Below are 120519 nucleotides of genomic sequence, written 5' to 3'. Positions count from 1 at the left end.
TTAAAGGAAAAGAAAAGAGAGTTCAAAGATAATCTAGCCGTTTATTATCCATATTATTCCGAGTTATCATTCATCTACCGTTTAATGGAAATATTATCATCCGAGGCAAAAGTTTGCACACAACACCGCGCCTTATTTCCGGTTGACGATACGTTCGTTATTGCCCTTGTATAGACAGGATAGGACTTGTAAAGCTTTCAACATTTTTAATTTTGATATTACACTGTATGAAAACCTGTAAATGGCCGCGAGTATAGACAGTATACGGTTTAAAAAGACATAAATCTATCGGATGTATACATACGTACATTCATACCAAGCTTTAAATAGAACCGAATACAGAGAAGACGGTATGACAAGATCTTGATCGTCCCAGATCCAGGTGCACTCTGACATAGTTTCTAGATCTGTCAATGTATTTTATGTAAATTTAGGTAATTGACCGATAATTTTCCTCACTGCAAAAGGAATCGTCTTAACACACGAAAATCGTATTGACATTTATCATCTTTTGATTCATATTATTTGTGATCCACGCACGACATTTCTTTCATTTATTTTATTAAATGTGTAATGTAAAATAATTACTTTTTTAAAACGTCTGTACGTGCATGACCAACAACTAGGTCTAGATATTTAGATATGATAATGTTTTAAAAAAATATATGCGTATTTATTTATTAACAATTTTATCATCAAGGTACGTTTGTATAAAAACTGGCCCTCCTTAGTCAATTTCATAACGACAAATATAAACCAAAGAAGCAAAAATGTTGATGGCGTGTTTTGGTAGTGCATTATCATGCTGTCTGGATCCAGGTAGGTGCAATTCGTTGCTTACATTAATATTTTTATTATTAGCTTTCTGTTGTATTGTGTTTATCTTCAGTAATACTGTTGCTTGTCTTTCTAAGACGAACAGATTTGAAGTAGTCGGTAAACTTTTGCCGATTCCGCTACCATACATTTTCATATCTGCCAAGATATGCCAAATTTAAATTGAATGTCCTCTGTTCTATTCTAAAAAAAAACATGGTGTAGCATATGAAATACCATATTTCTATTTAAGTAGTGAGTAAAACCATTTTTACGTGTTTAAAATTGCAGTTGTTCAGTTCACTGAATAAATATGGCGTGTCTCTCATTGATAAGTTGCCGCAAAACGTGATGGTGCTTCAATATGACACGACGTTTTTGTCTTATATTTTTGAGTATCAAGTCCTATCATTGATAAGGTAGTATGATGGAAAATGTACAACTTACTAAAACAAATATACATTCTAAATAAAGGCAACAATTTTCAGGTCATGGTATTATATTAGGTCGATATAAATAAATACGTCGGATTCTATTTGTTTTTACAAGATTAAAAGAGGGACGAAAGATACCAAATGGACAGTCAAACTCATAAATCTAAAACAAACTGACAACGCCATGGCTAAAAATGAAAAAGACAAACAAAAAACAGCACACATGACACAACATAGAAAACTAAAGAATAGACAACACGAACCCCCCAAAAAACTAGGGGTGATCTTAGGTGCTCCGTAAGGGTAAGCAGATCCTGTTCCACATGTGGCACCCGTCGTGTTGCTTATGTGATGACAAATCCGGTAAATAGTCTAATTCGGTAGGTCATATTCATGAAAGGGAAGGGGATTGTAGTTACGACGTAAGGAACATATCCGATATCATTTGTGAAACGGTTATTCCATAACGGTCAACCAACTCGTGATGGCATCCGTAAAATTTACGAAGGGATGATTTCAACTTCACCATTTGGAACTCTTAGTTTAATAGCTTCCTTGTGAGCAGCAACCCTCTATCTGGACGTTAACTGGAACGTTAACCTTAACAAAGAACGTTCATACGTTATATGTTTACACCATGACGTTATGAGTGTAATATCTTTTTCGTTTTATGCTGTCTTTACGTTATAGTGCCTTACATGATTTTGTGAGGGAAGTCGATGTTTGCTATACCACTGTTCATTTCAACGCACTTTATGACAATACTACGATACCAATCGAAAGGCAAATATTTTCAGTGTTTTAAGAAATGATTGTACCTTGTAGTCACGTATTGTTTGTGAAACATTTTATGTTTTAAAAGTACGAAATTTCTGTATAAAGTCAATAATTAGGTAGACTTTTGAAGCCCAAACTTTGTATTGCCTTAAATACATAAATGAAAGATCCAAAAACTGTACCACTAGAGAACGACATGTTTATGAAATGATAGCTAAACTTTTGGTTGACAAATTTTTATTTGTTATTGCAAAAAAATCAACTTAAAATATCTTATATTTTGTCTCTACCCAGTTTACTCCTAATACTTATTATGATGTGGACCGGTCATTGTTATTGAATATAACGCAATTTGATTGGATTAAGTTATTACTAGTTTACCTTCAAACTGTTTATGCTTTTCATACATGCTTATTGATTAAATCGGAGCGTGCATGCTTGTGACAGTAACTGAAATGACCATCAAACTGGACACTGGATGAGTCCATGTTATGTCTTATCAATGAAAGTATAGGTATGAAAGGTAAGAATTGCCAAAAATACATAGTATGTAGATTATTTTTTAATAGCCAAGTGCGGAGAAAAAAAAAAAAAAAAAAAAAAAATCAAATAAAACGTTTTATTCTAATTAACAAGTCATTTTCGAAGAGAAATGCCGAAATACATTTTGCGCACGTCTACGCCAGGTAAAATTATTATTCATCTCACAAAAAAAACCAACATTTTTCAGTCTCATAGGAACATATTAATAACAATTAATCTCAAACTAAAGAAGTTATTATATAACGTCAAAATATGTCCGATCTACATATTTTTGGACAAAAAAGTCAATACGATCGTTTTAAGGTCAATTTCGTCTACCTCACAAAATCTTGTTAGGCACTATAGATGATTATGTATTTATTTAATTTGGTTTTATATTTACATGTACGATGTACAGATATATCATTATGTTTTATTGCTGCATCTTTACGTCGTGTGGTTGTATCTTAACGTCTTGTTGAACATCCGATCCGTTTCAGATTGCATTTATAAATATTCAAGTTATGTTTGTATTTCAAATATTTCTTTTTAGTTCCACAGCCTCCAATCAGTTTACAACTTCTACTAGACAATAAAACTAGCATTGCAATTGGTTGAGATGCTTCAGATTTTGATATACCCGTTGAATTCAACATCTACTATGGGATAACTCCTTCAATGAGTTGCAATAAATCAGTGACAGCGCCAGGTAAAATCTTCAAGGCTTATTGACTGAAGGAAGGCACCGAATGCAAGTTCCAGTTAACGTCCAGTTCTGCTGATGGGGAAAGTAAATTTAGTGATCAATTATTCATTAGCACTTTTAAAAGCTGTAAGTATAAACGTCGTTTTTATATAAGGAAATTGCATTATGCATTATGTATCGAACTTAACACAACGTAAAAACGTACACACAAGGTTTATGTGACCCTTTTGTTGCAGTAAGTTTATGAGGAGCTGTTCTTAACTAACTTTACGATTGTATTTCACAAAAGAAAATTAATTATTTATACAATCTTAATCCAATTTGATATATAGAAATTCTAGTGAGAAAGCTTTTACGCCTCCAATAAAGGAGGGAAATTTTTGTCTGATGGTATTTTTTTATGATTAATTAATTTAAGAAAACGTTCACAATCTGTTTAAATATATATCTGTTTTTTTATTTTTATTCAAACCACTATGACTTCAAATACAAATCTTCCTCTTATTACATATATATGTGATCATATAATTAAAGAACTGTAAAATAACACTATGAACAAAAAAGTATGAACAAATAAACCTAAATACATGTAAACAATTTAACAACACAAATTCTTCATTATTCTGTATTTAGATATGTTAATTATACGCAAAATTTCATTTAAATTAGCAGACACATATTCTTAGCTCTAAAGTCCGGAAATACGTTTATTATCAGAAAACAAATTTATAATTTGATTGCTGTGATCTTGAATTACCCAAATTGCTCCATATAATATGTTTGAATAGGCAATACATAAAACATCTAGGATTATAATAACTAAAACCGTATTAACGGAACAGACACATCTTAAGGTCAACTTTCAATTATGTTTTGTGAGTGATTGTGTATTCTATGAACTAAAATTATTCAGATAAAAAATATCGTTCACACCAACGTTTCAGCCGATGCAATGCATATCATCAAAAAATATAATTGCAATAGAAAACTTCAAGACTTGACATCAACATATTCAACAAAAACATCAAAATGTGACAGTGTATTAATGGTGCCAAACCTAGCACTTCTCTAGGTCTGACGTTGCAATTTTATTGAAAATGACTAGACCTTCCACTCATAACTTGGATTTGTGTAAAGCTTCGTCAGCTATATGTTGATGATATGAGGAATTATGTAAGGGGAACAATGTCCAAATCAAGGATGACCAAACCTACCACACGTAGGATATGTGTAAGACTTCGTCAGCTTTGTATTGAAGATATGTGAAAGCCTTTTAGAGGATTAATGTCCAAATCAAGGATGTTAAAATGTCTGCCAAGTGTTTTGTATTATAATTTGTTAGTTCTATCAAATGTGATCTGAAGCATACAAAATGTTTTCTAGTTGTTCATGTTAACGTTTGAAGTCAAAGGTTTGTTTATTATCATTATATATTGAAATTAAAAACTCAAAAAGGGAATACAGCAGTCAACAATGTGTTATAATCTTAATCACTATAAAAACAAACAAATGTATCGACAAAGAAAAACAAGACGGCATACAGAAAAAGCACATAAACAAAAATGAAAGACAGAAATACAAAAAAGGATCGTATCACAATGACACAATGGGCGGGATGTATAAGGACCGAGCCTTGCCAAAAGAATATACCAAAACTAATGAACACAAAAATAAAACAATTAACAAAGACCAATAAAATCACACTATGTAGCAACATCCCAGCAGCGCCTAAAGATGGAATAAACATCTCCAAACTGATGCAATACAATATGCAAGTGTTTACGTTATCTATCATGATTTCCTGGAAATAAGGCTTCACAAGGAAGCTTTTAACGAAGAGTTTCGAAAGGTTAAGTTGAAATGATCTCTTTTAAAATGTTGTGAACGCCAGCAAGTTGGTAAACCGTTATGGAAGGTTGAAGTTTGATACCTATTTAAACGTTTACACCCGATGCATTTGTTTGCACCTATCTTAGTCAGCAATCTGACTCTCAATCGTTTATTGATGTGGTTCATAAGTGTTTTTCAGTTTCTCGTATATTGTATAGACTGGACCGTTGATTTTCTCGTTTGAATAGGTTTTGATAATATTTCATTTTTGGGGCCTTCATAGCTTGAGGTTTGGGTTGAAATCAAATTAACAGTAGCATATCGCTGTTCGAAAGTCATAGATCGATTGAGACAAAATCAAATCCGGGTTACAAACTAAAACTAAACTAAAGAGAAGAACAATTAAACAACAGAAACACTAAGGTGAACAAAACAACAAACGACAATGACCCAGGGTTCTGTGTTGAAGATCGTACTTTGAACTTGTTTGGCTTTATAAATATTTTGATATGAGCGTCACTAATGAGTCTCATATAGACGAAACGTGCGTCTGGCGTACTAATTAAAATCTTGATACCTTTGATAACTATTTAAACCACTGGGTCGATGCCACTGCTGGTAGACGTGTCGTCTACGAGGGTCTCACCAGCTCAGTAGTCAACACTTCGTTGTTGACATGAATATCAATAATGTGGTCATTTAAAAAAAAAAATCCTGTTTACAAAACTTTGAATTTTTCGAAAAACTAAGCATTTTCTTATCCCAGGCATAAATTACCTTAGCCGTATTCGGCACAACTTTTTGGAATTGTTGATCCTCAATGCTCTTCAACTTTGTACTTGTTAGGCTTTATAAATATTTTAATATAAACGTCACTGACGAGTCTTATGTAGACAAAATACGCGTCTGGTGAACTAACTTATAATCTTGGTACCTTTGATAACTATTTACACCACTGGGTCGATGTCATTGCTGGTGGACGTTTCGTCTCCGAGGGTATCACCAGCCCAGTGGTCAACACTTCGGTGTTGACATGAATATCAATAATGTGGTCATTTTAGAAATATTTCCTATTTACAAAACTTTAAATTTTTCGAAAAACTAAGGATTTTCTTATCCCAGGCATAGATTACCTTAGCCGTATTTGGCACAACTTTTTGGAATTTTAAATCCTCAATGCTCTTCAACTTTGTACTTGTTTGGCTTTATAAATATTTTGATATGAGCGTTACTGATTAGTCTTATATAGACGAAACGCGCGTCTGGCGTACTAACTTATAATCCTGGTAACTTTGATAACTATTTACACCACTGGGTCGATGCCACTGCTGGTGGAGGTTTCGTCCCCAAAGGTATCACCAGCCCAGTAATCAACACTTCGGTGTTGACATGAATATCAATAATGTGGTGATTTTAAAAATATTTCCTATTTACAAAACTTTAAATTTTTCGAAAAACTAAGGATTTTCTTATCCCAGGCATAGATTACCGTAGCCGTATTTGGCACAACTTTGTGGCATTTGGATCCTCAATGCTCTTCAACTTTGTACTTGTTTGGCCTTATAAATATTTTGATATGAGCGTCACTGATGGGTCATATGTGGACGAAACGCGCGTCTGGCGTACTTAATTATAATCCCGGTACCTTTGATAACTATTTGACCTATAACTGTTTACTTTTATAAATTGTGAGATGGATGAAAGATTTGTCTAATTGTCACTCATACCACATCTTCTGATATCTATATATCTATCATCTGCACCTTTTCTGTGATAGATGATATGATGCCGGATTTATACACCGTTTAACGTACGTGCATGAACCGTTAAACCCTACCGGAGCACATACGTTGACCTTTGGTTTTAGGTTGTGGTCATTTTGTCAACTCTACATTTCTATATTGAGTATTTTGTGAAATGTTGTCTCTTTTTTGTCGTTTATTTAGTGTTTTTGGTCATGGTATCTTCTGGTTTTTTTTCCTTTCGATTTATAGTTTTTGATAGTGTCATTGATTTCTCTTTCATTTTCTTATAACAACAGTATACCAACGATTACTGCAAGACAACCTTTTATTCTTGGTGACTTCTATCTTAAATGACAATAATTGGCCTTTAAAAAAGCATTTTGTTTTTGATTTCTTGGCATTTTATTGAACAATTTTATCATATAAATATTTTTTTTAAACAATAACAAATATGATATGGTGAACATCACATGAAATGATACAAAGGTTTAACAATAATAGCAAGAATAAAAAAAAACTTTAATATCAAAACAATAATAAAAAACACGTTATTTGAACATAAAAATGGATTTTTTAAGTAACTCGTTCAGTAAGATATATTTGTTATTTTGTCCATTGGATAAACATGTTATAAAAGAATAAAACACAATGATAAGTAGCAATCTTCAAAGAATAAGTAGAACATTGTTTATTACATCTGTAGTATTAAATTACACATGTATATTAAAAACTTATAAAAGTCGAAAGCATACGTTATGTAGCATCAATATATCATTTCATTTGTCACGTGATGGTTCGATTTGTGTCATCTCTTCGTCTCTTTTGTTTTGTCTCCAGACACGCAGTAGCCATGGGTATTTTGAAACCTTGATTGAGTTCGTGACTTTAACTTCTTTAGTTGTAGTTTCCTAAGATATTGTTATGTGTTTTGAACAAATTTTAGATGAATAATGCTACATTTATAGCGATGGAATACAGTTGAGATATCACATTGATAATTTTCTTAAAGAAGTGCTGAGTTTTCTCTTAAGCTGCTAGATGCTTTCTGAAATCATTGACGAAATATATGCAGTTTGTGGTATAAAAGGTGTTTGTGTTAAAAATGGTAGTAGTGTTGACATTTTTATTGCGTTTGTGTTTATCAGAAGTTTAAACATGTCATTTAAAAAGCAAATGAATTATTAAATTTTCTTATTTTCAACACATCCAACTGGCAAAACATGTTATACTTATTATGAGTTGTGGTTTTGAATTGATCTTATATACATTTTAACTTTTTTCAAATTTTAAAACACCTTTAAAATGGTTAAGAACTCCAGAATTTCAAACCAACTGTCTTGTCGAATGTGTGTGTTATTCTAAAACACAATTCAATAAGCGGAAACGCTTGTGTCTTCCATTTCCCACTAATTGAACTTAAATATATGTAATACATCCCGCCGAAGCTGATGTAGGTAATCCTTAAATTCATTTACATGCAAGCAGGGTCATAAATACACTGCATCCATTGACAGAGATTTCCCATGAGAAGACTTTAAGGATTGAGGTCGTCTTGCTCTACGAGTTTTTAAATAATCACTGCTGATTGGTGGTGAACGTGGTGGGGACGCTATGGACTGCTTAAATTTATCCAAAAATGAATAGTTTTTCGTTGGTCCTGATACAATCTTAGCCCTCGCCTCGGTCATCTTGTCCATCCATTTGACCTTTAAATGAAAATTATTCTAGGTAAATTCATGTCATAAAATTACGTCATGTTTCCAGTATTTGAAACCTCTGGATCTTGGGAGATAAGGAAACGTTATACAAATTAATATAAGATATTGGTGCATCTTTCATGTGATACTTCAATATTTTATGAATGAAATCTTCATTTTCCACCTGATTATCTTCAGTATATATTCTAGTTAAAGTAAAAGTAATAACAATTCGTAAAAGCAAAAAGTTATTACAAAATTACATTAATACATGTATAACAATACCTTCATCATTTCATTCGGACATTGGAAGGTGTATACGCCTATAACCTGTTGATAACGACTGATCTGTACAAGAACAAATGCATTCTTTAAACCGTTTGCTGAAAAATAAAGCATACATGTGACATGATACTTCAAAACATGTGACAAATAATCTAATTAAAATAAAGTTTCTTATTTTGCTTCTTATTTGGTTGAAGTGAATTTCGGTTTTTGACGTTTTACAACCGATTTTTTTTTAAACATAAATTCGTATTTGATTTGGCCTTCCAACTGCCTTATATAAGTGCTACTGTTGAATCTCATTTAGAAGACAATATTTCTGGCGGACAAAATATAAGCCGTGTATCTTTTTAAATATATAGTACTGACATTTCATGTTCGACAATATAATTCCATGATTTTTTTCCGATTGTACATACCGAATTGTAAACATACCCAAAGTGAAGTAAACAGTAAAATTTCTTTGTTATATTCATGTGAACTAGTATCGTATTAATTATACATTCATAAAACAATTGATAATATAAGGGTTAGGTTAAATTATGATTTATATTTTCGGGAGAAATTTGAAATCTCATTAAAACACGTCACTCGAAATCTTTACATGATTACTTATAGAGAAAAGCAGACCATGCTTCACATTTAACACCCGTTGTGCTGACTATTTTAGTACAAAACCGGTGATAAGTCTTAATTGTAAGGTCACATTCGGTCAAAAGAAGAAGGGATTGTAGTTACAATTCGAATCATCCGTTAACATTTGTAAAATTGATATTACAAAACGGTAAACCAAGTCTCGATGGCGTCCGTAACATTTAAGAATTAAAGATCTCAACTTCACCACATGGAAGTCTAAGTTTAACAGCTTCCTTGATAGCATCAACCCAATATCAAGGAACTCATGATAGGAAATATAAGCCGTCGCATATCATTTCAATTAGAAGATATATACTCCGTATGCTGGCGATGCTATGATATTGCTACACAGAAATTGAAAATTCCCAGTGTAGAAGCTGAAATCCTTTCTTTTACCCTAACGTTTAGTTTTATGCCGACCCTCATTGTAAGTGTTTAGATGTAAGTCAAGATTTAAGGCAGAATTAACAGTATCTGTTGAAGCCTTTACCCCAAGTTCGATGTAATAGATGCGTTCATAGAAATAAAATTTTGAAATATTTAGTGACAAAATATCATCTACATAGCAGCAAGTGAAGTTCAGGGATAATGTTAACTTTCTTTCTTTTCTTTTATTCTTTCCCTTTCAGATGTTCCTGTATGAAGTCAATCTCATATAAATATGCAATGATGGTTTGCCTATCCAACTATTTGTTTATAAATGAAATCTACAGGGCAATGAATCTCGAAGGTAGACAGAATATCAGTCTAAATAACTATTACATTGATTCAGCATAAAGAAAGTTAATTAATCAGTCTCTGTCTAAAGACTAGCTACAGCAATGTAGGCTTAAGTAAAATAATCAGCTTTTAATACTGATTGTTAAGTCGACCTTAGTCTGTCTTGCTAATTTTTCGATAAGTCTAATTAAATGTGTTATATGTTACGTGTAAGATCTTATATCATACGTTGCGAAAGAACTATGTAATTTAAAGATGGACTGAAAACTGAAATGATGTTCTTACTATTTTAGCTGAACATGCTGAAAGGAAACTGATAGGTTTGATGCAGACGAAGAACACATAAGTTAGTGTACCAATGAAGATGAGTATCGAGTGTCTATATGACATAGCTACAGAAATGAACTGACAATTGGTGTTACAATTTGACTCACCTACTGCTTCTGCATGACCTATATCGTGTAAACTGAGTCGATCAAGTGACATTGGCTGTTTTATTACGACATACGTTCCTTTGTCTACTGTTGACATTGTTTGCATCTTCATATAATTACTATCTAATGAATGTTTCTAAAAAAGGTATGACAGAATAAGTTCCATACTTCTCTGGCATTTTTTTTTATTAATTTTGGAGTTAAAGATTTTACTATTTATATTAGAAAATCTTTATGAGAATATTTACAGTTAATAAAAAAAAGGATTTATATTTAATATCTCTAAGTTGTATATTGAATTATGTCAAGATGCTTTTTTTGGTTGTTACAATTTTAGTGTAGGTTACAGAAAAGAGGAATAGATTAAGATCATGACATATTGTATATTTTGTTTATTATTAAACCTTGTGTTGACCTTGACCTATTATTTCAGGTGTTTCTGTGGGTTTGTCATTGGCGTTTACCATTCATATTCATTTCATAGTCTACCATTTGTTAGATAAATGTATAACATCTACAGACATCTTCAAAATGAAATGACAATTTATTCAGTGCTTTAATTTGTTCACAATAATGCTTTCTGTACAACATTTTTATATTCTTTGATGGTTGTTTTTTTTATTGATGCTTCATGTTTCACTGGATTTCAGTTGAAAGTTTTTGTTATTTGACGTAACAACTACTGCCACAATTGAAGAAAAAGAAATCTTCGATAAAAAATACAAATATGTAGTTTCGATTACCTTTCTTTGAAGTTTCTTTGGTTTTGTTATTAATAAGATGTCATCGAAAAGGAAAACATACATTTCATTAGATTTGGCAGAATCTGAAAAATATAAGGAAAAAAACAAATCATTAATATTATAATATAACTTTAAGAAAACCAAAAGATTATAGCTGTACTACAGAAAAAATTCTGAACTGATTAACTCCTTGTTTTTGTGCTAATTCATTGATGTGAATACTAATTTTTTGTGAATTTGAAATCTTTGTCTTTAATTGCAATAAACCATATCAATATAATAAGTCTAACACCAATTTCATATATCGTAAGTTTAACACCAATTCCATTCATCGTTAAATTCATACCAGGTTATTGCATTTTTTTTACTTTGGCAAACAGCAAATTAATATTGTAATCCATTCGTGATATATAACTTACCAACAAGAGTTAAGAATCCCTCATGAACGAGTTGTCTTCCCGGACTACATATAAGTCTTTCACAAGGTTGTCTTGATAATCTGGTTTTTAGAAACTGAAATACAAAAGAGCACATTTTCGAAAAGGGATGAAAATGTACGAAAACGTGTTTACACATTCAAACATTGCTAAAAGCTATTAATTGTTGCGATATAGATATGACGATACTGTTCTTAATTTTGATAGAGCATTGCAAATATGTAATGTCCAGGTTAAATCACATAGATCATGCCTGGACAGACAGGGAAAATAATCTATTTGAAAATGAAACAAGAAAATACTTATTCAAACATAAACCAAATGCATTTTACTTACCAAAACGAAAGTTTTAACCTTGAAGGTGCCTACATGTAGTTACAAACTATTATATACAAGTTCAATATGCATATAGTTTAGAGTTCCAAAGATAATGGACCATGAATAAGATGGCGTAAACATATATCATTTAAGCAGTGAATATTTAAAAAAAAATCTGTCTTGAATTTAATAATGGTTTTATTTGCGAACTTACATCTGGTATCAGAGCTCTCGGATCAATATCTGAGATTGATGGCCACACTAACTGGCTCTGTATATCTTGTAAACGTTCATAATTTTTTACCCATTTTAATTTATCTTCCATCTTTTCTGAAATCATATAATTTAGTATTGTATCAATATTTAGATTATATTCACAATATATACATATTGACATGATAAGTAATACATACATGAATAAAAGACCTAGAACTGCCGAAATGACTGGTAGACAAACAATACAGCCATAAAGACTGATCTACGTAACAAACAGAACAACCAAAATGATAATTAGAAAAACAAAACAACGAAAATGACGGATAGACAAAAAAAAAAATACATATTAATCTACCAAAACCAATAACAACAACAACAACATATTAATACTAAGTTAACCGTAATACGTTGGTGTCATTCAAAATAAAATTTTAAACAAAATAATTTTTAAAACAGATTGATCTATTCTATTTTTTTTAATATAACACATTGACCGTTATGGAACAACTGTCACAGATGATATCAGATATGTTTCTTAATTCGTAACTACAATACTCTTCCCTTTTCACGAATGTGACCTAACGAAATGGAGTATTTACTGGATTTGTAATAACATAAGCAACACGACCGATGATACATGTGGAGCAGGATCTGCTTACGCTTCCGTAGAACCTAAGATCACCTCCAGTTTTTGGTAGGATTCGTGTTGCTTAGTCTTTAGTTTTCTATATTGTGTCTTCTGTACTATATTTTGTCTGTTTGTCTTTTTATTTTTAGCCATGGCGTTGTCAGTTTATTTTCTATCTATGAGTTTGACTCTCCCTCTGGTATCTTGCGTCCCTCTTTTGTACACTTGTCATACGAATTAGCCTTTCTCCCTTTTTATTTTTGACATGACAGTTATAGTGCAAATTAAGCAAGTATTCCAATTATTGTTTCCAAGCCTGGTCATCTCTGTTTTACATATCAATAATGTGGTCATTTTTATAAATTTCCTGTTTACAAAACTTAAAATTTTTCGAATAACTAAGAATTTTCTTATCCCAGTCATAAATTACCGTAGCCGTATTTGGAATTTTGGATCCTCAATGCTCTTCAAATAAACTTTGTACCTGTTTGACTTTATAAATATTTTGATATGAGCGTCACTGGTGAGTCTTATGTAGACGAAAAGCGCGTCTGGCGTACTAAATTATAATCCTGGTACCTTTGATAACTATTTTTAGAAGAACTTTTATTTTCATATTTACAACAATTGACGTGATTCACTAATTTTCTCTTGTTTACAATTATCTAAAAACTTAAATTATCAAGCTAACATTCCGCACGTGTTTTGTTGTTTCCTCCTTTATTGAAACTAAAGTAGGCATTCTACCAATATACTTACTAAGTGAAAATTCTACTTTTTCTCTAAGTTCGGACAGCAGCTCTTGTTCTGTGGAGTTTTGTGTATATTTTCTGATATTTAAAAGTAACAATGGAAATTTTGTACAGTGCTGCATGGGCGCTACCAATAAATCATTTAACTGTAATCGGTTACATCTTTGGTCAGAGGTACACCACTAAAACATGTAAACAAAAATAACATTCATTATTAATTATTTGAAAGATAACTGATGAAGGTAAATCCAGCAAAGACTCTTCGGATGCATGAAAGTGTAGTATATCATCTTTTGTTGGTGGTTTTATTATTAGCATTATCTGTATTTAATTAACAGTGCTAGTGAGTCTCTATATTTAATTAACAGTGCTAGTGAGTCTCCATATTTAATTAGCAGTGCTAGTTAGTCTCTATATTTTATTAACAGTGCCAGTGAGTCTCTATATTCAATTAACAGTGCCAGTGAGTCTCTATATTTAATTAACAGTGCTAGTGAGTCTCTATATTTAATTAACAGTGCCAGTGAGTCTCTGTATTAACAAAATATTGGTAAACATTGTGTCTCACAGTTCCTTCAAACTCTTTGATATAACCATTTGAAATAAAATAATTATAATTATTAGTAGTAGTAGTAATAGGGGAAGTAACAACATAAGTGAACATCACATTTGACCAGTAAAATAAGAATACCTTTTCAAAATCAGCAAAGTCATCATGCCGACGTAACTGGTCAAGGTAGCCTAATGCATTAACATAATTTAAACAGTAAGTGTGATATACCCCGCCATCTCTGGAATGTGTTGTGAACTGAAAATATATATATCAAAACTTATAATAAAAACTCAACATATTCAGATACTTTACAATCAGGATTTACTTAGAAAAGAAAATGACAAAATCGAGTTAATCTCGACATGCAATATTATTGATATGTAGCTGTATATAAAAAGCACTTAAGGTGGAATCCTATTTTTTGTTCTAAGAAACACAGAAATCAACACAATCGGCAACCAATACCCCCTATGGATATAAAGGAATGCAATTTTCACCACGCATGTACTAACGGTGCTGTTCTTTTGCGTTTTTGTGTTTTTTTTTAATTGCTATGTATGAACTGATTTTTTGTCATGTATGGATACATGTATCTTTCTTATCTATCAAAACAAACATGTATTGTGTAAAAAACATACATGCAGTATACTGAAAATAATTACCCAATTATCATTGAATTTAAGAATACAAGAATCTGAATATTTTCAAATGTATATAGGTTCATAAAATATGTAGCCTTGGATAACATTTTACATACCCGTTCAAAAGCTCGTACAAGCACATTTGTACTGCCAAAATCTGTGGAGCTCATATCTTTTACCAAAGCAGATATAAAATCTTTGCAAAATGTATAGCTGACCTAAAATGTAAATAAGTTTTCTATAATACACTAGTTGTCGTTTGTTTCTGTGCTGCATACATTTATTTGTTTTTCGTTAAAACAATGTGTACGTTAATGAGGTCGTTGGCTTTACTCGTTAGTTTGTAAAAGATTTGTGATTTGGGGGGATTTTATAGGCGACCGTGTGATATGGACTTTGCTTATTGATTTACTTTTGATGTTAATTGCTTTGTCATTTCGGTCTCTTATGGAGAGTTTTTTCATTGACAATCATACAACATCTTCTTTTTTTAAAGCTATGTCTACATGTATATGACTGCTGGTTTGTGCTATTGTAAGATATGAATTTTGTGATAGATTTAAATAAATGGTCTGGTATTGTTTCGGCAGTAAGCACACTTTCCGTTTAAAGTAATGATTCGAGTGAAATTAACATGCATTCCACGCGACAAATTGCAATATGTTTTATTGGTTGTTAATCTGTTAGAGAATGGTCATTGTCACTGACAAGTTCTAAAACTAGTGTTTTAGTTATTTCTTTTATGAATGACATAAGAAACAGATTGGGCATACAGTATACAGAAATAACATAGTCAATTATATAAATAATTTATGTTCGTTTGAACGAAAAGAATTTAGAAAATAAACCCCCCCCCAAAAAAAACCCGGTATTTTTCCACGTCTTGTTTATAGTGTTGTTTCTTATATTTGTGCCTCAGTAAAGAATATTAACATCTAATTTTAATCATTACTGAAATAAAAAATTTTATCATCATAAATATGACCATTCGAAAGTAATTAGTTGTCTTGGTATTACTTATTTGAAGCAGACTTTCGTCATTTATTCCGTCAATACAATACAAATAACTCAAAGGGAAATCCTTCAAAAATTTAAAGTTTTAATGATAAAATTGAAATGGGTGTAAAATGTACTTACATAGCAAAGTTCATCTAAATTACCGAAAATATCATGGGGTTCAGCAAACATTAAATGTCCTTCAACCTGAACTTTTTTCAACGGTTCCATAAAGCACTGCATAAAAAAGACAGTTTCGTCAACAGAAATATAATAGAAGCATAAATTGTTGTAGTGGTCGTTATTTGCTTGACATTTTAAAGAATAGTCAATCCTTGCTATATCATTCTACTAAAAATAGATAGTTCAATTTATATTGATTCAGTATATTAATAAATGATCATGAAGTCAATGTATTTACTCATTCTTCTTTGAAAATTTAACATAAGAACTTTACCCTTTAATATGTTATCTATATTTACAAGCATACAACAATGAGTCAGGAACACTTCTTAAATCCTACCATGACAGAACAACACATCTAAATCATGAAATTAAGAATATGCCATAGAGACAACACGACCAAAGAGTATCTCGAAACATCTCGAAACATTTATACGTACATGACTTTGTGTGTAACTTTTAAAAACAAGGATTTTTATTGGAATTAACTACCTAACGAAATTAATGTACGCACTACACAAGTAACAACTGGTTGTGTATTTTTTTTACCAATTGAAACACTGTATGCTGCGATACACAGAACACCCGGTTTATAAATATGCAGCAAGGATGTATAAATAACATAGATTTTTTTCTCTCGATTAAATATTTATTTCCAACGCAACAGCGTTATAGATTCAGTTTAAATAAAACCACTTACGTGTTTCAGAACCATGAGATGGTCTATTAAGAAAACACATTCACTTTTGAATAATTCCCATACTGCCTCACGTCGTTTTCTCTCGTTGTCTGGTATCGTAATCTCATCCTGTTGTTTGTCAGAGCTAGCCACTAAATCTGACCAATGCAGCGTCTATAATAAGATTAAATTAAGTGTAAGGACATACTATAGTTAGCTTATGTTTTAGATGGCTGGGATGATTGTTTTCAAAACCAAAGAAATATGGAAATCTTGTTATGTTCAAGGTTATAAATAATTCATTTTCAAATAACAATATAAATCGAACACTTCAGTGTATCACTTTGTTGTAACGGAATGTTAGATTTAAATCATGTGATATCGTTTGGTTACATATCTTTAATTAAAGATCGTTGGTCAACCTATATATTCATCATAGGTACCATGTACCTCAGATGTGCTGCTCGTTACAAAAGATTTATCAGTGACGCTCAAATCCAAAAATGTATAAAGGTCAAAGACAGTTCGACGTGGATTTTGGTTTGTGTGTCGTGTTGTTATATTGATGTCTCATTAACTTCAACGCGTCATTTTTGTTTCATTTCTATGTTGGTTGAAAATTCAAAAAAATAAAATCTTCAGCAATAAAAAAAAAAAACTAACTAGGAATAAGAACTGAGTTCGTCAAACTGATACATAAAAGACACACAATTGCTAACAGTATAGCGCTAATGCACCATGATTGTTATCTTTCTTTGAATACTTTGAATTTGATGAAACACATAAAAAAAGTTTGGAGCGTAATACACTGTTCAACATCTAGCATCCGTCGTTTTTTTTCAAGGTAAGTACACATACGGTGTTTATCTCGTTCGGTGAGATATGGATATGAGATATTTAGTATCACAATATCAACGCTTATACTATACCGATTTTTCTTTTATGCCGTTAAATGATTGTCTTTTAATTCGAATGGAGAACTATAAAATGATTGTCTTTTAATTCGAATGGAGAACTATCACTACAAACCAGTAAAAGTCTGAAATGGCCTATATCTGTACTAGACTGTACTGTCTTTTACTCGACCAGTCTGAATTGGTCTGAAATTTACTTGATAATACTCGACTGTAGTCTGAACCATACTTAACAGTCTGAATTTGTACTTGACCAGTTCTTAACCATTTTATACGAGTCTGAACCATGCTCGACCTAGTCTAAACCATACTTGACCTAGTCTGAACCGTACTCGACCTAGTCTGAACCATACTCGACCTAGTCTGAACCATACTCGACAAAGTCTTAACCAACCTGGACCTATTCTTTATATCTATCAACTGAATTTTATCAATTTAGGAAATATTTTTAATAAAAATGAAATTTGAACAACAACTTGATATCAAAAATGTATTCAATATAGTATTGAAGTTAGAATTTCACAATAATCAATCATAAAATAACTTCAACACAATATTAATCAACACTTACATAATAATATATATCAACCTTAAAATACAAATAAAACAAGGTGATCAAATAGTCTAAACAATGAATTGTGAGTAATATTTTCAATATTATTCAAAATTCTATGAATATTTCTGAAGTATTTTATGCTAACTGGACTATTTTCACCTTTAACTTAAGCCTAGTATAGATTTATGTTGTCAGTTAGACTTTAGTTAATAATGCAGTGAATGTTTTTTTATTAATAGTTATATAAAATAGTATATAGAAAGGAAATGCGTTCCAAAGTAACAATAAAAAATCATTTCAATTGATTTAAGTATTTTTTGTCAAATTAAAGACATGGCATTCATTAAACACTTTAATATGATCGTATTGCCTCAGTACATCTGTGTTTTACCTGTAGGTAAAAAAAAAAGCCCTATTTTCTTAAATTCGTGTATTACTTATCTTGTATATTCGAAAGGCCTTGTTTTTTTTAAGTTAAAGAGGATGTTGCAATTTTGAATTAATGTTATTTAGAATTAAATACCTCTGACTAGGTGTGATCTTATCTATGAGTTTGCCCAAAGCAGAGGTTATACTTAATATTTCACCACTACTCAGAAAAACAATTTTATTGATTTATTTAATTTTATCCCTTTTTGATATAAATTATATATAATATATCATTTTTTTATCCTCAATATAATAATAGATATATTTTTAATATAAGGTTAAACAATTCATACATTTTGTTGGCTGTTGTTATAAATGTCAGCAAAAAAGAAATTTATTTTAACAGTTAAAAAAGTAGAGGTTATTTGGTCTAGTATGGTTCAGACTGGTCGAGTATTGTTCAGACCTTTGGTTAAGCATGGTTTAGACTGGAAAATAGGTCGTGTACAGATCAAGAATGGGTTAAGACTGTTCCAGACTGGTCGAGTAATAGTTCAGACTATTTTCAACGGCATATATAAGGGTCAAGTAGGATTCAGTACAGTCGAGTATGGTTCAGACTGGGGTCGAGTAATGTCAAGTAAAAGTCAGACCAATTCAGACTGGTCGAGTAAAAATCAGTACAGTCGAGTACAGATATAGGCCATTTCAGACTTTAATGGTTTGTAGTGTATGGCTTACCTTATATGCCGTCAGATGATTGTCTTTGAATTCGGATGGTGTGATTTGGCTTAAAATATCTTCAAGTCGTGGTAAGGATTCCTTGCTTCTGGTTTTCATCTATAAATTATTGGCATTTTGACAATTTGGAAAGTTAAATAGAGGCTATCTCCATTATAGTCATGAATAATAGGCTAGACATGCATCGTTTTAATTTAATTATATACCATTGATATATACCCCCTGTCTATTTAACTGACTCAACGTAACTCGCAGTACCTCTTTAGAATATATTTCCATTATTTTAATGCAATACAATACATGTATTTAGTTACAGATGATGTTCGATATCATCGAGCATACATGTTTCGCTTACAGAAATACAACAAGTGAGGACGCCTTTTTTTTTAACTTTTTTTCTGCGTTTGCCTTTTAATTTTGAAACTAGTCTATAGCAATTTATTTTAATACACATTTAAGCCCATTAAATTACGGTGCTCTTGACAAAAAGATGCAACGCTGACATGTCATTGTGGTATCATTGTCAGTAGGAGTATTGCATCTGACAAGCAGGAGAATTGCTATAAATTAATCGTATATGTAAAACAAACTTGATAAAGTCTTTGTATAAAAATTCAAAAGATACAACTATAAATAAAAGCTTACCAACTTCAATAATGAAAATGACTGTCTTTTCTTTGAATCTAAATGAATTAAAATCTCCGGTTAGACTTTGTAAACAATTGATGCATTGAATATATTTGGAAATTTGAAGCAAAAGAATCTTCACAAACTAAAAGTGTGCACAAATATTATATAAAAAACCCAGGTTGATATCGATAAAAATACAATAGATAATGATGAAAAAAGGAGGATAATCATCTAGTACATGTAGCAACCTACATTCAATAAATGACGATACAGGCTAATGTGATATGCATTTTAATCCTACTTGGTACTTTTCGACATGCTGACATAATTTAAAAAGTGATGATAAGCAAGATAGCAGCACGCACATGCCATCTACCCGGACATATTATTCAAGGCTGACCAGTCTTTGCTCTTAATCATAAGTGTTAATTACCTATAAAAAATGCAACAAACACAAATGTTTAAGTATTGGTTTGACGCGGTCGGTGATAGATTTAAAACATACGTTAACCAAAGCGAGCACGATACCTCAAAGCCACAGCTTCTGTTTAAAAACAGTGGACAAAGATTAGGTTTTCAAAGCAGTGGCGCACTTTAAAAAGTAAATATTCCAACTGACAACTACATGTTGTTTTTAAATCTAATTACTTGAAAATAAACGAATGCTATCAGGTTAAAGGGCAAACGCAATAATCCATAATTCATATAATTACGGGGAAACCATCTGCCTTATCTATTATAAAACTAGATGTGTCAAAGCGACACGAATGGCCCCGTCTCAAAAATGTGAAAAATTTGCAATTTCAATAACACATGTGGACACAAACATGATGGTAGTCTCGCATTATCAAAAATCAGCTCAAAATCTGGAGGCAAAAAGAAAAAAATTCCGTATAACTGCGATTTTCAACAATTTTCAAAGTTGTAAACCCTTTATTTTGGCAAAAATTAGCGGAGTGGAACAAAACCAAAACTTGATCTGTAACTAATTATGGTTAGCTCACATACCAAAAATCAGCCCAATATCTGAAAGCATTTAGAAAAAAGGTCCGTTTAACTGTGATTTTCAAATATTTATATAAGTCCAAAGCCCCAAATTACAGCAAAAATCAGCCGAGCAGAACGAATCTTAAACTTTATCTGTAACTCATCATGGATAACTCACATACCAAATATCAGCCGAATATCTGAAAGCGTTTTAGAAAAAAAGTCCGTATAACTGTGATTTTCAACAATTTATCAAAGTCCAAAGCCCGTAATTTCGGTACAAATTAGCGAAGCGGAACGAAACTTAAACTTAATCTGTACCTCATCATGGTTAACTCACATACCAAAAATCAGCCCAATATCTGAAGGCTTTTAGAAAAAAACTCCGTACAATGGTCTGTTGCGGAATAACGGAATGACAGAATGACGAAAATTACGAAATGGCGGAATAACGGAATGATAGAATGACGGAATTACGGAATGACGGAATTACGGAATTACGGAATGACGAAATTACAGACAAGGGTAAAACTATATGGCACCGATAACTTCGTTGCGGGGCCATAAAAAAAAACGAGAAACACTTCTAAACCACATCAAAAACGACAACTACTGAACAGAAGATTCCTTTTCTCACTTTGATAGGTCACTAGTCTAAATACCACATGTTATGATATTCGGTAAGATAATATCGTTACATATTGTTCTAGTGACGTAGTATGGTATATATTGGTCTGTAAATTCCATAGGGGGATTCGTTCTTTGCTCTCCCCAATACGGAATTTAATGACCCAATATATACCGTATTAGTTCACTAGCACACAATGCTAATAATAATATGTTCCTTCGAGTAGAGCTCTCTGGAATATATTGGTGTCGTTGATTGCTTGAGGTATGACAGTAGAAAGCAAATTTACTTTCTCTACAAGGTGCAGACCAACCATTACACAAAGTTAACGCCGCGTGCACATATTTCGTTAGTTACTTTACGTTTTGCGTTCTGATTAATTATTTTATTCAATTAAACAGGTATAATATCATTAATAAAACTGTAATCGTCAATATGTCAATCGAAAACGGACAGTTGGTTTTTTGGTGTACCTTATCATGTGATTTGTTAGGTCAGTGTATCTAGGATACGACGACAATCTACGTTACTTAGAATTCAAACAGTAAACGTGCTTTCATTTTTTACAAAAAAAAAAAAAAAAAAAAAAAAAGACGTCCCCTTTTTACGTTATTGTAGAAGTAAACGTGAAAGTAAACGCCCGTTTTCTCTTTAATAAATTAGAAGGCGCGCCATTTTCTCGTTAACGTGGAGGTAAGCTCGAAAGTAAACGCACGTTAACATTGTATATCACTGGTATTTTGGAGTTAACGTAGAGTTAACGCGGCGTTTACATAACATGCACGCGAGTAACGCCGCGTTAAATTTTCCGCCCATCTACATGTCATGCTTGGTCTGTATCCAACTGTATATACAATGTATACAGGAATAAACTGCGCTTAATCAAACTAAATAGAATGAAATTCAAAACAGTGTGGCTGTGGCCATTGATTGACACATTAAATTCATCCTTTGACTGGGACAATTTACGTGAACGTTTGTCTGTAACGACCACTGTTCACGACGTACCTACGATAGACATTTAAACTGTGGGGTCACCAAAGGTTTCTTAACGCCTCTAATTATAAAATAATTCGAAAAATTAATCAGGAATAACCTTTATGTTTTGATTTATATAATTGATATCAATCAAAACATCGTGTTATTTCTGATTAATTGTTCGAATTACTTTATTAAGGTGTTGAGAACCTTTGGTGACCCCATAGTTTAAGTGTATTTAAAAAGTACATAGTGAGCAGTGGTCGTTACATACAAACGTTCACCTAAATTGTCCCAGTCAATGGATGAATTTAATGTGTCAATTAATGGTCACAGCCACACTGTTTTGAATTTCATTCTACAACAAATATATTAAAAAAAAAAAAAAAAAAAAATCGGAAAGGTAAGAGGTTTTATTTTTATTTGTGCACATGGATATTCTATTTAAAATATTATGACTGTGACTACATGATAATTTTATAATGAAAAATAAGATTTATGACATGTTTTGTGTGTATGTCTTTAGATTTGCAATAGCCCTATCAGAAATATGATAAACCCGATGTTTGAGTGATTTAACTTTTATTCGTTCTTTTCCAGACCGATTTGTAAAAGTGAAGCATTTGTCAATGTTGAAGTCAATACCGATCCAGAAATTATATCTTGATCACTTACCGTCTGTCAAAGTCGTTGTGCCATTTTTTGTTGGATAAAAATCCGATATAGTATTTCTTTTGAGTAACTTCTTGTGTGGATCGTCTTGAACGAGTAAATCGCCTGGATATACAGACATATTCATTTCGACAGAGCTGCGTCTACGTCTAATGCGCTCTGCAAGATTGCTGTAACACATTAATGTAATGTGTTATTATCAAAGGCGACTGAAGTCAAATTGATTGATACCGATTTTATTTACTTCAAGAAAAATCAATTCTCAGACGTAGAAATTGACAAATTTAAACGGTTCTATTTTGATATTTCTGGATTTAGCAGGATAGCAGTTATCATTACTTTGAAATGAATGCAACAAAGTTTCCTATAATGATTAGAATGTCTCTGCTTTATTTACCATACATTTTATCATGATGAAAACAGTTATAAAAACATAGGTTATTATTGGAAAAAAATATTCCCTTTCATTTCATAATTGCCTTTCGTTGACATTAAATAATACAAGCATAGTAAATGATGGTGGGTGTTCTTGAAATTAGAATCCTCGTGTCTTGTCTTGTAAACGATTAACATGCTGATAATAAGTGAACTATGATTTAAATCTGGAAACAACATTTTCATTGACGTCTTTCGTAATTTGTCCATAACAACAACGGTGGGTGGTAACCGGTTATTCTGATGGTAAGTCTTGTATAGACGCGCACACTGCTTGTTTTAAACCTGTTATGTAATAGCCTTAGATTAAAATGATTGGCGTTCTGTCTATCATTCTAACACAGGGGTTAGTCCATACCTTGTCCGTAATGAACATGCTGCTGCGTTTATTCGATCCCAAATGTGTCCTGCACGATCAGAATAAGTTGATGCAAGATTTGCTTGAACTGACGAATTTGGCTATTTTGTTTTTGGCATGCCCTATCTCAAAGAATGAGTTACACTTTTCGTTTAAACACTAAGGCTGCATAATCTATTGTCTATCATGTTCTTTAAAAAGCGATACTACAGAAATACCTTTGCTAAAAGACCCGTCGTCTGACAGACTTTAAAATATTTAAACAGCTCTGTTATCACTGTCCTCCTTGCTTAAGGAAACCTTACTTCATAAAATGCTATGTTCTGTGGTATTCCGTTTTTTGTTTTTATTTTGTACATTTGCTTCGAAGGTTGAGTAACATTTTTAACGAAACTGGTAGTTTTGTGTGCAGGAGTTTCTTTTTTGCGATTTCACTCACAGTTTAAGTTTGAGTTTTACCCGATTTGAATACACCCTCTAATAGTTATTTACCTCAGTGATTCATTTGTTTTCAAATTTAGATTAAATTTTGTCTAATTATACCGTTTTCAACTGAACTTTGTTGACTGTTTCTAATACATAATTGTGTTCGAGGTTCGCCAACATGTTTGTATTATGTAGTTTGCCTTGCAACGTGATTCATATCAACTTTTGGTGACATATTGTTGTGAGCTACGATATATTGAAATGATTCCCTAAAGACTAAGATACAGTTCTATACAGCTAGTTTGATTTATTCAATAGTTGAAGCGTAGGTTTATGGAACGTGTTCAACTTGAATTGGCAGCTTTATAGTCGTTTCAATACATTGTTTATCTGATTTATGTGAATGACGTTCTGGTGTTTTTGCTTTCCTTAGGAAAAGCTCATTGTTAAAAGACACGATCATAGTCTCTTGACAAATTTACGACTGTTTGAGATGTAATTGCTTTACTGTAGTGACTTGATTGGTGAACATGATAAATAATTTTAGACCTTAATGTCTAACTTACCTAGCATTATCGCCTTCATCACAAGAATTACATGGAGAGACTTCAGGAGATAACGTGCTTGGGGAAACGTCACCAAAATTCTGTAAAATAATCAAATCTTATAATTTTAGGATTATAGAGAAACACATTTTGACAGAAGAGATGAAAATCGAATTATTCCCCCCAAAACCCAACACTAAAAGAAACAAAATGAACAAATTTCCCAAAAAATAAATTAAAAAATGAAACTAAAGAAGAAGATGTTGTATGAGTGCAAGTAAGTGATTCACTTATTAACCAAAGTGATAGGACATGTTATCAAAATGCAAACACATTTAAAAAGTACCACGGGGTATTAAACATAAGTCATCGGGTACAGTTAAGTGGGTACCTATAATGTTATTCAATGACATAATGTCTCCTAAATAACCAAAAACGTGTGGATCCAGTAAGCTACAAACTAGTTACTTAAACAAAAAAAGTAGAAAGTTTAAAATAAAACACAAATAGTTCCAAAGAAAAAGAAAGATTGAGAACAACAAGAAATCGCCAAAAAATGGGAAAACACATACATTGGAATTGCAAAGTCAAATATATTAGTAACATAAGAAAAGAAAAAAACACCAACAAATATCGCAGGAAAACAACTACAACAACTGCTAAACCCTTGTTCTAAACAGATAACCAAAGCATAGGCTGATACAAAAAATACTGGAAACCCCCCATATTGGAGATTTGTTTACCATTACACAATGCTGAGGTATTGTTGTCCAGTGGTAGCTTGGTTAATTTGAGTCTGAAATCGATTCCAGAGGTAGACAGATTTTAAGCATTTTTGTGATATATCTTTTATCAGTTATCACTTACTCGTGCAAGTGGTAAAAGTCACGTTTTATTAAACTATAAAATCAGATAAGTTTGAATATAAACACAGAATAATGTAATTGTACTATCAATAAAGATTACTGATAGTTAAACGTATTGTAAGGTCTTTATTCCGTCATTGAAATCAAATGTCAAGTTCAATGACTTGGACATCAAATAAAATCGGTTTAAACATTCGGAATAATTGAACCGACCATTTACGTGAAACATGCATTGACAATATTCCTTTTTGACTTAAAATCACAAAAGATAGTGTAAACAGGCCACTAAAATAATAATAAAAATATTAACATGAAAAAGTCCATGATACACCTACCAAGTTACATTTTGAATCAATCTGGAGAGAGGTTTTAAACTGGTAGTTTTGATTAAAGTAGAGAGAGAATCCAAATTGCCAAATAGCAAATACATTGATGTGATAATTATTATTCAGTTTTCGGATATGGCTGTTCAATTTAATGCCCCATTGTGGTGAAATATCTTTGCATTATGATATTTAGAAAACGCTAACAGGTCTGATGATGATTCAGACGACGAGCCAGATAGACAAATCTCTGTCAATATGTCAAACAAATAGAAATATTTGAGGAATTGGAGTAACCTCGGTGTCAATTGTCCAATCTTTAATGACATTCGGCCATATACGTTTCTGTGCTCCTTGACTTTAATCACACTGATCATGACCATGTGGCAATATGTTCGACCTATTATTTATGTTACTTCATACATTTAAATACAAAGAGTTTAAGATAAATTAACGTTAGTCCACACATCAATGTTAAAGTTCAACTAAGAAAATATAAAATACTCTTGCGAAAACTGTGGTCTGTGCAAAACTAAATGTCAGTTAGTATAATTATAAATAGGGAAACTGTCCAATAAAGACATAAGCATAAGACAGTAAACAATTAGTGATCACCGTATGGCCTTTGAAACCGTGTAACCATAAACGAAATAAACAGGAATCACATTCTGGTTATTTTTAATTTCCCTCGTTATTTAAATGTTCGAAACAATTCATTGATATAAAGTAACGTATATTCATTCATATATGAAAAATAAAATTAAGAATAGAAATGGGGAGTACGTCAAACAGACAACAACTCGAACACAGAGCAGATAACAGCATGATAGGTTGTGGTATAAGTGCAAGTAATTTGCAATGCCCAATGTCTTGAAATGTCATATTTACATGACATCGCCGCTTTTATAATCCTGGTACCTTTGATAACTATTCTAGTTTTCACACTGCAATAACAATAAGCTCTACATTCTTCAGTTATAACACACAAAAATCTTGTCATGTTTAACTTATATTAACGAAAAAATCCACAACAACGATTTCATTTTGGTAAGAAAAATGATAGTACGTTTGATATTATGTGTAGTTAAATGTCTTACTAATCTATGTGTTATTGTTCTTGTATTAAATGTACACTCGTCCATAAAATACACAGACCTGGTAATGATTTACCAATAAAGCAACCACAATACACAATGAGTGTCCAAGGTTCACTAATAGAATATACATAGCAACAGGCCAAAGTAAATGAAAATGAATAAAATAATGCAAATTTATGTAAAATGCCCGTAACTGTTTACGTCTGTTCTTATTTCCATTAACTCTTTGTTATTGTGTTTGAGATACGATTTATTTATATTTTGTCTTTTCTTGACGTTTTCTTAACAACTAGGTCGGTTTAAACTTAGATTCTGTCAATTTTGTCTACTGAATTACGATATTGAAACCTATACTTCATATAACATTATAACAATTATAACAATGTGAAATATGAAACAATACGCTTCAATGTTTTTCAAGGCTTCATTTGAAGATTGAAACCAAAAAGAAGATATTATTTTTAAAAAAATCAATGGTTTCTCAAAGAAAACATCTACCACTAATTACTTAAGGCCATATAATATACAATTCTTTTGATGGTATAATGTACCTTTTTCTTTTCCATCGTTTTTATTATATTAAAGCTGAAACATAAAACTGTATTGTATAGAACACACACGGATTTGGTTTCTTTTGACGGCGAATTTGAGAAAAGACAGATATATTATGGAAGTACAATTTACCCCATTTATTTCCAAATAACAAAACTTTTCAATATCTTTTTTCAAAGCAACATTATTAAGAAAGCATTGTTGACGAAACTCATTAAAAACAATATTTTATTTATGGTAAGGGATCAAATTATTCCTTAATTCTTTAGAGGTCAAGTTTTAAGTCCACACCGAGAAATAATTTATTAATAGTATTACTCAGTTTAGGTAGAAACAATGTCTTTCATCTTCGAAAATATAGAAACGTTATAAAATGAGATTTTCTTCGTTTCAAAATATCAATCTTTGCATGTTTAAAAGAATCTTATATTCGTCATAAATAAAAACTATTTTCTGTTAAGAATTCATACTCGATAAATATGCTATACACGGTTTACAATAACACGTCGATATCTGTATTTTGTCATTGCAAAAGGTTATGTTTTTTAAGACTGTACAGATGTCTTCGCACCAAATCCATTGGATGTTCAATTGTATTGATTAATATTTTGCTCCTAGAAACATGATTCTTTTCATTAGTTGTTTTTTTTTTGTGTTGAACTGGTAGTGAGAAACTTTGAGTACTCACATATCTTTATGTGTAATCTATTTTGCTGTGGGGTGCATAAAATATCGTGCCGCGTCCGGTCAATTTTTTCTATTTCTGGTTTTTCTGCTTCGTACTGATCTGAATAATTAAGTCTTTTTCAACTGATTTTTATAGTTCGTTCATATGTCCCGATGGAATAAAGGTTAGCAATCAGCAAACATGTTTAGCCCCGATACATTCTGTAATATAGTTGTCGATTGTTGACATATTTTCATAATTGTTTGTCGTTTATTATTTTGTACATAAATCAGGCCATTCGTTTTCTTGTTTGAATTGTTTTACATTTGTCATCTCAGGGCTCTTCATAGCTGACTATCCGGTATGGATTTTGCTCATTGTTGCGAAACTAAAAGCTAAAACTCAGAAACTTTCAACTTTAAATTGGAAGTTTCGGTTATGGTTTTTATCAAATGTAGAAGCCTCTCATTTTGTCTGATGCTTTTGCGATTTATCCATGTCCATTTCTTTTTGTGTCTTTTAAAAATTGAAAAAAAGAAGTGACTTTAAGTTCGGCAAATAACCCGCCTTTATGTAATGTAATAAGCGAGAAAGCATACATATAATCTCTTTAAAGAACACTTTAAATATCATAGTTTTTGACACACCATTGAATAGCATTGTCGCACACCTCTAATGGAGATATTAATGTTATGCATAATTTAAAACCAAAGAGTTATCTATCAGTAAATAACAGATCAAGTATAATACGATATCAAAATGAAATTACGTGATCCTTCGAGATCCTACGAGAACAATTAAAACGTAATAATCGAATTGAAGTTGCTTGTTTATGTTGATGAACTACCAAGTTGCTTCTACGATATTATTAAAAATGACCGTTCTAGAGGTAAACAACATCATTAAACCAAACTTAGATTTAAACGAAAACAAATTCAAATCAATTCCTTAATTACACCTAAGACATGAAAGACGTCCTTCTAGATCTGGTGAGATATAAGTAAAGATATATTATATATTTATATGCCCTACCTAGAGGCATTATGAGTTTCGGTCTGTTGGTCCGTTCGTTCGTTTGTCTGTCCGTCTGTCCGTTCGTCTGTCCCGCTTTAGGTGAAAGTTTTTGGTCAAGGTAGTTTATAATGAAGTTGAAGTCCAATGGATCTAGAACTTAGTACACATGTTTCCCTTGGTCTGATCTTTCTCGTTTTAATACAAAATTAGTTTAGACCAGAATTTCACGGTCCACTGGACATAGCAAATGATAGTTTGAGATGAGCATTCATGAACTATTGAAACGTTCTTGTTTTAATATTTTTATCATTTAAATTACCTTCATGTCAACAATTGCGGATCTACGTCCTCGTCTGGAAACTGGAGGTGAAGGTTCTCTTTCTGTGTCTGATTCACTGGAATTAGGTAATGAATTCGCCCGTCGGTTTGTCTGTAATATAAACATTGTATCTTCTTACTGCAAATGTTAACCAATAGAATAACTTTTTTGTTACTTTGTCAATTACTTAAAAGTAAAAAAACAATAATTTAAAAAACGAACACCCAGAAAGATTCCGTTAACAATCTATGATTATCAATATAACAAACAGTTTAAAAAAAAACAATCAATTCTTCAATGAAACAATACCGATACATGCTACCCAGTATGGTTGTCACATGTACAGTAATAACTTCATGATATACCACTGTTAATTCCAATGCATCAGGTCAAGGATAAATGTCATTGGCGTACTATCAGATATCTACATAAAAAAAGAGACGAAAGATACCAAAGAGACACTCAAACTCATAGATCGAAAACAAAGTGAAAACGCCATGGCAAAAAAAGAAAAATGGCAAACAGACAAATGATAGGATAGTACAAACGACACAACATTGACCACTAAAAACTAAGCAAGACGAACCAAACCAAAATCAGGCGCTCAAGTAAGGTCAGTAGATCCTGCTCCACATGATTTAGAATGTTAAATTCGTAAAAATTAATCTATGTTTTGATGATAAAAAAGAAATAGAATAACATAGGAATAAAGCCATCATCTAAATCTCATAGATTCCTTAAAATAATATATGATGCAGCGTGACCTGCAAATGTTTTTTAAAATGCCGTTTATTCTAATATATTTCATTTCTATTTTCATATTATTGTGTTTGACTATGCATTTTAAAATTTTAAATATGCTGTGAATTCCATCATGATAATCTATATCTTGTAATTGTATACATAAAAATCGGAAACATTCTTAAGAAAAGGAACTCAATGAACAAATAAGAAAACAAATGGGTCTAGTACACTACGTCATAGTGATGAGTCTGCATCGATAAACCTCATTTTAACGATAAAAATATGCTTCAATTTATATTCCATTCACAATATTGGAATTCAGAATAATATAAATCATTCTTTTATCAACAGAAATCGATGACTTAAATTTCCAGCTTAATCAAACGGTGTTAATGACCCCTCTCTGAGAATTGATTGATATGCCTGTTATCCTTTTATAATGTTACATGGGTAAAACACATAACATAGGTTTCAAAATATATTACCCATTCGTCCCCTTATCCTTGGGTGGAGGACATCCCTGTATATATATATTCCATCGTGCTGTTATGGAAATGACATTATAACCTTATTTATTCATTTCTAGTGACTTTTCGTTAATTTTTGTTTTGTGCGAAAGTTAAATAAAGTTAATCATATAAAATCAAAAGAATGTTTTAAAAATAAAAATGATCGAACGGAAAACAAAATCGCTCGTTAACAATGTATAGTCCATGTAGTAAACATATGATAAAGTACTTTGAGTAATTTTTAAATTTAAATGTCAAAAAAGACGACAGGAAAAATTCAGTTTTTTTTTTGTACATCACTATTTATAACTATACGTACTTTACACATATCCGATATCAAATTCTCCCAAGATACAGTATGCGAACAGATGGTAGACGTAATCAATGGTGAGTGGGTTGATAACTCTAAATAGATCGTGACATTTGATTGGAAAACTTACAAATCGGTTTTATGGCAGTATGGAGGTAATAAACCTTTAACATTAAATGTAAACCATTTTTTCTAAAAGGATAAAATCTTTTAATGTCCGGTGATATTTAAGGTTAAGAGAATGAAGCAAAACAACTTCAAAAAGTGTTGATTTCCATTAACAAATTACATGGTTAACCTTATTCTTTGAATGCGTTTTCGGAACCATTAATTTAGCACCACAGCATCCATTATAAGCTGCTTTTTTATGATAATTTGAAGTTTTCTATGAATCATTTCAAGCAAAATTACCGAGCCCCACTGAAATTTAAATGTCAAAATCAAAAGCTCAAAAGTATCCACCGAATGGAAAACCACTGTCATATCACTGACTAGAAACAGGCATTTCGAAATGCAAAAAAGGGTGGATTGAACCTGGTTTTATAGCTAGCTAAACATCTTACTTATACGATATTTGCATATTATTCCATTATATTGACATCACTGTATGAACAAAACAAACAGACACAATACTTATATCAAAGTGTGGATTATGATTTGTATAAGATTCAACATTTGGTTTACTAATTTTTCCTCTCATATGACTTCATTGTGACATCACAACAAAGTGTTTTACACTTACTGCAGATTCATCATTATTCGGTGGGTACCGAATTTCGTGGTTATACGGTTACCACGAATTCCAATGTCCAACAAATTGCAAGTTTTGAATTAGAATTGAAGAAGACTTTTGCAATACTAGTGCCGCGAAATAGAATATCCACTTAAATGTAAGTTTTAACAAATCCACGAAAACTAGTATCCACGGAAATAAATGATTTAACAATATATAATAGCATCTATTCGTTTTAAAATGATCATTAAAGCACTTAATGTCTCATGTATAATGTTAACATTGGTTATTTCTTGCACGTCAGGTTAAGGTTATTGTGTCGTATCAAAGATTTTGATACAGGTTCAACCCACCATTTTTTCCTGTTAAAAATGTCCTGTACCAAGTCAGGAATATGGCCATTGTTATATTATAGTTCGTTTCTGTGTGTGTTACATTTTAACGTTGCGTCGTTTGTTTTCTCTTATTTTTGAGTGTAAATTCACATTGCGATAAGACGTGTCACGGTACTTGTCTATCCAAAATTCACGTATTTGGTTTTGATGTTATATTTGTTATTCTCGGGAGATTTTTTCTGATGCTTGGTCCGTTTCTGTGTGTGTTACATTGTAGTGTTGTGTCGTTGTTCTCCTCTTATATTTAATACGTTTTCCTCAGTTTTAGTTTGTTACCCCGATTTTGTTTTTTGTCCATGGGTTTATGAGTTTGAACAGAGGTATACTACTGTTGCCTTTATTTACCTACAACTTGAGATCGTTATTTTTCAAACTAAAGATCGAAAAGATCGTGCATTTATCTCGTTTATTTTCTGAATATGATTTAAGGACGAATTTTAGATGTTGATGTACATGCCTATAAAATATACGTGAAATCTGCGAAAAACATTCTTAATATTCTTCTCTAATCATCGAATCTTGAAATTCAAAATCTATAGATTTTTTTACGAAATTGATATTAAGATATCATCAGATCCTTGACTTAGTTTTGGAACAGTAACCAATGTGACGCGTTCATCTGAAATATATGATGAATCTGATAGTTTCAGCTATCTTATGTCAACTTCCCTTTCAACAAAGAAACATATCCTCTGCCAAATTGTACGACGGTAAGATATCCCATTGTGTGTGTTCGTGAATGTGAATGTGAAACAAAAACAGGTTTAATACAATTACTACTTTAGTACTTAACAGGATAAAAGTATACTTTTGCTACGCATTTCTTTATTTGAAACAAAGTTAATTCTGCCTAAGGTTTGCGGTAGCCATTTAACTAAGTTAAACCCACCATTTCATCTTAAAATGTCCTGTACCAATTCAAGAATACAGCAAATGTTATCAAATAGTTCGTTTTTATGTATGTTGGCGATAGTTTTTGTTGAACTTCTGTGTTCCGGTTGTTTTATTGTTCAAATGCAAATTTTACAAAGATTTATTGGGTCAAAACAAAGGTGGTATTACACCTATAATATAAATAGTTGATGTGCAGTCATTATCTAAACATTGCCAGTGTTTCGTTTTGTACATTTCTAATGTGACATTTCCGACAATTAAAAAAAGCATTGCAGGGTTATTAGAACTTTTAGAAGTATAATGGGAAAAGTAATTAAGTTTACATTTCACTTATAATTTCATTTGCTTTTCAATTAAGACGAAGAGAATATAAAATTGTATTGTATGGCACATTGGGTAATCAAATCAAAAAGGACATCTCATCCTAATTTCAAACATCCTTGTTCAACTTAATTAAATAAAGAAATGTGGTAATTACAGGTAACTTTTTTATCTTCAGTTTTAAATGTATTGAATCCAAAAAGAAAATAAATTCAATGCGTCAGCAGCATTATTTGCTAGGTTTGAGTGCATTATGCTTTAATATTACAAACAGGAATAATATCATACCCCTATAATGATTAATTTAAATTAAAGATAATCTGATATAGGTCATGAGAAAAAGTATTATATATACTAATGTATTATGCCATCTTGTTGTATAGTATTTACTGATAAGATGTGTTCTGATAAATCATGTTGTTGTCAAAAATCAAAACCAATTTTGCAATCCAAACTTATTTATATTCTTTTTTTAAGAAATAGACAATTAAAGCAACCAATTGTAAACTAAGGGTATTTGTTTTTATATTCTGTTGACTTACCAAGTCAGACGACAGTAAATTGCAAATAATCCCAAGGCTCTCTGAATAAACAGTTTGTCTTCGAAGTAATTTTGAAAGACGTCTTTGAAGCGGTTCAGATTCAGACATTTCACGTAAAGTATAGAATTAAAAATTAAACATTTTACTTCACATATGTACGAGTTTCGCTTTGTATGATTCACATTATGCAAATGACTTCAACCACACACTTGATCAAACACCTTTACTGAAATGTTAAGCATTCATCATACTTATTTAGTGCAGTTTCATGTTTCCTTATATGTATGAGCTATTAAAAGTAACTCTCTTTTTAAGAATAAGAACTGCCAATTTTCCCTATAGATTAACCACACTGCTTTTAAGTCGACTAAATGAAATGAAAATTTTTAATAGGAACTGCTACGTTGTTGTGTTTGAGTTCGTAAGATATGATATTCAGACAAAATCCTTTAAACATGCATCATGTTCATACACGTCATCCAAAAAAGGAAATATATCACTGTTATCCGTTCTTCATCAAGATTAATTTCCTTTTGAAGTAATCTTTCGTTTCTCGGTGTAGCTTCTTTCTTCGTTTCTGTTGCGGTCAACTATTCTTACCAATAATCAAGAAAAAACGAAAGTATTTTAACCTATTGCATTATTGTTATTCATTGTTTCTAACTACTGTGACCATCAACAGGAAGACGCACTCCAAAGGGATTTTAAGAACAATGAGAAAAATCACTTAGTGTTTATGGCTTCTAATATTTAATTACATTTCTTTGTAGATAATAGTGTTCAATAGTGGAGATAAATAATATAATCATAAGGCCGTCAGATTATATTTGTTGTAAACTTTATACAATTAATCAATCTCCTAAATGCATAATGTCTAACGAATGGCTTGTCATTATTATAAATTTTCTAATAAGATCTTATATAAAGATTTTGGGTACACAACTATGCGACACCAATAAAAGAACAACAGTAATCTACAGGCAATATCAGGTCTTTTCCTTTTCATGACAAGCTCTATTCATGTATCTGTTATATTCTGCTAAGAAAATATGTCATATTGCTTGCAAATTAATAGATAAGGTAATGTTTGGTAAGTAAAATCCAGCTCATACGAAATAACTGACAATAGCCATATCATCCTATTTGGAATACTTGAATAGGAGTCAAACACCTATCATATTTATTGCAAGGAATACCGATGAAATCGAGCGTATTCTTCCTCAGCAAATGTATCCAGTTTCGGTATTTAGTAGCGTTGGGGTTGCACAATCTTATCTTGTCTGTTAGATGTTCTGTTGTCATTTTTTGTTTGTGTTTTGTTTTATCTTTGTAACTAGGTAGCCTGTTTTTGTCGACTTTTGCTTTACATAAGCACTTGGTATCTTATCCATTTTGAGGATTACTCCCACCACCTTGGAGATAACTCAGACAAGAAATGAATAAAATTTATATATGTTGCAGTAATTTTCAATCTACAAATAATGATTTTGTTTGAACCTTTTATTTTTGTCTTTCTTCTGCTTGTTAAACAAGAATGTGTCCAAAGTACACGGCCCCACTCGCACTATCCTTTTCCATGTTCCATGAACCGTGAAATTGGGTAATTATCTAATTAGGCATTAAAATTAGAAAGATCATATCATAAGCAACAAGTGTACTAAGTTTCAAGTTGATTGGACTTCAGCTTCATCAAAAACTACCTTGACCAAAAACTTTAACCTGAAACTCCCACTTTCATTTTCTATGTTCAGTGGACCGTGAAATTGGGGTCAAAAGTCTAATTTGGCTTAAAAATTAGAAAGATCATCTCATAAGCAACAAGTGTACTAAGTTTCAAGTTGATTGGACTTCAGCTTCATCAAAAACTACCTTGACCAAAAACTTTAACCTGGACGGACGAACAGAACCACAGACGGACGGACGGACGGACGAACGGAGTCACAGACCAGAAAAAATAATGTCCTCTACTATCGTAGGTGGGGCATAACAAAACGAAATGATATTATGCTTAGACAATGTAATAGAATTTCCCAACACATAAGACAGAACTACACTCACCATCAACAATTTACTCACACCAGAACGTAAATGATCAAACTGAGATAAGTCGAACTTTTCCATACAAAAAAAAAAGGATATGTGACATTATTGCAAAGGCAACAACTATCCAACAAAGTCTAAATGAAATTTAATGTAAGCAATCAAATGAAACCGTTAAGCCTGCAACAATGAGCAAGCCTAATACAATTATTTAGAGGCCAGCTGAATTTTGACTCCAGGTACGGTATTTTCTCGCTGTGTTGAAGACCCATTGGTGGCCTTTGGCTATTTTCTGTTCTATCGTTGTTGTTTTTTTGACACATTTTCCATTATCATTCTCAAATTATTATATTTTGGTACGCATGACGCGATTTTGTCATTAGTAACAATCACGAATGTTACACATATACCCAGCATAGACAACAAAGGATAAGAAGTACCCTTTTATACAAAAGTATGGTCAATGCCAAAGCTATAACAGCTTCTGGACAATTTACAAGAATTTTAAATTCTTCGAATTTATTTATTTGGAAAGTCAAAATCAAAGAAAAATATTCATTCTGGCTATGCGTTATGGCTTTGCTCATCGTTGAAGGTCGTACAGTTATCTATTATGAATGTTTATATCTATGTTATTTGGTCTCTTGTGATGAGTTTCACATTGGCAATCATACCACATCTTCTTTTTAATAAACTATTATCTTTCCTTTTTATTTTATTTGATGAACTTATAAAAGTTATTTAATTTCAAGATCGATCTAGTTATCTTCTATGTTCATGTAAATATCCCCCCTTTTTAATGTAAGAATTAAACAATATTAGAACATTTTTAGCTCAGTTCGATTGATTATTATGTGCATAATTCTATTTTGTTGTAAGAATGAATGAAAAATGAGATCACCAAGATATTTTTACAAAGATGTAGATTATATCAATCAGTTGATATCTGTAGTCAATGGAAATAACATATAGACTGCAGTAACATATGCAGACCAAACTACAATAGAACAAGTACAATTAAATAAACGGTATCAATTTCTCATCGAGTTTCGTCAGTCAATAATTCTTCAGTGATGCTTGAGGCAAAAATATTAAAAAAGTTCAAAGCTTTAAAAAAGAAAACGAAAATTCATTTTTTTTCGTAAAAAGTAAATATTTTTGTCACTTACCTCTACATCAGATAGAAAATAAGGGATGGCCTTAAAGCTCTCAACAGTTTGTCTACGACGTAATTTAGAGAGACGTTTTTGTAGTGGTCCAGATGTGGACATGGCACATTGATCTCAACAGTATAAAATGTATTTAATGTCAGCTGCGATTTCTCCTAAATTTTTGATGTGAATTATCCAAAAACTTTTTTAGTCCATATGACAAATAACTAACTGCAGACTAAATACATTATATATATTCAATGCTAAATCACTGAACGTCTTTTGTGTCATCTGTCAGTTATATGTCCTTAAATCCAGAGGAATCGAGTAAGAATTCTTGTTCCGATATTGAAATTTACATTTCGTTAAACTACCATTTATAGAATGTATTTAATGGATTTGATCAGCTTCATTGACTTGGTTTCTGAGTAATCAAATAGACCAACAAAAAACATGTGCTATTATTTGTTTTTCGTTATGGTATTGAAAACCTTCTTCGTCATTTAAGAAAAAGCTTAAGCTGACATTATTCCTCTCAAACTGTCAAGAGTTTAGGATTACATATGTCAACAATAAAGTAAATACGTCGATGTATCCATTCGGAATATCGTGATCATTTTCTATTTAGAATGTTCGAATTCTTAGTTATTATTTGTTGATTATTATGTTGTATTCAAGGCAATCGTCGAAATGACTGAGAAAATAATAAGTCTTTAACCTTTTATTGATTGTTGTTTATTGTATGCCTTTATTGGTACCATCAAGAGTAAAACGTACTCCAAAGGGATTTAAACTAATCAGACAATCACTTTAGTAATCATGGAGTATAATATCTCAGTTAAGGTGAATTTGATTAAGAAAAATAATCTACTGGATGAATTTCCTTTTGATTACTTTTTTCTTCTTTTTTGACTACAGTCGTAGACAATTTCAGAAAATCGTTTTCTTTTTTTTTTACACATATTCCTGATATCTATAGACATTTCATTTTGACATCAAAAATATCAAATATGGTTAAATCTTATTAAAATATACTGTCTGTTAGTAAAACATGGTTGTCAGTTATTATTTATTTGTTCTTATGAAAGCAAAAGTTTTAAGTTTGATATGAATTATGTGCTCACAAAGCTCGTTTATAGATTAGGATTCAAGTTCACACTTGCATAAAGGCAAATATAAAAAACGATTAATGGTATGATAACAAAAAAGACATTCACAGAATAGAAACACAGCAGTATATATAAGGTCGAGGTAGCAAATACTATTGATTTGATTACAATTACGTTTGAATTATGAATTGAAATTGAATGTACAAAGGTATTGATTCATTTAATCGTGGCAAAACCAAATGCAAAATACTGTCAATTGGGTGGACATTTCCTCCTGTAAATAAAAGGCTGCATTGAGTCATTCAAAACGACAATAGCACGTAGTATGCATAGCTTAGTGATAATATTGCCTTTGTCATCGGGAAGAGTAATGTAAATTAAGGCAACAGTAGTATACCGGTGATCAAAAGCAATAGATCGATTGGGAAAACCAAATCCGGGTTACAAACCAAAGCCGCTAAAACGCAACAACTATAAGAACACAAAGGAACAACAGGAACACCGAGGTGACACAAAAACAAACGCCAACACTCATCGAATCTAAATCTAAGTTCCTAAGAATATGTCTATTATTGTTAGAAACATCTATGCAACATAGATAATAAACACCGTATTGAACGATTTGTTCACTCATGAACAATAACGTTATAGACAATAACCACATGGATGAGTACTAAATATTGATTATAACATCATAGAAAAGTCACGAAAATGCAATGATACAAATTAGGCTTACTTTGTCTTTCATTGTGTGGCTTTCGAGACTATAATGTATCGTTCAAGGCTTTGAATTGGACGACGGTATCTACATGTTCGTTTGTGAATTTATATAGCCATTTTAATTTACATTACAATTTAAAGTTAATATTAGTCGATGAATTACTATCTACGACATAGCAACGCAGAAAAACTTATCTGCTTTTGAACAAATTTGTTTGGTGAACTGTTTAACCAAGTCCTTATAAAATTGAAAATGTAAATGTTGAATGTGTCAAAGCGACAACAACCCGACGTCCATAGATCAGAAAACAGCCGAAGGCCACCAATACGTTTACTTAATCGTCAAAGTAAAGTTTGTAGCGAGGTAATTTTTAATGATTAAGTGTGTGTATGAATTCAAAACAAACACATTTCACGAAGAAAAAACCTTAAACAAATCATACACATGTTTCAAGCTAGCTTTATGAAATTCGTGTAAACTGTTACATTCTAAAACCTCAGGTGAGTCAGCTATATTTGTTTTGAAAACAGAGAGAAGTGTAGCGAATTTATTCTTGATAAATCATGAAATGTTTAGAAAATAAACCGAATCGGAGTCAAATCAGGAATGTTTAAGATGTTTTCCAATTGTTTGATGTGTTTGAGCTTTTTGCCATTTGATAACGGATCTCTGGAGTTGAAGTCATGAAACTTTGCTCAGTGCTGAAATCCATCATTTTGATTGGTTGATTGTGGAGTATGAGTACAAAAAACTGACTCGAAAGTTTAATGACTTCAAGGTCTGAGCACAATTTTCCTTTGAGTTCGGTATTTTTGTTTATTTTTTTTTAGGCAAAGGAGGACTTCTGAAAATGACAAAGTTGTACAATTTTGTGCAGTTAGTCACTGTCCTCATTCTATTTATTGTTAATAATTGATTTGGGCCAAAAAGTGGGAGGTGGCAATAATGTGTCGGGCCAGGGTAAACATGTTTGCATATAAGTCTAATGCTTAGCTTACGTGATGCAAAATTGTAAAGCAGAACAATGTAAGAATAAAATGTACAACTCCGTTTAAAAGACCTTAAATTATCAAATCGGAACGCAGCACAACAGAACACAAAACTTAGTGCGATATAAAAAAATTCAGTCATTGTAAGCTAATTCAAAGCCAATGTCAACTTATAATTAAACCCTGTTTTTAAATATAAAATCATATCCAACGGATTCAGTGCAAAGATATCATACCAATTTTGAGATATCAAATGCGTATCGTCAAGATGAAGAACCATACAGGTTAATTACTGTATGAAATATATTTAGCTATGTTTGAACTAGTCAAATTATTGTTAGTATCGACAAATACAATATTTAAAGAGCTTACTACATTTGAATAATTGTCGTTTTTTATCTGATGGAATAGATGCTACATTTTTAAGCTCTTTAAAATTGAGTGCAATATCAAGGCTACAGAAAATTTAAACAGCTGTCATTCCACAAGCGGAGAATCTTTAAGGCCTCTATATGACAGATCTAACATTCGTTTTGTAATTTTGTAAACGTTGAATCCCAGTTTGCCACGAAAAGCTGATAAAAATTTCAAATAAAAAACATATCAATTGCACTGAAAACTTTACTGATCTTTAAAAAAAAAATGTCAAGGATATAATTTGATTAAAATATCCTTTAACTCTACTTTTCGCTATATAGATGATGTTCTTTCACTAAATAATTTAAAATTTGGTGACTACGTGGAACGCATCTATCCAATCGAGCTAGATATAAAGGATACTACAGATACAGTTAAGTCGGCCTCATATCTTGACTTACATCTAGAAATTAACAATGAGGGTCGGTTGAAAACAAAACTTTACGACAAAAGAGATGATTTCAGCTTTCCAATTGTGAACTTTCCATTTCTAAGTAGCAACATTCCAGCAGCACCTGCATACGGGGTATATATCTCCCAATTGATACGATATTCCCGTGCTTGCATTTCCTATCATGATTTTCTTGATAGAGAGTTGCTGCTTACAAGGAAGTTCCAAATGGTGAAGTTGAAATCATCCCTTCGTAAATTTTACGGACGCCATCACGAGTTGGTTGACCGTTATGTAATAACCCGTTTCACAAATGATATCGGATATGTTCCTTACGTCGTAACTACAATCCCCTTCCCTTTCATGAATGTGACCTACCGAATTAGACTATTTACCGGATTTGTTATCACATAAGTAACACGACGGGTGCCGCATGTGGAGCAGGATCTGCTTACCCTTCCGGAGCACCTGAGAATACCTCTAGTTTTTTGGTGGGGTTCGTGTTGTTTATTCTTTAGTTTTCTATGTTGTGTCGTGTGTGCTGTTGTTTGTTTGTCTTTTTCATTTTTAGCCATGGCGTTGTCAGTTTGTTTTAGATTTATGAGTTTGACTGTCCCTTTGGTATCTTTCGTCCCTCTTCTTGAAAATACTTCAAAGATTTCTATGAAAAATTTGAGATATGAATTACAACATAACCAATACACAGATCAGTATATATGTTGGATGTCAACACAAACTTAATTCTGTCAAATCAGATTATACCTAGAACTATAAATATAAACATGCACATGACCTTTTACTATGACTTTGAGAAAGCTTTCATTTGAATGTAAGCATCCGGTCCTTTCAAAGAATTGCAATTAATGACCTAAGTAATTTTCAAATTAAAGTTTTTAAAACATGATCATTAGGAAGATTAAATGGAGAGATTGCAATAAATCAATATATTTGTTTTATGGAAGCAAAATTGTGAAAAAAAGTTTCAAAGGATTAATAAATGCTGATAATAAATGGGCCAATATATCCATTTTTTAAATCTAAAGATTTGTTTATATATATCAACTGCAAGCAATTTTTCTGTACTAATTTGATTATTATTTTGTATAGATAACCTTGATATGAGACTAAATGTCCCCAAGGTCATAATGAATTTATTGCATTGAATATGTAGCCAATTTGTCTATGGTTGGTAACAAATAAAACTTAGTTGCAGGGGTTATCATCCGGTAACGCTCATTTTTTGATGAAATGTGGTTTTAAGTTAGGCACCTTGAAACTATGACTGTTTACTGATCTTGTATTGATACTGTTTCTCGAATTATTGTCTGGAAACACATAAACGCCAGTGCATTTATTTAATACTATATTGTTTGTCTAAAACTGTGTTGTGTGTTATAAACCGACTAAATAGATGTCATCATTGTCCTATTTAAATAACGTATGCACTTACGATTTTTCAGTACCTATGTTTCATGTCGTTTATTTTTAATTGAAACATACTGACACTGCAAAGTTATACTTAACAAACAGTTTTACAACAATTTGCAAATATGATGATTTAAACTTTCCTTATGTCAATTAAGTATAGCAAATTCAGTATACAGTTAATATCTTAAATCGATAAAAAGATACAAACAAGATAATAGCAAAATCTAAGGGAATCTTATAAACTCTAAAATGTAGTGAGACCAGTGCAACAACAGTAGTATATCGCATTTCATAAGTCATAAATTGATTGAAAGAAAACAAATCTGGTTACAAATTAAACTTGGGGAAAACACATAAACTATAACAGAAAAAGATCGGAACAACAGAAACACTGAAGTGCAACAAAACTAACGCCAATGCATTACACATAGAAACGAACTACTGCCATATTCCTTTCTAGGTACCGGACACGTTAACAAAAATTGTTGGGTTGAATTTCATACTATATATGCATCCCGAAATCCCAATTTTTGAAATCACACTCGGTCAACATGTGATAATGTTATATTAATTGCATGGCCAAGCAAGCTAGTTCATATACTATGAACTCTAAAATGCCGCCAATTTAGTAAGGATGACTTTATAAATTCAAAAACGTGTTGAAATTGATATTTTTATTGCATTGGCAGATATGTTAAACACATGGACATCTTTGGAAAATTCTCTTGTTGCAAAGTATTATTTTTGGTGAAACCCTGGCTACTGAATATCTATTGCTAGATCTCAAAATTTTGACAGTTTTTGCAGTTTTGCATTGAATGCATTTTATGACTTTTGAAATGCAAACGAATAGGAGAAAATGCAAAACTTAAAATATTCAGTCTAAAATATGAATTTGACAGGCTAATGTCTAGTGACATCTGAAGGCTACTATTATTTTGTTTTTGTAAAACTGAACAAGCACATTCTAAACCCAAACCAAAATCTGATAGCAAATAATGCTTTATATGTTTGTTTATTAAAATATCCTTTAATTTGTCAAAGGTTATTTACAATGCAAAATGAAAAACAAAAAAAAAAGTTCAAACTTGTAATATTTTATCAAAATTAGGCGACGTGAACCAAATCATTCAGGCCAAGTTACAAATGCAAACGACAATACTAAGTTAGATTTATAATTTTCTAGTTTAACTATAGAAAAATACAAAAGTGACTTAAACTTATACATTATGTATACTTAAATTGGTTTAGTTAAAATTAGCAGACTACACATAACAATATGTTAGTTAATGGATTGTTTACAAGTGTTATATATGAATATTTCTGACATCCAACATTGCAGAATATAAGAATATTCTATTTGGCATTTTGATAGTGCATACACAATGTATTCGTTAAAAACACCAGGAGTAAATGTTATTTCTGTAAAAAGGTATATATAATTTCGTTCTTTTAATATATAGAGTTGGTAAAATCGATATCAAGTAAATAAGACTTACCTTTTTGGGAACTCTCAGAAACCTGGAATCTAAAGAAAAATAGAAACATTTAGGTGAAATGTATACAAACGATGACGAAGTGTTATGACTATATTCCAAAAAATCAACCGACGAGAATCCGAAAGAATTTACATGCTATAAAAGAGGGACGAAAGATACCAAAAGGACAGTCAAACTCATAAATCTAAAACAAACTGACAACGCAATAGTTACATAAATCAACATACACTATTCTGATGTTTTAGACTACTTTGTTATACATTTCTAAATCGTTTCCCTTCTATAGAGATTTTGATTTTATGAATGATAAGACTACACATTTATTTCTACACTCAACCCAGAATTTAATATGCTGATGTAGAAATAACAAATGAATAACAGTGAGTAAGTCATTTCGATATGGACACTACAGAAAATTGTATCAAAAATTGAAATATTTTAGTTTATTGGATTGTTTATAATTACACAAAAATAATATGTAACTGAATGAGAGAATAACACTATTCCAACAGTAAAATTGTTACTAGAAAAAAAATGTATAATACAATTATCTTCTATTTAGCTTAGAACTTGCCAACACCACATAAAGCAAATTAAATTCTCTGTTGGAAAAGTATTGAATATTTTGGAAAATTCAAATTGCTGTGGTATGATACATGGAAAGTATGCAATATCAGGAACATTGTATTATTTTCTTTTATTAAATTGAAGGGTTACACTTTCTTAAGAAATAGAATATTTGATTAGATAATAAACGATTGGGTCAAATGTGTTTAGAGACAATATACAAGACAGCCTGAAAATAAATATTGTTTGGTTTATGTGAAAAGCAAAAATGGAAGAAGAAAAACAATCTAAATTTATTTAATTGATTATTAGTAAACGTTTGTATTGATTTAATTTTATAAATATTTAGAACTGAAAAAGGTATTTGCGTGTTAGGTCAATTATTCCTGATCGACCAAATTGGCTTTATCATACATATATGTGGAACAATAGAATTTTCAATAATTTACTGACAGTATAAAAAAACAATATAGTTTATGCATTAATCCACATATGTATTGAAACTTATCGTTTCTTTTGAAAAAAAATGTTATATTTACAGAAATTATAAGCAGATTGATAACAAAATTTACAAACTCAAAAAACTCAGAGCAATTAACCCTACCAATAAACACTCCACCAAAAAAGTACACGTACACACAAAAAAGAAACAGCAACGAGGCATCTTTAAAAACTTACAACTCGTTTTGATTTGTAATGAATCATAAACGTATTTTATTTATATTGTCTGATTAATACTATAAAGATTCAGAAGATGGGATATGAATGCCAATGAAACAACTCTCTATCTTAGTAATAATTTGTAAAACTAAACAATAATAGATGAAAAATGTCGGGACAACACAAAATATATTACACGTAGAAGTTACTCCAACAGTAAAATTGTTATTAGTAAAACATATATAATCTAATTATCTTTTATTTAGTTAAGAACTCGCCTACACCACATCATGCGTAAAAAGAACTGTAACTCTAATGCAAATTAATTCACTGTAGGAATTGTATTGAATATTTGGGAAAATACAAATTGCTGTCGTATGCTACATGGAAAGTATGCAATATCAGGAACAATGTATTTCTTTCTTTTATTAGATTGAAGGGTTATACTTTTTTTAAGAAGTAGGCTATTTGATAAGTTGTAAACGGATTGTTTCAAATGTGTTCAGAGACCATATACAAGACAAATTGTAAATACATATGTTTTGGAATACGTAAAGGGCAAAGATAGAAAAGGAAATACTATGAATTTATTTAATTGATTACTAGAATACGCTTGTATTGATTTAATACAGTAAATATTTAGAACTGAAAAAGGTAGTTTAGTCGCGTGTTATGACAACTACTCCTTGTCGACCAAATTGATCTTTTTTATATATACATGTAGAACAATAGAATTTTCTAAAACTTACTGACATATATATTTCATACATATATATTGAAAACTTCTCGTTTCTTTTGAACAAAACGTCATCGTTACCGAAATAATAATCAAACTGATAATCAAATTTACAAAAAACAAAAACCTCAAAATTATTAACCATACCAACTACATACGACACCACCAAAAATGTACACCTTTACACAAAAAGACCAACTCGACAAACATAAGGTTCAGATACCTTTAATTTGTTACACAGCATGTGTAATTATTGCACATTCTAGGCATCTTTAAAAACTTAAGACTCGTTTAAATTTCTAATGAATAATAAACGTATTCATTGATATTGTCTCATTAATACTAAAAAGATTTAAGAAGATGTGATATGAGTGCCTATGAAACAACTGTCTATCTTAGTAATTATTTGTAAAACTAAACCATTAGAGACCAGAGTACGGCCTTCAACATAGAGCATTGACCTACATTGATCAGCAAGCTATAAAGAACCTCTAGAAATGACTAGTGTAAAACCCTTCAAACAGGTAAATCTCGACAATTTAGAGAAACCTCTTGCAAAGCACAGCAAATTGCACGGAACTACATAGATATGATGTATGCACTTGATTTCATCACATACATGACCGTTAAAGGCAAGATGTTTACATTTATACCAATATTGATATATAAAGAAAATGCCAAAGCACAGTGCGGGCATTTAGGGGATGGTGGGCTTCATATATCATAACAATTGCAAAAATTCAATCAAAATAATAATCAAACTGATAATCAAATTTACAAAAAACAAAAACCTCAAAATTATTAACCATACCAACTACATACGACACCACCAAAAATGTACACCTTTACACAAAAAGACCAACTCGACAAACATAAGGTTCAGATACCTTTAATTTGTTACACAGCATGTGTAATTATTGCACATTCTAGGCATCTTTAAAAACTTAAGACTCGTTTAAATTTCTAATGAATAATAAACGTATTCATTGATATTGTCTCATTAATACTAAAAAGTTTTAAGAAGATGTGATATGAGTGCCTATGAAACAACTGTTTATCTTAGTAATAATTTGTAAAACTACACCATTATAGATCAGAGTACGGCATTCAACATAGAGCATTGACCTACACCGATCAACAAGCTATAAAGAACCTCTAGTGTAAAACCCTTCAAACAGGAAAATCAAGGTCTAATCTATTTAAGCACCACACCAACAAACGAGAACCACTACATAAGGTTCCTGACTTAGGACAGGTGCATGTATTCCTCAGAGATGTATTTTAGTATTTAAAATGTGAACTATAGAATTTTAAAGAAATAAAGTAAAGTTTGTAAGTATTGTTCATTGTATAGACTTGGATAGATAGGTCGCTCATTGGCACTTATACCACATATTATCATATCTGAAGCTGTTAACATTTAGATTTTAAATGGAATTTAAACTCTTTAGTATTCGATGTAACAGACTATGAGTTAAATGGCTTTCAGGTTCATGTTGTTGATTGAATTTTGTTATGAAATATGAAGCCCACCATCCCTTAAATGCCCGCACTGTGCTTTGGCATTTTCTTTATATATCAATATTGGTATAAATGTAAACATCTTGCCTTTAACGGTCATGTATGTGATGAAATCAAGTGCATACATCATATCTATGTAGTTCCGTGCAATTTGCTGTGCTTTGCAAGAGGTTTCTCTAAATTTTCGATTTGTGCGTTCCTGGTAAAGGTACATCAAATAAAAGTTCTTTGGAAAGAATCACTTTAAAAACGGTTTTTGTAATTTTTGAGTAATGGGTCGATACCTCTGGTGGTGGACTGTAAGCTCCATTGTATATATCAGTCTAGACGATAAGGCTATGGCATTGGTATTATTTATGACATATTTTTCTGCTTTTCCTCTTTGAGAAATTATCCAAAAAGAAACTATAAAGAACATATGGCTCCAGATGCTTCAGGCAAAGTTAACCTTGGGTGAATTTGGCTTAACACTTTTGTTAAGCCAAATTCAAGTTCTTTTTTTCTCGGTTATATGAGTCTTCGCGTTTTCAAGTAGAAATAATACATCTTTGGCTTTCAATGTTTGGGTTAAATCATTTGAAATCACTGCTCTGTTCATAAAAAAACAAATACATGTAGTACTTACAAATGAAAAAGATAACTTATAATACATCCGAAATGTTTTTTCTGGATTTACCTTTATCAGGAACGCTCCATGTCAGAACTTGAAAGCCAATATGATCAACGTGGACCTAATATATAATTGTCTTTTGTGGACCTCAGTTGTTTTGACGTCGTATTTACGCTTTTTACCAAAGTGGTTTGCTCATTTTCGACCTATAAGATTTGAACGCCCACATGGTATTTCCCGCTTCTGTTCTACTTAATTATTCTTAAATTGCATGTATATGAACCTTTCTTCATTTCCTTTTTTTTACACTATAGCTTTAATTTTGTTCATTCATTTCACTGTGCCTTTTCATGTACTTGTTATATGAAAGAGCTTGTTGATTACATAGCATACCAATACCAAATTGTCCATTAATAAATATTATATCATACGTTTCATAGATTGAATCTGATCCAATCAAACATAAATATAATATAGAAATAATTGTGAACGTTTCCCAAGTGACAATAGTTCCATCATAATTTTGTTTGGAATTCAGATTTCATTTATCCTTTTATAAATTGTAGTTATGTCGCCACGATAGATAAAACTAATATATTACATTGGCTTTATATGAACTAACTCGCTAGAGAAATCTAGAAGATCAAGTTTGTATAATGTCAACTTTGAGGATAATCCATCAATGTATGCAGAAATTGCATCGGGTTTTCATTTCCCAATGAGATACACTGCCCTAATATAAACATGAAGGGATTTATAGCAACATGTTATAGATGGTTTCATTCGAATTTACAGAGTATTTGTAGTTAAATATACATTTTATAGTTCGTGATGTGTTTGCTCAGACCTCAGCATTATAAATAGTAAAAACTACAAGGGCCAAAGAAGCGTAAAACACAATGGAAATGATATACGTTGTTTGATATTAAAATGAAAAAAATGAATAAAAAATATATTCTATCTACTATTGAAGCCAATTTAACCAATCTATAACCAAGAGTATCGCACATTTGTAAACAAGGAAGACTATATACGAGTAATGTTACTTGATGATTGATTGATGTATGATTAAAGTGGCAAATATTTTATGCATATTTCGGACAACCACAAATTGACAATATGGATATTACAGTCATTCCTTATAATTTAATTCTAAATTGAATTTTAAACTGGAGTAAATCATGAAAAAAACGTTGGGTTGTAACAGCCATTGACAAAGTTACGTCTATGAGCTGATGGACAAAACACTGTCAGCCAATCAGAAAACGCGTTACATCCAAAATTTAATTATTTCAAAATAAAATAACAAAAATACTGAACTTAGAGAAAAATCTAATCGGAAAGTCCGTAATCACATGGCAAAATCAAATAATAAAACACATCAAAAACGAATGGACAAGAACTGTCATATTCCTGACTTGGTACAGGCACTTTCAAATGTAGAAAATGGTGGATTAAACCTGGTTTTACAGTTAGCTAAACCTCTCACTTGTATGAGAGTCGTATCACATTCCATTATATTGTCACCGATGCGTGAACAAAACAAACAGACACAATAGTTAAAAATGTCAAAAATAGGGGTACAGCAGTCAACATTGTGTTATCATCTTAATCAATATAAAAACAACAAATGTAACGAAGAAGCACAAAAAGGCATACATCCCTCTCACATCAAATTCCGTTATATTTACAATGATGCGTGAACTTAACAGACATAATAAATAAAATGGTAAAAATATGGGTACAGCAGTCATCATCGTGTAACAATTTTAAAAGGAACAATTTAACGGAACACAAAAACATCTATCTACAAACACATTCATTGATTTGCATGTCTGACGTCAGAAAATTTTATACGTCACATAGATTTGTCGTTCAATGTATATATAAACAATTTTAAAATTGTACATATGCAATGTTAGCATACAGGGTTAAACAATCAAAAGTATGTAAGAATTAATTTCTGAAATAGACCGAGATTTAAAATAGTCCAAAAGTAAGATAAATAGGAAGGCGTTCGACTGGAAATGAAAACCAGAAAAAGAGAATTTGTTGGATAAGAACAGGAAATTTACCCTGCAACAGGACATAAAAAATGTATAGTACTTTACTGTTTATGCCGTGTAGTGTATTCTAAAACCAGTTGTTAGCATGATAGGGGTTATGTTTTTCTCATATATTTTATAATGACATGATATTTAACCCCTGGTGGAAGGGATTGTGCTTGATCTTCATATGATGAAGACATAATCTTTCAATCAGTTTAATTGATGTCTGACGCTGTCATGTCAATAACTGCTATTACGAGTAGTCCTTTGTTAATGTATGCATCATTGTCAGTTTGCTTAATTTCTTTTGTTACCTGTTCTGATATCGGACTCGGACTTTTTAAAACTGAGTTTTACTGTGTACTTATTGATGTATGTTTGTTTATTCTACATCAACTAGATGTTTTGGTGAGGGTTGAGATGTCCCAAAACATATTTCACCCCGCCATATTTTGCGTCTTTTTAAAGTCACCAAACAAGTTTTCAGTCTTTATATTCGATCGATTGTTGAACTGACGTTGAAAGTCAATATAATAATACTTCCACGAACTGATGCTGTTTACAGTCGAGACGATCGAAATCACAATTGAGTTATAACCCTTTCTAAAAGCCCGGATTATGATTTGAATATACATCATAAGTTGCATAAAGATCAAACGAAAAAATGCTGACAATTAAACACTATCTAGGTTCGACATTCGTATTTTGCTTAAAGGCTTTTAGATCAATACTGTACTATTTTGAAAAAAAGATTCTTAGTAAATTGTGATATTTGCCTTTCAGTATTGTATACTCATTGAAAATTATAATGTTGATTAATGTCTCACCATCTTTGTCTTCGTCCCCATTCAATTTTTCAGGTCTGTCTAAAAACATCAAAGGAGAGACTCGAGGAGATGGAAGAATACTTATAGTCTCGTTTTCATATTGCACATTTATAGCTATCTGTCTCAGTTCACGACATAATGAAGAAACCTCGCCATCTGTAATGATACTGTTTTCTCTGTAAAATACCAGAATAATGATATATACATTTGTGAAATACATTAAAATATCATGTGACCAGTAAAAGTTTCAAAATAAGGTTTTGATTTACAGGCGGCAATCGATTTCTAACTGCCAAGAATATCATAGAAACTGATTATCTGTCTTTTAATCATTGGGTATGTTTCAAAAGACATTCATGCACTTTCGCTTTTTTGCATTCTTAGGGGTGAGGAAAATATTTGATGAATAATCAATTGTTTTTCTTTAGTCAATAAAAAAGTTTGAAAAAGCAACATCGTAGGGACATATACCATACAGACTGTCGTCATTTTGTTTTGATGTAATGATAATGACTGGTCCATCATGAGGGACATTCATGTTCGTCAATTATTTTTGTGTTACTTTTCTAAAAATATAAATGTATAATCTATCATTTTTGTAATCGCTGCTTTGCTGTTCATGTTGTGTACACATTGTATATTTCCTAAGAATAAAAACAATTATTATTAAAATAAATCACAATATATCTTTACTTGTTTGGACAAAAGTATATAATATGTACAAGGGTTTTAAAAGAAGATTATCAATATATTAATAAATTTATGACTTATTTTACCCCGAACGCAAATTTGCGTGCAGTAGATACTTACGGAATACCTGTAATAATTTCTATGAAGAAATAAACTTAAAAATGTGATACACACTGAATAACCCGTGTAACGGGTTATATTAAAGTGTGAAAATACTGATATTTGCATAGTATTAATAGTATTACGTACTGCTTGTGTTCATATCATAGTATAGTATAACTGTTTGCTGTTGCACTCAAGTTGTACTATATGTAAATATAACCTTCTATTAAACTAAGATTACCCAATTATACAAGATCGTGTCTTCCAATACATATTAGCTGTATCTCTCATATTTAAGCTCACCATGTGTTTATATGACTGTCAAAACCAGAAATCCTTTACTTATTGACCTCTTGTCTATTAGGAAAAGGTGGAGTGAGATATTTGATTGTCTTTAATTTTACATTTTTCTTAACTTGACGCATTGGTACCACACTTAGATACCCCAGCTGGTGGGCGGTAAGTTCACAAGAGTAGTATAAGCATATAAGCATGCATGTTGGTACTGGTATGGAAATACGGATATTGTTTGATTGAAATTTGCTATCGAACTGTCTTAATTTTACTATCTCCCTCGGATTCCTTGCCTGGATTTGCTTTTTACTTGAAGTCTTCTTTGGGTTAATCAGCTCTTTTGGGTATATGTTTTTGCTTCGAGCATCACTGAAGAGACATTTATTGTTGAAATGCACATCTGTTTCAGTAAATTTGGCAACATTGATGTCATTGCCTTAGACTGTAAGGTGTTGGTTGGGGTTGAAATTTGAAACTATTCTTAAAAAGAGTAGATCCCAGGTGTTATAAAACTTGTTTTACAGTGTAAGTGTGCGCCAAGTGTGGAAATATATGACAAAATATATCATTATAGTTATGATAATATTAGATGGTAGTGACACATAATTCTTTTTTGCTGGACAATTGTATCCGAATCGGTTTCTATATTTCTACATAACTTAATTTCAGTCAAATTGAAATTATTATAGTTGTTTTTGTACAATAAACTCTGAGGTAAAAAAAAAAAAAAACATATTTCAATAAGCCTTTACTTGAAATATTCCTTAAAGCGACAACATTTCTTATTGGTATCTCTAGAACTTTATCAAGTTATACGGCTTTTATATTTATTCCAAGCTTGAAGAATCTTTCTTGTAGCAAGTAACACTATTATTCCGTCATCGTAACAACTAGGGTAATTCTTTGTCTACGTAATTTCAAATTTATTGATGAAACTTCTTAGCCATTATCAGATGCAATAGATAGCCCTTAGTCACACCTGACATTTTACGTAAAATATATTTCCTAATAGCTAACGCTTTCAACGAGCTTTCTCCTTAGTTACCAGGCTTCTGATCCATTTCATAGTTCATAATTTGATTTCACTTTCATTGCAACAAGTAGCGTGGTCGTAAGTATATGTATACATGGAAATAGCTATTATACAATCAGGTCTCCGTTATTTTGTGTCTCTTATATAATGCATATGGACTTGATGTGTTTCAACATTTCTAGGATAAATCTATAAAAAAAAACATGCTACATCCATCGAATTATAAGTGATCAGCAGTCTACAGTTTCTACTTCAAACATATTTTTGAATTTGGGATTAGAATTCTGCAACAAGTTGTCGGCACTCCAATGGGAACCAACTGTAATGGTCGACTTTTTCTTATTGTCATATGCGCCAGAATTCCCTCGGACACTTATAAAACACAAGGTACTTTATTGAACAATTCCAAGCTTCCCTGATTTTCAATTGGTCCCATCAATTTACCTTTCTGAACTAAAGATAAAGAAACCACAAATAGAGATTCGTCAACCTGTTCATGTTCCTTACGTCGTAATTACAATCCCTTTCATGAATATGACCTACCGAATTAGACTATTTACCGGATTTGTTATCACACAAGCAACACGATGGGTGCCACATGTGTAGCAGGATCTGCTTACCCTTCCGGAGCACCTGAGATCACCCCTGGTTTTTGGTGGGGTTCGTGTTGTTTATTCTTTAGTTTTCTATGTTGTGTCATGTGTGTTTTGTTTGTTTGTCTTTTCATTTTTAGCCATGGCGTTGTCAGTTTGTTTTAGATTTATGAGTTTGACTGTCCCTTTGGTATCTTTCGTCCCTCTTTTATACACACATACCCCAGAAGTTGCCTACAGTCAGTACTTTTCTAAACTCTTACGATATTGCAGCTGCTACTCTGACTTTGTAGAACTTCATCGGTGTCTGAACCAAATATAAATGACCTAGGGTTTTGCCAAACAAATGCTTTACATTTAAATATCAAGTGTCTTCACAAATAACTTGAGTTATTGAGCATATGTGCTGACGTTGTGTATGCTACTTTATTATAACTCAGTTATCATTTTCTATTATAAAATAAGTACACAATATTTTGACTATTTTTCAAATTTTAAGTGTTGAACTATTTGACCTTTCAATAGTTTCCAACTACTAATATTGGACCGTGACGAAACTATTTGATCGCAAGCGTCATTACATTTGGCAGAATTTAAAATGCAGCTACGTGATCTGATGTTTTTGAAAATGATGCGGGAGTTATGACTTCGCGTTTAACCTATTGTAGCTAGGGTTTGACATCAGAACAGAACTTAGCTTAGCATTTCAGAATATTTATGAAGTAAACGTTCAACAGTATGGTTTAGTTTCTGCTTTTTATATAGCGATAGTTAATCTATTGTCTTTGTATTTTTCGATATAGTGAAACACTAACTGACTGTATTTCCTCGAAATAGTAAGTTTATTGTTCCCTCAGCTACACATCAGGCCAATAGTTGCTCCAAGAAGGATAATAAAATTACTTTTACACTCATACCCCGTCAATAAGTGTACAATGTTCTTTTTAGTTTTACGACTCTTTGACATGGCTCGATAATGGTGCATCCGACTATCGGGATTTGGCTTCCGTTCCTAGTGCTGGTATGTCGCAAGATGTGATTTAATGCCACAAAAGGTGTTTACTAGAGTTGATTTGTTCTTTATTCAACAATGAAAACTTATGTTAGGGGCTTTGGTAGAATTACTATCAACTGCAATAATTTTTATGTTGAAATGTTTGTCCTACATATTAGTATGTCTTTTTGTAGTCAGTTGTGTAGTACGTTTGTAATGTATGTATACACAGGTCTGGCTGCTGTGTCCCAATTTATGTCACAGATATGCATGTTTGGGTTGCTCTGCAAATGTTGTCTGTATAACGGAACTTTACAAAGGTGTCGTGCAAGTGAAAGGTCAAGCTAGATAATGTTTAACCCACAATTTTCTTTCGAAAAGCCGGTTCAAAATCGGAATACAATTGTTTTCCATTAGTTCCGTTGATTGGATATAGTTAAACGTTTGATTTTGTAGATTTTGTGGACATCTCCCGTTTCGAAATTTACCTAGGAGTTCAGTACTTTGGTGAATAACTGTTTACCTTGCAAGCTAATAAGGGTCTAGTACGAACATGAGGTTCCTTTAAATCTTGTTTCTCGTCCTATGCAAAGGAGGGACGAAAGATACCAAAGGGACAGTCAAACTCATAAATCAATTGATTTGCATACTTGACGTTAATTATCAAACCATTCCCTATTAGATCTCAATTTTGACGTATACTGTGTAATGTATAGATTATACATATACATACATTACTTATGACAGACGGCAAAGAATGATACTCACTTGACTATATGTTTCTGGCTTAGAACAGGTTATTAAAGATTGCAATGGGAGGGTTACAACTGTTTGAGAGCTCTCTTTTCCATTATAAGTTAAAAGGATCAGCTGTTTTAAATTTAAGTTTTTGCACAGATAAAATCAAGAAGAAAAAAAATTGAGAACTTATATAAAATTCATGGCCGAGATTTGTGAAGTCGCACTACAACCTTGTTTTCCTCAACATGTTACAAAAACAAATTTTATTTCAATAAATCAAGTACTGGTATTCAAGCAAATTCCAGAATCCTTGAGTTCACACCTGAGTATTGAAAATTCAAAGGAATTCGTGTCGACGTATATTGATTTTGTTCAGTAATTGCAATGAAATTTGGCTCACTGGGGCGCTAGTTTTTCCACGTATTCAAGGGTTCAGTCGGTTACAGTAATTGTTGTATTTTCTAAAATGTCTTCGTGGCGGTTTGGCTATCCAAGACTCTGGAGACCATCTTTATTTGTTTGATCGATATTTCAGATTAATTTTATTTGCAACCTTGGAAGAAAAACACTTAAATTAGGTAAACGTCAATTATTTTGATGACATTTAATATCTGTTTACAATTTTTTTCCCTACATTAATAATTATTTTTCAGAGAAACTGTCAAAGCTTCGCCATTACAACTGAGGCAAGTGAAATGTCTATCAAAGGACTGGTTAATGTTTGCATATCAAAAAGATAATTAAATAGACAGACAAAGGTTGGTAAATCATGCTTTCAAGTCAATTCCAATAATTTTGTTGAAACTGTAAGAGTGTTTATAATTAATCAACTTCACACTTACAGCTATGAGGATATCTGTATAAAAGAAGGCCGTTACTTGGTAATTTAGATATAGACATATATACACAAACCAATTGTCTAAAGATAATCGAATATTGACAACATTTTGAGACCTAAATTCCTCGTAAAGTGCACAAGAACTTCTCATAAATAGGTTGATTATATCAGAAGAATACAGACAACGTCCATTAAAAAGGATTTAAACTATATTCATTTACAATAAGTGCCATTGCAACATAAGAAAACGACGAAAAGACGAAATGATTAACCTTATGTTTTACCTTTTATGTAACTTAACAGTAAGCAGAAAATATACATCTATTACACAATATTGAGGAAAAATATTAACCCTCGACTACGTTTATAGCTTATGCAAAACAGCATAACAAGATAATGTCTATTGTTTCAATTAATGCCAGTTTTGTTCTATTTGTTGTTTTAGATAGTCCCATTGTTTTTTATATTGTGTTGTCTTCAAAATTTTCTATGTTGTGCCCAGTATTCTCCTTCTCCGTCCAGATCACCATACAAGCGAATCATCCGTTCGTAAATATAGTTTGATAAATAAACTAAGAGGAAGAAACGCATCATTCGAAGCCATCTCAAAAGGACAAGGTAGTCCCCATTATAGAATTAAACGTGTCATACAATTCAAATGTGTATGTTTGGGTATAATTAAGTGAAATTAAAGTAAGATATTTTTCAACAACTGTCATTTACAACACAAAAGTTCTGGAAGGTAAACAGCTACGAAAATACTAAGAGACACATGGTTGATGACTTCAACAAGAAGAAACATCAAATCATAATAACAAAACGATTAAAACAGTAAAATTCATGTCCCCTCAATAAAAAACAACAGAAATTTTAAATTAAAAAAAAACATTAGCATTCAATCCATATATTTGATTGTAACGATTATAGTATTCAGAAATTAACGTTAGCAAAGTTTAATACCTCGTAGAGTCATACAACGCCTTTTTATTGTGGTTCTAACGAATAAAATAATGAATATTGTAAAAATTATTTGCGTTTCGAACCTGTAAACAATATAACAAAAGTTTACGTGTGAAATATTGCAGTAAATACACTTCATTTTGATTTACATTGTAATAAATATAATACTTTTAGCAATCATATTACATGACTATTTGGAGATATTCTGGCTTTGAATGACGTTTATATCCCCTGCAGTTTACACGTCATTTCAAACAGGATATTTAGACAGTTTATAGCAAGTTATTACACCTAGGTTATTATTAATATGATTGCTTTCAAAAGTGTTTCAATACAGACTAGATAAAGTATGATTATAAAAATGAAGCCTTGTCGCCATTTTTTTTATACATATTTGCAATTTTCGAAATACCTATTCGTAGTGATAATCGTTTTAATAGTTTCATTTATCGTTTTTGTGCATTGACTATGAATGTAAAAAGGAGAAAATAATATGAAAATATTGTAAAATATTTTTTCTACTCGTTCTTACTTCATTTTGCAAAAGAAATTCACATAAGTACCACTACAGAAATCATGTTACTGCATTCTTTGTATTCATGTTCACAGAAAAGTCCGTTTTCCATGTACACTGTTTACCAAATCTAACAATTTTACACAACCTATAGCTCGAAAACATCGCTGACCGATATGGTATTGTATGTTTTAAAATAGTGTTTCAAGATCAACATGCAAGAAAGCAAAATATCATGTTTTCGAGCTTTTCGTAGAACACGTAGAAATTTGAATGTAGATTGAAATTCTATTGATCACGGAATGGTGAGAATTGTGTATGATTTTTATATATTTGACCATAAAAAACGGAATGTTGTTAGTCCATGATTTTTTGGGGTAAACGGTCTAATGATGCATCGTGGAGGTTTACACGGTTGAATAACTGTAATAATGAATAGCACATGTACATATAAATTATTGATGCTGTGTCTACTTCAAGCATATTCGTTTTTAGCGTCGGGACTCAAAGTGTGGCTTAAGATTTCATGGTTTATGAGCACATAACTCAATACGAAATTATTTGATTTATACTACTCATATGCAATGGGTCACAACGGTACCTGTGGTGGTGATGTTAATCAGTAAACTAGAGGCTCTAAAGAGCCTGTGTCGCTCACCCTGGTCTATGTGAATATTAAACAATGGACATAGATGGATTCATGACAAAATTGTGTTTTGGTGATGGTGATGTGTTTGTAGATCTTACTTTACTAAACATTCTTGCTGCTTACAATTATCTCTATCTATAACAGTACTTTCTGTGGAAAATGTTATTGAAAATCTTCAAATTTTAAGAAAATTGTTAAAAATTGACTATGAAGGGCAATAACTCCTTAGGGGGTCAATTGACTATTTTGGTCATACTGATTTATTTTTAGTTCTTACTTTGCTGTACATTATTGCTGTTTACAGTTTATCTCTATCTATAATAATATTCAAGATAATAACAAAAAAAAACAGCAAAATTTCCTCAAAATTACCAATTCAGGGGCAGCAACCTAACAACCGATTATCCGATTTATCTGAAAATTCCAGGGCAGATAGATCGTGACCTGATCAACAATTTTACATCCTGTCAGATTTGCTCTTAATGCTTTGGTTTTTGAGTTATAAGCCAAAAACTGCATTTTACCCCCATGTTCTATTTTTAGCCATGGCGGCCATCTTGATTTGTTGGCCGAGTTACCGGACACAGTTTTTTAACTAGATATCCCAATGATGATTATGGCTAAGTTTAGTTAAATTTGGCCCAGTAGTTTCAGAGGAGAAGATTTTTCTAAAAGATTACTAAGATTTACGAAAAATGGTTAAAAATTGACTATAAAGGGCAATAACTCCTAAAGTAATCAACTGACCATTTTGGTCATGTTAACTTATTTGTAGATCTTACTTTGCTGAACATTATTGCTGTTTACAGTTTATCTCTATCTATAATAATATTCAAGATAATAACCAAAAACAGCAAAATTTCCTTAAAATTACCATTTCAGGGGCAGCAACCCAACAATGGAATGTCTGATTCATCTGAAAATTTCAGGGCAGATAGATCTTGACATGATGAACAATTATACCCCATCAGATTTGCTCTAAATGCTTTGGTTTTTGAGTTATAAGCCAAAAACTGCATTTTACCCCTATGTTCTATTTTTAGCCATGGCGGCCATCTTGGTTGGTTGGGCGGGTCACTGGACACATTTTTAAAACTAGATACCTCAATGATGATTATGGCCAAGTTTGGTTAAATTTGGCCCAGTAGTTTCAGAGGAGAAGATTTTTCTAAAAGATTACTAAGATTTACGAAAAATGGTTAAAAATTGACTATAAATGGCAATAACTCCTAAAGTGGTCAAATGACCATTTTGGTCATGTTGACTTATTTGTAGATCTTACTTTGCTGAACACTATTGCTGTTTACAGTTTATCTCTATCTATAATAATATTCAAGATAATAACCAAAAACAGCAAAATTTCCTTAAATTACCATTTCAGGGGCAGCAACCCAACAACGAAATGTCCGATTCATCTGAAAATTTCAGGGCAGATAGATCTTGACCTGATGAACAATAGTACGCCATGTCAGATTTGCTCTAAATGCTTTGGTTTTTGAGTTATAAGCCAAAAACTGCATTTTACCCCTATGTTCTATTTTTAGCCATGGCGGCCATCTTGGTTGGTTGGCCGAGTCACCGGACACATTTTTTAAACTAGATACCCCAATGATGATTGTGGCCAAGTTTGGTTAAATTTGGCCCAGTAGTTTCAGAGGAGAAGATTTTTGTAAAAGTTAACGCAGGACGACGACGACGACGGACGACGACGACGGACGACGACGGACGCCGGACGCCAAGTGATGAGAAAAGCTCACTTGGCCTTTCGGCCAGGTGAGCTAAAAAGGGTATGTCCGTCTTGTACGAAGTACTTCAGATCGCATTATACATAATTTGCGTGATATATTTTTTTCTATAAATTTTTAGTTAATCAATATTGTGTAAGAAATTAAAGCGATACTTCATGCTTTTGAAGGTCTTTTCTGAGTTAAATCGATAGAAGAAAACAAATACGGGTCATAAGCCAAAACCGAGGGAAACGCATTAAATACAAGAAAATGACGCACAACATTAAAATGTAACACCCACAGAAACGAACTAAGCATTAGACAAAATCCGATGCGAATAACAAATATAACACAATAAAACTAAATACATGAATTTGGGATAGAAAAGTACCGTGACACGTCTTATAGTAATGTGAATTCACACTAAAATATAAGAGAAAACAAACGACACAAAGGAAACACAACGTGAAAATGTAACACACACAGAAACGAACTATAATATAACAATGGCCATGTTCCTGACTTGGTACAGGACATTTTTTAAAGAAAAAAATGGTGGGTTGAACCTGGTTTTGTGGAATGCCAAACCTCCTTCTTTTTTGGCCATGTTAAATATAACATTAAAATCACAACACAACATTACAGGACTACAATACAAATAAATAGGAGAACACGATTGGCAAAGAAACAAACGAATAATAGCTAACAAAAGGCACCAGGTTTAAAGTTTAATACGCCAGAAGTGCGTTTTTATGGAACGCCGGAACTGTCTTATAGTGTAAATATTTAATGTGATCAGTCACTTTGTCTTTACGTCCTGTCGTTTCTTCTTTATATTATGTGCAAATGTCTGTATTTCTTGACACGGCATCTCTATGTTATGTCAAATTAGTTATTTGTTTGGTCCAACAGTAGTATTATATGTCATTGCTAAAGTTTGTTGTGTACAATAGGCATTACATCATGCTTTTACTACTATATATTCTGTGAATACTTCGAAACTTTATGATCAACCACCTTTACATTCTCTCATATTTTATTTATGTTCTGTCTATTCTTCTTTTACGTAAGTCAGTTAAAAATTGCATCCTGTCTCAAGTGTTATTGTTATGCTGAATGTTCTAAAGGTTTTGTTTTGATACACCTCTGTTCTATGTAAACCTCATGATATTATAGTCTTTTGGCGTTATGTTGTGTTAATACATATGTATCTCCAGTGAAAAACACAACACATCATGGTATAGTTCCTATGCGTTTTGCCGAACAATTGATACTCTCTGTGAGCATTCATTACGTCATGTGCAAATACCATTTACATTATGTGCAAATAACCTAAACGTTTTGTGCAATTCTCGTTTACCTGATGTGCAAACATCGTTCCCCTTATGTGCAAACATCGTTTACCCTATGTGCAAACATAGTTTACCTTATGTGCAAAGACCTAATGCGTTATGTGCAAATACCTATTAAGTTATGTATAACAACTACATCATTATGTGCAAACACTATTACGTTATGTGCAAATACCGCTTACATTATGTGCAAACACCATGTAAGTTATGTGCAAATGCCTATTACATTATGTCCAAACATCTATTACGTTATGTGCAAACACCTATTACGTTATGTCCAAACACCAATTATGTTATGTGCAAACACCTATTACGTTCTGGTAAACGCTTTTTTGACACAGATTAAAACAAAACGCATCAGCGATATACACTTTGAAAATTAAGAAAATTATAAGTTTTAGCTTTCTAAAAAGCTCTGAACTACTTCGTTGTATTCTTTTTCAAGGTAATATCCATTGGATGCTGAATGTGAACTGAAGGTTATATATGTGCATCGGGATGTTGATTTAGTATTGGAAATGTAGTATTTATATATATTGATTGATATAAAAATGTTATATAAATATTTAGTTTTTTGTTCTATTTAAAGAGTGTGCGTTATACATCCATTCTTTTTATATTTTGTTCACTTTACTTGTTGAAAATTAAAATATTTACAAATATATAGACACGATTCTCGAGGTGTGTCTCTCTGGAGGTGTGCCTAGATTGACAAAAGTCATAAAATACATTTAATGCATTTTTGAAAACATTGTACAGGAACATTTTTTAGCAAACAAATCGTGCATATTGCAGATTAGCAATGCAAATAAACACTTATTAATGATTGATATTTCAATTTTCAATTTCAGTGTGTAATATATATGCTTAATAAAACGACCATGAATTAATAACATTTGATCTGAAATATAATACACATAGTTAAATTTCCGGCATCTGATGGCTTAATATCCTCAGAAGAGAACAGTTTGTAATTATTTATCGCATTTAAGCCACTAGTTGTTGCTAAATATCAGCCACATCATGAAGCAAACAAACAGAATTTATATGTGACAATTTATTATTTCAAGATGGCGTGTATATAGACTGAAACTAAAAGCTCTGTCCTGTTATTCGAAGCAAAAAAAGCTACATGTAAAAAACAAAATGCAACCTCATTTCTTTACGGAAAATGTGAACGGAAAATAAGTTGATTTAAAAAAGAAGACGTGGTATTATTGCCAATGAGACAACTCTCCACAAGAGACCAAAATGACACAGAAATTAACAACTTTAGGTCACCGTACGGCCTTCAACAATGAGCAAAGCCCATACCGCATAGTCAACAATAAAAGGCCCCGAAAAGATTATGTAAAACAATTCAAACGAGAGCACTAACGGCCTTATTTATGTAATGTTCTCTTTCATCTGCACCAAGCGGGTCATTTCATAGGTCGCCATATCTTGCATACATATTCATAACATATGGTTTTAGAAGGCGCCGAATTGCATTTATGAATTATAGACTTTTGACAAGGTCAACACATTATATATGCGTCTATTCAGATGTTATTGACCGAGGACGAAGATATTTTCCCGCCACCTCTTATCTTGTATTTGTTTTTTTTTGAATCAGCAGAGAGTTGTGGCAAAACTGAGCCCAGAGCTCCCTCTTAATCAAACTGCTTATAGAACCAACAAACGCAGCTCCATCATTTTCAAAATTCTGGTTCCGCCACTGGTCATTGAATAAGAAATCAAAAAGAGAGAAAAAAAAAAAAAATAGGTCCGTGTGTTTGTTTATCTAATGATATCTTAATGAACAACTTCTCTATTCATTTTACATCGGATGACCGTGAGGGCATTAATGTGTATTGCTGTCGCCTAATATTTCCATTACGTAACCTTCGTTTTGAGATTGTAACCGATCTATAAACATGATAATAATAAATACGCGGACGTTATCGAGTGCAAAATTACATTCCTTATCACTTGTTCTTAATTCATTTCAAATGGATACTCCTAAAAATATATTGTTTTGAACATAAATTAATGATATGAAAATATCGTTAAACTCGTTAGAAACATAAATAAAGTAAAAAATCTTTAATATTTATAAGAACGTTTGCAATCTCCCATGCAAAGTTATCTGTCTTTGCTCCCTCTCTCTGCGTGGGACATTGAATGTTTTGCTGGAAAATATGAATGCCCACTCAAATTCAATCTATCAGAAAAATCGATTTATTACAGCAGAGTGTCCACCATGCACTTGCACTGCACTATAATTAATATAGTGCAATAGAATGATATACAAATGGATAAAAATTATATATACCTGTAACTGTAATTTACAAATATTAAAATAATGTATAACAAAAAAAAAAAACCCAGAGTTTACTGATTTGTATCACTTCTACGATGAGGTTGAATTTATCATCCACACACAGAAAAAATATATATCTGTACTTTAACGTCACTTTCAGCTAAAGAGATGTGATTTGGTTTTCTTAGACAAGTGCTTGTGACCGTCCACTAGAACTTGCGGTCATCCGATGTTCAGTACTTCAGTACTTTGATTAATATCTTCAACCTAAAGATGTTCTCAAAAATTGATAAAACATAACAAGGGTTTTATATATTTTTTATAAATGTCTTGTTATTTTTATTTTATCTTGATTCATTTTGAGAACTCAAACCGTATCAATGACATACTGCACATTTAAAGATTTTTGAAAACTGGGAGTTAGCTGGCAATTGTTTCGTGTTGCTTTAAACGGATGAATAAGAGGGTTTTTCTGAAATTCAAAAGGAAAATTATGTTAAGATGACCATTTTTTTTAGCAACGAAATTATTTATTTAATCTTATAGACAACAAAATAAACGATATGCATATCACTTATAAAAAAAATAATAGAAGAAAACATTTCAATTTACTATAATATTTATTTTTTTGTATCGTTCTTGATGACACGGTTCGAAAAGTTACCGGACCAAATACGGATAAATGAAAGTCATTATCTGGAGTTTCAAGTTTCGGGATTTAATTTCGAGTATGGCCAGTGAAGGTGAAACAAGGCTGATAACCCTTTCATTAAAAAAAAAAAAATATGTGTATGCGTCATTTTTGTAGATTACAAGATAATGCAGTTTTTAATATGAAAAAAAAAATCTTAAACATTTGTAGGATTCCTTAGCTGCTACATGAATCGTGGGAGACGTCATTACATATGTAGCATTAATCTAGTACACGTTTCTCGCTAGATGAAAACCTTACTTGGAGGGTAATAACAAATCATCCTGGTCTCTTGTGAAGAGTTGTCACATTAGCATTCGTACCACATCTTCCTTTTTATATCGTATTGTTCCTTTCGGTTGCACCTCGTAAAAACTAAAGTCGTGTCTGTATATTTGTTATAATTTTCAACAAGTAAAGTAAACAAATTTTCAAAGCATGGATGCATAACGCACACTCTTGCGTAGAGCAAAATAATTTCCCATAAAACTAGATACATTGTATGTATATAGCATTTCTACACCAATCAATATAATTAATATAAAAATCAACAGTTTGTTAGAAAGGTCAAACTTTTAATTTTCTTCATTTTCAAAATGCATATCATTGATGCGTTTTGTTTTAATCTGTGTCAAAAAAGAGTTTACAATAACGTAGTCTCGAACGTAGTAGGTGTTTGCACATAACGTTATAGGTGTTTGGACATAACGTAATAGGTGTTTGCACATAACGTAATAGATGTTTGGACATAATGTAATAGGCATTTGCACATAACTTACATGGTGTTTGCACATAATGTAAGCGGTATTTGCACATAACGTAATAGTGTTTGCACATAATGATATAGTTTTTATACATAACTTAATAGGTATTTGCACATAACGTAATAGGTGTTTGCACATAAGGTAAACGATGTTTGCACACAGGGTAAACGATGTTTGCACACAGGGTGAACGATGTTTGCATATTAAGGTAAACGAGGTTTGCATAAAACGTATTAGTTGTTTGCACATAATGTAAAAGGCATTTGCACATGACGTAATGAATGCTCACAGAGAGTATCAATTGTTCGGCAAAACGCATATGAATTATACCATGATGTATTGGGTTTTTCACTGGAGATACATATGTATAAACAAAACATAATGCCAAAATACTATAATATCATGATATTTACACAGAACAAAGGTGTATCAAAACAAAAGCTTTAGAACATTTGACATAACAATAACACTTGAGACAGGACGCAATTATTAACTGACTTACGTAAAAGAAGAATAGACACAGCAAAGATAAAATATAACAGAATGAAAAGGTGGTTGATCATAAAGTTTCGAACTATTCACAGAATATATAGTAGTTACAGCATAATGTAATGCATATTTTACACAACAAATTTTAGCAATGACATATCATACAATTGTTTGACCAAACAAATTACTAATTTTACATAACAAAGAGATGCCGTGTCAGGAAATAAAGGCATCTGCACATAACATAAAGAAGAAATGACAGGATGTAAAGGCAAATCGACAAAACACATTAAATATTTACACTATAAGACAGTTCCGGCGTTCCATACGTTTTGTCCACACAAGACTTACTAGTGACGCCCATATACAAAAGTTTGAAGTTAACCCTTAGTTATCATAATTGTGCTTTAGGGTAAGCAGATTCTGACACATCAGTGTCGACCGCCGTGTTTCTTCTATACAATCATAAGTGATTTTTTTTTCACAGAAAGTAGATTGTTGATTAACTCCTAATTTACCCTAATACCTCACCATAACCGAACTAGTAAACCATGGTGTTATGATATTGTAATTATTGTATTTATTTATGTTGGCCTGATTTGTATTGTGTGGCCTGATAGTTGTTTACAGAATAATTTTAGAATTGTGCAGTTTAGAAATCTCTGGAACAATTACAGAATGATTGGAACTTTCCAGAATGATCCTAATAAACGATGCGTTATATAAACTTCTACATTTTACTAGAAACTTCCATTGTAACTTTCTAGGATGTTCCAGTATAGATTGTTCTAGAATTTTCCTTGACAATTATATATATACAGACACTAAAGTTAAACACTCACTCTTGGATTTGGACTTAGACATCGATAGACATTAATATTCATAGCATTTGGATTGACATTTTTATTCTGCAAACAACATCATACTGGATTGTGACCGTAATATTCAGATTGGATTCCGAAAGATATCCGGATGCAGACAAAGATAAAAGATTGGACTCATATTTTGACAGTTAAGTTGACAGTAATATTTGTGTAATACTTCTTGTAAACTTTTGTATAATAAATATTGTTAAATTTTATTATTGATTTGTGTCTTTTGTTGGCTACAATTTAAAGGCGATTTCTGGCCGTAACAGAAATTGGGGGCTCGTCCGGGAGACTGAAAATATATTTTTCAAAATTTATTCAGTATTTTTATAAGAACTAGCCAACAAAATTCTACAAAATGGCATTTGATGCCGGTAAATTTTTGAAAACGCCAGACCTGGAGAGTTTTGATAATTTAAAGAAAGAGGAATTAGTGTTGCTTGCTAAACATCTGAAATTAGATTTTAGAGTATCTATGAGAAAACAAATCATAAAAAATTTGGTTATAGACAAATTAGTTGACGCAGAAATTTTAGGTGAAGAGGCTCTTGAACTTAAGGTCGAAAATGTTGATGCCTTTAAATTAAAACAGCTTGAATTAGAACATGAATTTAAATTAAAACAAGCAGAACTGGAAATGAAGGAAAGGTTAGAAATGGAAAAGAAAGAAAAAGAAGATGAATTTAAATTAAAAGAATTGGAAATGAAGGAAAGGTTGGAGATGGAGAAAAAACAAGATGAACTTAAAATAAAACAAGATGAACTTAAATTAAAACAGGCAGAACTTGAAATGAGGGAAAGGCTAGAGATGGAAAAAATAAAAATTGAAATTGGCAAAGAAGAAAATAACACTAAAGTCCAGTCGAAATCAGATTATTTTGATGCAGCAAAAAATATACGTTTGGTTCCCAAATTTTGTGAAAAAACAGTCGATAAATATTTTCCACAGTTTGAGAAAATTGCTAATAATTTGAAATGGCCAATGCCGTATTGGACTACGATGCTACAAAGTGTTTTTGAGGGTAAGGCCGCTGAAATATACTCCGCACTTCCATCAGAAAAAAGTTCCGATTATGACACGGTAAAACAGGAAGTTTTGAAAGCTTATGAGCTAGTACCAGAAGCATATAGACAGAAATTTAGATCTTATAAAAAGTTTGATTCGCAAACCTATGTGGAATTTGCTCGGGAAAAAGAAGATCTATTTGATAAATGGCTTACTTCAAAGAAAACAGATAACAATTTTGATAACCTAAGACAATTGATGTTAGTAGAAGAGTTCAAACAATGTGTTCATTTAGACTTAAAAACACATTTAGACGACAAAAATGTTGGGACAATACATGATGCAGCTGTAATTTCAGATAATTATACCCTTTCACATAAAAGAAGTTTCAAGGGTCAAAATGTTAATAATTCAAGTGGAAATTACAAAAATCAAAGCACTGAGCGTACTGATAGTAAGCCTGTTGCACAGAATAAGAGTCAGTCCAGTTTTAATATGTCTAGTCCAAAATTTGATACTTTTGAAAAGAAGTCACTGATTTGTGCTTATTGTAAGAAGAATGGTCACCTGATGGCTGATTGTTTTAGACTCCAGAAGAAGAATGAACGAGATAATAAGCCGAAGTCCAGTGCGTGTACGACACCTTATATTACCAGTACGTTGGAATGTCCTGCGAGTCAGGCTTTTAAGTCCAGTTTTTGTGATTACATGGAGGAATATAAACCCTTTATGTCTGATGGGTTTATTTCTATTGTTGATGATACCACTCTTCAGCCTATTAAGATTTTACGGGACACTGGAGCTTCTCAGTCTTTATTGTTAGAAGGTGTGTTGCCTTTGTCCGAGAAGACTTCTGTTGGTGCCTCCGTTTTGTTACAAGGTGTAGAGTTAGGTTGTATAGATGTTCCTCTCCATCGTATTTATCTGAAGTCAGATTTGATAACTGGACCAGTTATTGTAGGTGTTCGTCCTAATCTCCCTGTAGAGGGTGTTACATTATTGCTAGGAAATGATCTAGCTAGGAGCAAAGTGGTTGCTGAACCAATTGTTACCAGTGAACCAGTGGTGGATGTTAAATCACCTGAAGATGATGCTGAATTGTATCCAGCTTGTGTTGTTACTAGGGCGATGGCTAGAAAACAACAAGATGAGAATTTGCAAGAAGACCAGTTTGATTACATGGACCTTTCTGACACTTTCCTAGCTGACATTGAAGGTCCTGGTAGCTCAGAAAAGGCCATAATAAGACCACCTAGTGTTAACAAGAATGTTATTATGCCATGGCCAAACGTAAACAGCCATTCATTAGACCGAAAGAATTTATTCGAAGAACAACATAAAGACCCTGAGGTTCTTCAGCTCAACCAGCGGGCTCAACCACAGGAGGAAGCAGACAAAGTGGCCGAATGCTATTACCATCAGGACGGCATTTTAATGAGGAAGTGGAGGCCTCCTGATGCTACCCCAGAGGAGGAATGGAGAGTGGTATACCAAGTGGTGGTGCCTAAAGTTTATAGGCAAGAAATTATTGGTCTTGCCCATGACACCCCCTTGGCTGGACACTTAGGTATAAGGAAGACTTGCCTTAAGATCTTGCAGCATTTCTACTGGCCCAGACTTCGAAATGATGTTGCAGAATACTGCAAATCATGCCATATATGCCAGGTTGTTGGTAAGCCTAACCAGAAAATACCACCAGCACCACTTCTGCCTATTCCAGCCTTTGACGAACCTTTCAGCAGAGTTCTAATTGACTGCGTTGGACCTTTACCAAAGACCAAAACTGGAAATGCGTATTTATTGACAATCATGTGTACATCCACACGCTTTCCTGAGGCTATTCCGCTAAGAAATATCAAGACACCTACTATTGCCAAAGCTCTTATCAAATTTTTTACGTTGGTAGGACTTCCTAAGTCTATACAGTCCGACCAGGGATCAAATTTCATGTCAGGTCTATTTCAGCAAGTCGTGTACCAGTTAGGGATTGCTCAGTATAGATCAAGTGCGTACCATCCAGAATCTCAAGGTGCCTTAGAACGTTTTCATCAAACATTGAAGAACATGATTAGAACTTTTTGTCTTCAATTTGACAGAGACTGGGATGATGGAGTTCACTTTCTACTTTTTGCAGTTCGAGAGGCTGTTCAAGAATCCCTTGGATTTAGTCCCTTTGAGTTGGTATTTGGCCATACTGTAAGGGGACCGTTAAAATTGATTAAGGAAAAGTGGCTTACTGAACATACTGACTTGAATCTTTTAGACTATGTATCTGGATTTAAAGAAAAATTGTATACTGCATGTCAAATTGCTCAGAAAAACTTAAAAAATGTACAGAACAAGATGAAAATTTGGTATGATAAAGATGCCAGGGATAGAGTTTTTGAGCCTGGTGATAAGGTACTTGTATTTTTGCCAGTCCCTGGACATCCTTTACAGGCTAAATATTGTGGTCCTTATACAATAGAGAGTAAAATCAATGATTTGAATTATATTGTAAAAACTCCAGGTCGGCGTAAACAAAACAGAGTGTGTCATATTAATATGTTAAAACCATATTTTGAGCGTACTAATGAATGTGATAGTAAACCAGTTGCCACTTTAGGCATGGTTAAATTTGAGAACCATCATGACAAACCAGATGTAATTGAACCACCTTTTAGTTCTAAAACTATCGAAGAGACAGTTAGATTGAAAAATTCAGAAATTTTGTCAAATTTAGACTCAAAACTTGCACATTTGTCTTTTGATCGTAGAGAAGAAATAAAAACTTTGGTATTTTCTTTTAAAAATCTTTTTCCAGATGTGCCAAACAGAACCACTGCTGTTTGTCATGATGTTGATGTAGGAGATGCTTCTCCAATTAAGCAACATCCTTACCGGCTCAATCCACTCAAACTTGAAGCTATGAGAAAAGAAATTAAATATATGCTTGACAATGATATTATTGAGCCGAGTAACAGTGAATGGAGCTCTCCTTGTCTCCTTGTGCCAAAACCAGATAAAACCTTTCGTTTCGTGACTGATTTCAGAAAAGTAAATTCAGTCTCAAAATCTGATTCCTATCCGATTCCAAGGATAGACGATTGTATTGACATAATTGGTCAAGCAAAATTTGTGAGCAAATTTGATTTGTTGAAAGGTTATTGGCAAGTTCCATTGACACAGAGAGCTCGTGAAATATCAGCTTTTGTTACACCAGATGGCTTATTTCAATATACTGTAATGCCATTTGGCATGAAAAGTGCACCAGCTACATTTCAAAGAATGATCAATAATGTTATAAAAGATTTAAACTGTTGTTATGCTTATATTGATGATCTAATTGTATGTAGTGATAGCTGGGAACAGCATTTAACACATTTGTATGATACTTTTGATAGATTGTCAAAATCAAATTTGACTGTTAATCTGGGTAAAAGTGAATTTTGTCAGGCCACTGTGGATTATTTAGGGCATACAGTTGGCCAAGGTCAAGTGAAACCTATTATGGCTAAAGTGGAAGCTATTTCCAAATTTCCTCCTCCTACAAATAGAAAACAACTTATGAGATATTTAGGCATGATTGGATTTTACAGAAAATTTTGTTCAAATTTTGCTACTGTGGTTCAACCACTGACTCATCTTTTACGAAAAGATTCTAAATTTATCTGGAGTGAAAATTGTCAAAACGCTTTTGAAAATAGCAAATCACTTTTAATTAATAGTCCAGTTCTGATTACTCCAGACTTTGAAAAACAATTTAAACTTGCCGTTGATGCAAGCGATGTAGGAATTGGAGCTGTTTTATACCAAGAGACAGATGATAATGTTGAGAAACCTATATCATATTTTTCCAAGAAATTAGATAAACATCAGAAAAATTATTCAACTATTGAAAAAGAGTGTTTTGCAATGTTGTCAGCACTTCAACATTTTGATGTATATTTGAATCCCACTGTATATCCTATTCTTGTTTGTACTGATCATAATCCTCTCACCTTCATACATAAAATGAGAAACAAGAATCAGAGGTTGACTAGGTGGAGTTTATTGTTACAGGAATATGATGTAATTGTAAAACATATTAAGGGTAAAGATAATGTAATAGCAGATGCTTTATCTAGAGCTTATTAAAACACTTTGTATATACTATGTATTTTTGTTCATATTATTCATGATAAGTTTTTGTTACACTAAAACTTCTTTTAAGGGGGGAGGTGTTATGATATTGTAATTATTGTATTTATTTATGTTGGCCTGATTTGTATTGTGTGGCCTGATAGTTGTTTACAGAATAATTTTAGAATTGTGCAGTTTAGAAATCTCTGGAACAATTACAGAATGATTGGAACTTTCCAGAATGATCCTAATAAACGATGCGTTATATAAACTTCTACATTTTACTAGAAACTTCCATTGTAACTTTCTAGGATGTTCCAGTATAGATTGTTCTAGAATTTTCCTTGACAATTATATATATACAGACACTAAAGTTAAACACTCACTCTTGGATTTGGACTTAGACATCGATAGACATTAATATTCATAGCATTTGGATTGACATTTTTATTCTGCAAACAACATCATACTGGATTGTGACCGTAATATTCAGATTGGATTCCGAAAGATATCCGGATACAGACAAAGATAAAAGATTGGACTCATATTTTGACAGTTAAGTTGACAGTAATATTTGTGTAATACTTCTTGTAAACTTTTGTATAATAAATATTGTTAAATTTTATTATTGATTTGTGTCTTTTGTTGGCTACAATTTAAAGACGATTTCTGGCCGTAACAATGGGTCATGTTCTTTCTGATCCTTTAACCGGATGTGAAATGATAAAATTTACAAATTTTAAAATATTTTCTAAACTTAGCGGATTATTTTGAGATAAAGTGTGAAAACAAAGATAGATGATATAACTTTTGGAATGAAATATGATGATCTTTATCAAACAATCAAAGAAATCAAGGAAGACGTGTGTCCCTGAATGTTAATTATTCAAGCAAAAATTTACAAACAAAGTAAATACATGTATTTACCGCTTGTTAGTTTACAGAATGATAATGACAGAAGCAATATAAAACAAGAAGATGTGATATGATTGCAAATGAGACAACTCTCCACAAGAGTCTCGCAAAGCCTTTCGGTTTTTAATCTCAATTAACAAGTGAAATGTATTGTTTAAAAGACATTCCTGCAACATTTTTAAACCATTTTTAATAAAAAGCTTACCTTTCAAAATCAGGAATTTCTGAAATTGATCCAAGATCTGAAACTGAACCTGATCCAAAGTCATCTAGATAAAACGGCGATGAGCGCCGACGCTGACTTCTCGGTGAAACTTGTAAACATGAATCCGACTTTCTTGGTTGTTGTGAATGTTCAAATCGTACCCGTAACAATTCCTCGTCATGAAGTTCGTTTTCAACACAACCTATTGAATGAGGTCTTTGACCTAAATTTTTACGCCGAAGTAATTGTTGGGACGTAGGTGAATCTAGTAAGTTTTGTCCTGAACACCTTCGTGAGTAGGAACTGTCTCTATTACAGTCGATCACTATATTACATTGTGTAGCAACATCTCTTTGCCATGGGAATCTTGCCTCGAAACTTTCTCCAACAATATCAAAAACACTATATATTCCTCCATCAATACCTGAACAACAACTGTTACATGATGATCTTCTTCTGTCAGGCAAACTCGACAGTTCACTATAACAACTATCAATAGATGAATGACGACTACTACTACATGTACTATCACTTTGTTTCTGGTCCGTATCGAACAAGTCAACATCAGTCTCGTTTTCATCACTTTCCGCCATGCTGCTTAATTCACATGGTGCGCTTGCGACTCTTGTCGGTAAAGAACTTGATGAATATGATCGCCGCTTCGAAAAAAGATCTCTTTTACGTTTTGATGGAGATCGGTTATAACAACAAGGCTCATGTGGATAAATCGAGTTTTGCCCAGGGGTATTATCATTATGGACATAAGATTTGTCATAGGAGTGGTATCGTTTCCGTCTCACCGGAAGTGTGCGAGTTGAAAATCTGTCAAAACGTCTTGTCTGTGAATAACAACTTCCATCTGAATAATTATCTGGCTCTGCAAGATAAATATATGAAATATAACGTCAAAATACAGTGTAATTACCGTAATTATATTTCATATCAAAGCATCGGCATGTAAGCTATTAGTAAAATGGAAAGCGGCAAGGAAAATAACAAACAACGGATTGCTATCAGCAAAATGTCGTTTAAATATGTCGTTAACGATGTATTTTTATCCTTATTTGGCAGAAGCCATCAAAGTCAATGTTTTATCATGACATTTTCGATGATCTTTGTCAGGCAGATCATTTCTTTAAACTCGTTGTAGTAGAATTATCTCATGACAAATTAAGACGGAAATTAATATCATGTATGAAATATTGTCATCAAAATTGCAATAGAACACGTTCTCTTCTCGTGTAATACCACGCGGACAATCCTATATGTATCAAATGAACAGCATATATTTTTAACGAAATTATAAAGAAACCTTTAAATAGCCTACGCAATATAACGTGAAAACTTTCAACTCCTAGCAGACTAAATTAAAAAAAAAAAAAAAAACAGAACGCCTTAATCGTTTTGAAAACAAGACGCACACTAGTAGTATAAAGTAAAAGAGATGCCCGTATGTAGCTATATCATGTATACAGAGATGCTGTGTTTATTGCTATTCACATCACGATTTATGTTTTATTCCAGGTAAATTTTTAATGAGTTCTTGATATTTCTCATCTGATAGTGAATCTAATATTATAGGTAAATGCCACATTCCTGAAAGTAAAACAATTGGAGAGCAATAAAAAAAAAAGCAACGTCATTTTCGAACATAACGATTTGCAAAAGATAATGAAACTAATCGATTTAATTAAAAGTTTCATTATTTTTATTTGTTCCCCGTGTGTTTATAAACATAGATGATTCAGTAGATATGTATAGTGATCGCCTACTGGCTCCCAAGTGTGAGCTTTTATATGAGTTGTATAGGGCTACGATACAAAAATAAAGGTACGAGTATTTTATGCTGACTTCATCATAAAAATGTGTTTTGTATGAGTCGTCACTCTTCAGACATTCAACACGCGTTTATACGTCTGGTGTTTTCAAATGTTTTTGGATTTAAGCTTTTCTGATAAAAAGGAATCCAGAGCATTGCATGGACAAACCAATTTTAAAAATGTTAACTTGTTTTCATTTTAAAGAGGATAAATTTGCGGTTCCTAACCAATTAAAGAAACAGTACAAACAATTTTTTTTTTGTTATGAGCATAGCATGGCTGCATTCATTATCAAAATGTATGGTTGAAAATGTTGTAAATGTACAACTTGTATCGTTGTACTTTTATCATAATTTTGACAAGACTTTCTGGGTTTTAACAATCTTCTTATAACAATTGATTAACAGTTTTACGACGGCTTTAATTTAAATATCGACACTAATCGATATTCTTTCCAACCCAACATTCAAAACTTAAATGAATATTTTTTTTTAACAGAACCAAAGTTTTTCTAGAAAAATACCAATTCATTTGTTGTTGGATGTGTATAAGGAATGATATTATAGTTTTGGAAACTTGGTTTTTCAGATTGCTTTCAGCAGCTGTTGTCTATTTTAAGAACAATCCGTGCACGACAGACGTGTGTACACAAGGTCGATAACACATACCCCTTTTAATTTTAAAGGTAAAACTAATGACAAATCCGTCTGAGATGTGTAAAAGCTAATATGTTGTACTGTCAAATGCATTTCATTTTTTTTTTTTGCAAATATTAACATTTTGGACATGTTTACGACCAATTTTAAAAGTAGCCGTAAAAAGTAATGTTTCCTTTAAAACTTGAAGAAATGTCAATGACCGTTTAATTAGCAGCAAAATAATTCTAAATATAATTCGTTACGCTTTTCCTCGCTTTATATTACGGCATTATTGTATCTATGCAAATAATTCCTCCAAGGAATATCATACATACGAATTTCTTTTAAAGCTTCAAAAACACTCATTACCGCATTCTTTTAAGTTTTCTGACATTTTAATGCGTTAGCGTAAATCCTATCTTAATTGAAAATACTGTCATCGTGTTCAATAGATCTATTGTTACATGGTAGTAACGAGCGCAATCATTTCACTTTCACTTTTGCACTGGTTTCAGTTTCATTGCGATGCAAAATAGAGGCTGCTGCCAAATGCATCACAAGTATTTAATTTCGTAGAAAGATAAATACAAATCTGCTTTATTCGTGATAGAAACACCAGTTTCATCTTGATATCCACAAACCGTCTAGTTCGAAATGATTTTTGCATTCAAATTTAAAATTTGGAAGGTTATCATAACATAGATTTGCTACCATATATTTGTACCTAAGAAAAATTATGTATGTTGACATTACGATTATATAGTAATTGATGAAAATGCATCATATTCAAATTCAACTGATACAAGTTTGTTGCAAATTTTCAGTTTCTGAATAATAAACTTTTATTAGAATCTAAGATTCAAATTCTCGAAAGCAAAACTGACCGTGGTAATTTTTCATTTTCTTTTTTAATCGATCCTTTTTTTAGTTTGATACTGTTCATGGTATTTAGCGTTTCGCTTTCAGAATCAGTTTTGGTTTCAATAGGTCAATAGGCCCTATCTATAAAGATTACTCTAGGAAACTATGAAAGGTCTACTTATTTTACTTCATATTTCTACGCCATTTAATTCTGATAAGTTTTTTACACGAACAGGCAAAGTACTGAAGAACTTTCTTCCGTTAAGGTAACGGAAAGTATTAAAAACTGCTAAAAAGGGTGAGCTAAACAATGATTCGTCTACATTCAATAATTGCAGCATATCATTTTCCTTTTTCGTTTATAGAGCTAAACAAGAACAATGAATTTACCATTATTTTTACATGTAACGACTTACAAACCTCTAACTTTAAAGAATGGCCCTTTACTTTGACATTGCTTATATGTTATATCTGTAGATTAAATTCTACATTTTAAAAATTGTATGAATGTTCTACTGAAAGATAGATTTATTGAGGACAGCCTTGTTGTCATGGATTCTATTTTAATATGACCATGACCAATGTTATCTAATACGATTATAAATGAGAAGATTAAATTGAAATCAAAATCCTGTTGAAGTATGAAGCTTCTTTGAAACTGTCATAAATCACATGCGATAATCTAAGATTAAATAACTAGAATTTTGTGTGATATAATGATACCATGCATGAAAAAAAAAAAGGAATTTTATACTAATTTTAAAAGGGCGATAGGTTAGAACTAAATAATTGCGCAAGACGAAATACACGAATAACATGATCTAACCTGGGAATACATTGGTTTATCACAAATATTAAAAATTGCTGAAATAGATTTCAATTGGCATTAGCAAGTGTTGTTTTCTATATAGAAGACGTTTACATGGTTTTGGTAGGTACCTGCGTGCAATCTCCAAACAAACATTTTTATTATATAACTTTTAAAAAATATGATAAGACACAATATATTACAACTGAGGAGGTCGAGAATGTATTCCTTATACAATATATTACAACTGAGGAGGTCGAGAATGTATTCCTTACACAATATATTACAACTGAGGAGGTCGAGAATGTATTCCTAATACAATATATTACAACTGAGGAGGTCGAGAATGTATTCCTACTACAATATATTACAACTGAGGAGGTCGAGAATGTATTCCTAATACAATATATTACAACTGAGGAGGTCGAGAATGTATTCCTACTACAATATATTACAACTGAGGAGGTCGAGAATGTATTCCTAATACAATATATTACAACTGAACTGAGGAGGTCGAGAATGTATTCCTTACACAATATATTACAACTGAGGAGGTCGAGAATGTATTCCTTACACAATATATTACAACTGAGGAGGTCGAGAATGTATTCCTAATACAATATATTACAACTGAGGAGGTCGAGAATGTATTCCTACTACAATATATTACAACTGAGGAGGTCGAGAATGTATTCCTAATACAATATATTACAACTGAGGAGGTCGAGAATGTATTCCTTATACAATATATTACAACTGAGGAGGTCGAGAATGTATTCCTAATACAATATATTACAACTGAACTGAGGAGGTCGAGAATGTATTCCTTACACAATATATTACAACTGAGGAGGTCGAGAATGTATTCCTTACACAATATATTACAACTGAGGAGGTCGAGAATGTATTCCTAATACAATATATAACAACTGAGGAGGTCGAGAATGTATTCCTAATACAATATATTACAACTGAGGAGGTCGAGAATGTATTCCTTATACAATATATTACAACTGAGGAGGTCGAGAATGTATTCCTTATACAATATATTACAACTGAGGAGGTCGAGAATGTATTCCTAATACAATATATTACAACTGAGGAGGTCGAGAATGTATTCCTTATACAATATATTACAACTGAGGAGGTCGAGAATGTATTCCTTATACAATATATTACAACTGAGGAGGTCGAGAATGTATTCCTTATACAATATATTATAACTGAGGAGGTCGAGAATGTATTCCTTACACAATATATTACAACTGAGGAGGTCGAGAATGTATTCCTAATACAATATATTACAACTGAGGAGGTCGAGAATGTATTCCTACTACAATATATTACAACTGAGGAGGTCGAGAATGTATTCCTAATACAATATATTACAACTGAGGAGGTCGAGAATGTATTCCTTATACAATATATTACAACTGAGGAGGTCGAGAATGTATTCCTAATACAATATATTACAACTGAACTGAGGAGGTCGAGAATGTATTCCTTACACAATATATTACAACTGAGGAGGTCGAGAATGTATTCCTTACACAATATATTACAACTGAGGAGGTCGAGAATGTATTCCTAATACAATATATAACAACTGAGGAGGTCGAGAATGTATTCCTAATACAATATATTACAACTGAGGAGGTCGAGAATGTATTCCTTATACAATATATTACAACTGAGGAGGTCGAGAATGTATTCCTTATACAATATATTACAACTGAGGAGGTCGAGAATGTATTCCTAATACAATATATTACAACTGAGGAGGTCGAGAATGTATTCCTTATACAATATATTACAACTGAGGAGGTCGAGAATGTATTCCTTATACAATATATTACAACTGAGGAGGTCGAGAATGTATTCCTTATACAATATATTATAACTGAGGAGGTCGAGAATGTATTCCTTATACAATATATTACAACTGAGGAGGTCGAGAATGTATTCCTTATACAATATATTACAACTGAGGAGGTCGAGAATGTATTCCTTATACAATATATTACAACTGAGGAGGTCGAGAATGTATTCCTTATACAATATATTACAACTGAGGAGGTCGAGAATGTATTCCTTATACAATATATTACAACTGAGGAGGTCGAGAATGTATTCCTTATACAATATATTACAACTGAGGAGGTCGAGAATGTATTCCTAATACAATATATTACAACTGAACTGAGGAGGTCGAGAATGTATTCCTTACACAATATATTACAACTGAGGAGGTCGAGAATGTATTCCTTACACAATATATTACAACTGAGGAGGTCGAGAATGTATTCCTAATACAATATATTACAACTGAGGAGGTCGAGAATGTATTCCTTATACAATATATTACAACTGAGGAGGTCGAGAATGTATTCCTAATACAATATATAACAACTGAGGAGGTCGAGAATGTATTCCTAATACAATATATTACAACTGAGGAGGTCGAGAATGTATTCCTTATACAATATATTACAACTGAGGAGGTCGAGAATGTATTCCTTATACAATATATTACAACTGAGGAGGTCGAGAATGTATTCCTTATACAATATATTATAACTGAGGAGGTCGAGAATGTATTCCTTATACAATATATTACAACTGAGGAGGTCGAGAATGTATTCCTTATACAATATATTACAACTGAGGAGGTCGAGAATGTATTCCTTACACAATATATTACAACTGAGGAGGTCGAGAATGTATTCCTTATACAATATATTACAACTGAGGAGGTCGAGAATGTATTCCTTATACAATATATTACAACTGAGGAGGTCGAGAATGTATTCCTTATACAATATATTACAACTGAGGAGGTCGAGAATGTATTCCTTATACAATATATTACAACTGATGAGGTCGAGAATGTATTCCTTATACAATATATTACAACTGAGGAGGTCGAGAATGTATTCCTAATACAATATATTACAACTGAACTGAGGAGGTCGAGAATGTATTCCTTACACAATATATTACAACTGAGGAGGTCGAGAATGTATTCCTTACACAATATATTACAACTGAGGAGGTCGAGAATGTATTCCTAATACAATATATTACAACTGAGGAGGTCGAGAATGTATTGCTTATACAATATATTACAACTGAGGAGGTCGAGAATGTATTCCTAATACAATATATTACAACTGAGGAGGTCGAGAATGTATTCCTAATACAATATATTACAACTGAGGAGGTCGAGAATGTATTCCTTATACAATATATTACAACTGAGGAGGTCGAGAATGTATTCCTTATACAATATATTACAACTGAGGAGGTCGAGAATGTATTCCTTATACAATATATTACAACTGAGGAGGTCGAGAATGTATTCCTTATACAATATATTACAACTGAGGAGGTCGAGAATGTATTCCTTATACAATATATTACAACTGATGAGGTCGAGAATGTATTCCTAATACAATATATTACAACTGAGGAGGTCGAGAATGTATTCCTTATACAATATATTACAACTGAGGAGGTCGAGAATGTATTCCTAATACAATATATTACAACTGAACTGAGGAGGTCGAGAATGTATTCCTTACACAATATATTACAACTGAGGAGGTCGAGAATGTATTCCTTACACAATATATTACAACTGAGGAGGTCGAGAATGTATTCCTAATACAATATATTACAACTGAGGAGGTCGAGAATGTATTCCTTATACAATATATTACAACTGAGGAGGTCGAGAATGTATTCCTAATACAATATATTACAACTGAGGAGGTCGAGAATGTATTCCTAATACAATATATTACAACTGAGGAGGTCGAGAATGTATTCCTTATACAATATATTACAACTGAGGAGGTCGAGAATGTATTCCTTATACAATATATTACAACTGAGGAGGTCGAGAATGTATTCCTACTACAATATATTACAACTGAGGAGGTCGAGAATGTATTCCTACTACAATATATTACAACTGAGGAGGTCGAGAATGTATTCCTAATACAATATATTACAACTGAGGAGGTCGAGAATGTATTCCTAATACAATATATTACAACTGAGGAGGTCGAGAATGTATTCCTAATGCAATATATTACAACTGAGGAGGTCGAGAATGTATTCCTTATACAATATATTACAACTGAGGAGGTCGAGAATGTATTCCTAATACAATATATTACAACTGAGGAGGTCGAGAATGTATTCCTAATACAATATATTTGTCGTGTACATGTTATTTTTGTACAATATTTTAGTCTTCAAATAAAATACTCTCAAATATCAAATATAAAAAGGACAACAGTTTGTTTCCTTCAAGCATTCTCCGTGATTTGAAACAAAGAACACAAACTACACAAATATTAGTTTCTTCGTCAAAGACATTTGAGAAGATTCTATCGGTTGTATATAAAAACGCAAAATTCTTCTTCTAACTGCTGCTTCTTTGGCTGAGCCTAGAAGTTTAGAAGATCTGACCCCATCGTTATAATTATTTAGGCGGCTTTGAAGTAATATTTTATATATCTGTGTAGCTTTAATTGCTTGTCAATTACGTATATTTTCGTCAAGCTCGGTCAACAACAGAATGGTACTTGATAGAATGATTTCAAATCATGTCATTGCTTTATAGAATTCTATCTGTAATTCTAGAATATTGTATACAATGCTGTTGAATAGTCAGCATGTCACGAAATTAAAGTTCCTTCATAATATACGTTCCAAATGGAAAAAAAACTCTGAAATATTATTTCCACAGGAATAAATATTACAGTATATGACCCTAACGGAATTAATTATATATTATAGAACATTTGTCCCAACAAAAAGCTATAAGAATTTAAAGGAGTTACCAATCAATCAATCTAGGCAAGATTTGAATTGATACTCAATTAAATGTTCATTTTCGATACTAATTAATGTATGAGAACATCGTCTTTCTAATCGATGAAAGAGATTAATTCCAGCATCATTGATGCCGCATAACATCATTCACTATTTTGTTCAATTTATCTTTCAGAAGGCCTTTTTAATAATGATTGAACAGTCTACATGTTCAAGGAATTCGACATTGGATGGATTTTATATTGAGAGAAAAGTTAAGCAATCATTTCCGCATATGCAGTGAGGGAACGGGAAAAAAATCATAGTTTCTACAAACCACACAACATATTTTGAAACTTCAGGCATTCACGCCTTCTTACCCCATATGAAATATAGACGGTATCCACGCGGTTGCTTTTAACCAATCATATTCCTAGAAATGCATAGATGGTTAGATAATTACAATTATTCATCCTAGGCCTCTTTCCCCATTGTTTCATGTTTTCTACCTTTTATCGTTTTTCTATATTGGAGATATCTATTTCCACTATTATGCAAATATGATATACAGACATTATACTTTAAAACATGCATATAAATGAACTCATAGTAAAATATTAAATTTAAACATTGAACCGTCGACGAAATGCAAGGTTCACATGTATAATTTACAGAATTTTGAATTTAATTTGATTGCGTTGAAAATTTACGATAAAAAAAACATAAAAAAAAAAAATAACTACACTAACCTGTATGGCCTTCCTTTTGTGCTTAGCTCTAGGTGCAATTTCCTATATCTTAATAGTCAATCTAAACAAGGTTTTTTTAAATTTCAGTTTCAATGACTGTCAACCACATATGGTGTAAATGTTCTATAAATATTGAACTCATTACATTAAACCACGATTAAAGTAGAATACAATAACCAGTTGCCTAGTAAATGCTTCCCTAGCAGTTAGTCAATTAGCTGAGCAGAACCGAGTCAACCATATTAATGTATATAAAATTGAACACTTTCTTCATTTGATTTGGAATAAGAAGAATTACGGTTATTGGAAAATGAGCTAATGTATGATCTTAACTGTCACCTAATCTGTATTAGATTGAAAAGATACTATTTCCGAAGCAAATATTTTAATACATTTCTGACAGTTTTGTTTAAACGCTTAATTCGGTACCCTGGAAATGAAAGATACGTTTTTAATTTACTTTTTGTTTTGTATGTTTAAGTTAATAGAGCTAAAGTTTGCAACATTTCTAAATATTCATATCTAAATGTCATTCAGACGAATCAAAAACTGCAGACGAAAGATATTTTCACAAAATATTGCAAATTAAAACAAAATCTATCAGATATTACACAAGTTATCGACAGGAGAATCAGTTTGTTAATTTGCAATTTAATTTTTGTCTCCATTAAACAGAATCAGACAAGATCATAGTAAATGCCGACGCCAGCTTTATTAACACATACAACCAAAATATATCTAGAGAGCAATTAGTATATTATATTCATCCTTCAACAATCATATACAAGTGAGTATACAATTTGTCAGAAATCGACTTAAAAATGTTAAATGCGGAACTTAAATGTATATTCCATAGCAAAATCAGAAAAAGAGGAAAAATAGCAATGTCATTTTCAGTATTATGAATATCTATCGAAAAGATAACCAGCAGCAAATTCCAAAAAACTTCTTGCATATTCTATATATATATATAAGAAATCAAAGCATGAAAAATAATAATAAGTTAGAAATGTGAAGTTACCCACATGTTCTACAGAATGGTCTTAGTATTGAATGTTTCGGAACCGTTAACCAAATTCTGATATATGTGATGATTTTCCCCTAATCTTAAACTTATAATCATTCAACAAAATGGCAAACATCATTCAAGTAAACAAATAATGATCTATTAATTTATCAAAATGCAAATTTGTATTATTAACAATACCTGTATTGGGATACTATAAGCCGACAATAATACACACATCGATTACATTATAACCAAATTGTATGACCCCCTCTGGTATGTATCAACAAAGTGTATACATGTCATACGATACCTTTTATAAATAACTGATATGTATTGTAAATATGCATTGTTTGCAATAAATGCACAGTCTGTGATGGACAAGTCATGCATGTAAATTGTTTTACATGTTTAGTATTGTAAATTGTAGAATATTTGTAAATATGCCAAACCAGATCGATTCCATCAATTCTTTATGATACAGTATGCTATCTGAATGATTTCTGAATAGTATGAAATGTTATTATATTCAAATGAAAGTATAAACAACCCCTTCCGCAGAAAAGGGTGGACCATACTGTTAAGCCCTATCTGTCCGTATATATTCATCCTATTAAATTTTTGGCGTATTTTTTTCTAGAGAACTTCCTAAAATGTGTTCGGCGTGATTTTCCGTTTGAGGCGGTTTCAGTTTCACCGCTCATCAACATCCTGTTTATTAGTATTTTATATATATTAACAACACATAAATGAATATGCATGAAGTTTTGTTCGCATTTTTTCAAGGGAACTACATTGTACATGTATGCATAATTGTTTTCTAAAAGGCTGTCTGACAGTATGATATTCCTGGTTACGAAATATCAGATGCAATGCTCATCAACTACCGATAACATTTATAATCTTAACATAACAGCCATATATGGCATATTCGTCGCGTTTTTCTAGGAAACTACAAATAATGGTTTCCTGAAATTAGTTATAAGAGTTCTGGTCATCATGGTAATTGAGAAATATGGTCCGAGACCACAATTATTTCCTAGTGCATTTCTTTTAGAACATAAATGAAAATAAAAAAAAAATTCCACCTGTGCTTTCTCAAAGAAACTTTTACAGTGTGTTGTACTACTTTTAGGACAAATTATATCAAAATTATAGAAAACTTCATCGTCTCCAACTCAAAATATGGACAATTTTATGTTTAGGGCGTCTTGAAATCTTTTGACAGCATCCGAAGTGCTAATTTAAAACCTTTTTCAGCTGGACCAAATCACTACTTTCCTTTAAAATTCTGGACCAAAATTTTTTTACAGTGTAATTTCATGCCCCTACTTGCAATTTGAGGCATTAAACATTTAAGAATTGAATGCTTCTTTTTGTAAATTTATTGGGGTGTAAAAGCGTTGACCGAAGTACATTTTGTATGAAGCGCGGAAGCGCTTCATTCTAAAAATGTACGCACGGTCAACGCTTTTACAACCCTATAAAGTTACAAAAAGAAGCATTCAATACTTATAATTACATTTTTTAGCTATAATCATGAAAACACGAATTTTATATATTTTATTATTTAATTCACCTGTGCACTTTATTGGTGGAGCACGTGTTATCATGAGTGAAAAGTTGTATTGAGCAATGCAACTGCTTACGGAATAACACGTGATGTGCAGTTAGCCAATCAAAATAAAATATTATAATGAAACATCTAATGTAATTATGGAAAAATAAATTTGGAAGGGGTATAAAAATTAATGGCAAGTAACCCACTGTCAACACTAGGGACTATAACAACGAAAATCAAGGGACGACAATTGTGGTCTCGGACCATAAACCTTGTAAGAAAGTTCCAGATCCATCAATCATGAACTTATTGTGTACCGAACATTCATATTTACCTTCTAACAAATACAGGTCATGCATGAAATTTAGTCGTATTTTTCTACGGAACTACATATAAGGTTTTGCTATCAGACTTCGTGTGAACATGTTTCACGTGTTTTATATATTTTTCCTTTTTTTTTTAGATAAATTGTCTTCAACTTTCTGTTGATAAAATACTTAATGTGGATTTATCATTATTGAGCAATAGCTCACAGTTTCGCTTGCACAAATAATTTTAACAGTTTTAAAAAATTGCTCACACGAAAGTTGAAGTTCCATTCAACCATCGCTTTCGTTTAGAGAGGACAAAGAGTAAGACTTCACTGATTAACATTGAAAGAGGACAGAACAGTATTGACCAAAACGAGTAAACGTGTAAACAATCGGACAAAAGTTAATATATATAAACACATGCAAATGCATATCTAAAACAATAAAGGTCAGACAAGACTACAATAAAAATACAGCAGTCAAATAAAAAACATCAAAGTAGAGACGAGCCAAGTTAATCGGGACTATTTTCGTTTTGTATATTACAAGCATTGCACTGGGAGAAGAGACAAAATGAACCACGGGGTCACTAAGCTTAGTAAGTGTCTGACACTGATGCTGTTTAGTGATCCTTTAATTAACCTTTGCCCACACGACCATACATGTATATGGTCGTGGAGGAGTATTCTTTTGTTATCAAGCGTAGCGGATCATTATTTATTCATTCTCCTTGTAAAGGCAAAGAAAAAAAAAGTTATATTGTGCACACCAAATTAATATAATAATTGGAAACAGAAACTACAAGTAAAAAAAACATTTTTTTTTCTTTTATAAATCGAAGAAATAAAATTACTGGATTTCTCAGTCCGTGATAGAGCATTTACACACATGCTTAGGACATCTCCATTGGCTGAATGGTATTCGAAATGTGAGGCTCATTGCGTTTAAAAAACGTTGCAGCAAAATTTCCTCGCGGAAAACAAAATTATGCCTCTTTATCATTCCTTTTCCAGAAAAAAATACTGTTCTATGCAATACATAAATGCCACTAACAATTAACCATCATACAACTATTATCAATGATATAGTATCATCGTTTTAGATGAGGTAGAATAATCTGAAGAGTGAGATACTCCCACTACGCTGTTGAATTCTTTAAAATAAATACAACAGATATGTATATGATCGTGCTTTGTTAATACAGTTTTGTAATTGTGATTTAAATATGATATATGATAGCTATTTACCTTGAATAAAAACTAGATCATCAACGTAGGAACCCATTGTTGTCATATAAAAATGTTTTTGTTTCTTTCTTAAAGATCAATCCTAATTATCACCCTTTAACACGTGAAGCTTCAGGAATAGACCTACTTTTTTAACTTGTACAAGTTCATTGCTACGGAATACTAACTATAGAACTGTGAAAATTATCAGCTTTCTGGTACATATACTTATCTGGACAATTTTGTTTTACATATTTATTTCAGCAAAACACGAGTACACTGAATCTATTTTTGTATCATTTGCATAATTATAAAGATATATGAAGATGTGGTATGAGTGCCAATGAGACAACTCTTCATCCAAGTCACAATTTATAAAAGTACACCATTAAATTTAAGGTCAAAGTACTGTCTTCAACACGGAGTCTTGGCTCACAACGAACAGCAAGGTATAAAAGCTCCTATAAGAACACGTGTATTACGATTCAAACGAGAAAAACAACAGTTTAATCTTTATAAAAAACTAGAAACGAGAAACACTTTTGAACCACGTCAACAAACGACAACTATAATGAAAATCAGATTTTATTAAAAGTGATATTTTTTTTTGAAAACGAAACGTATGATGTTTTAATAAGTAATGACATTATATGAAAGGAATTTATTTCCTTACTCATAATACCCCCTAAAATTTAAGAAATCCGTTCTGGTTGGATGGTGACCTTTTTGTCTAAAGAAAGCTCTAGCAGTAGATTTAGAGAGTCCTGTAATCCCGTTTTGCTAAATTGGAACCATAGAATCCAGAGGGAGGGAGAGTAAAACTCTTTGACACATTTCCCATTTCCATTCTCAATTTTATCATAGATTGAAAATAAACTGATAATGCCATGGCTAAAAAATATAAATACAAACAGACAAATAATAGTACACCTGACACAACATAGAAAACTAAAAACTAAGCGGCACAAACCCCTACAAAAACTGGGGTGATCTCAGGTGCTCCGGAAGGGTAAGCAGATCCTGCTCTACATGTGGCACCCGTCGTGTTACTTACAGTGGAGATCAGTTCTAACCTCTCATAAATTCTGTCAGAATCTGTCAGGAGAACTGTTCTAGAACAGTATGTAGAACTGTCAGCCTGACACCTTTTAGTCAGTTCTAGGTTAGAACTGTTCTAGCTAGAACTGATTTGGTCAGTTCTACCTAGAACTGATTTGGACAGTTCTACCCTAGAACAGTTTTAGACAGTTCTAGCTAGAACTGACCAAATCTTTGGTCAGTTCTACTTCTAGAACAGTTCTACGGTTATAATTGATTTCAAATTCTACGGCTAGAATTGATTTATAAATTCTACGGCCAGAATTAATTTATAAATTCTACGGCTAAAATTGACTTATAAATTCTACGGCTAGAATTGATTTATCAGTTTTAAGAAATATTTGTCTTAATATAAAGGCTTCGGCAAAATAGCGATTAATATTATATAGAGTTTTGCTATTTTGCCGGTTTTATTTCAGATGTATAATCGGCAAGAGAACATGTTTAACCCCGCCATATTCTGCATGTATGTGCCTGTTCCAAGTCAGGAGCCCGTAATTCAGTGATTTTCTTTGGTTGATGTGTAACATAAAATATTTCCCGTTTTTCTTTCATTTTTTTGTACATAAATAAGGCCGTTAATTAGTATTATAGGGGGAGGGGGGGGTTATTATTTGAATTGTTTTACATTTGTTATTCTGGGAGTCAGGATGGCTCGTTATCACATGACAAAATTATCTGACCTCATTAACCAAATGTAATATCTGTTTACGAGTAGTTTTCATACCTCGGACGGACCTGTTTAACAAAAATCTTTTGACCACATCAATCTAAACTGACATTATTTGCTCTTTCTTTCTGCAAATCTATATAGCTGCACACGGTACTTCAGTTTTAATTTTAGGTCAAGAGGGACTGTACTATACAAGTTACAGCAATATTGGAAAACAATTCTGTTCGCATCAATTTATAGTGCCAGCATGCAGGTGCAGATCCAGCCATTTAAAAAAAAGGGGGGGGGGGTCCAACTATATGTTCCCATTCAAATCCATTCATCCTAAAAAAAGGGGGTTCCAACTCCTGAACCCCCACCCTTGATCTGCCAATGAGCATGTCCTCTTTTTATTCAAAATATTGAATCATAAACAAATATCAGTAGTTTTCATACTTCAGACTGAGTCGTATAATAAAATCTTTTGACCGCATCAACCAAAACTTACCATATTTGCTTTTTTTTTTATGTTAATCTAAATAGCTGCACAGTAATTCAGTTATAATTTTAGGTCAAGAGGGACTGTAGTGTATAAATAACTACAATATTGGAAATCAATGACCACAATTTTTTTTCTCGCATCAATTGAGAGTGCCAGCATTTCCTATTTTTATTCAAAATATCGCATCAGAAACAAATATCAGTAGTTTTCATACCTCAGACTGACAGTAACATGTAATCATGTAACAAAATTATTTGTCTGCATCAATCAAAACTGACCATATTTGACAGCATCAACCAAAACTGACCATATTTGACCGCATCAACCAAAACTGACCATATTTGCTCTTTTTTTATGTAACTCTTATAGTCGCATAGTAAATCTGTAATATTTTAATGTAAGGATGGATTGTAAAATCATGAAAATACAAATGATAGAAATATTGGAACACAATGCTACCTAATTTCATTTGCATCAATTTAGAATGCCAGCATGTCCTCTTTTTATTCGAAATATTGCATCATAAACAAATATCAGTAGTTTTCATAACTCAGACTGACTGGTATAACAAAAAAATTTGTCCGCATCAACCAAAACTGACCATATTTGCACTTTATTATGTACATGATGTCAATCTTAATAGCCGCAAAGTAAATCACCTATATTTTTATATCAGGATGGATTGTTTAATATAAATGAAAGCAATATTGGAAAATAAAATTATGCTCACATCAGTTTATAGTGCCAGCATGTCCTCTTTTTCATCAAAATTTTGAATCGTAAACTAATTTCAGTAGTTTTGATATCTCAGACTGACTCATGAATATAACAAAATTATTTGTCCGCATCAACCAAAACTGACCATATTTGACAGCATCAACCAAAACTGACCATATGTGACAGCATCAACCAAAACTGACCATAATTACACTTTGTTATGTAAATCTTAATATATATATAGCCGCATACTAAATCACTTATAGTAATACATATTACGATGGATTGTATAATTCAAATGACAGCAATATCAATGAATATGGAACACATTGGCTACAAAAACATTTCCACATCAATTTAGAATATCAGCAAGTCATTCAAGTCCTTTTTTTATTCAAAATATTGAATTGTAAACAAATTTCAGTGGTTTCGATATATCAGACTGAGTGAGAGTTGTTTTAACAAAATTATTTGACCGCATCAACCAAAACTGAACTTATTTACACTTTATCATGTAAATATACATGTATAATTATGGCCTCATTGTAAACATGGTAAACCAATATTATTTCTATGTGAGGACGGATCGTATGATAAAAATGACACCAACTTTGAAACACAATACACCTTATCGCTAATCCTGGCTGACCCGGCCTCTTGAACTTTTGAAGCATACAACAATGACTTTTCCATTGTGGCGTTAGATATTTTGTTTTATGACGTCAAAATTTTACGGGAACCTGTGTGATATCCAGTAATGGCAGACAAATAGCGACAAGGTGTATTTATACCATATCTAAGAATTTAGCGCGCCGTTATTTCCTCTCTGTATCCATAATAATGAACCATCATTAAACATGCTAAAGTGACTTTTAAACATGTTTAAGTCAGTAGTTTGTGATGGTTTTTTTTAAAAACAAAACTATTTAATGGCATCATCCAACACTCACATGATTGATTCATATACTTTATTTTAAAAATAAAATAAAAAGTACATGTATGGGAAGTTCTCTTCTTGGAATAGTATACTGTTAATATAATTTGAAGAAGGCAAAGAAAAATGCATGATTTTGTTTGTAGCCGAACGTCCAGGGGCAAATGTTTCATTCATGTTCAGATCCAGTATATTTTTCTGAGTTGTAGACTCCCAGATATCATTTATAATCGTTATGGATAAGTCTGGCTAAATTGACGAGATGGTGCAAATGTATATTATATAGTTTTTTTACGTTGTACAACACTTTTTTCATTAATATCCCATAATTCATCCACTGTACAATTTTCGTTTGAACATTTGTCAAAACAGAATCTTAAATGCATGTAAATCCAAGGCAAACAAGGTAAATTACGATTAAAATTCCATGAATTAAATGCAGAGTTTTATTTAGAAGAGACTGTTAAAAACGGGGAACGAAGAAACGTAAACAATGATGTTTCCGTATGCAATCTTATAAAAATATTTCTCCGATGAGTTGGATAACCTTCTATTCACTTCGATATTTGTACATGTAACGTAATAAAAGTCGTTTGATCAGTATGACAGTAAAACATATAGAAAATCTGCTATTTAATATATAGCAAAGTAATTGGAAGTGATTTATTTCTTCTAAATTCTAAAGTGCCCTTACTGCAGTGACGTCATTTAGAACTGTTCTACAGTCCTGACTGATTTAGTCAGTTCTGCTGACAGTTCTACGGTTAGAAGTGATTTGGACAGTTATACCTAGAACTGATTTAGACAGTTCTACCCTAGAACTGATCCTGACAGTTCTACCTAGAACTGATTTAGTCAGTTCTACCTAGAACTGATTCTGACAGTTCTGCTTAGAACAGTTCTAGGGTAGAACTGTTCTAGGTAGAACTGTTCTAGGACAGGTTAGAACAGTTCTATGACAGAATATTCTGACAGTTCTAATGAGAGGTTAGAAGTGATCTCCACTGTATGTTACTTATGTTATTACAAATCCAGTAAATAGTCTTAATCGGTAGGTCACATTCGGGAAAAGGGAAGAGTTTGTAGTTACGACATAAGGAACATATCCGATATCATCCGTGAAACGGTTATTCTATAACGGTCAACTAACTAGGATGGCGTCCGTAAAAATCTTCCGATAGGCCGACATGACTGATTTTCCCTTGAATGGTAATTTTATTCAATTTTGCAGTTTTGCCTACATCTTGTAGATAGAGAGAACATGTTTTAAAAGTATCAAGAATGATTATCAAACTAAGATCTACAAATAAGTAAAAAGGCGAAATAAGTCAATTCCTTATAAAGGTTAAATGGGGACTAATGACAAATTAAGGATTTTTGCTAATATTGTAAAATCTGTAATAAATGAATAAAGCGAAACTAAAAAAAGGTCAATACGATCCGGCAAAAAAATATGAAGAAACCAAGGGGATGTGCAAAACTCAATAACTCAAGAAAAACCTTACAACACTTCGCACAAGATACCGTGAAATAGTATTTCAATATGCATGGGTCAATCCACTTCATACAAAATGTGTTGTGCCTTAATCCTAATGTAAACCGATTGTTTTCTTCATTTTTGCTATCATCTTAAGTTAGAAAAAAAAAAATAGATGGATTGTTAGAAAAATGTTCCAGTAGAAACTACATGTATCATGTTTGTTAACGGATCAAAATTTCTGATATCATTAATAATCTAAGTTTTGATGAAATCCAATTAGAGATTTCATAGAAGTTTTTGTACGCCGACGATGGACTATCATTATGAATCACTTTAAAATGATGACAGCTTTTCTTTGGTCTATTTAAGCTAAAAACGTCAATTCGAAGATTAATTAGAAATATCTTGAAATAAAAAAGCAACCTTTAAGCCAAGTCTACACTGCACAAAAATATGTAGCAAATTAAAGACGGAAAGTAATTGATTCGAACGAAAAAAAAGTGTTAGTGAAAAAAAAGTATTTATATAATTAAAAGCACAAAAACAAGAAAATCGTACTTCGTTCAATAACAGCAGCACTCGCATGAATTATTTTTAATTTTTTGTTTAAGTATTGTCAATACTTGTTATTCAATACACCAAACCAATTACAAGCTTTTGAAAGAAAAAGGGGAAAACAATTATTTAAAACCATAAGCAGTATTTCAATGCTTCTTGTCGTAAAATATGATTAACATATTAAAATGTTTATGTTTCGACATTTTATGTCGGATTATTTTTTTTCAAAAATTAAATCACAAATTAAATGTTTGTGAAAAGTATGAAAACAAAGTATTTGACACGATTTTCTAAGTGAATATTTATACGTTGAATTAGATGAGAATATGCTAGTATTTTGTTTATTGCAATAATAACAAATGTTCATATGAATAATGATATACAGTTCCATGGAACTTACATTATACAAGTAAGAAGCCTATCAAATACACAAACCCAATAATAAACAAACATGTGAATATAAAGAAATTTTAAGTCAAATAAATCAAACTAAAATCAATATCACAGAGGAAATATACATCATGTGATAACGATCGTGATTTCCTAAGATAACTCCACTAATAATCGACGTCCTTGAATCACAATATATTTTTTTTAATTTGATTTACAGATTTATTTTAAAACATTATATCAGACGACTACAAAACATATCTTCGTCGTGTACATGGAGAACAGGATACTAGTATGTAGATTGTGTACGTATAAATGTAGGAATTTGAACCGAAATGGTCACGCTGAAAGGCGATGGTTTGATCATAGAGTGTTTTTGTCATGCTGAATTGCGATGGTGGTATTGTTTCACTATCTTGTTGTTTGCTTCGCCAAAGTGCGATGGACTAAATAATTTATATTTCCTATAGTTTTCATAAAATAACCCGTTAATAAACCTGACATTGACCCTGTCAGTGATATAAACTGGTCGTTATAGAAGGAGAGACAAAGGAAGTAATCGTTTTATTTAAAAAATAAATCTCTATAAGAAAATGGCGCATTCGTGTACCTTATTGTCTGAGAAAACGACACACTTCCAGCTTATTGTGTTTAAACTATCGGTACAGACGTAAACAAAATGTTTATGCTAGGATTTGTGGCGGCAAAATGGTGCAAACGGGTACATTGCAACTACCCGGGTGTTTAAAAAGACTATGTTATTTAAGCTTCTTAAAATGTAGCCTTTAACTATATAATAGGCACAACTTCAGGGTAATATAAATAAACTGGACTTGATTCTTATTGCTACTATGAATTAGGTTATATTTCATTTATTTATTTTATTTTATAATATTTATTTTGATATGATCATATGAATAAACGATTAAATCAAAAGCAAAACATATTAACAAAAGGTTTATTTAGATGTTTGTTCATAAAATTATATTTAATTCTTTACTGTTGATTCATATAATTAAACTGTTCTCCAAGAGCTCCTTAAAGTAATTATCTCAAGATTTGTTTGCTTCCTTTCTGTACCCATGTCTAAGGTTCTTCATTATATTAATGCAACATTTTAGCCCTTATAGTTATAGTACTTAAGGAGATAGACCTAGGTTAACGGAAATAACTCTTAAAATCATCAGTACGTTTGTGTCAGCCATTTTCATAAATATGTTCTAAGCTTCTTGGATATATAGATTATTTCCAATCTGTTTCAGGTAAATGCTTAAAATTCATTGACGAAACTTGACTTTTACAAACGCATCACTGATTTAAAGAGTTATTACCCTTAACCTAGGTCTACCTCCTTAAGAAAAAGTAATATTTGGGGGTATCGCATGCAGTTGTCGTCAGGTACAACAAGATAACAGCTTTTATTATTGCCATTTTATAAAATTAAAGACAACTAGATTTTTCTTTAATACACAGGTGTTGTCATGAAATGAAAGGTTATAGTACGATTAATAAAGCAAATTATCCCTCACAGAGTATTAATTGTACTCGCAATACTGTTCGATATACATATATTTCGCGTGCCATATATATGTTTAATGTCATATTTGTCTCAGAATGTACACATTTGAATAGCAAATTACATCATATAACATACAAGTAGAATACAATTACCTTCTTCAAAGACAGAATCAACTCCAAAATCATCGGAATCCATAATTAAATTTCCACTGAAATCACCTTTTTTTTCTCGAGCAATGAAGATAATTTCGTAAACCAAAGTACAAAGGTAAAGAGAAAGTTCTTCAATTTGAGCTATGGAAACATAGTATGTTGTTCTGAGCACTTTTAAATGTTACTATTAACAATTTGGCATACAGTTAAAATTTGCACTAACATCACACTTATATCAAGAAAATTAGTTTTGCTGTTGAAAGTTTCAAACAATCAATTTGTTTAACAGGTGATTGTAAATAGCATATCCAGAACAAACTAAGAATTCTAGTTGGGACCAACAGTTCATGTGTAAGTCCCAGGTTCAAGTCCCTAAAACTTTTATCTTTTATATATTTCTCTTGAATTTATTTAACTCATATCCGCTTGACATATTACGAAATTCTGCTTTCTAATTGTTGTTTTAAATTCTTAATCTAAGTTACAATCAATTGATATCAAGAATGTAAAACAGACTTTTAAATACTTTGAAAAATTAATGGCTAATGTACTGGGGGCAAAATATTCATCTTGAAATTATTATATATTTGTAAACTACTGTTGCCAAGGATTTATATAGTACTATATAAAGCCTTGTTATTACATACTTACTTAGACTTGTTAAAGATCAATTTATCCTTTAGTTTTCTTATTCAAAACTGATTGTGATATACATTCATTTTGTATGATATTGGTAATCATTAAATACTCTTATATAATATTGCATGTATATCATACAGACTTATGAAAAAGATAATTTATTAAAATTATTTATCAAACATAACATTTGGCGTGGATTAAGGCGCTTATTTTATATGTGAAATGATCGAACGTACATGTATACGAGCTTTATCGATTCTAGTCATTTTAGCTAGGTTCACACTGCCGATCAAGCCAAATGACATGATCGGTAGACTGGTCTGACTCAATCGACAAGAATGTTCGGGATAGTCTACCTTGCTCGTCATCGATCTGACATTCTACCCGAGAGTTTTTGACATGTCAAAAACATTTGAGTAAGGATCGAGAAGCAAGTCACTCGAGAAGAGATCGAGAATTCGTCGAGTAGCGGTCGAATTGATCGGAATAGGATCGTGAAGAAATCGAGTTTGGTCGGAATACAAAAAATTTACCGATCAGTACTCGATTATTTCGACCTGTGCTCGACTACTGTCCGATCAATTCCAGATTAACTCGATCAATGTCCGATCGCTTCCAGATCACTGAGACTTCCATATTTATTTTGTCCCAGACAAACTCGACCAATACCCGATCCCTTCGCGACCACATTCGACCACTCTTCGATCTCTACTCGGCCATACTCGAGAACACATGACTGCTACACGATTCTCTAAAAGTGTGTGCTGATCTGATTAACTTTCATAACTCCGCTTCCGCAAAAAAATATTGGCAACATTTTTTCAACTGTACAAAAATTCCACCATGTACAGTACGTGTCTTTACTTTTGCAAGGAGAGGTGACAGTTGTAAACAGTTTCGGAAAGGTATCACTCCAGGGGATTAAAATTCTACTTTCTCATTTTGTTTTGGGGAAATATGTGACGATTTTGGTCTCTTTTTGCAATATTTTTTAGCAAATAGGTTGTTGCCATTCAGCAAAAAGAAAATGAATATCTTTAACCATTACTGGATATCAAATTTATGAAAAATACTGATTACATACCTATGCACATATATGACACAAACAGTACGCTTTATTTGTGAGAAAGCAAGGAAAAGGGGATGGTAAAGTTTATGTATATTGCTATCTAACATAAGTACTAATCCAGTGAAAGATCTTATTTTATGGTGTCATTTAAAAAAAAGCAAGAAAACTACCATTACATATCAGTGTCCACTATGATGAAGTTTTTATAAGCATTGTGTTCCTCTTTGTTGAGTTAATGCAAGCTAGTCTCCCATACTGCCCACACAGTGGTCGTCGTTTTAATATTAATCTGTCTCTTACCATCTTGCCCACAATCCAATTGCTTTATTTCTATGTAGATATTTTAAATGTATGATTTTACTCGGACCTTCTACTGAGTATGACCAAATAAACAGAGAATGTGTCCATGGGACACTGATAATGCCCCAGCTAGCATAAATAACATTTTATAAAAGGTCATTTTTCAAGAACGACTAACCCAAATTCGCATTTGAACTGTATTTTATGGTAATAAGCATTGTGTATAGGGCGTTTCATAAAATTAGGTTGAGGCAAAATAAAATTATAGAACGGAAACTTATATTGTTTGTACGTACGTACGTACGGACGGACAAAGGTAACACTGAATGCCCACTCCGAAGCGGCGGGGAATAAAAATTTCGGACGTTTTTATACTCAAATTGTGCATACCCGACCAATTCCCGATTATCCCTACGACCCATATACGATCAGGTCGATCTACTCTGGTCGAGATCAGACTGAGATCGTGAATATTTGATTTGGTCTAGCTAGTCGAGTAAAGATCGTGTAAAGATCGGCAGTGTGAACCTAGCTTTAGCTTGACATATGGTGACTGTATTGCAAGCGTAGATGAGGGTACACAATACAAAGATTTGGATTAGCCTAGAAAGCTGGACTGAGCGTAGGTAACATTACCGTTGCTATCAACATCTTGCATTAAATTTCAGTTTCCGCCGAGGATGTGATACGCAACAGCAGAATTGCTGTTATAACATTGCTTGACTGAATTCAAGCCTAAACATATGTTTACATTCTTCTTTTGTACGTGTTCAGTGATTCAAACATAAATATTTCAACGTTTTACAAAGACCGTGACGTATTAAAATAGCTAGTTATTACTATTGTCAACTTTTCCTAGACCCAATCGGTTCTAAGCCTAGCATACTAAATTGATACCGTTTTATGACAGCTTTATTTTGTTGAACAAAGTTACTCATCGTACATTTGTAGCAACGTAATTGAAACATGTTAAGAGTCGTCAGTTACAAGAAAAATCATTTGTGTGGCTGTTTGTAGACCTGGTTCTCCTTTCTTGTTATATTCTAAAGTAATTATATCAAGAAGTCAGGTTATATAAACTTTTAAGAAATATATATAAGAAGATGTGGTTTGAGTGTTAATGAGATAACTATCCATCCATTGGTGGATGAGAGGTCTAAATACAGTTATAACCTACTGTATCACAAGTGTTGTGAGTTTTAATCTTGCATGTGGCAGGTGCATTCAACTCCAAACAAAATTATTTAAAATTACCATTTTTTTTTTTGCCAAAATGTCGTTGGTTCTCTCTACATATGGGCATATAAATATTTGTTACTTCAGTAATTCATATAGTATCATTTTGTAAAAGAAATTCATAGTATCATTTAAAAAAGAAATTCATAGTATCATTTGTAAAAGAAATTCATAGTATCATTTGTAAAAGAAATTCATAGTATCTTCATAGTATCATTTGTAAAAGAAATTTATAGTATCTTCATAGTATCATTTGTAAAAGAAATTTATAGTATCTTCATAGTATCATTTGTAAAAGAAATTCATAGTATCTTCATAGTATCATTTGTAAAAGAAATTTATAGTATCTTCATAGTATCATTTGTAAAAGAAATTCATAGTATCTTCATAGTATCATTTGTAAAAGAAATTCATAGTATCATTGGTAAAAGAATCTTTACAAAATGCAATCTTTTTTATTATAATTTAACTTTTAATAAGTTATCATACTCATCTACTGATTTCATTTACAAATCCAAACTAATGTTTGAGAACCAAGGGATTCGTATAATAGAACACATAAATCACATTTGATGTGTCAAAGTTGGCAAGAATATACACAGTGTTATGAAATACCAAGTGAAAACACATAAAAATTAGTGAAAGGCTATAAGTGGAAATTGATAGAGATAATCAATAATATTGTCTATGTATTTTCCAATCCTATATTTATTTTAAGAGTTATTTATTGGCCTTTTAGTATCAGCAATGTAAATTAAGATAATTCAATTAAGGTTGTAACCAGAAAACGAGAGGAAAACATACTATTGAGGTGATACTAATGAAGGCCAAAATAATAATAAAAGTTACAGGGAAACATACAACACCATGGATCCCGTCACAAAAACATATAAAAAAGAAAATACAACATACAACACCATGGATCCCGTCAAAAAAAAAAAAAAAAAAAAATAGAAAAGAAAATACAAATACTTAAAAATACACAGAAAACAAAATATTTAGCAACACAAATCCATCCTAATACATTTTGTACCGGGGTTTTCTGATTTTGACATACACGGAAATGCTTGTTTAATTTCATTCACAGTAAGCGTGCACACTATGTGCACTGTTAATAGTCATTGTGAACATATGCACGTTGAATAGTGAGAAATGTAGGAACTCGTTTATAAGTATATTGTAGCGAAACGTATTGAAAGTTTTTCTAGAAATAAGAACAACGTATATATTTAAACCGTGGAGTAAATGATTCAAATAGAGCAGCGTATACACAACATGTAGTTTTATTTTTATTATTGTTTTACATTTTGAACATTTTCAAGTTTTCAAATAATTGTGTGATTGGATAATTATACCTTTATGAGACTGACTGGATGTTGTTGAGATACATGAGCATGTAGGATCTGTTAATCGCACAAAGAAACTTGAGGTTTCATCTTTCAATTTTCAGTTGTTTAATCTTTCATATGATTTACAAGTTAATTTCTCATTTCATATGATAAATAATTATTCTATAAACTATGATTAACTTCGTTTTATTTTTATTTATTTTTATAGTTTCGTTGTAGTGCTTTTTGCATTGTTTGTGTTATTTCCGTTAGGTCACGATATCTTCTGTCTTACGATTATTGTTTTTTAATCGCCTCTTTGTATATTCTTATCACATAAGCTGGGCATTACTTAGTATTCATTTTCTAAATACTCATTGCTCTTACAATTTACATGCGTGTCGATGGCATTTGTTCATACAATTTACATGCGTGTCGATGACATTTGTTCATACAATTTACATGCGTGTCGATGGCATTTGTTCATACAATTTACATGCGTGTCGATGGCATTTGTTCATACAATTTACATGCGTGTCGATGACATTTGTTCATACAATTTACATGCGTGTCGAAGGCATTTGTTCATACAATTTACATGCGTGTCGATGACATTTGTTCATACAATTTACATGCGTGTCGATGGCATTTGTTCATACAATTTACATGCGTGTCGATGGCATTTGTTCATACAATTTACATGCGTGTCGATGGCATTTGTTCATACAATTTACATGCGTGTCGATGGCATTTGTTCATACAATTTACATGCGTGTCGATGGCATTTGTCCATACAATTTACATGCGTGTCGATGGCATTTGTTCACATTAAAAGTGTCATGAACGAGAATCTTCATTACATGTCTTAGCCGTTTCTTCGACTATTAACTATTTCTTAACATGTCATTGGTAATCGCTAACAGTTTAAGGTATATCTTTTATAAAAAATAACGCAAAAAAAAACCTGATAACTACTTTAGAGATAAACTCTCAACAGAAATGGCTTTACTGTCCTATTGTAATTAATTTATATAAACAGCATTTCATGAATCTTATGAATTTTCTTCATTTATTTCAGTTTGAGTAACGCTATAGTTGTTTTCTGTAAGATACCACTATTACCTTAAAATAGTCAAATCTACGTTGTTACTGTCTTTATTTGATGCTACAACAACATATGACTTTGGTAACATCTAGTACCATTAAGTTCTTTTAATACCTTTCGGTTTTCATTTTCTTTTTTTTATAATAAAGAATTTTCAAGGGTAACTTAGTCAGTTTTAATTCCCGAATACAAATTGCAACCATATGTTATGCTTTATACATTTTCCCCAATATTCCTGAAAATTTTAATTTTGCAAGTTTTGTCTGTATAATCATTTATTTTAGTTTTTATAACGTCCTGGGAATAATGCATATGTTGCTTTTTAAGGTCCATTGTCAATATAGTTATCAATTTCATATTTGGACAATAAATCACGTTTAAATATTTGCAAAAGACCGAGGCATTATATCAAATCGTTTTCTTATACGGGAATCCGCATATGAAATATCATAATTTGTTAAATGAAAAGTCATGGCAATATTTTTATTCGTTATATAAAAATAAGAAGATGTGGTATGATTGCCAATGAGAAAACTATTCACAAATGTTCAAAAGAAGTGAATGTTAATAACTATAAGCAACCACACTGCCTTAAACTATGAGAAAACCCATTCTGTATAGTCAGCTTAAGGTAGCACAATACAAAGATTTTTTTACTTCCAATCACTAACCTTTAAAATGCTGTAACTTTTTTATGAATGCATAGAAAATAATAAAAGAGGTATATATAGATAGATAAAAGATTAATCTTTTAAATGGTTGCAATATTTTTATTATGCCATGATTATGTAATCAATTATTATGTAATTAGTGGCAAAATCTGGGTCAATTCACTTGAATGAATTTAGCTCTATCATTTCTTTAACTATACAGAAAATTTTAACGTAATCTTAATCAACACATCATGGTCTTCAAAAGGGTGTCTCAAATTGTCCTTATGGTATTCCATTCTCGCATAAATCTCTAATTAGTGTAAACATCCTAACCACACAAAAGAGGATAATGTTTGATTAGGTGTAAAATTTGTTCTATACATTCTATCTGAAATCTGAGACACCCTTTTGTAGATAATGGCCATAGGAACAACATATAATAAAATCAACCCTCTAGGGATACCTATACAGAAGCTAATTTCATTTGAAAGTGGAAATTTGGTGAAAAATATTTTAGACACAGTTAACATTATAATTAGTTACATTATTGTTGCATAATACTAACATTGCATTAATTTGAAAGAATAATCTGTTAGCTATCCAAAACTACCACTTTTATAAATTTTGAAGCATTATTAAGAAAGTTACAGCATTTTAAAACTTGGGAGTTGTAGTTATAAAATCTTTGTATTGTGCTACCTTAACATGCCTCCACAAATATTAAACAATTCAATTGAGAAAACTAAAAGTTTAATTTACATTAAAACAATTTACGAAAAACAAGTATGACAGGCATGAACCAAGTGAACGACAATCACTGTACTACAGGCTCCATATAGAATATGGCGGAGTTTATATAACATGTATATATGAAGATTTTTTTAAAGGTTTTACATCAGTATTATTAATTTTGGTGTTTCGGAAACATTAATTTATGTGTGCTTCGTGGAACATATGTTTACCGGGTCAATTTCCTACTTGCTTATTCCTTGAAAAGTGCATTTGTGTAAAATTCTTACACAATGTGATAATTTTGTATATCTTTTAAATAGCCATGATGCTTATAAAGACAAACTATTTCAACCAAGGGTTTCTTGTCAACAATGGTCTTTAACAAGGGTATCCATAATTACCTATGCTATTTCACCTCTTTATAAATGACATGGTTTTGTTTTTGAAAACTTATGAGTGTGGTATTGATATTAATGATAAAAACGCTTGTATGTTAGTTAATACCGATGAAGTGGTCGTTCCTAAAATATGAAAAAGAATTACAAACTATTACGCGTCTGGCGTACTAAATTAAAAACCTGGTACCTTTGATAACTATTTACACCACTGGGTCGATGCCACTGCTGGTGGACGTTTCGTCCGCCCAGTAGTCAACACTTTGATGTTGACATGAATATCAATAATGTGGTCATTTTTATAAATTTCCTGTTTACAAAACTTTGAATTTTTCGAAAACCTAAGGATGTTTTTTTTTTATCGCAGGCATAGATTACCTTAGCCGTATTTGGCACAATGTTTTCGAATTTTGGATCCTCGATGCTCTTCAACTTTGTACTTGTTTGGCTTTATAAATATTTTGATATGAACGTCATTAATGAGTCTTATGTAGACGAAACGCGCGTCTGACGTACTAAATTATAATCCTGGTACCTTTGATAACTATGTTAAATTGCATGACTATTAATTCTAAAACGTGTAATATTATACACTGTAAAACACCTTCTGGTAGTCGGTTGCAAATTGTATTCAAACATGGAAATACTATCATGGAAATTCTTATTATAGTACTTTCTAAGGTCTTGGTTTTAGTGATTTTTAAAGAATATAATATAAATGCTAAAGCTGATGTAGCTAATGCAAAATCTTAAGATGTGTGACTAATAATGTTTTTTTTTCAAAACGTAATGTAAATATTTGTTGTAAATTTCAAAATATGGTGCTGTAATTTGGAAATCCAAAAACTAAAAAGCTAAACATATATTAACAGCTTGGAGATGTTTTCATTGAGTTGGAAAATATACTCCAAATACTACAGTTGTTAGGGAGATGGGTATTTTTTCACCTAATTAATTAGATACAATCGTGGGTGATCTCGATTACTCCAGACGGTTTATCAGATCCTGCTCCACATTTGGCACTTGTCGTATGGCTTAGTTAACATAAGTCTTTTTCAGGCATATCATGTTCGAGGAAACGAAAACGGATTGTGGTAACGCCAATTGGAAATTATTTGTAGTCATCTTTGAAACAGATATTTCATAACTGTCACTCAACTAGTAATGGAATAAAGTTCTTACAGTGATACAAATCAATCACATTCAAAATAGTTAAATCCACTTTTTACTATCTTTATATGATGCTACAAAATAAAGGCAACAGTAGTATACCGCTGTTCAAAACTCGTAAATCTATGGGCAAAAAACAAAATCGTGGCAACAAACCAAAATTGAGGGAAACGCATTAAATATAATGAGAGAACAACGACACAACATTAAAATGTAACACACACAGAGACATCAACAATCATATGACTTATGTAACATTTGGTACCATTAATTACTCCCATTGCCATTCAGTGTTCTTTTCTTTCCCTTTTTTAAATAGATCATTTTCACACAGTAATGTAGTCTGTTTCAAATACCATATATTAGATGAAGCCGTCTTTTCTTTTAAAATTTAACCCCAATATTTTTGATATTTTTGAGTCTGCAAGTTTTAAGTCTGTATAAATAAAGGCAACAGTAGTATATAAACTCATCATAGATACCAGGACTAAATTTTGTATATACGCCAGACGCGCGTTTCGTCTACAAAAGACTCATCAGTGATGCTCGAATCCAAAAAAGTTTACCGCTGTTCAAAACTCGTAAATCCATGGACAAAAAACAAAATCGGGATAACAAACTAAAACTGAGGAAAACGCATTAAATATAAGAGGAGAACAACGACACAACATTAAAATGTAACACACACAGAAACGGACTAAGCATTAGACAAAATCCGATGAGAATAACAAATATAACATCAAAACCAAATACATGAATTTGGAATAGAAAAGTACCGTTTTATAATAATGTGAATTCATACTCAAATATAAGAGAAAACAAACGACACAACGGAAACACAACGTTAAAATGTAACACACACAGAAACAACCTATAATATAACAATGGCCATATTCCTGACTTTGTACAGGACATTTTTAAAGAAAAAAATGGTGAGTTGAACCTGGTTTTGTGGCATGCCAAACTTCGCACTTTAATGGCAATGTTAAATGTAACATTAAAATGACAACATAATATTACAAGACTACAATACAAATAAATAGGAGAACATATTAGACAAAGAAACATTATCTAATAAAACGTTCTGGAAATAGTGCGTCATGGTGCTTTTTTAGGTTTATTGTCAATACAGTTATCATTGATCAATATTTGTACAATAAATCACGTTTAAATACTAATAAAAGACCAAGGCATTATATCATTTGGCATTCTTATACGCGAATCTGCATATGAAATACCATAAATTGTTAAAAATAAAAAAAAAACGAAAAGTTATGGAAAATCCGAAATATTTTTATTAGGTATAAAAAATTAAGAGGTGTGCATGATTGCCATGATTGGTACAACTATCAACAAAAACTGAAATGAAGTAGACGCTATCATATATAGGCAACGAGACCACTCATACCGTATAGGGGGCTATAAAAGGCCCCAACATGAAAGATAAGATACAATTTAAATGAGAAATATAATGACCTAATTTACAATAAAACAATTTACGTAAAAACTATGACAGACATGAACCAACGACAACCACTGAACTACAGAACCCTGACTTATTTCAGACACATATAGAATTTGGCGAAATTAAACATGTTTGAAGGCGCCATTCCTCTCTATAATCTGAGACAGTGATGTAACAGCAAAACAGACCAATCGAACCTTACGAATTTGATGCGACTGTTGTACAAGTGAGAGATTTAGCTAGCTATAAAACCAGGTCAAATCCACCAATTTTTACATTAGAAAACGCCTGTACCAAGTCAGGACAGTTGTTATCCATTCTTAAGATGTGTTTGTGCTTTTGATTTTGCCATTATATTAGCTATAGGGACTTTCCGTTTTGAATTTTCCTCGGATTTCAGTATTTTTGTGATTTTACTTTTTACTAACACATATATGACACATGTATATGTTCATCAGGAAACAAAAACAATTCTTTCCTTTACTATATATATACTGGTATCATGGTATCAAAGTTTAGTGCATGTCATTTAACTTTGGCTTTTTGTCAATCAATTGACAAAAGTTCAATTTACATTGTATTAATGCTACGTTTTCATTTGCCAATTTAGAGTATACAGCAGGACTCAAATCTTCCGTTTTTTTTTTAGGAATTGATATTTTGTTATTTAGTTATGTTTATTCTGGGCATTGCATTAGCCGAACACAAGAATAACATGTATATATGGAGAAAGTGTTTAATATTGTTTTTAATTTAGCATCAGTATCATTTGGTAATTAGGGAAAATCAATGCATGTGCTCTTCGAGACATGTACTAGGCTGACCGTGTCTATTTCCTTCTTGATTATTCCTGAAAAATTGCATTTGTTTAAAATTCTTCCACAATATGATGTAATTCTGTGTTTACGAAAACACCTTTAACAACTTTCTATTGACAGAACACATTTTGATGCTGAAACAGGTTATGTCATTGAAACATCAAAGAAACTTAAGACAAACCTGCATGATTTGATAACGTATAAGATGTATAGTTTGGAAAAGTATTGCTCAATTTTTGTTTAAGAACCATCTATTTTATTTTTGCTAAGGGTTAAAAAAAGAGCCAGATTTATGGAAAATAATTATTATCAAACCCATACCTACAGCTAACATGAGCAACCCCTTGTCTTATATAAAGGTATGGCATAAATGTGTTTCACTTAAGCTTTATTATAATAATTTAAACAAAGGGTTAACGCAATATGTAGATGTCCATACCATTTTGGTCGAGGAGAAGAATTGGTTCCGTCAACATTTAAGCACAATATACATTGTAATAGATCAATTATCATCTCCTAATTATAAACATTATGGATGTCAGAAAAATCTAAGTAAACCTGCTTTTTGTGCCATATTGGTATTAATTAGGCCTATGGTACCATAAATAGTAATATACAAATGAAGCTAAATGGGGTAGGTGTAAATTATTCTACCGCTATACAGTCTATTTATTCAAACGTATTCTGTTCAATTATATTAAACGGCCATTTATCAGAATGCTTTATTGTCAACAGTGGTTTTAACAAGGATATGTATTATCACATATGCTATTTAAACTTTATATAGATGACATGGTTTCGTTTTTGAAATACTATTTAATCTCTATATAGATTGCATAGTTTCGTTCTTGAAATATTATTTAATCTCTATACAGATGACATACATTGTAGTTTCGTTCTTGAAATATTATTTAATCTCTATATAGATGACATAGTTTCGTTCTTGAAATATTATTTAATCTCTATATAGATGACATAGTTTCGTTCTTGAAATATTATTTAATCTCTATATCGATGACATAGTTAAGTTCTTGAAATATTATGAGTGTGGTATTGATAATAGAACTTAAAACACTTGGATTTTGCTGATGATGTGGTCTTCTAGCAAACTATGAAAAAGATTTACAAACTCTGTTTAATAGATTAGATACATGCATGGTGTTTATAAAATTGTAGTTCTAAAACGCTGTTTAATAGATTAGATACATGCATCTATAATACTAAAATAACGAGGTCCAATTTGTCAGCCGCCATGGGGTTTAAACGACAAATCAAAGAATTCAATTTATATATAGCTAATATAGGACAATGGTGTATATTAAAAATTACACCACTCCACACCCTTTTGTTTTCCCGTATAATTATATTGCCAATAATAAACAAGTTCCGGGTCGAATCCGATACCGATACCAATAGCATATTTACCTTTCACCTATTATCTTATCTGTACGTTCTGCATCTTACATGCGCACTACCAAACGGTGAATTTAGGATTTTGCTATAAACAAGGGTCATAATCACAGGGTTGACACTACTAAATTCAATCATTGTTAAAATGTTCCCTATTTTAGTATTTTAATCAGTAAGACTTTCTAAGATAACAATACGAATACTAAAAATCTGGACTTGAAATAAGACGTATAGGTACAGTTTTCAATTTGTTAGCGGGCATGACGTAAAACAGCGAATCAAATAATTCAACTTTATTTATAACTTATATAGGACAATGCTGTTGATTAAAAAATACTCCATTCAAGGACCTTTTGTCTGTCAAATAATTGTTGTTACCAATTATTGATAAGTTCCAGGTCGACGGGTTCACACAGAAAGAGTTTGAATGCAGAGAAAACTGTGTATCTTATAATCGGCATGACTTTATCAGATGACAATACCAATACTAAAATAAGTCTTTCGCATAGTTATATTCTTGGGGGAGGGGTGGGGGTGGGGTCATATTTTAATCAGTCACGGACCCGCGATATGACGGGTGTGTTCTTGTGGTGTTTATAAAATTGTAATTCTAAAAGGTGTCATATTGTGCATTTTAAAACACCACCTGGATGTAAGTCGCATATTGCATTCAAATGTTGAAAAAAATCATTGAATACTCCGCTACTTATAATAGTACTTATAAGTAGATTGTTAGACCACAATGTAACTGTCAAAGCTGTTGCAGCGTCAGCAAATGGCGAACTTGGTCCTGTTATAGCCGAGTGCAAACTCTTAAGATGTGTTACTAAATCAAATTAAATAATGCTTTTCAAAAATATATGAAAGTTTGGTTCTTACAATTGTTGAATATGGTGCTGGTATTTGTTGTTACACTCGGCTACAACAAGACCAATCTCTCTACATACATGCATGTAAGAAACGATTTGAAAATAAAACATATTGATACATTCCAATGCCATTTACAGAAAAACATCTTTCGGCAAATTTCGATGTGGAGTAGCACTATTAAGAAGCAAAAAGGGCAGATTTGAAACAAATTTGAAAGAACGAGTCTGTAAAGAAATGTTAGAAGATGAAGGCCATGTTATTTTATCATGTCTATTAGCTAATTAAAAAAAAATGTGTTTTTAATGATAAAAAGTGTGTTATTTACATATATTTATATATTTATATAATTATTAACTGTACCAAATCATGTTATCTTATTTTAGACAAACGTGGAAATGTTTAATACTGTATTGATATACTTATAAGAATGCGAATTATATTAGTTTTTTTTTATTAAAAGTTTACATCGAAATTCGTGGAACTAAAGTTTGACTTGTTTTAATGAGGAACCGTGCACATAGAAGGAATGATTAAAACATTGAATTCTAAGTCCATCTGCTTATTTTGTATCAATTTGGCGGAAAATATTTTTTACAATAACAACAAAATGTCATGAAAATCGTTGGATTCATTATTGTTTGAATAACGTTCAGGGGCAAACAGTTTATGTAAGTTCAGGACTGAGAAAAATTTATGGATTCCATAATAAAAATGGTGATCATTGTTATAATATTTTCTGTGATTCTACACCAATTCGTGATAGTAGTTAATCATTTTCATTTAGACAACTAAGCGCTCAGTCGGGTAATATCTCTTATGTTATACCAATCATACTCGTTTATGTTAAAGAGATAATGTATCAAAACGTTTTCTCAGATATTAAAAAAAGAAAAAAAAATGTATGTCTGTATCTTTAGACATTGCTAACACTTTTTCAAAGACAAAACGCAATGGAGGGCACACTATTCCAAAAGTTTAGAAAAAGTAAAAACGTGCAGGTTAAATGCCACTTACCTTGATACGATGAGATATAAATTTTTTACAATATACTGTAAAAGAAAGTCTAGTTTGAACTATTTTTATCGCTTATTTTCTCTCTCTGCATTATCATTTTTCTATGGTGTATCCAGTTTAAATAACATCTATCAATTTAAAATCCTTGAAAAAACCACAATTTCAGACATTCGCCTATCTATGATAATCTATCCTTGCATATAGGATCTAAAATATCTCCTGTCAGACTTGTTTAATGTACACGATATTTTATCCTTTCAAAACAGTATTGACAATTTTACTTTCTTTCAAGTTAAGTAAGATTAATCAGATTAATCCGCTGTCACGATCTAAACGTATCAACCTTCAATCAGTAAACAAATGAATTTCCCTCTATCAATTGTAGGCTCTCTCGTATAATTTAACGACCAAAGAAATTTGCAATTATTGTCCTGTCCGTGTAATTTACCAACAATTAACCTCTAAATGATGTCAATATCTAACGTGAATTAAAGGCACAACTGTGAATTTATTCACAATGTTTGTTACAGATACTTCGAATATCAACAAAGCAGTTATAACGAATATAATATATTTATATATCAAAGTACATTTATGGAAGGGACATTTTGCCATTTATAATTAGGTGAAAGTGATAATTTCTTTGAATGTTGGTTCTGTTATTAAAACTTGCATGTCAGTTAATCAGCTTAACAATATAATGCACTTGCCAAATTCTAAAATATTTCCAAAACTGGCTGTTAGCAGCTAAATTTGTTATTTTGAATCAATAACATATTTCTAAAACTTTGTCCTTTAGAACAAATATTCATAATTGTTCATTACAGTCTTAATAAAAAATAACCTGGTATAGCATCTTATTATAAAATGACTTCTTCAAATCAACCGTAAAACGCTAAATCGAGATAAAGTTGAACCCAAATAATTCAGTCCCTCTCCGTAATCGATCTCTCCTTCTTGGTGTATCTAGTCATCGTATAGCAGTGAAATATTTTGGAAAACACATTCCAAGGAAAGGCTCAATCTTTCTATTTCAGATTTCAAAATGACAAGAAATATCATCATCGTATTACTGCCAGAAATATCAAGGCAAATGTCAGTACAAGTAGACTAAGTGATACAAGTCATTGCTTTTACGATATATTAAAAGCTAGAATTAATGTTTTTCTCAATATAAATGAAAGATGATATGAGATATAATTACTAAATGAATACTACACATTAAGATCCCGCAATCAGCAAACTGTTGTACTGATAACGTTCGTTCAACGTTGAAGGCCGTTCGGTGACCTATAGTTTCTTTATTTCATTTTCATTTGATCTATTGTAAAGAATTATCTCATTGGTAATCATACCATACCACACCTTTTTTATAATCAAAACTGCTTGTTTGCTCATATTGAATTCTATATTGTGCAAACAGTAAGTTTAAATTATCGGTTTCGTCAAAGTTCATTTCGGTGTCCTATTCGCAGTCCGCGATTTAGCCATGCCGATTTCTTAAGAAACCAAAGACAACGGTTTAAACACTCGATCAGCGATCCTACCTAATAAAATTGAGAATGGAAATGGGGAATGTGTCAAAGAGACAACAACCCGCCCAAATAAAAAACAACAGCAGAGGGTCACCAACAGGTCTTCAATGTAGCGAGAAATTCCCGCACCCGGAGGCGTCCTTCAGCTGGCCCCTAAACAAATATATACTAGTCCAGTGATAATGAACGCCATACTAATTTCCAAATTGTACACAAGAAACTAAAATTAAAATAATACAAGACTAACAAAGGCCAGAGGCTCCTGACTTGGGACAGGCGCAAAAATGCGGCGGGGTTAAACATGTTTGTGAGATCTCAACCCTCCCCCTATACCTCTAACCAATGTAGTAAAGTAAACGCATAACAATACGCACATTAAAATTCAGTTCAAGAGAAATCCGAGTCTGATGTCAGAAGATGTAACCAAAGAAAATAAACAAAATGACAATAATACATAAATAACAACAGACTACTAGCAGTTAACTGACATGCCAGCTCCAGACTTCAACTAAACTGACTGAAAGATTATGATTTCATCATATGAACATCAGGCACAATCCTTCCCGTTAGGGGTTTAGTATCATACCATCATAAATTTTGTTTCTACGATTAAATTTATTTCTACTATTGATTTATATTGATATTTGCTTTATAATATTGGAGACTAACATAACATATACTATGAACTACCATTACATGTAGTTGATAATGCCATTAAACAGTAATGACGTATTGACTGTGTCATAACATCTTTAATCAACTTTAATGATTCACATGAAAATGACAGTTACTCAACAGATTCTAAAACATTCTATCAATAGACTGTCATTTACAACTTCACTCAATTTTCTGTAAATTACCTTTTTTTGCAGTTAATTTATTTAAGTTCTTACACCTTCTTTTAATCGACAAATCTATTATTGAAATTTAAAGCATAACAATGTACATGCACTTAACGACTGGAATCCATGAAAGAGTTTTGTGGCAAAAAGTATAATTGGAATAGACAAAAATGTGATAACGTTATTTAAAATTAATGAAATACGCGAATATAAAGAACACTATTGCTACAAAATGAATAGGAAGAGTACAGAGGTACGATGGTTGTCGTTTGTTGCAGTATTTCATATTCGTTTTTTATCGTTCAATGCTAGTTTTCTCGATTGTTTTACACTTGTTATTTAAGGGGCCTTTTTAAAGATATCTATGGTATAGATTTTTCTCATTGTGAAAGGCGTGTCCAATGATTGTTAACTTCCATGTCATTTGGTCTCTTGTGGAAAATTGTTTTAATTTGCAATCATACCAATTCTTCTTATTCTTTTACATTTTTGTTTTGCAGTTACCAGACTATGAGTAGATATCATAGAAGCGATATCTTCTTCAAACGTCATAGAATGTTATAAACCTTAATCAATATAAACAAGAATAAGAATTAGCATCATAAAGAATAAGTTCGAAATTCAACATTAAATGTTCCCCCCCCCCCCACATTTTACTGCTGAATAGACTTATTGTTTTGAGTGTTCGGATATTATCAATAACGTTCGCGACATGTCATGTTGTGGAACCCTATACGAATTTTCAATTACAAAATGTCGCTGAGTTTCGCCATGAAAGATTATTTCTGTATTTTACCCCTTCAAAATAGTAATTTAAAACAACTATAATATTGGCATGTTTTAGGTTATGTTTACCCTTTATATATTCATGTTAGTCAAGTACAGAACAAACTGAGGAATACATATAAATTTTGCGATGATTAATTACAAATTAATTGAGCATCACCACTGATACGAATTGTTAAAACTTTACAGCTTTGAAGATCTAGATGATTAATCACAAATTAATTAAACACCAATGATATGAATTGTGTATACTTCACAGAAAACATGTAACAATTAATCCTGAAGAGTACACTTAACATTTGTTTGATAAGATAAACAAAGTGAATGTACCTACATCAATGATCAACGTTGTCCTATTCGATTTGTGGGCAAAGTGTAATATCTTGACCGGACTATGGACTGGACTCGACACGACTAGACTCTCAAGGTTTTAGTGGTTTTAATAACACATATTTGTTTTATATTTTTGTTAATGTTGTTGATGATTAATTGTAATTTATTATAATCTGTCAGTCCTAATTAGTTGTATTAATGAATGGCATTCGACCAAGGCCTCCTAAACATTTGTTTTCTATCTATTTAGAACTGAAATGAAAGAACCAATAAAGTTAAACACAAGACAGATAAATCAAACTGTATATTGTGTATAGTTAACTTTTTAATACATCGATCACTTTGCTCTATTCCTTTTCCGAAATGTTTATTGGGTACTTTTGTTTACAAATGAAAGCGGACAAAAATCAACTAACAATAAATGCAATAGGAAGACTGTGCAGAGTGGTTCGATCGAAAGTGTGGTAATTTCAACTGCCATTGAAAATTTTTTTTTTTTTTACAACAGTTCACATATGGGTCCCTTTAAGTAACATTGCAAGCCTTAGTTGACGTGGCATTGACATAAGAACGAAGTTTTCTCCATGCACGAGACGTCAGATTAACATACAAATTCTGACCGGACGTGACTGACATAGCCTTATCAACCCTCCTTTTATTATCATTGATGTTTACCTCTTCCAATATATTTTGTGCTAACTGACGGAGTGCCGTTAAAATAATCATTGACAGGATTAGATGGTCACAGTAACCACAGAAAGATGGCCATATCACACTACTGGAATGTAACTTATAAAGGAATCCAAACTATCAAAAGTATAAATTAAACAATTTACAGGACATGGTCTCAATAAGATGTAGCTTCGTTTCGTGTGAAATTTAGCCAAGACGACATCTAATTAACTGTCGAGTTGACCTTCTATGACCATATAAGCGATGTAAACAAAAACATAGATATAAATAGATTAAGAAACTCGTGCAATTGGATTTTTTATAGGTCTATTAATTTTGTAATATAGATTGAAAATTTATGTTTATGGTCGTTTTTACTTTAAAAAGAATAATTTTGTGTGGATCGAATCAGTTAATCAAATTATTTACCTTTCTTTCACTTTCAATGTTGACATTCTTTTCCTTTAAATACCCGTACACAGACAATGCATGCGTTATTCTATCTCTTTCTACGGGGTTAGATTGGTGTTCACATGAATAAGGATTTTCTGAGGTCGAATTATTTACTTGCAAGTGAATAATTCATTATCAAAGTTTATTAGGTTAAGGGGGCTCGTGGGTCTAAATCAACTTTTTTTTCTAATATAGAATTTGCTATTTTTTCTATGATTAAACTTTATCTTATACCTAATTGAAATATAAAATAAAAATATGGGGTCACCGTTTATTCAGGCTCACAATCTGCCTCCGAAAGAAGCATACATGTTTGTTAATGTCCTTTTTGTTCTGTTGAACTAATAGGAGAAATATTGGTAATATCGAAATAAAAAAGAACTAAATTACAGAAATCACTTAAATTTACAATTATTTAGTTTATGTACAACTTGTTTGAAAACAATAATAAAAAATATAGGTCACCGATGAGTTAAAAAAGATATTTCAATTTAAACGTAAAAAAAAAAATGATATAAACATTTATAAAGTCATCTGTAGCCAAACCAAATCGATTTGTCTGGGTGATTTTTGTACCATATTATAAAGTAATAACTAATAGTGTAATAAATAAAATTTGTTATGAAAAAACAACTGTTTAAATTTAGCTGAATTTTTTTATACACGCGAGCCTCCCTAATATGACAAAATTGAACCATTTTAGCTGATAAAAGCAACTTATTATTTCACTATTGCACTTTCATTAATGGTTGAACCAAACAAATCGTACTTTTGATGTTTTATATATCTCGTAGCTAGTGCCCCTTTAAAATGCTATTTTCTCATATTTTAATTCCAAATTGCCTTGTATTCCCATTATGATGCGTTTTCTCTAAAAAATAAATACGTTTTTTAACAATATAAAGATCGGTAACCTTTTTTCGTTTTAAACATGTCAAAATATAAAAAAGAGGGGCGAAAGATACCAGAGGGACAGTTCAATATGTATACTTATGTGGATAGTCATCCAGATGTCAAGTTAACAAATTTTAAAATTCAGGTGTTAAAGAGTAAAATCACAAAAATACTGAACTTAGAGGAAAATCAATTCGGAAAGTCCATAATCACATGGCAAAATCAAAAAACAAAACGCAACAAGAACTGTCATATTCGTGACTTGGTACAGGCATTTTCAAATGTAGAAAATGGTGGATTAAACCTGGTTTTATAGCGCTAACCTTCTCACTTTGATGACAGTCTCATTAATTTCCGTTATAAAGAAGAAAGCTTCATTGTAAAATTAAGTTAACACAATGTGACTTTACAAATGCAGATTATTTTGTATAGTGCTGTTGTTGTCTTTTGAAGAGACTTTAATTCGGAAAGTGAAAAGTTCCCTTTGGAAACCTATTTTCCAAACAACAATATCACTTGTGTCTTGACATGTTGAAACAATTGACGTTAAGGTGTGCTTTTGTATAGTTATATCGAAGCCGTGATTGGAAATCAAATATTTTTATATATGCAAATATGTATAAAATAAGATGATTATCTATCAAACGTAAATAATGTCGAAAGTTTAGATTTCGAAACATGAACCCCAACATAAAACTGGGGTCAAAGTTGTGTAAACTATACAGGTTGTATTCTATTGTGCACGAGGCATAACTTTATTTATGTTATGACATTGTATTCAGAAAAGAAATACAAAGTAATTCTCTATTCCCTATGCAAACCAAGAAGATTGATTTTAAATCTGTGTACGTGTAGCACGTCACATAAAACAGATATAGCTTCAATGAAGTTTGACACACTTTCTGAACGAATCAAGCGAGTACTGCTCAGAGAGTAGACGGAATCGGAACAAGTCATAATTGTGCAGGTCGAACTAGTTTATGAATGCTGATACATTAAATATACAGAGCGGATTTAGGGGGGGGGGCAGGGGGCCCGGCCCCCCCCCCTTTTTGGGAAAAATGTGGTTGCTTATACAGGGAATCACTGAAGCGTGACTGGAGCGGGCCCCTCTTAGGTCAGTCAGTGGGCCCCCACTTATGAACATTTCTGGATCCGCCACTGATATATGTATACACAAACAAGATTGCAACACAGCCACAAGAAAAGTAATGGTTTTGTGAATAAATGTGAAGCTTTATGCACGTAAAGATACTATAAGATACATAGGCTATCTCATGTACATATTTATGTAATCTCATCCACATATGAAGTTGTTGGTTTGTAATAACCAAACCTGTATAAGCGGATCTAATGATGGCGACAGAGAAGTACTTCAGGAATGTTGGTCCTCAATGCTCTTCAAATTTATACTTTTTTGGCCTTTTTAACTTTTTGGATTCGAGCGTGACTGATGAATCTTTTGTAGACGAAATGAGCGTTTGCGCAGATACATAATTTAATTCATAATATCTATGATGAGTTTATGCAGAAACACATGATATACGACTGCATCGGTACAATTGGTTAAATATGACTTGTTTAATTTATTTAAGGAATGACTGTAATATTTTTTCTGTCTATGAAGAAATAACATAAAAAATTTGGTGCACACTGAATAACGCGCGTAGCGGGTTATTTAACAGTGTGCACCACATTTTTTATGTTATTTCGAATAGAAAGAAAAAATATTACAGTCATTTCTTATAATTTAATTCAAAATTCCATTTTAAACAGTAGAAAAACATGAAAAAATGCTGATGACGTCACGGTCACATGACTAAATTATGTCTATGGGCTTACAACAAAATAACGTCAACCAATCAGAAGACGTGTTACATCCAAAATTAAATTATAAAGTAATATAAAGTAAATATGATAATAGAAAAAAAAAACGTTTTTACTCTATTCATTTAAGTAGATTATTCTTAATTCCTGTTATTTTTTTCAATAACATATTTTTCAAAGAATTGGAAATGTTCAATTAGAAGTTATCCTATTTTGTATAATTTAAATGCAACTGTTGTACTTGAATTGCATTACTACATCTATAAATTTCAAATTGTTGATGATTGAACAAATAAAGCTCCCATAAACAACTCCACCGTTTCATGATGTTCCAATAAATATCCCTTTATTATCAACATTTTTTATTACATCATTTTAATCAATTTGTTTCTAGTAAAACATTTCAGATATAAGACGTTCTATCGAATTGCAAGCTATTCGAACTATCACGAATTATGTCACAGTTTTTACGAAAACATTTATAACTAACACTAGTTTTGTCTTTTATACTCTTAAACTTAATTTTGGCAGAAAAAATAAGCAAAATGATTATTTAACGGTGTATTTCAACTCACCAAAGACGTCATCGTCACTTGAATTATTCAGGTTTTCGCAAATTGCAGACGATACATGCTGCAAAAGACGTGTGTATAATTTCCTCAGCTTCTGCACAAAATGGTATAATCTTATGTTATTGTCTTCAGAGTCCATTTCTGTCTTTTAAAAACTATCTTGTATTTATGTTTACCCTTTATATATACATGTTCGCAACGTGCCAAAAAAGTGGAGGATTGCATACAAATTTTGGTGATGATTAATTACAAATAATTTAAGCATCGCCGATGATACGAAATGAAGATGCAACAGATCTACATGATTAATCACAAATTAATTAAACACCAAGGATATGAATTTGTAAACTTTACAAAAACATGTAACAATTAATCTAAAACAGTGTACTTTACATTTATTAGATAAGATAAACAAAACAAATGTACCTACTTCAATGGACAACTTTATTTAATTAAATTTATGTTTTCTCTCTAGAATGATGTTGCAAAACACACGACTATACTACTTTCATACAAATAAAGTACAAACTAATAGACTTTTCACTAAAACAAAACAAAACAAAAAAACTGTTTGAAATAATTTTAAAATAAATAAACTTTACTACAATTTGTCTCTTAAATGTTCAATACGACATTTGAATTCATGTAATAAGATATTTTCCTAGCAAAAACTTTTGATCAAATTATCAAACAAGGGCCAAGATCGAAGTAACTTGCAGTTTGAATAGTTGATTTTTGTTTACTCATAGTCTCAGGGACCTAATTAACGATAAATTTAGGTAGACTCAGCATAGTGTTATGACGCGCGTCAGTTTTGACTGCCATAATTGATTTTAGGGTATACTAGACACTAACGTGAACACAAGATTATTATCATGTTCAATTTGAATATATTAGATTTTGCTGCATAAACCCCGACTAAAACTGGAGTTTAAGTCTTGCAAACTATAGTTTTTTTTTCAGATGTGATTTACATTTAAAAAATTAAGAAAATATAATAATGAACGTGTTTGTCTTTCCGAACACCATGGAATTGGAAATTACATCTGTTGACACGTAGCAGGTCAATGTAGCCCCATACCATATTAAACCTGATGGCTTAACGATTAATTTCATTCTGTTCTGAGGGAAGCCGGATCTAGCCATTATTTCAGATTTTGAAAATGATCTTTACATGCATATAACTAAAAGAGGATTTGGAAATTACATAAATGAGACAATAACACAACCAACAAAAAAGCCATGATTGATAAATAATTGGGAGTCCATATGCATGTATAGGTTGCACTTTGTAAATACAGCTGTTTGTCAAACCACGCCTCTTTTGGGGAGATCTAGAATACTCATAGAAAATTAACTTTGTTTACATACTGGTTCCCAGTTATGCACTCTTATGTTGCATCTTCATCTCACAGAGACATAACTTGTGAATGTTACCAGTAAATATACATGTGTACATTGTTTATATTGAAGTATGTGGTAACCTTACAGTCGAGCTAAGTGTAAGTTTAAACTCTGAGAAGTTCAGGGCATATAAAAATTGAAAATATGCCTCATAGCCCTATAGTTTGACCTTTGAAAAAAATTGTAGTGCATATGAACTATCAATTCCAGGATATGATTTTTTTTCAAAACTTAGTAAAAGTGGTACAGTTTTAGCCGTAAAAGGAGTTCCGATTGGAAAATAGCATTGTCAATATTTTCAGAAATGTAACCTTTATGGATTCATGAACATTAATTGTTTTGGTGTTTGTTGATCCGAAACATTGAATAAGAGGGTTTAATGATGACATATAATTGCATGCACTTACTCGTATTTCAAATTTCTGATTTGGTTGATCCAACACATGTATGAATAATCAAGGCTATTAACAAGAATTTCAGAAACACATGATCTGGTTGTAAAGGTACCAATCGTTAAATATTACTTGTTTATATAAGGTACATACTTTCTTTATATACTCAATCATTGTTTGATCATAAAAGTTATTTATAATCAATCATCGCTAATTTTCGAAAATAGGTTTTCAAAAGAATTAGAAATGTTTCATCAGAATTTATCCGATTTTGTATAATTCAGAGACAACTGTTGTAAGTCTTTGGCATTATTGCATCTGTACATTTCAGATTGTTTATAACTGAACAAATAAAGCGCTCATAAACAGCTCAGCTGTTTCAAGATACTCTAATAAATATCCGTTTATTATCAACAATTTTCATTATACCTGTTTCATCAAATCGACTCCAGTATAACACTTTAAAAGAGAGACGAAAGATACAAGAGGGTCATTCAAACTATCAAATGGAAATGAACCGACAACGCCATAGCTAAAATTAAAAAATATCAACAGACAAAAATAGTACACGAAACACAAAATGGCTGACTAAAGACTAAGCATTAAGAATGCTGCAAAAAATGCGGGTGGTCCGGAAGGGTAAGCATATCCTGCTTCACAAATGGTACCCGTCGTGTTGTTATTGTTAGTAAAAATCCATGGTCACGTCACATTCGTGAAAAGGGGACAGTAGCCTATCATCTGTGAAACGGATTATGTTGCATCGACGACCACGAAAAATTGTACGTTGACAGTGCTTGCGAAAGCAGTTTAGCTTGGTTTGACCTTAAAAATACTAAAACTAGACTTTTCTAGATGAAAGAGCAAACATTTACATTATCGGTGTTTTTATAATAAGTTCTATAGAAAATAAACTCACCAAAGACGTCATCATCAATAGAACTCTTCAGCTTTTCGCCAGGAGCCAACGACAGATGCAGCAAACGATATTTGTAATATTCCCACACATTCTGAACAAGATTGTATAATCCTAGGTTATTTTCATCAGAGTCCATTATTTCCTTTTTAAAGCTAACTTATTATTCATTTAACGCAATTCAGCTATAATTTACATCTTGGCAATTAACGCTGTCTAGTTCTTTCCGAAAACACATTAAAACATATTGAAAGGATTTTGTCGTATTAACTTAATTCCTAGATATATTCTTGTCAAAATCCAATATGGTTCGTCAAAAGTACGGAAATACCTGTCCGGATAAACTCAGATAATGGACATGACAATTGATATATCCTTATGTGGACAACTGATATCGCACTTTTTTCTTTGGTGGCAGTGTTTTGACCACAGTAAGACCATTAAAAGCGTCTTTATTGTTTAGAACTTAAAAAATATGAATAAGACATATTGCATTGTTTTCTCATGTCAGTAACTGTCAATGTTGTGAAGACTTCACGTCAAGATTTCAAATTGATAGCAATTTTCAGTCTGTATACAAATGGTTCATTTCTGTAATATTTTCAAATACAACTAATATCCTTTTCTTGTGAAAATCGAACACTATTCATTAGTTTTGTAAATAATTTACTCTTTTTGATATAATTCATTGCCTTTTGCCGTCACTTTTCCGCTTTGGAAGATAGTTAGTTATTCGTTTTGATTTGTCTGAATCACAGTAATAGTCATAACTTTTCTTCTGGATAAAACATATGGTCCATGTTACATCCTATAGTCTGTAACAGGATTACGAAATGTACTTCGTTTAAGATGATTAAATAACAGAATTTTGTCTGTTGTGCTAATCAAGGACTCTCAGACTTTTATTTGATACGGACGTGAGTGTTACTTACAACTAGTCGTGATAAAGATTGAATCCATAGTGTATCAAATTTTTGGAGTGGGACACTCTCGTATTGCCTTTAAACTACATTATAAATGTTTAGTATCTCAATAGACTCAATATTATTATTTAAAATCCAAAAACCAGA

At 31.8% G+C, this 120519-nt stretch overlaps 1 protein-coding gene across 3 annotated transcripts; it reads right to left on the bottom strand.

The window, feature by feature from the left end:
• Positions 1 to 7214: 7214 nt before the first annotated feature.
• On the bottom strand, positions 7215 to 120281 carry LOC143066243 (pleckstrin homology domain-containing family G member 7-like). 3 transcript variants are annotated; one of them, XM_076239238.1, is made up of 20 exons: positions 119453 to 120281; positions 72817 to 73693; positions 50988 to 51163; positions 44019 to 44047; positions 29826 to 29936; positions 25009 to 25088; positions 23227 to 23393; positions 19974 to 20011; positions 19329 to 19427; positions 16770 to 16922; positions 16028 to 16123; positions 15007 to 15108; positions 14388 to 14504; positions 13704 to 13878; positions 12315 to 12430; positions 11765 to 11858; positions 11346 to 11428; positions 10603 to 10738; positions 8813 to 8910; positions 7215 to 8536 (listed from the first exon to the last, which is right to left on the bottom strand). In XM_076239238.1, exons 1-20 carry the CDS (start codon positions 119586 to 119588, stop codon positions 8318 to 8320), a joined length of 3102 nt encoding a protein of 1033 aa, XP_076095353.1. In that variant the 5' UTR covers positions 119589 to 120281; the 3' UTR covers positions 7215 to 8317. The 3 variants fall into 3 exon arrangements, with proteins under 3 accessions (XP_076095353.1, XP_076095367.1, XP_076095359.1); XM_076239252.1 differs by lacking the exon at positions 119453 to 120281 and adding an exon at positions 116741 to 116840; XM_076239244.1 differs by lacking the exon at positions 119453 to 120281 and adding an exon at positions 94620 to 95016.
• Between the last annotated feature and the right edge of the window lie 238 nt (positions 120282 to 120519).

Source organism: Mytilus galloprovincialis, chromosome 1 (assembly GCF_965363235.1).
Source record: "Mytilus galloprovincialis chromosome 1, xbMytGall1.hap1.1, whole genome shotgun sequence".
Classification (NCBI taxonomy): domain Eukaryota; kingdom Metazoa; phylum Mollusca; class Bivalvia; order Mytilida; family Mytilidae; genus Mytilus; species Mytilus galloprovincialis.
The sequence above is the reverse complement of the archived record's forward strand: the minus strand, read 5'-3'. Positions and strand labels throughout refer to the sequence as shown.

Bases quoted from the DNA above. Each gene is read 5' to 3' on its own strand.
- LOC143066243 (XM_076239238.1), bottom strand. From the start codon at position 119,588: ATGGACTCTGATGAAAATAACCTAGGATTATACAATCTTGTTCAGAAT. The intron at 51,164-72,816 runs GTAAGCTTTTTA...GGTATTTTACAG, and splicing joins GAAATTCCTGATTTTGAAAG to AGAAAACAGTATCATTACAG. The intron at 8,537-8,812 runs GTATTGTTATAC...TTTCATTTAAAG, and splicing joins GTCCGAATGAAATGATGAAG to GTCAAATGGATGGACAAGAT.